Raw genomic sequence first — 144,179 nt, 5'->3', positions numbered from 1 at the left:
GCCTGGTCATGGTGACCCCTCTCCCCACTGCAGGCTGCACAGCTAATCATTAGTGAGGGTCCAGCCCTAATCCCCTCAGCTGTGAGTACGAGAAGGGCGGACATATTCTGCTTTTGCACATTTAGTCACTTTTGGCATTGTGGTAAAAGCTGCACAAAACAACATATAAAACTGCATGCAGTTCACCCCAAAATGTTAGGCTTTTCGGAACCCGTTACCGGCCTTCATGTTTAGAAAAATTTGCTACCCCTGGAACAAAAAAACAAACCATGCAGTCTTTTAATTTATTTTTCAGTAATTTTACTTTTTAGAGAACCCGTTATAAAATCTCCTCCAGAAACTCCATGTGCCCATACCCTAAAGTGCCGCATTCACACATTCATTTTGTTGCTATATTTCTGCATTCAAGAAAGAAATAAAGGTTTTTTTATACATACCGTATTTTTCAATGCGTTACATTTAATTCTCAGCCATTTTTGCCAACTGTTTTTCTCATATGCCAAAGAAAAAAAATGCCAAGCTTCTCCTTCCCATTAAACAGTAAAAAAAAAGTCCGGACCCAGAGACGACACATGGGTACAATCCGTTTGTTGACCCTTTGTTTATTTTCCCATTAACCCATTTACTTTATTATCTGATTTTGATCAGCAACTCAGATTACAAACAGACATTTCTCCTCTTTCATTTTTTTGCGGACAGTGTTCAAAAACCACACAGACGTGTGAACAGCCCCATAGACGTACATACGACATTCATGAAAAAGACGCCTCTATGAATGAGGCCTTCGTTTATGTTTCCACAAATTTTTTTTTTTTTTTTTTTTTTTTTTACTTTGGGGTCCAAACTGTATCATATAAGCGTTTACGGATTGCTGCTGTTTTGCAGTCTGATTTTTGCTGATTCGGTAAAAGGTACAGAGGCCAAAATCCTGAGCGTTTAGTGTCATTTCATTCTTTAACAGTATATGTATACTACAGGGAAGGTTTAATAACAATGGTAGTACAGTGATCACTGGTGACATTGTACACAGGACCTCACCAGTGACATCTTTAGGTGAAATCCTTCATCTTCGCTTTTAATCTTCATCCCGCACAGTCCGCAGTCACTTCTTCCAGCCAGGCCTCGTCTCTGCAGGAAATAACACAGTTATCTAGATCACCGCTTGCAGAACACATTACTTATTTTTTTGTTCCCAAATTCTAAACTAAACCATATGAAGAAAAAAAGGTGACAGTATTTCTCCTCACTAAATGAAGCAGAATTCATGTAGCTATACATGCAGCTAAACCGCTATACCGGGGTCCAATAAGGAGACTGTAGTTGAATCTGTGCTTTATTGAACGTGATGGTATATTGATGCGCGGTGAAACTACAAGCAAAACATATATATATACATTCAGTCAATACAGGGTACATCAGGAATTCATATATACAGTGGGGAAAAAAAGTATTTAGTCAGTCAGCAATAGTGCAAGTTCCACCACTTAAAAAGATGAGAGGCGTCTGTAATTTACATCATAGGTAGACCTCAACTATGGGAGACAAACTGAGAAAAAAAATCCAGAAAATCACATTGTCTGTTTTTGTTTCATTTTATTTGCATATTATGGTGGAAAATAAGTATTTGGTCAGAAACAAAATTTCATCTCAATACTTTGTGATATATCCTTTGTTGGCAATGACAGAGGTCAAACGTTTTCTGTAAGTCTTCACAAGGTTGCCACACACTGTTGTTGGTATGTTGGCCCATTCCTCCATGCAGATCTCCTCTAGAGCAGTGATGTTTTTGGCTTTTCGCTTGGCAACACAGACTTTCAACTCCCTCCAAAGGTTTTCTATAGGGTTGAGATCTGGAGACTGGCTAGGCCACTCCAGGACCTTGAAATGCTTCTTACGAAGCCACTCCTTCGTTGCCCTGGCGGTGTGCTTTGGATCATTGTCATGTTGAAAGACCCAGCCACGTTTCATCTTCAATGCCCTTGCTGATGGAAGGAGGTTTGCACTCAAAATCTCACGATACATGGCCCCATTCATTCTTTCATGTACCCGGATCAGTCGTCCTGGCCCCTTTGCAGAGAAACAGCCCCAATGCATGATGTTTCCACCACCATGCTTTACAGTAGGTATGGTGTTTGATGGATGCAACTCAGTATTCTTTTTCCTCCAAACACGACAAGTTGTGTTTCTACCAAACAGTTTCAGTTTGGTTTCATCAGACCATAGGACATTCTCCCAAAACTCCTCTGGATCATCCAAATGCTCTCTAGCAAACTTCAGACAGGCCCGGACATGTACAGGCTTAAGCAGTGGGACACGTCTGGCACTGCAGGATCTGAGTCCATGGTGGCGTAGTGTGTTACTTATGGTAGGCCTTGTTACATTGGTCCCAGCTCTCTGCAGTTCATTCACTAGGTCCCCCCCGCGTGGTTCTGGGATTTGTGTTCACCGTTCTTGTGATCATTCTGACCCCACGGGGTGGGATTTTGCGTGGAGCACCAGATCGAGGGAGATTATCAGTGGTCTTGTATGTCTTCCATTTTCTAATTATTGCTCCCACAGTTGATTTCTTCACTCCAAGCTGGTTGGCTATTGCAGATTCAGTCTTCCTAGCCTGGTGCAGGGCTACAATTTTGTTTTTGGTGTCCTTTGACAGCTCTTTGGTCTTCACCATAGTGGAGTTTGGAGTCAGACTGTTTGAGGGTGTGCACAGGTGTCTTTTTATACTGATAACAAGTTTAAACAGGTGCCATTACTACAGGTAATGAGTGGAGGAAAGAGGAGACTCTTAAAGAAGAAGTTACAGGTCTGTGTGAGCCAGAAATCTTGATTGCTTGTTTCTGACCAAATACTTATTTTCCACTATAATATGCAAATAAAATGAAAAAAAAACAGACAATGTGACTTTCTGGATTTTTTTTTCTCAGTTTGTCTCCCATAGTTGAGGTCTACCTATGATGTAAATTACAGACGCCTCTCATCTTTTTAAGTGGTGGAACTTGCACTATTGCTGACTGACTAAATACTTTTTTTCCCCACTGTACATAATACATTATAAATCAATATCTGCACTAATAGCTAACCAGGGGAGGAACTAATTAAGACGAGGATGAAGAAAAGTTCCAGCTTCCAGGATAATAAATTTTTATTCCAAAATATAGATAAAAAATTCCATACACAGATTTCTCCCCATATACAAATGGATGTGTGTCGGGCACTGAATCAGCTACGCGTTTCGATCCTTAGTGGATCTTTTTCACAGCTGAAAAATTAGTGACATGACACAGATCTTATATTTTTCAAGGACCAATAGAAATGACAACTGCTGTCACATGATTAAATTGACAGGTCCTGCATGCATTTGTCCACCTAATAAAAGATTGCGTTATATTAATTCATTAAAATACAAAACAGAAACAAATTTAACATATGTTAAAATACAGAAATAATTAATAATAATACATGATTTTATTCCTTTTATTTAAACCGCTGGGGTATCTAGAGCCTAAATATAGGATCCAGAATGCTTCTTTTGTGAGAAGCCGCTTTTTTCTATCTCCTCCACGTTTAGAGCTTTTAACACATTCTATTCCAACAATTGACATAGTTTCTAAATTACCATTATGTTGGATCAGGAAATGTTTAGAGGCCATGGATATATTGGGCATATTTGTATTATTGTTTTCTACGTCCCTAATATGCTCTAAAATACGAATTTTTAGCTTTCTTAAACCTATATACGATAAATTGCATTTTTCACAATGAATTTTATATACCACGTTTTCTGTGTTGCAGTTAATAAACTGTTTAATGCTAAATGTTTGAGCATTGTCTGAATTATTAAATTTGTATGTTTTATGTGCATTTTTGCACATTTTGCACTTTTCTGAACCACACTTAAAAAAAACTGTAGTTTTCAGCCAATTATTTATAACAGGTGCTGATGAGAAAAATCTCAGAGACACCAAATCCCCAATAGTGGGAGCACGTCTAGCAATGACGGACACGCAGTGGATATCCCAAACATGTAATCAGGTCTATTCCCACAGGTGAACATATAAGATTAAAAGAAACTGCACTGATAATCAAACTAAAAATAAAGAATTTGCTGAATTGCATAAAAAATTAAAAAAACGTGGTTATCTTAACAGGATGTTAAAAAGAGCAGAGAGGATTGCATAGAAAAAGGACAGACCAGACTTACTAGAACCAAAAGAAAATCCTGAAAATAAAAGTGACATAAATAAAAAACCTTTCTTAGTCTGGAATATAGTCTTCAATTCGATAACATAAAAAATTTTTTTTTCAAAAATTTACCAATTCTGTACGAGGATGGCATTTTGTCAAAAATTCTATAATCGGGTACTAATGTCATTGCTAGACGTGCTCCCACTATTGCAGATTTGGTTTCTCCGAGTTTTTTCTCGTCAGCACCTGTTATAAATAATTGGCTGAAAACTACAGTTTTTTCTAAGTGTGGTTCAGAAAAGTGCAAAATGTGCAAAAATGCTCATAAAACATACAAATTTAATAATTCAGACAATACTCAAACATTTAGCATTAAACAGTTTATTAACTGCAACACAGAAAACGTGGTATATAAAATACATTGTGAAAAATGCAATTTATCGTATATAGGTTGTACAACAAGAAAGCTAAAAATTCGTATTTTAGAGCATATTAGGGACGTAGAAAACAATAATACAAATATGTGCAATATATCCATGGCCTCTAAACATTTCCTGACACAACATAATGGTAATTAGAAACTATGTCAATTGTTGGAATAGAATGTGTTAAAAGCTCTAAATGTGGAGGAGATAGAAAAAAACGGCTTCAATTCTGGATCCTATATTTAGGCTCTAGATACCCCAGCGGTTTAAATAAAAGGAACAAACTCATGTATTATTATTATTAATTATTTCTGTATTTTAATATATGTTAAATTTGTTTCTGTTTTGTATTTTAATAAATTAGTATAACGCAATCTTGCATTATGTAGACAAATGCGTGCAGGACCTGTCAATTTAATCATGTGACAGCAGTTGTCATTTCTATTGGTCCTTGAAAAATATAAGTTTTGCGTCATGTCACTAATTTTTCAGCTGTGAAAAAGATCCACTAAGGATCGAAACGCGTAGCTGATTCAGTGCCCGACACACATCCATTTGTATATGGGGAGAAATCTGTGTATGGAATTTTTTATCTATATTTTGGAGTAAAAATTTATTATCCTGGAAGCTGGAACTTTTCTTCTTTCCTTGTCTACAATCAACTTTCGTTTGGATCCAGACGAGGCTCCGTGCTCCGGCTGTGGTTGGTGGGCTGCCAAGGGCTTTTTTTCAGCCCTTTTTTTTTATATGTGTGAAGAACTAATTAACCAGGCTAATATGAGACAGGAATTAGATACAGGAAGCATAAATACATACCAGCGATGCTATCACAAGGGGAGAAGAGAAATTAGATGCTTCCTGAATGCAGGCAGAAGGAAAATGGAGAACTAAGGGAAATGGAGACTGAACTAACCATATTGCTTTGCAAAACCTACCAGAATGCACAGCACAACTTACCAGAATGCACTGCAATAGAGGGAAAAAATACAAGCATCAAAGTGAAAGTAAAATAACACAATAATACTGTGGTTATGACTCTGTCACTAGAGGGAGCCAAAAACACTGAAAACATTAACAAGCAGATAATCAAGGATTAGAAACTAGATGTTGGAGACAGAACACTCCCTGTCTGGCACCAAACGGATGTCACTGTCCTTTTTCTCAGAAGACAACAATAGGACCAGTTCAGTTACTGGCCTGAAGAATGTCTTAAGTTCATTCCCTTTGGCCATCCTCAGTTCAACTTTGCAGACATTGTCAACCTTACTCAGGAATGTTGCGGTCACTAGACCAAGTGGCCACTGGTTTCGGTGGACTTGACAGTCTTTCACAAGGACAAGGTCACCAATCCTCAGATTAGGCCTAGTACATTGCCAGTTCATACGTGGCTGCAGGGTAGACAAATACTGTTTGCGCCACCTGTCCCAGAATGTGTTTGCAAGATTTTGTACCTGTCTCCATTGGCGCTTGCAGAGGTCCTTGGCATCAAATCCTCCTGGAGGGGCACTGGATAGTCCTGTTTTCTGGATGAGGAGAGTGTCAGGGTCCTGACAGCGCCGGAGTACAGCCTCCGCTAAGCAGGGACTCATCCGCACCATAGAGACCCCTGGGGACAAGAACAGCTGGACAATAAAGATGCACGGGACCTGAATGTAGAAGTTTAGAAAGCCGGCACAGGACCTACGGTCATGTGAATGGTCATGTGACTGCAAAGGGGCAGGGCTTAGCGTCCTGCTTTCAGAGGAGGAAGAAAACTCAGAGTCGGGCAAAGCAGAGCTCAGGCACAATACAGGCAAGCAAGGTACAGGAGGGATAAACAGACGGAAGGTCAGACAAAGCCAAAGGTCATACACAAGATATCAATACAGTACCAGGGATGAGACAGAAGGGACAGTCAGGGCCAAGCAGAGATCAAAAACCAAACGGACATAGAAGGTACCAAGCAGAATCCAAAGCGATATCCAGAGAACAGACCGAGTCATACACAGGGAATCAAGCAACCAGAACACAGCACTAACACACTCAGGGGTCACCCCACAATGCCAAGGGCGAAAGTATAACTGACGGGGGATGGGAGCTTCCTGAGGCTATAAGAAGCCTCCCCAGAACCAATGAGAGGCCACACTAATAGGTCCCAGGTGTGCAGGTGAGAGTCTGCACTGTGATCAGAACATTAACCCCAGAAGTGCCTGTCACCCAGCACTGGTATCATGACAGTATCCCCCTCTCAACGGGGGGCCTCTGGACCCCCACGCTTGCCCGGGTACCTAGCATGGAAAGCCCGAACCAGACGATCCGCATGCATCAACCGGTCCAGCAACCAGGACCTGTCCTCCAGCCCATACCCCTTCCAATGAACTAGGTACTGTACTGACCGCCGTACCAACCTAGAATCTACAATGTGACCAATCTCATATTCCAGATGTCCCTCAACCGAAACCGGAGGACCAGCAGACTCGGATTCTCCCCGGACTGCTTCAAACGGCTTCAGCAGAGATCTATGGAAGACGTTAGGGATCTTGAAAGAGGGTGGAAGGCACAGCCTGTACGCTACCGGGTTGATTTTTTCCACAATCTTGTACAGGCCAATGAATTTGGGGCCCAACTTGGCTGACGGAACCTTTAACTTAATGTTTCACGTGGAGAGCCAAACTTTCTCTCCCACCTGAAACATGGGACCAGGTGTTCGTTTCCTGTCCGCGAAAAACTTATACCTGCCTTGAGACCTAGATATACGCCGCTGGACTTCTGCCCATGTATCTTTTAACCGCTGAACAGAGTCCTCAGCCCCGGGGCACCCCGAATCCAGACGAGAAAACTCACCAAAATGAGGACTGAACCCATAGTTGATGAAGAAAGGGGATATACCAGTGGATTGACTCGATGTAAGACAAATTTTTGTGATCAGTGATCACAGTAACCGGGTGACTGGCCCCCTCCAAAAAGTGCCTCCATTCCTCAAACGCCAACTTAACCGCAAGAAGCTCTCTATTGCCTACATCATAATTTCTTTCAGCAGCAGAGAACTTCCTGGAAAAGAAGGCACATGGCCTGAGTTTGGTTAGAGTGGCAGGCCCTTGAGACAACACCGCCCCCACCCCCACCTCGGAGGTATCCACCTCCACCACAAATGGCTTGGAAGGATCTGGCTGTATCAAGACAGGAGCAGACATAAAACATTTTTTCAGCATCACAAAGGCCTCTTTTGCGAGTGAGGACCAATTTCTCACATCCGCACCTTTGCATGTTAGATCCGTGAGAGGTTTGACCACTTGCGAAAACCCCCGGATAAATTTGCGGTAATAATTCGCGAACCCCAAGAAGCGCTGAAGACCCTTAAGATCTCGGGGTTGCAACCAATCCGCAATGACCTGCACCTTCTTGGGGTCCATGCGAAAACCCTCCCCGGATACAATTAACCCCAAAAAAGACAATTCTTGCACACAGAATACACATTTCTCCAATTTGGCATACAGATGATTTTCTCTCAGTCTTTGGAGAACAGTTCGTACATGTTCCAAATGAGAATGCTTGTCGGTGGAGTATATCAAAATATCATCTAAATAGATAACGACAAAACGACCAATGAGATCCGAGAATACCACGTTGATGAAATTCTGAAATATGGCGGGGGCATTTGTAAGACCAAACGGCATGACTAAATTTTCAAATAGTCCCTCGGTCGTGAGGAAAGCGGTTTTCCATTCATCCCCCTCTCGGACCCTTATCAAATTATATGCCCCCCGAAGATCCAGTTTAGAAAACCACTTTGCCCCTGATAGTTGGTTACATAAATCGGGAATCAATGGAAGGGGGTACGTATTCCGTACAGTAATCTGATTAAGCTCCCGGAAGTAGAGACAGGGATGTAACCCGCCATCTTTTTTCTTTACAAAAAAGAAACCTGCGGCCACAGGTGAGACTGAAGGACGTATGTGTCTTTTGCGCAGACTTTCAGCAATGTACTCCTTCATAGCCAAGCGCTCAGGACCGGACAAATTAAACAGACGGGCTTTAGGTAATTTAGCCCCCGGGACCAGCTCAATAGCGCAGTCAAAGGGTCTATGTGGCGGTAACGTCTCGGCCTCGCTTTCGGAGAATATATCTTCGAAGTCCTTCAGGCATTCCGGAATACCTTCCAGCTCGACAGATGATATAGACACAGATTTAACAGGTTCAACCAGCAGTGCAGATTTATCACATAACTCAAAATCATTAAACCCCCGTTTTCCAGTTAATAACTGGGTTATGGCGTTGTAACCAGGGCATGCCCAACACCAACCCTGCAGGTAGATTGTCCAGCACAAAACAACTTAGGTTTTCCACATGAGTAGCGCCCACTCTGAGCGAAAACAAGTCAGACATAAAGCGAATTCCCTCCTTAGTGAGGGGAGAGGAGTCAATGGCCATCACCTTGATCGGAACCTTGAGCCTAACTGTCCCTATCCTGCAGTGTGTGACCAATTGGGAGTCAATGCGATTAATCGATGACCCGCAGTCCACGAAGGCTGTAGAGGAAAAAGAACTACCGTCCACAAACAGTTCCACAGGCAGTAACACTTTAGAAAATGAGGAAAAGGGTACCTGAGGGTCTGAGTAGTCTCCCCGTTGACTACCCAGACCTAGTCGTTTCCCGCCGACCGGGTTTGAAGACGGGCAATCAGGACACTCCCTTTTCCAATGTCCCGTTTTACCGCAGTAAAAGCATAACTGCTTGTCTTTCCGGCGTTTCCTCTCCGTATCCTTCAGGGAGAGGGCGCCTACATCCATGAGCTCAGGGGCAGTCTCTTTTCCACTGGGGTACAATGGAGTTTCCACCTGCATCACCCCTCTGGCCAGCAGCCTGCGGTCCATCCGGACGGCCTGGGTCATAGCGTCCTCGAGAGAGTTCGGTGGGGGATGTAACGCCAAGGCATCCTGCAGCCGCTCGGACAAGCCTCTGCGAAAGAATCCTCAGAGTGCGGCGTCGTTCCAAGAGACCTCTGCAGCCCAGCGGCGGAACTCAGTACAAAACCACTCAGCTGAGTGTTTCCCCTGACAGACACTCATCACCATGTCCTCTGCCAATCGCACTCGGTCAGGCTCATCATAGATGTGCCCGAGGGCCTCAAAAAATGCATTCACCGACACTCTCTCAGGGGCAGTGGGAGGAAGGGAGAAAGCCCAAGCTTGTGGGGACCCTCTTAACAGAGACATAACAACCCCGACCTTCTGACTTTCGTCCCCAGAGGAACGTGGTCTCAAACTAAAAAAAGTTTGCACCCCTCCATGATGACCCAGAACTCCCTTTGGTTTCCAGAAAAAAAGTCAGGCAGTTTAACAGGTGGTTCTGGGGACACCAAAACAACATCACTCGACCCAGCCCCTAGAGCTCCCCGCACTGTCTCAGAAACCTGCTGCTGAGAACGAGCCAGAGCTTGCTGCTCCAGAGATAAACCCTGAAACATCTGACTCAGACTTTTCATCCGGTCAGCCAGAGACTGTATGGGATCCATATCTCTCTGCATAAAAAAACCCCAAAAAACTTAATGGTCAGTTATAATGTCAGGGTCCTGACAGCGCCGGCGTACAGTCTCCGCTAAGCAGGGACTCACCCGCACCGTAGGGACCCCTGGGGACAAGAACAGCCGAACAATAAAGATGCACAGGACCTGAATGTAGAAGTTTAGAAAGCCGGCACAGGACCTACGGTCATGTGAACGGTCATGTGACTGCAAGGGGGCGGGGCTTAGCGTACTGCTTTCAGAGGAGGAAGAAAACTCAGAGTCGGGCAAAGCAGAGGTCAGGCACAATACAGGCAAGCGAGGTACAGGGGGGATAAACAGACGGGAGGTCAGACAAAGCCAAAGGTCATACACAAGATATCAATACAGTACCAGGGATGAGACAGAACGGACAGTCAGGACCAAGCAGAGATCAAAAACCAAACGGACATAGAAGGTACCAAGCAGAATCCAAAGCGATATCCAGAGAACAGACCGAGTCATGCACAGGGAATCATGCAACCAGAACACAGCACTAACACACTCAGGGGTCACCACACAATGCCAAGGGCGAAAGTATAACTGACGGGGGATGGGAGCTTCCTGAGGCTATAAGAAGCCTCCCCAGAACCAATGAGAGGCCACCCTAATAGGTCTCAGGTGTGCAGGTGAGAGTCTGCACTGCGATCAGAACATTAACCCCAGAAGTGCCGGTCACCCAGCACTGGTATCATGACAGAGTAGCTGGAGTCAATCTATGAAGTGTAGACAACTGAGGGCGTATTTCAGCACCTGAGTCCTCTCTCACTAGTTCAAAGGTGTCTGGAAAACGTTCCTCAGTGTACAATAATTTTTGTCCTGAGAGCCATGTTGTGCTTCCTAGTCGACTTGCGTCAACTGCTCTAGTTGCATGATCTGCAGGATTTTGGTCCATGGGAATGTAATGCCACTGCTTTGGATGAACTGGTCTCCTAATTCATAGTACTCTGTTGTTGACATAAACGTAGAATCATCTAGTTTCATTGTGGATGTATCCCAGGACTACTTTGCTGTCTGAGTAGAACTTGGCCTGTGTCAGGTTGATGTCCATCTTGGATGCGATGAACTCTGCTAACTCAACGGCTAAGACTGCAGCACAAAGCTCTAACCTGGGTATAGTGTGCTCTGGCTGTGGAGCAAGTTTGGCCTTTCCCACAAAGAATCCAATGTGGCTCTGACATTTGGAGTTCACAGTTTTGAGATAGGCAACAGCAGCAATTGCTTTGACAGAAGCATCTGCAAATACGTACTGTCTTTGGCTTTGTATTTCTGTAGACGGCACAGGGGTGTATGGTCTTGGAACATTCAGGTTGGAGAGGGCTGCTAAAGAGTTCTTAGATGCTTCCCACTGGATTCTCTTATCAGGTGGTAGAGGTGTATCCCACTCAGATGTTTCCTTAGTTAAGTCTCTTAGAAAGGCTTTGCCTTGTATGGTAACAGGAGAGCTGCAAAACCCAAGGGATCGTAGAGGCTGTTGATGGTAGACAGGACACCTCTTAATGTGAAAGGCTAGTCTTCCTGGCTGACCTGAAAGGTGAAAGTGTCTGACTGTAGATTCCAGAAAAGCCCCAGGGTGCGTTACATTGGTGTGGGGTCTGACCCCAAGTCCAGGTCTCTGAGACCATTACACAAGTCTTGTGAAGGGAATGCTTTCATGAGTTCTTGGCTGTTTGAGGCTATTTTGTGAAGTCTCAGGTTAGAGCAAGCAAGCATCTCTTGGGCTCTCCTGAGAAGACTCATGGCAGTCTCATTTGAAAGCATGGCTTTCAGACAGTCATCAACTTAAAAGTCTTTTTCTATGAATTGTCTGACATCTGATCCGTATTCTGTTTCTCCTTCTTGAGTCGACCTTTTGAGTCCATAAATGGCGACTGCAGGTGAAGGACTATTGCCAAAGATGTGCTCTCTCATGCGATACTCTGTGACCTCTTTAGCAGGTCATTTTCTCTGTACCAGAAGAATCTTAGGAAGTTACTGTCACTCTCTCTCACAAGGAAACAATGGAACATTTGCTGGATGTCAGCGATGAAAGCAATGGAATCCTTACGGAAGCGCATAAGTACTCCCAGCAGTTTGTTATTGAGGTCCGGTCCTGTCAGTAGAACATCATTCAGGGAGACATCATCAAACTTAGCACTGGAGTCAAACACCACTCTAATCTGGCCTGGTTTCTTAGGGTGGTATACTCCAAACATGGGTAGGAAACAGCATTCTTCAGAGTCTTTGAGAGTGGGAGCTAGTTCTGTATGGCAGTTCTCAAAAAATCTTTGACATGAAGGAGAAAAAGTGATCTTTCATCTCTGGTTTCTTTTGCAGATTATGTTTGAGAGAGGAGAAACGTTTTAATGCTTGATTTCTGTTGTTCGGTAGACGTGGTCTGTGGGTCCTGAAGGGAAGAGGTGCGACCCAGCTGTTGGTCTCATCTTTTACAAGTCCCTTGTCCATTACCTCTAAGAACAACTTGTCCTCTACCGACATTGCTACTTGGTTGTCTTGCTTAGTTCTCTGGAAGACTGTGCACCCCAACTGATCCACCATAGCTTCCTGACACCATACTGCTGAGTAAAGTCTATTAAATGATTGGGCAGTTGGATGCTGTGTGATAGTTCCTTGACATGGAACTTTTTGTTGCAAGGTTGAAGCAGAGATGGGCGTCCTTTCCCCAATGTATTTGTTAGCATACTTGTCACAGAAGATGGGGCGTGCATATGCCCCAAGCATACGTTTCCTATTATGACCCATCCTAGGTCTAGCTTTTGGGCATAGGGAGCATTGTGGAGTCCATTGATATGACTTCTCACTTTATGGACCTGTAGGATATCTCTTCCCAACAGCAGTATTATCTGTGCCTGATGGTTGAGTTCTGGTATAAGGTGTGTTATGCGTTTCAAGTGAGCGTGATGGATTGCCACTTCTGGCGTAGGTATTTCAGATCTATTGTCTGGGATCTGGTTACACTCGATGATTGTAGGTAGTGGTAGGCAGAATTGTCCGTCTAAGGACTCAATTTGGTAGTCAATAGCTTTCCTGCCTGCTGTTGTCACAGTATCTGCACATGTCTTTAATGAGTAGGGGGTGCTTGGCCCTTTGATGTTGAATAGGTCAAAGAATGTTGATCTAGGCAAGGATCGATTACTTTGATCATCCAAGATAGAATACAGTCTTACAGCTTTGTTTTTTATGACCCTTTGGGTACACTCTGAGGAGGCATATTTTTGAACAGGACCTACTGTCTATTGTCCCTTTACAGACTTCAGTACATTGTGAAGTGATTTCTGGCGTAGCTGCATCAGTATTCCTTTTCTCCCAGCCATGCTCACTGTCAGCTGGCGTGTTTTGTGCATTCCATGGAGCTGGGCCAGGGTGTAGAGCAGTGTTATGATCTGTGGCGCCACACTCTGAGCATTTTACACTGACCTTACAATCGTTGGCGAGATGAGTGGTGGATGAGCAGCACTTGTAGCAGATACCGTTCTCTTTCAGGAAGCTTCTGCGATCTGGCATAGATTTTGCCCTGAAGGCTCTGCATTTCAGGAGAGGATGAGGTTTCTGATGGAGCGGGCACTGCTTGTTAGGGTCCTGCACCTTAGTCTCTGATTGGGAGCAGCCAGCAGACCTGTAATTGGAACGTGGAGAAGAAACATAAGTCTTGTGCACTGCCACAGATGTTCTGCGTGGGTTTGCAGCTGGTGACTTTGTGGCATATGACATTGCAAAGTCAAAGCTGGGATCATTTCTGATTGTCGCTTGTTTGTATATAAAGTCTACAAAAAGGGAGAAGGGAGGGAATGGAACACTGTGTTTTGCATTTGTACGTGGAACCATGTGTGAGCCATCTCTCCTGTAGATTGTAGGGCAACTTTGGACTATAGGGTTAACACCTTTGGCTGTGTCAAGGAATGCAAGTGGGTCGCCCTCCCAGGGCTGCGGGGTACTCAGTACCGGGTCGGTATCAGTGGGATGTGTCACAGTGGCGGTGACCCGGACTGTGGCCCTGGACGCCCAAGTAATAGGAAGATGTGAATGGTTTGAATGTTGTTAAATGAATAGTTCGCGACGCCACCTGTGGTGTTCAACAAGGGAGGTGTTAAGCCGACGCTGCAGACAGATCCTCTGGGACAGATGGTGTGGTGCAGCAAGGATGGTATAGCCCTCCACAGGCAGGGCTGTTGTCCCAGGGCAGTGTAGATGTGGAGACACTTAGATGGTGTAGTGTCCGGCGCAGGGGATGTAGCAGTGCCAGGCGGACGGACGCAGGAAGGAATGGAGGACACCAGGGCATGTAGTTCCAAAGCTTTACTCACAGTCTGTAGTGCCCGCTTCTGTGCCGTGTCCTCCGGGTCAGGGACTCAGTCAACCTCCAGGCAAGATGGAATGTTCCCTTCCACACTCCGCCAACTTATGTGCCTTTCCTGAACGTCTCCTCTATAGCGCCTTTAAGTGTGAAGATCTCCTAGTACTGTGTTACACTGGAGTTCCTCCTGACAGATGTTCCCAAGAACTCTACTTGCACGGCAGACAGCTGTAGCCTGCTTCGGGGACTCTCTACTCCTAAGTCCCGGCTCTCTATCCGTGTTGCTGTTGTGCCCTCAAGTCTTAGATGGGAGTAGTGCATTTACAGCCCACTACTCCACCGGTGTCTGCTGCAGAACCATTAGTGTCCATACAACCTCGGGGACCGGGGACCGGGCCCCGGCCTTGCGCTTAGAACTTCTAGGCAGGGTTCTTCCTCTAACCCACGTCCTCTATGTTCCCTTTTACTCCTACGTTCCGTACTTGTCTTTTCCCTTCTATGGAAGCTCAGGCTTCAGTTCAATGTCTTTCTCCTTCTTTCCTTTCCCGTGCCAGCTGGCTCAGATCACTGAGGCAGCTGCAGCACTCCTTCCTCCATCCCTCTTCCAGGGATCCCCACTTCTCCTGAGTGGCTTCCTCTCTCACTGACCTCCTGTCAGACTGACCTGTAATCCTAAACCATCCCGCTCATATATATATTCTGAACTCCACCCACCTCCCAGCACGTCTAGTGTTCCAAGCAGGGAACCACCAAAGGTACTCTGCCTCTCTCTAAGCAAGGAGCCGGAATGTGGTTTTGCTGAACTACTCTATTGTGTGGGGTGCGAGTGTTGGAGCGTGGTCAGGAGCCTCCAACTTACCTGGATGGTGGGGCACCACACCTTAGGAGAAGGTGCAGTACCTTTGTGGCGACTGAGTCTCAGGGGCGCCACATAAGTCCTTCTAGGTCACCTTCACATTTGGCAACTAGGACTTCCTTTAGCAGGTCACTTAGTTCTCTAAGTTTCTGGAGACCTTTGTTAGATATTTTAGGAAAGTCGTCTATTCTTTTGAACAAGGCTCTCTCCATTACCTCTGCGGAGCCATAACACTCATAAAGCCTCTTCCAGATCTCTTTGTGGCCGATCTCAGGGTGATTTATATTAATGTCTCTGATCCTTACTGCGTGTTTGACTGACTCTTCTCCTAGGTATTTGACTAAGAGGTCTATCTCTTCCCTGTGTTGTAGCCCCAAGTCTCTAGTGACATTTTGGAAGGAAGCTTTCCAAGCTCTGTAACCTTCAGCTTGGTCAGTGAATTTCATGAGGCCCCTTGGCAACCAGTTCACGTCGTGTGAAGAACTTAGCAAATTCTGTTGTGAAATGGTTATCAGCAGAGTATACTGGTGATGGGTCACCCTGATAGTGATGTGAGGTGCGTTCATACCTGATAGTATCCTCAGGGTGGCGCCAGCCGGTGTCATATTGCTTCGGTCTGACGTGCGGTGTGTCAGCAAGATGATTCATGTTGGTTACCTGGCGAGGGGCAAGTTGGTCATTAGCAGAATTGTTTTGCTCCACGTTTTCCTAGAGCTGAGCCTCATGATGACTCTCACTCGCTTCACTGGATGTGTCGTGTTCTTGGTTATAGTTTGGATCAGGAAGTTCATTAACATACTGAGATGTGCGCTGTGGTGAATCTTGCAGTGGCAACTTCAGACTTGATGTACTGCTTCGGCTATGCAGCTCAGGGTTGTGCGTGGCAATTCTGCTTCGGCTAGGGCTGTGGCAGCTTCTCTTTTTGCTGCTAGGCTCTCTAAGGCGGCATCCACGCGTGCCTTCTCTAACTGCGTCTTTCTCTCTCGCTCATCTCTTTCTAAGCATAACCTTCTCTCTTGTTCATCTCTTTCTAAGAGTAACCTCTCTCTCTATGCATGACCTTCTCTCTTGGTCTTCTAAATGTGCTTTCTCTCTTTTAAGTTCCATCTCTTCTACAGCAAAGCTTGCTCGTATTTTGGCGGCTTCAGCATTTATGCAGGCAATGGCGAGCGCGCTGCTGATGGATGTTGTCTTTGAGGAGACGGAAGTAACAGATTTTGTCCTGTGTGATTTGTGGGACATGGTGTCTTTGGGGAATGCTTGGCTGTACAGAGATTGCTGTAGCTGTGTTACGTCTCGGTGTAGCCGGTGACTTAAATCTCACTAGGTGAATGGCTGCAATTTCACTAGTTCCTGCAAGCTGGATGGAAGGCTGTCTTTCCCCTGAATTCCACTAGCTGGATGGCCGCTGTTTCACTAGCCCCTGCAGGATGGAAGGCTGTCCTTTCTCTGAGTCCCCACTAGCTGGATGGCCACTGTTTCACTGTTCTGTCCTCACTAAATGAAGCAGAATTCACGTAGCTATACAGGCAGCTAAACCGCTTTACCTTGGCCCAATAAGGAGACTGTAGTTGAATCTGTGCTTTATTGAACGTGATGGTATATTGATGTGCGGTGAAACTACAGTCAATACAGGGTGCATCAGGAATTCATATATACATAATATATTCTAAATCAACATCTGCACTAATAGCTAATGAGGGGAAAAACTAATTAACCAGGCTAATATGAGACAGGAATTAGTTACAGGAAGCATAAATACATACCAGCGATGCTATCACAAGGGGAGAAGAGAAATGAGATGCTTCCTGAATGCAGGCAGAAGGAAAATGGTGAACTGAGGGAAATGAAGGCTGAACTAACCACAATGCTTTTCAAAACCTACCAGAATGCACTGCAACGCTTACCAGAATGCACTGCAACGGAGGGAAAAAATGCAATAATCAAAGTGAAAGTAAAATAACACAATAACACTGCGGTTATGATTCTGGTCACTAGAGGGAGCCAAAAACACTGAAAACATTAACAAGCAGATAATCAAGGATTAGAAACTAGATGTTGGAGTCAGAACAGTGTTGCTCTGCACAGTAACAGGACCACCCACCCTTTTAAAACAGTATCCTCAAAAAATAAAACAAATACATCACTGCAGCAATAATATCCCTTAATTAGCCCCTATGATAATAATATATCCCATCCTGGCCCCTGTGTCTTATTCCTGGCTCAAGCCATATGTTCTCCTATCCTTCCTCCATGTGATGTCCCATCCTTTCCCATCTGTCCCATGAACCTGCCCGATCTGTCCCATGATCCTGCCCCATCTGCCCCATGATCCTGCCCCAACTGTCTCCATCATATCCATCCTGCCCCATAATTATACACCATGTCTCCATCCTGCCCCATGATCCTGTCCCATCTGTCTCCATCATATCCATCCTATCCCATGATCCTGCCCCCTTCTGTCCCATGATCCTGCCTCATCTGCCCCATGATCCTACACCATCTGTCTCCATCCTGCCCCATGATCCTACACCATCTGTCTCCATCCTGCCCCATGATCCTGCCTCATCTGTCTCCATCCTGCCCTATGATCCTGCCCTGTCTCCATCCTGCTCCATCTGTCTCCATCCTGCCCCATGATCCTGCCCTGTTATGAATGAGTCACCGTAGGAGGCAAAAGCAGAAATACAAGCTAAGTCCAGAAAACCAGAGAAGTTGGCAACTATCAGATTTCAGACCCCTGAACCTATCAACACAACTAGCAGTAGCCGTGGGGGGTTCCTACGATGCCCTAGACCCCTCGATCACAGCCGGAGAATTACATAGGCCTAAAGAAAGAAAGGGGAAATCTAAACTGCCCCAGAGCAGACCCCAAAGCAATAGGCAGTCCCCAACATATAATGACGGTGAAGCAAGATGAAAATACTAACACAGACAGAAAGATAGACTGAGCAAAGACGGGGCCCAAAACTACCTAGATATGAAAGGACAGGAAGGCTGCTGTCTGCAATCTGCCAAAACCCTATCAAAGACATAAGCCAACAAGCTGATATGAAAAAGGCCCTGAAGCAGCTAGGCTTCAAAAACTAAATCAGCACTCAGGTATTTTCAGAAGACAGAGCTAAATGAATTCAGCACACCCCAGCAGGGAATGGCAGAAATCCAGAAAAACAAAGCAAAACAAAGTCAAAGCACAAAAGCAAAAGGCCGAGCAGCAAACTTAGCTTTAGAGGAGCAGGAATTCAGACTGGTCTCCAAGGATCCCACAGAGAAATCACCCGCAGGGCAGAAGGGCGTCGGCAGCCTTATATCCAGTCAGTAACTCCACTCAGCCAGTCATCATCATCAGCCTCAGGTGTTTGATAATCAGGCTCACTACCTTTCTTTACCAGAAGAGGGAGTTCCTCGGGCCTCAGTAATGAAGGGGAAAATGAACTCACAACAGTACCTCCCCCTTGAGGAGGGGTCACCGAACCCTCAACTACGCCACCAGGGCAATCAGGGTGAGCCCGATGAAAGGCACGCACCAATCTTTTGGCATGAATATTAGAGGCAGAGACCCAGGAATTATCCTCCTGACCATAACCCTTCCACTTAACCAAATACTGGAGTCTCCGTCTAGCCAGACGGGAATCCAGTACTTTCTCTACCTCATATTCCATGTTACCTTCAACCAATACAGGGTCTGGAGGTGCCACCCCCGGAACAACAGGTTCAACAAACCTCTTCAACAAAGATTTATGGAACACATTATGGATTTTAAATGTGACAGGAAGAGCCAAACGAAAAGTGACCGGATTAATAATCTCCACAATCTTGTAAGGTCCAATAAATCTAGGCTTAAACTTAGGAGAAGCCACCTTCTTAGCAATATTTTTTGATGATAACCACACCATATCACCAACCTTAAACTGGGGACCAATGGTCCTATGTCGGTTGGAAAACCGCTGGGCCTTTTCCTGGGAGAGAGATAACTTATCCACCACTTGGTCCCAGATCTGGTGCATTCTCTCCACCACAGTGTCAACACCTGGGCAGGCAGAGGGCTCCACCTGCCCTGAAGAAAATCGAGGATGAAACCCAAAGTTACAAAAAAAAGGTGACATCAAAGTGGCAGAACTAGCTCTATTATTTAAAGCAAATTCGGCCAAGGGCAAAAATGAAACCCAATCATCCTGATCAGCAGAAATAAAACATCTCAAATATGACTCCAAGGTCTGGTTTGTTCTCTCTGTCTGCCCATTGGTCTGAGGGTGAAAAGCAGAGAAGGACAACTGAATTCCCAGCCTGGAACAGAAAGTTCTCCAAAATCTAGACACAAACTGGACTCCTCTGTCAGATACAATGTTCTCAGGAATCCCATGCAAACGAACCACCTGTTGTAAAAACAGGGGCACCAACGCAGAGGAAGATGGCAACTTAGGGAGTGGTACAAGATGAACCATCTTAGAGAACCTATCACAAATCACCCAAATAACAGTCATCCTCTGAGAGACAGGCATATCAGAGATGAAATCCATTGAAATATGGGTCCATGGCCTCTTGGGGACAGGCAAAGGCATCAACAACCCACTAGAGCGAGAACACGATTTAGACCGGGAGCACGTCCCACAGGACTGCACAAAATTCCTGACATCACGAGACAAGGAGGGCCACCAAAAAAACCGACTCACCAGATCTCTAGTACCAAAAATACCTGGATGACCAGCCAAAGCAAAGCAATGAACTTCAGACATCACTCTCTTCTTCCACTGGTCAGGAACATACAACTTTCCACTGGGACAATGCTCAGGTTTGTCCTCCTGGAACTCTTCCAGAGCACGTCTCAAATCGGGCGAGATGGCAGAAAGAACTACCCCTTCGCCTAGGATGGTAGCAGGCTTGGTCACCACCGGAGAATCAGCAAAGAAGCTCCTAGAGAGGGCGTCTGCCTTGACATTCTTTGTTCCAGGAAGAAAAGAAACCACAAAATCAAAACGTGTAAAAAACAAGGCCCACCTAGCCTGTCTAGGGTTCAAGCACTTAGCCAACTCTAGGTAAATCAAATTCTTGTGGTCAGTGAGGACCACGACTTGATGCTTAGCTCCCTCCAACCAATGTCTCCACTCCTCAAATGCCCATTTCATGGCCAACAGTTCCCTATTCCCCACATCATAGTTACGTTCAGATGGAGAGAACTTTCGGGAAAAGAAAGCACAGGGATTCATTTTAGATGTTACAGGATCCTTTTGGGACAAAACAGCTCCTGCACCAATCTCAGAAGCATCCACCTCTACCTGGAATGGAAGTGAGACATCAGGTTGCCGCAAAACCGGGGCGGAGGTGAATCTTCGCTTCAGCTCCTGAAAGGAAGAAACAGCCTCCGGAGACCAATTTAACACATCAGCACCCTTTTTAGTCAAATCAGTCAATGGCTTGGCAATACTAGCAAATTTTGCTATAAATTTCCGATAAAAATTTGCAAAACCCAAAAACTTCTGGAGGGCCTTCGAAGAAGTGGGCTGAACCCAATCGTGAATGGCCTGTACCTTGGCCGGGTCCATTTCAATAGTTGACGGGGACAAAATAAATCCCAAAAAAGAAATCCTCTGTACTCCAAAAAGGCATTTAGATCCTTTGACATACAGGGAATTCTCCCTCAAGATCTGGAACACAGTCCGAATATGTTCCACATGAGAATCCCAATCCTTGGAGAAGATCAAAATATCATCCAGATAGATAATCAAAAATTTATCGACAAAATCTCGGAAAATATCATTCATGAAGCACTGGAAGACAAAAGGGGCATTAGTGAGCCCAAAAGGCATCACCAGGTACTCAAAATGTCCCTCTGGAGTATTAAACGCCGTCTTCCATTCATCCCCATGCTTAATGCGAATAAGATTACACGCCCCCCTGAGGTCAAGCTTGGTAAACCAGCAAGCACCTTTAACTCTGGAGAATAGATCAGAAATCAGGGGTAACGGATACTGATATTTAACAGTAATTTTGTTGAGGGCACGATAATCAATACAAGGTCTTAATGATCCATCCTTTTTGGCTACAAAAAAAAAACCGGCACCCAAGGGTGACGAGGATGGTCTAATATGACCCTTCTCCAACGCCTCCTTAATATAGGATCGCATAGCCTCGTGCTCGGGTACAGATAAATTGAAGAGCCGACCCTTGGGAAATTTACACCCCGGGCTCAGTTCAATTGCACAGTCATCATAACTCCTATGAGGAGGCAGAGACGCAGACTCATTCTCACTAAATACATCATAAAAGTCCGCCAAATAATCAGGAACATCATGCGACTGAGGAGAGGTGGAAAACACCGGAGCCTCACTAAAGGCACATCGACAACCCCAACTCACCACAGACACAGATTTCCAATCCAAAACTGGATTATGAATCTGTAACCAGGGAAACCCCAGAACAACAGTATCATGCAGATTATGCAACACCAGAAATCTGCAATTTTCTTGATGGTCTGGGGCGACCCGCATTACCACCTGGGTCCAAAACTGGGGTTTATTTTTAGCCAAAGGAGTAGCATCAATTCCCCTCAAAGGGATAGGCGTCTGCAGAGGTGTCATCGGAAATCCACAACGTTTAGCAAAATCCAAGTCCATTAGGTTTAGGGCTGCTCCCGAATCCACAAACGCCTTGGCGGAAAATGTGGACAGGGAGCAGATCAGAGTAATAGCCAGAAGAAACTTAGGTTGAACACCCCAAACAGAAAACGTGTGTGCAAAGCGTTTCTCTCGTTTGGGACACACAGAAATAATATGCAAGGCATCTCCACAGAAAAAACACAACTTATTACGCCTTCTGAACTCCTGACGCTGCTCTCTGGAAAAAACTCTATCACATTGCATAGGTTCAGACATTTGTTCAACAGATGGCAACACCTCTCGTGCAGCTTTGCGTTCGCGCAAACGCCGATCAACCTGAATGGCTAATGACATAGAATCGTCAAGACCAGAGGGAACAGGAAATCCAACCATAGTATCTTTTACGGCTTCTGACAACCCCTTCCGAAAGAGAGCAGCCAAGGCATTATCATTCCTGGTAGTAAGTACTGCCCACTTTCGGAATTTTTGACAGTACAATTCTGCAGAATCACGACCCTGGCTCAATGCCAGCAGGGTCTTTTCAGCCTGATCAATGGCATTAGGTTCGTCATACAACAACCCCAAAGCTTGAAAGAATGCGTTCACATTAGTCAGAATAGGATCATCTGGTTTCAAAGAAAACGCCCAATCCTGGGGATCGCCACGCAGCAAAGAGATGACAATTTTAACCTGCTGCGCGGAGCTCCCTGACGAGTTAGGCTTCAAGGCAAAAAATAATTTACAATTATTTTTGAAATTCAAAAATTTAGACCGATCCCCAAAAAATACATCAGGTGTAGGAATCTTTGGTTCAGCAGCATGTGAATGAGCAAGGTAGGCGGAAATTCCCCACACTTCCGCAGCGAGCTGCTCCACACGATCAGACAATTGCTTTATCTCCATTGAGAGGAAAAAAAAATTCCCCCTACGGCCTCAGAGATATAGAGGAAAAAATATACACACTTTTTTTTTTTTTTATACAATTCTTTCCTGCTATTGAGTACCCTAGAATCTGCGGTATGGCGGGTGATTCTGTTATGAATGAGTCACCGTAGGAGGCAAAAGCAGAAATACAAGCTAAGTCCAGAAAACCAGAGAAGCTGGCAACTATCAGATTTCAGACCCCTGAACCTATCAACACAACTAGCAGTAGCTGTGGGGGGTTCCTACGATGCCCTAGACCCCTCGATCACAGCCGGAGAAATATATAGGCCTAAAGAAAGAAAGGGGAAATCTAAATTGCCCCAGAGCAGACCCCAAAGCAATAGGCAGCCCCCAACATATAATGACGGTGAAGCAAGATGAAAATACTAACACAGACAGAAAGATAGACTGAGCAAAGACGGGGCCCAAAACTACCTAGATAGGAAAGGACAGGAAGGCTGCTGTCTGCAATCTGCCAAAACCCTATCAAAGACATAAGCCAACCAGCTGATATGAAAAAGGCCCTGAAGCAGCTAGGCTTCAAAAACTGAATCAGCACTCAGGTATTTTCAGAAGACAGAGCTAAATGAATTCATCACACCCCAGCAGGGAATGGCAGAAATCCAGAAAAACAAAGCAAAAACAAAGTCAAAGCACAAAAGCAAAAGGCCGAGCAGCAAACTTAGCTTTGGAGGAGCAGGAATTCAGACTGGTCTCCAAGGATCCCACAGAGAAATCACCCGCAGGGCAGAAGGGCGTCGGCAGCATTATATCCAGTCCGTAACTCCACTCAGCCAGTCACAATCATCAGCCTCAGGTGTTTGACAATCAGGCTCACTACCTTTCTTTACCAGAAGAGGGAGTTCCTCGGGCCTCAGTAATGAAGGGGAAAATGAACTCACAACACAATCCCCCTCAAAGGGATAGGCGTCTGCAGAGGTGTCATCGGAAATCCACAATGTTTAGCAAAATCCTAGTCCATTAGGTTTAGGGCTGCTCCCGAATCCACAAAAGCCTTGGCGGAAAATGTGGACAGGGAGCAGATCAGAGTAATAGCCAGAAGAAACTTAGGTTGAACACCCCCAACAGAAAACGTGTGTGCAAAGCGTTTCTCTCGTTTAGGACAGACAGAAATAATATGCGAGGCATCTCCACAGAAAAAACACAGCTTATTACGCCTTCTGAACTCCTGACGCTGCTCTCTGGAAAAAACTCTATCACATTGCATAGGTTCAGACATTTGTTCAACAGGTGGCAACACCTCTCGTGCAGCTTTGCGTTCGCGCAAACGCCGATCAACCTGAATGGCTAATGACATAGAATCGTCAAGACCAGAGGGAACAGGAAATCCCACCATAGTATCTTTTACGGCTTCTGACAACCCCTTCCGAAAGAGAGCAGCCAAGGCATTATCATTCCAGGTAGTATGTACTGCCCACTTTCGGAATTTTTGACAGTACAATTCTGCAGAATCACGACCCTGGCTCAATGCCAGCAGGGTCTTTTCAGCCTGATCAATGGCATTAGGTTCGTCATATAACAACCCCAAAGCTTGAAAAGGAGATTTTTGTGTACTCACCGTAAAATCTCTTTCTCTTAGCCTTTAATTGGGGGACACAGAACCGTGGGTGTTATGCTGCTGTCCACTAGGAGGCGACACTATGCATAATCTGAAAAAGATTAACTTTGGCTCCTCCTCTGCTGTATACACCCCTGGACGGCGTCAGCCTTCTCCAGTTTTGTGCCAAAGCATAAGGAGGAACGTAATCAAATAACATAACCATGCCTGTAAGAAGGCTACTATGTACGAGCTCAAAGAACAATATGAGAACTCAACAGTAAACAACGGCCCGTAAGGGCAACAGGGTGGGAGCTGTGTCCCCCAATTAAAGGCTAAGAGAAAGAGATTTTACGGTGAGTACACAAAAATCTCCTTTACTCTGTCGCCTAATTGGGGGACACAGAACCGTGGGACGTCCCAAAGCAGTCCCTGGGTGGGAAGCAGTGGACGAATATTGTGTTGACAGTTGCCTAGACTTGGGGTACTGCCGCCTGCAGAACCAGTCTACCCAGGCTCGCATCCGCTGAGGACTGGGTATGAACACTGTAGTGTTTCGTAAACGTGTGTAGGCTAGTCCAAGTGGCCGCCTTACACACTTGTTGTGCCGAAGCCTGATGCCGAATGGCCCAGGAGGCCCCTACTGCCCGTGTAGAGTGTGCCGTGATACCGGCCGGAAGAGGGGAACTGTTAAGTTGGTAGGCCTCATGTATGGTGGACTTGATCCACCTGGCAAGGGTAGCCTTGGAAGCCGGCAGCCCCTTGCGACTACCTTCCGGAAGAATGAAGAGGGTATCAGATTTCCGGAAAGGTGCAGTCCTGGACACATAAATCCGCAATGCTCTGACGAGGTCAAGCGTATGCAGAGCCTTCTCCACTCTATGAACCGGAACCGGGCAAAGGGATGGCAGTGAAATCTCCTCATTGAGGTGAAAGTTGGACACAACCTTCGGAAGGAAGGATGGTACCGTGCGGAGAACCACCTTGTCCTGGTGAAAGGCTAGGAAAGGCCGTCTGCAGGAAAGTGCTGACAATTCCGACACTCTGCGTAACGAGGTGATCGCCACTAGAAAAACCACTTTCTGAGACAGAATGGAGAGTGGAACTCCTCTAAGAGGTTCGAAGGGTGGAGCTTGCAATGCTGTCAGGACCAGATTGAGGTCCCACGTATCCAGCGGACGTTTGTAGGGAGGAACCAATCGGGAAACTCCCTGGATGAAAGTCCTTACTTGCGGTTTAATAGCAATGCGCTTTTGAAAAAGGACTGAAAGCGCCGACACCTGACTCTTAAGCGAACTTAGGGATAGCTTGGCATCTAGGCCCGATTGAAGAAAACCTAGTACCTTCGGGAGGGAATAAGGGAGTGGGACTTGTCCATGAGATTCGCAACAAGAAAAGAAAGCTCTCCAGGTACGATAATAGAGCTTGGCGGAGGCCGGCTTCCTTGCCCTGATCATAGTTGCAATGACTGCCGGTGAAAAACCTGCCTGGGTTAGAATCCAGGTTTCAAGGGCCATGCCGTCAAATTGAGAGCCCCTGAATTCTGGTGGAAGAACGGACCTTGAGACAGAAGGTCGTGACGGTCGGGTAGACGCCAGGGGGCGTCTGCTGTAAGTTGGACGATGTCGGCGTACCATGTACGTCTGGGCCAGTCTGGCGCGATGAGGATGGTCGGAACTCCCTCTTGCTTGATCTTCCTCACGACCCTGGCGATTAGGGGGAGGGGTGGAAAAATGTACAGGAGTCGGAATTGGGACCAGTCCTGGACCAGGGCATCCGCTCCGAGCGACCGCGGGTCGTGTGTCCTGGCCATGAAATTGGGGACCTTGGTATTGAGATGGGATGCCATTAGGTCCACGCTGGGTTCCCCAGCGTTGACAGATCTGGCAAAAAATCTCGGGATGGAGAGACCACTCCCCCGAGTCCATTCCTTGCCTGCTGAGGAAGTCGGCTTCCCAGTTTTCTACACCCGGAATGTGTACCGCAGAAAGTACCGACCTCGTGTCTTCCGCCCAGCGGAGGATATGAGCCACTTCTCTCATCGCCTGGGCGCTGCGGGTCCCGCCTTGGTGGTTCACGTATGCCACAGCCGTGGCATTGTCCGACTGTATCCGTATGTGCGAGGCTGCAAGCAAGTGATGAAAGGCTCTCAGTGCCAAGAGAATGGCCCTGATTTCCAGAACACTGATGGGCAATGTCACTTCCCTCGGTGACCACTTGCCCTGTGCCCTGTGATGTAGGTGCACCGCCCCCCAGCCTGTCAGGCTTGCATCGGTAGTCAGGATCTTCCATTGTCCTGAGAGGAATGGCTTCCCTCGTGTAAGCGAGGTTGGTTTGAGCCACCAATGCAGGGACCTCCTGGTTGATGACGTCAACCTGAACTCCCTGTCGAGGGAGAAGGGGTTCCTGTCCCAAGATCTGAGTATGGCTAGTTGAAGGACCCTGAGGTGAAACTGGGCAAATGGCACTGCCTCTATTGCTGCTGCCATCCGGCCGAGGACTCTCATGGCAAACCGGAGAGGTCGAGGAGGACTGCGAAGGAGTGTGCGAACTCCCAGACGGATGGCCAGTGTCTTGTCCTTGGGAAGGAGCACCAGGCCCCTGGCGGTGTCGAATACCATTCCCAGGAATGTTAGAGTCCGAGTTGGGATAGTCGACGATTTCTGTAGGTTGACTAGCCATCCCAGGCGACTCAGAGTGTCTAGTGTGATTGAGACACTGACCTCGCAGTCTTTGAAAGTGGGAGACTTGATGAGGAGGTCGTCCAGGTACGGGACGACTAGAATGCCTCTTGAGTGCAGGACGTCCATGGTGGCCGCCATGACTTTGGTGAACGTTCTTGGAGCCGTGGCGAGTCCGAACGGAAGGGCGACAAACTGGTAGTGGTTTTGGCTGACCGCGAACCTGAGAAACCTTTGGTGGGCAGGAGCAATTGGTATGTGGAGATACGCATCCTGTATGTCTATGGAGGCGAGGTATTCTCCCTGGTCCATGGATGCAATGATGGACCGGAGGGACTCCATGCGGAAATGACGGACCCGTACGTAATTGTTGAGCTGTTTTAGGTCCAGTATGGGTCGGACGCCGCCTCCTTTCTTGGGGACTACGAACAAATTTGAGTAGAATCCTCGGAATCTCTCGTTCGCGGGAACCGGCACCACAACTCCTGATTGAAGGAGAGAGGAAACCGCTTGGTGGAAAGCACAAGCCTTTTCTGGTGGTGTTGGAGGAATAGAAAGGAAGAACCGGTTCGGTGGAACGGAAGTGAACTCTATCTTGTATCCGGAAGACACTATTTCCCTGACCCACCTGTCTTCTGTAATAGGCAGCCAGACTTGCTGAAAGAGTAAAAGTCGGCCGCCTACTGGTGGGGTGTCTTCTGGAGGTCGCGAGTCATGATGAAGCGAAGTTCTGAGGTTTTCATCCCGTGGGTTTCGCTTGGCCTGCTTTCGACTGCCAAGCCCTGTCCGGTCGCTGCTGCGTCCGTGGGTTGTCCCTGCGTGGAGAACGGTTACGGTTTTGCACTGGGCGCGAAACGGACCAGCCCGAAGAATTCCGAAAGGATCGGAATCGCGTCTGGTTTCTTCGTTTAAACGTGCGTTTCGGTTTTAGTTGAGGGAGAGAAGTACTCTTACCCCCAGTGGCATTGGCTATCATGGTGTCCAACTTTTCGCCGAAAAGTCTTCCAGTAAAATACGGAAGTCGCGTGAGGGACTTCTTTGAGGCCGCATCCGCTTTCCATTCTCGCAGCCAGAGGATGCGTCGGATCGTGATGGCGTTTGATGCTATTCCCGCTACACCTCTGGCGGAATCCAGGGCTGCATGAATCATGTAGTCTGCTACCACTGCTATCTGGACCGCTTGGTCCGAGAGTTCAGGATTTGAAGCCTGAAGACCCTCCTGTAGTTTTTTGGCCCAAGCCAGGATGGCCTTGGCTGCCCAAACTGAAGCAAACGCAGGGCCCAGAGAGACGCCTGCCGCTTCGAAAATAGAACGAGCCATGCGTTCTACTTGCCGGTCTGCTGCATCCCTGAGGGTTGAGCTATCCGGCAGAGAGAGTAAAGTCTGCGCTGCTAGCCTAGAAACCGGAGGGTCCACTTCAGGTGGATCTGTCCATTGTTTGGTGTCTTTCTGTGGGAAGGGGTACTTCGCTTCCAAATATTTGCGATTAGCGAATTTTTTCTCAGGCTGCGCAAACTGTTTGGTAAGTATTTTCTCAAACTCATGGTGATTAGGGAAGACCTTAGGTGGTTTCTGAACACTTTCGAAGCAAATCCTATGTTCTGGGACTTCCGGGGCCGACTCTGGAATTTTTAGCACCCGATGAATGGCAGAAATTATGTCCTCAACTAGCGCTGTATTGCTAGGGGGAGAAGGTACCACGGACCTGTCCGTTTCGTTATCTGAGTCGGAGTCACAGATGCCCTCCGAATCCTGTGCCTCGCTAAGGTGATCCCTGGAGGGCGACCTGGGGCAGGAGTCTTCTGTGGTGGGGGATCCCTGTGGTAAATTGCACTGTCTGTCTGTGGCAGGGGACTGCCCAGGAGACCTGGAATGACGCTGTCTCTCCCTGGAGGGGGACGACCTTGTGCTATAGTGCGACTCAGGTGATCGAGACCTGTGGGTCCGCTTACGTCTGTGAGAGTCGGAAGCAGCATGTTCCTGAGACAAGCTGTCCGTTTGCTGTGTACCGTCCATAGCCGGGGCCCGACTCTGCAGAGCTTGCAGCAATGTAGCAGTTAGGTTGTCTATGGACTGTGTCATGGACTGAGACATCTGAGTTGCCCATTCCGGCGTGGCCTGTGACACTGAAGCGTCAGTAGGGACTCCCTGGGGTTCTGACCCAGAGTTCAGGATGCAGTCCCGGCAGTGCGGATACGTGCTGCCACTAGGGAGCGTGGCTTTGCAGGCTGTGCAGAATGCATAGAAACATTCCTGCCTGGTTCTCTTCCTTGAGCCCGGCATAGTGCACAGAGGCTGGCTATAAGGGATCGTACAGGGGTGGCTACGCAGAGGGAACCCACAGAGAGCCTTATAGGAAGTATAGATTCACAGCTGAGTAATGAGAACCCAGCTGTGAGCTTACCCCACCAGTGTGCCCCTAGGTCCAGCGCCAACAGATCCCAGTTCTGTGCCCCCCGGAGACTGCTGTGATGCTCCTCTCCTGGATCTCATCCAGAAAAAATGGCCACCGGGACTCTGAGGAGAGGGAGGAGGGGGCGGAGAGCTGAAAAGGGCGCGCTGGGCTGTGTAAAAACGCCCCCTTTCTGCCTCAATCCGCCCCTTCTATGACACTCCAGTGTGTCATTTTGGTCATCCGGGGGGCGGGCCGGGGGGCGGGGAAAAGGCGGCGGCTTCGGCTAGGCCGAAGCCGCGGTCTAAATTAGAGGCCTGATGCCCAGGAGGGCTCCAGAGCGGCGCGGTAGTCCGGGGGGGGCGGATTTGTACCAGACCCCCCCAGAATGGTCGACTGGATAGCGGTGGGGGTAGCAGGGGTAGCGGTTTCTGTATGTGGGGCCCCTGAAGCGCTATGGAGCCGCTGCTGCTGCAGAGACAGGGATGCAGAAAAGCCCTGTCTCTGCTGTGCCATCCAGTCCGCACCCTCCCCCGGCCCCAACAGGGTCCCTCAGCCGGCCTGGGGTCCCTGGAAGCTGCGGAATGCTGCCTGATCTCCGACCCTACCTGAGGCGTCTCAACCTAATGCCCCCTGCGGGGGATTAGGGAGGGTGCGTCTGTCACCGTCAGGGGGTCTTCATCCTCGCCTCAACCTCAACCCAGACCCCTTAAAGGGGTTGGGGAAGGAGGGGGGTCTCGACCTCGAACCAGGACCCGAGGGACTGGGGAGGGAGCGACATGGGGAATAGCCACCTCGACCTCAACCGGGTACCCCTAATAGGGGACCGAGGAGGGAGCCATGCCGGGAGTCTTGCTGGAGACCCTCTTTTCTTCATCTGTATTTCCGGACGAAAAAAGGAAAAAAACGGAAGAAAAAAGGTGTGCCTCCTTGCGACACTAAGCAAAAACTGGAGAAGGCTGACGCCGTCCAGGGGTGTATACTGCAGAGGAGGAGCCAAAGTTAATCTTTTTCAGATTATGCATAGTGTCGCCTCCTAGTGGACAGCAGCATAACACCCACGGTTCTGTGTCCCCCAATTAGGCGACAGCGTAAGAATGCGTTCACATTAGTCAGAATAGGATCATCTGGTTTCAAAGAAAACGCCCAATCCTGGGGATCGCCACGCAGCAAAGAGATGACAATTTTAACCTGCTGCGCGGAGCTCCCTGACGAGTTAGGCTTCAAGGCAAAAAATAATTTACAATTATTTTTGAAATTCAAAAATTTAGACCGATCCCCAAAAAATACATCAGGTGTAGGAATCTTTGGTTCAGCAGCATGTGAATGAGCAAGGTAGGCGGAAATTCCCCGCACTTCCGCAGCGAGCTGCTCCACACGATCAGACAATTGCTTTATCTCCATTGAGAGAAAGAAAAATTCCCCCTACGGCCTCAGAGATATAGAGGAAAAAATATACACACCTTTTTTTTTTTTTTACAATTCTTTCCTGCTATTGAGTACCCTAGGATCTGCGGTATGGCGGGTGATTCTGTTATGAACGAGTCACTGTAGGAGGCAAAAGCAGAAATACAAGCTAAGTCCAGAAAACCAGAGAAGTTGGCAACTATCAGATTGCAGACCCCTGAACCTATCAACACAACTAGCAGTAGCCGTGGGGGGTTCCTACGATGCTCTAGACCCCTCGATCACAGCCGGAGAATTACATAGGCCTAAAGAAAGAAAGGGGAAATCTAAACTGCCCCAGAGCAGACCCCAAAGCAATAGGCAGCCCCCAACATATAATGACGGTGAAGCAAGATGAAAATACTAACACAGACAGAAAGATAGACTGAGCAAAGACGGGGCCCAAAACTACCTAGATATGAAAGGACAGGAAGGCTGCTGTCTGCAATCTGCCCCTTGCCTCCAATTCTGCCCCTTGTCTCCAATCCTGCCCCCGTGTCTCTAATTCTGCTCCCATGTCTCCAGCCTGCCGGTGAAACATAGTGCGGCTTGCTGCTTTCAATAAAGGAAAAAAAAAACAAAACTTCCTCCTTACCTTGCCGCTCTCCTGTGGCCATGGTCACTCCCAGAGTTTCAAGCGCGTACTTACCGGCGAATGACAATGACGTCATACGCCGGCGACGTGCGCACTGACGTCACAGCCGCCTCCGATTGGCTGGCGGCTTTAACTATTGCCTTGCATGCCCGCAAGGCAATAGAGTAACTGAACCTGCATCTCGGAATCCTGCCGCTGGGGCCCAATGTGGGCCCCCTCTGCTAAGCGGGCCCCATACACTCAGTCAGGGAAGTAATGCCCTGATAGCGGCCCTGTGTGAATGTTCCCTTTAATGTGTCTGCCATCTAATAGAGGCAGGTTCAGTAGCAGAGAGGGAACAGAAAACTGCTGCTTCCTAGTCAGAACTGCCTGGGCACATTGGACAGTGTAGACGTGTTTCACAGATGGGGCACTGCCAGACCCCCACGGACTCCAAGGACTCAGGAAGAGTCCCGAAGACTACAAAGCTAAGGACTGCAACATGGGCCCCAGGACTCTGGAAGGGCCCCACTTCTGAAGGGGTTATCCCCGGCGTATGGAATTCCACTAAACCTTGGCTGCTGCAATTTCTGTGGGTGCGGTTGGGAAGCGTGACAGGGAGAGGGTAGGAAAACCAGTGTTGTACTCGTGCCTTACTTCTTCATAACTGTTCAATAAAGTTATTTTCCCTGTTGGACAACGGCCACCTTCCGGACTCTTATTCGTCTGGACCGCTGTGACCAGAGGATAAGGTAATCTGTGGGGAAAGAACTGTTGGTCCAGTCTGTTTATGTGCAAGGGACCGGGAGTACTCGCTGATAGTGTGCTCAGTCACGCCCGGTCACCACTACCCCCCCTCCCGGAGCCCTTGTTACATATCCACAGACAACTTTTTTTTTTTTTTTTTACATCAATACATTTATTTACAAATGACTTAAGATCAATAGCGGATGGTTCTGTACAATGAGATGAGATGAGGTTTCTGTACAGCATAGATAGTGAGACGATATTTACATACTGGGATTATTTACATGGGGAAAATGTTGTCCCTATACACACGGCGACTGACATTCATCATACTGTAAGTGAAGTCCAATTTAGAGGTCCTTTATAGTCCTTATACAAGTCTGTACGTTCGCGGTGGTGGTGGTGTTCAACCGACCACAAAGAAGAAAACTAGAAATCTTCAATGACAACATTGAAATAACACATCGTAATTATACATTTGTGCAAAGACACTACTGTCCCCCCTATCATCTTATCTGGGAAACATTTGTGAGAATGTATGAAAACTCCTTACACATACAAAACATGGGTATTTTATGCTGTATATGTTATATGGGATTTATTGCAGAATTCAGTTGAGACCCAGATGTCTCAAAGTTCGACTAAGGAGAGGATTTTCACACCACCGGATTGGCAAGGTTCGCCATTTGTTTGCCACTCGAAACGACCCTACATGCCATGCACACAATTCGGATTTGATGCGCATTTTCCGCTGTACATCTCGCAGCGTTTCTGCTGATTTTCGGCATCAAAATCCACATGCATGACATGAGAATTTTGCAGCTGATTTTAACCCTTAGCTGGTACAATCACTTATTGTCATCCCTTTCTACTCATTTCAGAAGAGAAGTGTAGCACGATCCTCAAAGCAACCCTTCCTCCATTGCAGTGCAGTGGATAGAATTACCAAATTTGTAGAAGGATCAGCATAATATTTGCTGTAGAACCTCCCTTTATGGTTCTCTTTATGGTTTCTGGTAAGAAAAGTAATTTTAATTTTAGAAATTCTATAAAAATATAATGACCGCATGGGAAACTGATTACACTATAGTCCAATGTGTCACGTAGGGGGCAGTGGTAGTGACAGATTATGAATAACTTTTCTTTATAGCTTTTCCTATATGTTGAAAATATACAGTTAAATGTTTCCAGTTATATAAAATAATTTTCTACGTCTCGCTCTGATTAAAGGGTTTAATGATTGTAATGGTTCATGTTATTGCGGTAAATGGGAACGTGTGCTTTACGGTATATTTCAGTTTAATGATTTTTGGATGGAAAGACAGCATTGATATGGAATATAGTCCTACTGGTGAAATCACAACCACTAGGGGGAGATATGGTCCTTCTTTATAACCAGTCGCTGACTGGCATGACTGCAGCTCTGACGCCCAAGTGTCAGTGCATATATTCTTCACACACTTGGCATGGCCGGTAAACGTGATTACAGATTTTTGGGGGGGTCAGGCCTTCCCATATAAAATCCAACTGTAAATTAATAAGCATATTTAATGCCGTCTTCTCCTCTGGAATTTAACCCATTCCATGTCACAAGAACCAGCATGCACTGTGGTGCGATATATCAATACCCCCCACCTCCCACCCCAAGAAAAGTCATTAAAAAGTGCTATGTTTCCTCCGGACAAAGTCTTTGATTCCTTGCTTCGGGCAAATTTCATCCCTTTGTTTTTCGGTCCGTATCACTGGGTTCTTTGTTATAATTCACTGAAGCGCACAGATGGTTCCAGTTTGTGTGAGAGAGCAGTGAGAACTTTGTCAAACTTGTCGTATCTCTCGGCTTGACTTCCTGCTGCTCCCCGGCAGCCCCATAGCATCCTCATCTGGAATTCAGTGCTGGAAACCTCCAAGAGATCTGACCTAGGGTGGAAGTCTGTGAAGTGCAAGAAGAAACATTGTCAAGAGGGCAATGCACAAAATATATTCCATCTATACAAAGGTCCATTCTCTTCTAGTAAGGGTACGTCCACAGAGGAAAAGTACGCATATTTCACTCTATTACAATCATTGTCCCAAAATCTTTAGTAAATGCAAAACACTTCACAAAACATATAATAACCATCATTTTTAAAAGAGATTTTATGTGATCCCATTTTATGTTCTACGTCATAGCTTTCTCCAGATTCATTACGTGCCTGGGACGCCCCTCACACCCAGGGCTGTGGGGTACTCGGTACCGGGCCCCGTGGATCTCAATGGAAGTTGTCACGGTAGCTGTGACCCGGCCCGTGGCCCTGGGAGCCCATTGTAAATGTTCAGTGTGAATGAATAAGTCGTGACGCCACCTGTGGTGTTCGGCAACGTAGATGTTAGGCCGACGCTGCAGACAGATCCTCTGGGACAGATGGTGTGGTGCAGCAGTGATGGTATAGCCCTCCACAGGCAGGGCTGTTGTCCCAGGGCAGAGTAGATATGGAGACACTTAGATGGTGTAGTGTCAGGCGCAGGGGATGTAGCAGTGCCGGGCAGGTTGACGCTGGAGTAAGTGGAGGACACCAGGGCATGTAGTTCCAAAGCTTTACTCACAGTCTGTTGTACAAACAGGTGCCCGCTTCCGTGCCGTGTCCTCCGGGTCTGGGACTCAGTCAACCCCCAGGCCAGATGGAATACTCCTTTCCAATACTCCGCCAACTTGTGCCTTTCTGAACGTCTCCTCTTATAGTGCCTTTAGATGAAGTACTCCTAGTACTGAGTTACACTGGAGTTCCTCCTGTCTGATGTTCCTATGAACTCTACTTGTACGGCAGACAGCTGTAGCCTGCTTCGGGGACTCCTTGCTACTAAGTCCCGGCTCACTAATATGTTGCTGTTGTGCCCCCAAGTCTTGAGTGGGAATAAAGTGGTCACTACTTCTATTCCTCCGGTGTCTGCTGCAGGACCATTAGTATCCGTACAACCTCGGGACCAGACCCCGGCCTTGCGCTTAGAACTTCTAGGAAGGGTTCTTTTCTCACCCACGTCCTCTGTTCTCTTTTACTCCTCACGTTCCGTACTAATCCTTTCTTTCTATGGAGAGTCAGGCTTTCAGTCTATGTTGCTCTCTTTCTCCCTTTCCCATGCCAGGAGACCCAGATCATTGGGATCTGCTGCAGCACTTCCATCCATCTATCCCTCTCTCTAGGGATCTTCTTCTCTCTCCAACCAACTACTGACTAACTGACTTAAACTCTTCCCGCTCCTTGAAATGTAATCTAACTCAACCCACCTCCCAGCATGTTTCGTGTTCCAAGCAGGGAGCCACCAATGGGTGCTTTGCTATACTCCAAGCAGGGAGCCGCCGAAGGTGCTTTGCTACACTACTTTGTGGTGTGGGGTGCAGGTGTTGGAGCATGGTCAGGAGTTTCCACCTTACCTGGATGATGAGGCAACACACCTCAGGAGGAGGTGCAGTACCTCTGTGGCGACCGAGCCCATATGAGCCTCAGGGGCGCCACATGCCCCTAACATGAGGTGTTCTGAGTTATTTTATGGATTTTTATGTGTATATTGTTTTCAATAAAATTATATTTTTAATATTAAAATTCTCTTCTTATGCTGGGATTAAACATTTTATCCTGGGTGGTGGTTATTATACATTTCACTTTTGGCATTGCAATGAGTGAAACTCAAAACAACAGTCAATTTTTGCTGCAATTTTTCTCTATAGCCGGAGAATGAAATTTTGAATTATCCCATAAAGAACGCTTCTAACTGCAATACGTTACCAAGAATCCAGAAGGGTAATCCGGCCCATGTGCACATACCTATACCTACCCAAAACACTCTCCTGGCGTTGTCTCCTTAGAGTAGGGTCATAACTATAGTCGGTACCGGTGTTGCAGTTGTACTTGGGTCCTGGAGGACCCACTTGGCCCGTATGAGAAAACCGATAATCGTGAAGACCTTGTGACAGTTGAGGACCCTGCTGCAGATTTTGCATTGGGGCCCAGAGTTTTCAGTTACACCACTGATGATGAGTATATTTAATATACTGTGAAACTGAAAATCTGTCACAGGATAAATTGGTGGCCTCCTCAAAGTCATGGTCCTGTATGTGTTTCTGAGAAAGCTGGTTGTTCATCCAACTTTCCTAGAAAGGAAGATGTATTATGAATAAGAGAAGGCTATATCAATGCACGAGTAATAAATTGCTATTCTGGGATCTGGGAATGTCATCTGAAGCCCCCCCCCATAGGAGCTGTAAAAGTGGAAAGTGGCCATGTTGCTGTCACTTGTATTCCCAGGATAAGATCTCAGCAACAGAATTTGATTCTCACCTTGCAGCCGCATCTCGGCATTGGTGCGGTAGAGACCCCCGTGGTGTGCCACCATCCTGGCCGCCTCTAGATGAGACATGACCACTTCTACTCCATTGTCAATGCTGTCCCACGGCTCTCCGCCATCCAGCAGAGGGGAGTCTCTCTCCAGCAGGGTGATGAGAGGGATGATATGAGGGAATGTGGTGTTGCTCAGTGGTAGACTCTCTGCACAGATTAAACAAAAATCATATCATAAATATAATGAGATAATAAGGGGAAAAAAAATAATCAAAAATACAAATGGATTTATTGGCGGGGGGGTCTCCTAGTACCTAAAAAATTAACTCCCTATGACCATCTATAACATGCTAAGAGGAGTGCATTATGTCTGATACAAGATCTCTATCAATCCTCATGTAGTGTGCTCCCTGCCAAAATGTTATCATTGAACTCTATGGCTATAGGAAGGAAGCAGCGAATTAGGACAACCATATAAAACAACAAAAGATCCGCCACTTAATAATTTGGATCTAGTTAGACTAAATAGAAATAAGAGTTTTCTGCTCCTTTTTTTAAAGAAGCCTTGGTTACCCCCAGAATCGGTGATGTCACTGTAACAAGGTGGTCCGGGGTGGTAGTCCTAGCCAAGTCAACTAAGCCACAGTCAGTATACACCCCAATACCTTGTACATAAATAAACAAGAAAGGTGTGATCCCCTCTGGAACAGTGAGGACCCCCATTTGGGGTATAAGTGGATCCCCGTCTGGGACAGAAGGGACCGCCCGGCTGGAGAAAATATTGGCTGCCAGAACTGTCGGGCACAGGGACTGAGTAGTGCCCCGATGAGGACTATAAGCGCCAGGGATCGGCTTGAGGACTGTGATCGTACTGCGGCTGCCATTACTGCCGCCATTGCTGCTGGAACTAGGGAAAGAGCAGGACGTTTACCTGAATTATTGTAACTACCTTTTTCCAATTTTTTCTACTTTTATTGCCTTTTCTCTACTCTACAATAAACGGTTATCCCTGTTGGATTTTAACGGTTTTCCTGGATCCTGATTGTCATGTTGCAGTGACTGTGGAGAAGAGGTAAATTGCCTAGGGTTCATCTGTCCTATATATGTGCAAGGGGCCGGGGTGCTCGCTGACTGTGTGCACAGTGGCTCTGTTCTTGGAGTGTAGCTTTAAGTGACTCAGCCATAACTACCACCCCGTGCCACCTTGTTACATCACGACTACCAGTGACCTGACCACTAAGGCTGCTGAGTGGCTGCAGCGTCAGTTGACTGGTGGTTTGTAAGCCGCCGATTTTGGTGTAGCTCATTCCGGTAATAAGTATATATTTTTTTTATTTTTGTCTTTAATCAGAATTGCTTTCCACTGTTAAGTTGAAAAAAAGAGCAGAAAATCCCTTTAAATTGTAGCACAAATTAAAGCGACCCCTCATCGAGAAACTAAAAAGTGACCGCTGTCTCCTTCACTGAGATTGACGCTCTATTCCTCCTGCTTTCAAGAGGGCAGTGGTCAGTCTAAGCCACGTCTTCCCTCCTTTTCCTATCCCGCAGCACTGGGAAGGCATGGTTTTATGCTTACCACTGAATTCCTAATGCAAGCGCAGTGTCCATCTTTGAAGTAGGAATGAAGCACCAAATCTGAGTGCAGGAGGCACATAAAGAGCACCAGTGGGTGACCACACATGATTAATGTATGGTCACATTTCAATGCCAGAGCGGAGGTCACTTTGTGCTGTCCCAATCCACCATGGATATTAGATGTTGAACACAAGCACTTTTGCTGCTGCAGATTTTGATTATGATAAAACCCTGAGTATTGAAAAATACAAAGCAAACTGAGTGAGTAAATTGGCCTTTGAATTAATTACCTTTGCCTTCGTTCATGCTTTTGAGGAATGGCTTCAATTTCTTCTCGTACAATATGGCTCCCTCTGTGTGTCTCTGTCTCAAGGCAATCCATGTCTGTTCTAGTCTGGAGATCTGGAAATGAGATGGAGGAACAGTCAGTTTTTGTTACCCCACGTGTAGAAGATTCATTAATCTTGCTGGGTTTATAGCAACATTTCCTCCAAGCCATTAATAGAGCAGGCAGGAGGGCTCATTGACCCGATTAAGTACGACCCTCCCTCCCCCTGCGAATTTACAAATGTGACATCATATGGGAACCACGAATAATCTGGTCTCATTGCCGGGAGTAGGAAAGCAGCCAATGTGCTGCCAACTTCATGGCTGCGATGTTGCAATGCAAAATTACGATCTCAGTGATGTGCTGTGCCGCCCAGGCCTAAATCTCACTAGGCATTTCCATTCTTCTTATTAATAGGGTGTGTGGACAATATCAGACTGCCCCATTGCCAGAAAATGGTGACATCAAGCGGTCAATTCACTGCTCCGAATCCAACAGTAATAATAGAGGAACGGTATAAGCTGAGAACAGCTAGTAGACACAATGTGTGTGTACAGGCGGTCTCATTAGACACAGTGTATGTGTACAGGCGGGCTCATTAGACACAGTGTGTGTGTACAGGTGGTCTCATTAGACACAGTGCGTGTGTACAAGTGGTCTCATTAGATGCAGGGTAAGTGTACAGGCGGTCTCATTAGACGCAGGGTAAGTGTATAGGCAGTATCATTAGACACAGGGTAAGTGTACAAGCGGTCTCATTAGACGCAGGGCATGTGTACAGGTGGTCTCATTAGAGGCAGGGTATGTGTAGAGGCGGTCTCATTAGACGCAGGGTAAGTGTACAGGTGGTCTCATTAGACGCAGGGTATGTATACAGGCGGTCTCAGACGCAGGGTAAGTGTACTTGCGGTCTCATTAGACGCAGGGTATGTGTACAGGCGGTCTCATTAGACACAGGGTAAGTGTACAGGCGGTCTCATTAGACACAGTGTATGTGTACAGGTGGTCTCATTAGACACAGGGTAAGTGTACAGGCAGTCTCATTAGACACAGGGTAAGTGTACAGGCGGTCTCAATAGAGTCAGGGTAAGTGTATAGGTGGTCTCATTAGATGCATGGTAAGTGTACAGGTGGTCTCATTAGACGCAGGGTATGTGTAAAGGCGGTCTCATTTAGAAGCCGGGTAAGTGTACAGGCGGTCTCATTAGACGCAGGGTAAGTGTACAGTCGGTCTTATTAGACGCAGGGTAAGTGTACAGGCGGTCTCATTAGACGCAGTGTATGTGTACAGGCGGTCTCATTAGACACTGTGTATGTGTACACCCTCCATTGATCTGATAGCGATGATATATCCTAAGGATAGGTCCTGGAGGACCCCTTTAAGAAACTTGCCTTTAAGTATACTCAGAGTATAGATGACAATCTATACATCTAAGAGACTGCAGAAGATAATACACCAAGGCAGGAAGTTGTCAGTTGGCGGAAAAAAAAAAAAAGCAAAACCTTGCAAGTGTTTCATGTACCTGTGCCAATTCCAAAGCGTTCATCACAGCTGCAAAGCTGTACAAGTTCCCCAGGGTGCCCTTCAGCTCGGCTGCCAGCTGAATGGTTTTGTGGAGCAGCGCGGCCCGCTCCTCTATGCTTCCTGTGCAGCCCAAGATGTCTACAGCAATCATGATGGACATGGTATGGTATCTGGAAAACAATAGGTAAAAAATGAATAAATAACATTTCTTACGTGATTAATAGAATAGAAGTATGCAATGTTGTAGCTGAAGCGGAGCACCCTTCCACTGTCCCTATAGGCACGGCCGTCCTTACATTAATGCGGGTGGTAGGACAACTGTCTACAGCACCCCTTAAACCTCATCTGCACTCATTCTGTACTTTTGTGGCCAATCTGAGACTCAATGCACAGTTCTTTCTGCAGGAGTGTCCCAGTTTCGTCAGGTGCTGATCTCAGGCCTGATTACCTTCCCTCAAGAGTAAATTAAAGGTGAAGGCTGAAGTATCCAAGAAGCCGATCTTCTATTGGCTCTATGACAGATCTGCGTGGCCAAGTTCTGAAATGACTAATAGGGCTCCAGTCGGTTCCATGGAGGAGCAGATCCTCGATGCCGTCATGTATATATTATTTTTGCAGTTTGGCGTGACGCTGATCACATCGCAGGCATGTGCCGTTAATTAAGTCTGTTCTCCACGCACCTTTCGAGAAGGTCAAGACGCAGCTGGCGGCCATGCGGCAACGTCAGGAGCTCCATGCCAGAGCTGACTCCCATGATCCTCTGCATCTCCTTGGTAACACCGAGTATCCTGGCAACCTGGGAGCAACACGTAGATGGAGATTAATCTCTCTTAATTACAAATAGATTGTCGCCTCATCTTGTGCAAAGTATTCCCGGAGGAGACCATCATAAATGTGATAATGGCAATCATTTTACTCCTGTAGTACTAGCAAGAGACCCGGGATGACATCATCAGTGACATCATCGACTAAGTTACCCCTGAGTACTGCCCTATTTAGGGGAAAACAGGACTATGGTTATAGACTCATATTTATTTATTTTTTTTTAAGAAAAGTCCTGATCACAATTCTGAGATCCCGAGTGATCGCCTGTAATCCGTAAATGTTCAATTTCCCTGCAGGCCACCACAGGGAAAAATATGGTATGTCACAATGCCCACTGAAACTAACAGGTGCTGTACTGCAAGGGTCCTCCAATGTAAGAGATGGTTTTTGTAGTGGCTTCTATAGTTTGCTAATATATAGGGGGCTTTAATAGTCAACCACTATCATTTAACACTGACAGGGAATCTAAAAGTGTTTATTGTTTTTTTTTTAAAGAAGATTACTTTAAGGGATTTTTTTTGGGGGGCGGGGGGGTTGGGTAAACGTAATGCAATCAGACCTCATAGACAGGTATAATGCTGGGGAAGAAAATCATCACCTTTAGGGTACGCTCAAGCTGCCATATAACACGTCTGAGTGTTCTATCATATAGCACTCGGACCAGTGTTACTCTACAGAGCAGTGCATATCTAATGCCGATTCAGCATGAGAAAACCATCTCAGCATGCTACAAGTGACCTCGGTATTTGGGTACAAGTCTATGGGTGCGTGTGAAACATCGGACTACACTCAGATGTCATCAGTCAATGGAGAAATTAAGTTCTCTGTCTTCTCCGCACCTGCGCTATGTTTTCTCATGCGAGAGGATAAGAGCACACTCACATGACACTCAGATCAAACTCTGACCAAGTGTCATTAGCATAATCGGCCCGGTTCTCTTACAAGAGAGAACCAACACCAGTTTGGGCGTACCGTTACCCTATGGTCTGACCTTTATTAAGTTGGATTCAGGAACTGTATCAGAGCATAGCGAAACAGATTTACAATTCAGGAGACTGGAAAAGAGAACTGAAGTCCGCTGTGAGAACTAAGAATAGACAATCATATGTCAGGTACACCTTTCCACTGATGATAGCGGCGCTCCTCACCTCACAGTCAGTTTTGGTGATATGCTTGGCAATGATTTTTGCATCGACCTCAGAAAATAACTCCTTGACCTTCTTCAGGATACACATCTCTAGGGGCTTATTGTCCGCAGGAATCAGCATGGACTTGAACGCTGATGGGTTGAAGAAAGATTTCATTTCTATGCTTGGGATAGTAAAAGAGAGTCTGTCTTTGTCGGTATCTTCCACTGCACGGTTGACGCCTGCCCTGACACCTTCATCAACTTTTAACCTTTCCACGTAGCTTTTGGGTGGCAGAGGTTTGTTGTGACTGTCGTGTGTCGGAGAGGCTGGGCGTAGCTGGCAGTAATGTCCGTTATCGGGGTCGCTATAACTGTTTATTGAGGGCGAGGGAGAGATTTGTGGGTATCCATGACTGGGTGTGGAGTGGGAACTTTCAGCCAAGTTTAATGTAGCCTTATTATTTGGTGAGTTTACGTGAGGTTCACTGGATCGTCTCAGTACCGGGGAGCCTGGTGTCACACTTGGCGCAGGGGTTCCCTGGGGCTTCACCCTGACAACTGAACAAACATAAGCATATATTATATGGTTAATACATAAAGACGTGGGATAACCATTACCACCCTAGAATGTAAAAAGTATATCTTTTCACCCTTGTACATACTTGTACTATAGGCCGGGGATCCGGGGGTCTCACAAATGGGGGACATTGGAGAATGGAGATCTTGGATTTGGTCTACGCTGACTGCACAGCTCCTGATGATATCTCTATGGTGTGGGGAGGAGGTGCTGGAAGAAGAAATTAAAACCATTAGAGCCTACCCACCTACAAGGACCACCAAAAGAAATGAGATGGCGAAGACGATATAGATACATGTTCCTAAACTCCTTCACCTTTCCAAAAATTTTGTTCCCCATACCTGTTTGGGCAACCGTTGCTCTTGATGATTTTGTCTGCAGTTAGACCATCAGTCATGGTGATACTTCTTCTCTTCATATGTCCCTTCTGGGGGCTTTGAGAGCCATGCCTGCCCGGGGAGAGCCCATAACTGGCCTCCAGGTATCGTAGTGGAAAGGTACGATTGATAGGACAGTAGATGAGCGCACCACTCTGATCAGACACTGCCCTTCGGCTTCCAACATAAAAGCGCACCAGGGCTGGGATGTTATCAAAGCTCTCCTGTTCAAACAGATACTGTATCCGGGTGTAGCTGTCACTGGTTTTCACCATCACTTTGTTGATCTTGAAATGTAGAGGCTCGTTTTTCCATCGACAGGTCAGTACATAGTCGCCCAGACTGGTCAATGAGTCTCTAATAAGAAAGTCCCCATTTCTCTGCACCAAGCTCTCTGACACCTGTGTCAATGGAAGAACAAGCACAAATTACTCCCCATCAAAGTTGTTAGCATGAAAAGTGGAGGTGGCAACAAAGAGTAAACACCACGTTACCTCTCGTGGTATGCGCCCGTGGTACCAGGCGTGGCTGCGCAGGTCTGAGCTGTTAAGTTTTAGTTCTTCCTCTAATTCCTTATGCAGTTTCTCTGGAGGAGTGTCCAAGATGTACTTCTCCTTGGAGAACTGTCGGGACATGAAGACCATTATAAAACCCATACGACTTCATTCATCACGTATTCAGCAAAATGCAATTCTACAACTTCAGTGAGAACCGTCTCTTATGTTAATAGAGGAAAACTCAATTTACTTAATCTGTCACCTCACTCCCCACCGATCCAGTGGCTTCTGGAAATAAGTCAGGGATCCTTCTCTACAGATCAAGACTATAAATACGGCAGCTCTCATATTAATATGGACATGTGGTGCCGGGCTAATATGGACAGATGGAAAGACTGCTGGTGCTGTTCTTGTTTTTCTGGCACCAATGTATTGACATAACTCTTAATCAGTGGACTGTATTCATCATCAGAACTGGGCAAAAAAATTAAAATGGGAAAAATGTAACACTGTCTCTAACGTTCCAATACCGCTTGTCATCCCCTGCTGCTCCGTAAATATGTAACTAGTCTGACTTAGTTTTGGGACCTAGAGTCTAACAAATCTGTCTAGTTTTGCTGCAATATAGGGTCATGAAATCTGGAGACTGAGAAAGATGAGTGACATAGAACTTGATAGTAGTAGTCCTAGTTATAACTAAAGGAGCTGATACTAGATAATACGGCCAATTCCGACCATAACGAATGATGTTTGGCTCGCTTGATCATTTGTATCAAACATTTGTCCTAAACACTGGTTGGGTGCATTCCATTTTTTTTTTCTTTTAGCCAATGGTTGCATTGTCCGAAAAAGTCCAACATTGGCTTATGTAGTCGGTGCTATGTGTTCTGGGCCATATGTATGGAAGCATTAAGAAATGACCAAATAGAGCACGTGAGGACACTTTAACTCAGGGACTATTAGTATGATCATTCAATGTGATAATTCCTCTTTAATTATACATTTAGCTGCTTCAAGGCCATCAGTCTTGACTTTACCCCAAATTACATACTCCATATAGAGTGCAGTATAATCACCTGCCATGTACAATTTATACTAATGTCTTAAGTGGGATTTTGGACTCCATTAGCCACCAAGGTCTGACTGCAACTATTACCTCTGCACCCCATATATACACCTATATATATATATATATATATATATATATATATATATATATATATATATATATACATATATATATATACACTGTATACACATAATTTCATTATGAGCAAAATACACATATTGTCAACCAGGGTGCTCAAAGATCATGGGTCTCACATAGATAACAAAGCCCATGGTGGATGATCATGTGAAGAAATCAATGACGCTGGTTTTATCTGCTCCCTAGGGACATGTATCATTCAGTGACATCACTGCTACTGTACCATGACATCACTAATCTTCACCCCGGATAGTGATGACAGCACAAACCAATGAAAGTTGTGTAATTTGCCACTTATGTTTCTTTACTTACAGAACAGCTACGTGACCCGAGTTTAACAGGATCAGCATCAGCCATTTAATTCCGGCTGGTAATTCCCTTTCACATATGGCGTTGACGGCTCAGAATATTAGTGGATAGGTTTAGAGCGGAGCATGAAAGAGAATTAAGGCATTTATTCTTTATCAGTCCAGGTGGCAGTTACTAGTCTCCGCTTTTCTCTGCCCATAGCCCACGCCAGCATGAGATAATCCCCCTCCGCAGAAAATCGTATCAAAGCTGGTCTGGCTCGTTGAATAATACAGACGGTTTAGAGGCATCGTCTGCATTGTAATGAGCTTTTGTGGCCACAGGAACACCTGAGCCGATCACCCGTCCGTGTGCGGCCCCCTCTTCCTCCCACGCTGGAAAAGCAATGATGTAATGCCCTGAGTCAGCTGGATCCCTGTACTAAATCACAGCCTTGATGTGCTCTCCTGTAGAATTAGACTGGAAACTCTTGGGTTAAATGTCTCCCTTTGCACCACTAGATGAAAGTCTGATCTCATCTTTGGGTCCTACACCTCCATAATGTAGCCCTATCTCGGTCTACTGTGAATCGGGGTAGCCGTGCATGTGCATCTCTCTCCGTTTACTTCTGTCGATTTCTGGAACCCCCATAGAAGTAAATGGAGAAAGATGCCCACCTGTTCACAGACAGGACCCCATTCTCAAGATAGGAATTGAGATATGCCACGCACATTTAAGGAATATCCTATGATAGCAATACACCATTAAAGGGTTATTCCCAAAATAAAGATTGATAGGGAAAAACTTGCCAATTACTTGGGGCCTCTAAGCTCTAACCCCTCAAAAAAGGGGATATTGAATCAAAGAATGGGTCAGATATTCGTGCTCAACCTTCGCTCCCTTTATTGTCTATGTGTCAGCGGAGCAAAGTACTCAGCTTTCTCTAGCAGTCCCATAGACAATGGATCGGGGAAGAGCACATGCTTGACCTTCTCTCCATTCAAAATGGGGCTCTGCAGCCTTAATCTCAGGGCTCCAGAGCTCAGACCTCCATAATCAGCACGTCATCCCCTATCCTACATAAAACTGATAACTTGGGAATAATTTGGAATAAATTTGGGAACAACCCATTAACCCTATTAAACAACATTGATAACTTCCCGACACCCATTCGGGACTGGGCGTCACTCAAAATGAAAAAAATCGCTTCTATTTAAAAGGTACAAAAGTCAAAAAGGAATCTTTTGATTATATTTGGGGTTTCGGCATTATTTTACCACCCGACTCCTGGGTGCACTGTCAGCACATTGTATCTGAATTCACAATCCTATTGGCGTTTTGGGAGATTGGTAGAAAATGTCAATGTTTAATACTGACTGGAGATCGCTTAAATGTAAGGTATTTGCAGCTAGCGAGCCCACTGGGAAATTAGGGGAACAGTAACAAGTCTTTCCCGCCCATCATCAGATTAATTAAAGTAAATCCAGAGGTCTCTGTCCCCGACCGGCAGCTGCTCACATCACGTGATTTATTCCAGGGTTTGCCCCACATTAATTGCATTGCACTGCACGTATTATTTCTACCTTGACCCATATGGCGGGCTGCAAATATTACATGCAATGCAAAACATACGGGGGGGGACGACATTGGAAAAAAATCTTATGGCATTGGATTAAATCTTTTTTTTAGGGCACAAATACTATATCGATGGCTAGACTATGGGGGGAAATGCAGCCTTATATCTTTTGCTGTAGGCAACTTTTCTGATAAGATTTATACCAATATTTTCTTCCATATTTGCAGTCATCTGGGTGCAAAGGTTGCACTTATATCCAAGCATTAAGATCCCTTTGGAGAAGACCCTGATAGTTGGGTGCCCATTGAAGATTTTGCATTGGGGTACATAAGTTTCAAGTTACACCAACGATGCAGAGTCCAACTATTATACAATGGGAAAAAAATGGGGGAAACATGACCAAAGGATTTGCAGGGTTTTGCTTGCTATATTTGCTATTATCAATGGCAGGACAATCTGGAAAAATGAAGGTGTAAATGATGTAAGACAAGATTTATTCTAGTGCCCCCCTTCATAGTATTGGCGTTACACATAATATTTGGAGCCTCCAAGGACCCCGTCTCCTCCGACAAGCCTTTCTCTCTCCATTAGACAACCTTTGCACACCACAGCACAATTATCCTGCAGTTCTGTCCATGCTGTGAATAAGGGGAGGCCGCTCTAATTACTGGTGGGGGGACATTCAGCCTAAATATCCCCTGGAGGGACCGAGGCTTTAAGTAGATGCAGTTACCATATCAACCCAATCCTGTTAAGGCTGCGGCTTCTCTGTCTGACAACTTCCTTCTTACCAGATCTGTCTACTGCCACAAATCCGTCACCATCCATCCATTGATTTTACTAGTATATGGACAGGGAGGGGCGGTTGAGAGGGGATGGGGGTCTGTGCTGAAAATGCTTCTGAACGGAGATGCAGAATGTCAGACATGGTGAGAATATATTACCGTGCTATATATCTGCAGAGCGTGGCGGGATATGACATCACTATATGAAAATCTATGCATATATGTACGCAAAATAAAAAGCAAAAAACGGCAGCACTCCAAAAATGATGGGTAACAGTACAATCTTAGAGAGCTGATGGATATTTTTTGTTTTGTTTTGCCTATCTGTGGAAGGGTATGGTGTCTGTACCCTAAGGCCTTGTTCACACGTAACATTTCGGATGCTTTTTTTTTTTTTTTTGTGTGCATTTTACACTAACAAAATAAATGAGATTTCTAAAATCTCATCCACGTGATGTGCTTTTTTTTTTATCGATGGTACATTGTTTTTAAATAACAGCCTGTCAATTCTTTCAGTGTTTTTACTGCAGTTTTTCCCTGCATGGAGATCAAAATAGCTGAGCATCAAAAAATGTGCTAAAAAAGCCTTCAAAAGATGCATAAAGATTGATGAACCAAAAATACACGTAATTTTTGCTGCGGCTTTTATGCAGAAAAATAATGCATAAAAAAATCATACATATTTATATTATGGTATATTATATATATATATATATATATATATATATATATATATATATATATATATGTGTATGGGTGTATGTATGTATGTATGTATTTATGTATATATAGATTATATATATATATATATATATATATACACACACACACGAATACATATATATGTGATACCATCTGACCACAACCCACCACTTTACACCCACCACGCTGACACACATGGCCAATAATGGCTGACCTCCATGGTAAAAAAAAAAAATGGATATTGCTTGTGCCTTGTGGTCATCCGGCTTGTAAGTGCTCCATGTTTCCGATTCAATTCATTTTGCACATCTGACTATATCCTGAGGGTCCGTGGTATCTGATCTCTCCCCTGAGGATACCATCTCCGTGCCGGTTGCGGCACAACACATGGCTTCCCATATTAACCCTTTGGTAAGTCATATAATATATAATACGTATTGTCATGGGTTTAGCTTGCTACAAGAACAATAGCTGGAATACACCTGTAATGATTTTTTTCCTCCTAGTCTATCTAATTTTTGGAGGGGGGGGGGTTGGTCTGTAGATCACCCCTAACCGGTAGGCACTGCATATGCTGTCTGGTCTGTCATTGGTTAGAAATGATGTCATGGCTGTAAGATCATGGTAATAAGCTATTGGCGGAGGTGCAGATATACTGACGTCACCGGAGTAACACCCAGTCATTCATACATTGCTCCATCACCCGGTCTCCGTAACCCTCGCAGTGCCAAAATACAAAAAATTACTTCGGGGGTGGAGGGGGTGGTGATTGACGCCTATCCATAACTTTCACCTACAGAATTCGGTACCTTCTGCCATTTCATAAATTGTGAAATATTATCAGATACAGGCCATCATTTACAGGGCAATAAACTTTATAAATCCTCTTTAAAAAAAAAACAAACAAAACAGAAAACAATGGTACGCAATAGACTTAAAATCCACAGGCATCCACAATTCCCTCACCCGGAACGACAATATTACAATGTAAAAATGTATATAACCACGTCTGCAGACACGCAATGATATAACGTGGTTGGCATTTAATGATAAAATGATGCTTATGCCAGGATACATGGGGTCTGCAGCACTCCTGTACGATCCTGATGGGACGCATTCACACACGTGTTTAACCCCGGCTCTGTTCTATACCATAAACCACTGACATCACCTTAGACCGGCTTTAGTCTGGGCATCTATCGTAAACCCCAAAACTTCCTTCCACTGGTAATCTTCATTTACTGCGCCAAGGCTCCTTTCAAGGAAATAAGAGTTTTTCTGCTCCGTCTACATTAATTTCTACATCAACATATAGACGCCAACCTCTATATGTAACATCCTGCGTCTATATCAACTTCTTTCTGGTTAAGATTGGCAGGTTGGACCCATGCAACCACTTAGGTGGCGACTACATGCTATGCCCATCTACCTGTTAAGGGTAGATGGATATGTAAATATGGTATTTGATGGTTTATTTCTTGTGGGTCCTTACCTGCACCTGCATGAAAGACCCCCGGTAGAAGCAGCATGCTGCAGCTGACAGAGCGCTCCATAAACTGCACCGTTCAGTCATGGTGAGATCAAATCCTCCATCCAAATTTAGAAAAAATAGGGAAAAACCAAATAAGGACGTTGAGTTATGATAAATCTCCTCGTCGGCTGGTGGTTGCGGAGTGGCTTGTGCCACTGACGGCGGTGGTTACTGGTGCTGATGCTGCTGTTGGATTGCAGGCTGATGCTTGGAGCATTACCTCATCCTTGTCAAAAGAGCATCATGGGAGGAGCGCTCATCGAAAATCAGCTCTGGCCAAAGCCTCTCCTCCCTGTCTCCCCCTCCTCCATTCTCTCCTTTTCTGCTCTTATCTCCCAATTCCCTTTTATGCCTCTCCAGGCTTACACCTCCCCCTTTCTAGGGATTTTTTTTTTAAGGTTGGGAGAAGAGGGCTACTGCATGTATGAATGAATGAAGTTTCTGCTGCTGCGGTAGGAGGGGGGCAGGAATGTGAGGTCATGGGGAACATCTGAGATTGAGGTCTAGGTCACTCTAAGAAAATACAGGAAAGATGTATATCTTTGTACCGTGTTAGCCAGTAGATAGAAAAATATTCAGGATTGAGAGTCCTCAGTAGTTGATACCTTTTAATGGCTAACTGAAAAGATGGTAATACATTGCAAGCTTTCGAGACTACTCAGGTCTCTTCATCAGGCTAGACTAATACAAAATCTGAAGTCACATATTTATGCACAATACAGCCTAGAAAAAATGCAATAGATAAGACAAGTGACGTGAAGCAGAACTATCAATATGGGAGAGGGAGAAACATAAATATAAACATTGGACCAGTTCATAGATAAGGAGTCTGGATGTTTTATGGTCCTCTGATTGGGGTCTAGTTCTGTGTTGCCCTGCAAGGTTTTAAAAGGAAATTCCTTAATTGATGTAAAAAGACATAAATCCATGCGACACATTCATTCCAGCACTGAGAGTGTCAAAGTTCGTCATAAATTTGTACTCCCAAACTCGTCTCTCTATCTGAGATGTGAAGTTACCTTTCAATACCAGTAATTTCATATCCATGCTGCTGTGATCAGGGATACAGAAATGTTTTGCCACAGGTAGATCCATTCTTTTTTCTCTTATTGTGTGACGATGAGCATTCATCCTTGTTCTAAGCTTTTGCCCTGTCTCCCCCACATACAGACCCCCAGTTGGACATTTAGTACAAATAATTAAGTACACCACATTAGATGTAATGCAGGTGAAAGTACCTGGGATCTTGTAGTCCTGATGTGAGTTGGGGATCTTTATCTTGTCCGTGGTCATTATAAATGGACAGGTTTTACATTTTTTCTGGTTGCAAGGAAAGGTTCCTGCAGCTGTTGGAGAGGACAGGGAGCTTCTGACAATGATGCTTCTTAAATTTGGGGGCTGCCTAAAACACAGCAGTGGGGGGTCTGGAAAAATTGATTTTAATCGGGCATCTTTTTGTAGTAAAGGTTGTAATTTCCGTGCAGCTCCCCTTAGCACCTCCAGATTTGGGTTGTAGGTGACTACTAGAGGCACTCGGTTATTTTCTTCTTTAGCTTTGTAATGTAGCAGGTGATTCCTTGACAATCTGGTGGCTCTTGTAATTTGGTTTTCAATTGTTCTTGGATGGTAACCCTGATTCAAAAAGGTTTTTTTGAGGCGACCAAGGTGTTTGTCTCTATCCATGGGGTTGGAACATATACGATTGTATCTGATGGCTTGGCTATAGATAATAGAGTTCTTTATGTGTTTTGGATGGAAACTGTCCCATTTAAGGTATGTTGGACGGTCGATTGGCTTCTGATACAGGGATGTCTCTATTTCATTGTTTTTTAGCTTAATGATGGTGTCCAAAAAATTAATCTCGGTACTGGAGTAGTTGAGTGTTAAATTGATGGTGGGATGAAATTGATTAAACTGTTCGTGGAACGTCTTTAGCTGTTGCTCAGACTCCGTCCAGATGATTAAAATATCATCAATGAAGCGGTAGTAGGCCAGGGGCCTGATGGGGCATGAGGACAAAAAATCGCTTTCAAGCTTGGCCATGAAAAGATTTGCATACTGTGGAGCCATTTTACTTCCCATAGCTGTGCCAGTCTCCTGTAGATAGATCCTGTTGTCAAATTCAAAGTAATTGTGGGTGAGGATGAATTTTATAAGTTTCACCACGGCATCAGCATCAGTCCCTGTGTTTTCCATGAAGAATTTGCAGGCATGTAAACCATCTTGGTGTGGGATATTAGAGTACAAAGATTCCACATCCATGGTGGCCAGGATGGTTCCTTCTGGTAGAGGACCTATTGCTGCTAGTTTATTCAATAGGTCAGTTGTGTCCTGAATGTAGCTGGATGTATCCTTCACCAGTGGTTTAAGAATACCCTCTACCCATCCAGATACCTGCTCCCTCACTGAGCAGGTATCTGGATGGGTAGAGGGTATTCTTAAACCACTGGTGAAGGATACATCCAGCTACATTCAGGACACAACTGACCTATTGAATAAACTAGCAGCAATAGGTCCTCTACCAGAAGGAACCATCCTGGCCACCATGGATGTGGAATCTTTGTACTCTAATATCCCACACCAAGATGGTTTACATGCCTGCAAATTCTTCATGGAAAACACAGGGACTGATGCTGATGCCGTGGTGAAACTTATAAAATTCATCCTCACCCACAATTACTTTGAATTTGACAACAGGATCTATCTACAGGAGACTGGCACAGCTATGGGAAGTAAAATGGCTCCACAGTATGCAAATCTTTTCATGGCCAAGCTTGAAAGCGATTTTTTGTCCTCATGCCCCATCAGGCCCCTGGCCTACTACCGCTTCATTGATGATATTTTAATCATCTGGACGGAGTCTGAGCAACAGCTAAAGACGTTCCACGAACAGTTTAATCAATTTCATCCCACCAACAATTTAACACTCAACTACTCCAGTACCGAGATTAATTTTTTGGACACCATCATTAAGCTAAAAAACAATGAAATAGAGACATCCCTGTATCAGAAGCCAATCGACCGTCCAACATACCTTAAATGGGACAGTTTCCATCCAAAACACATAAAGAACTCTATTATCTATAGCCAAGCCATCAGATACAATCGTATATGTTCCAACCCCATGGATAGAGACAAACACCTTGGTCGCCTCAAAAAAACCTTTTTGAATCAGGGTTACCATCCAAGAACAATTGAAAACCAAATTACAAGAGCCACCAGATTGTCAAGGAATCACCTGCTACATTACAAAGCTAAAGAAGAAAATAACCGAGTGCCTCTAGTAGTCACCTACAACCCAAATCTGGAGGTGCTAAGGGGAGCTGCACGGAAATTACAACCTTTACTACAAAAAGATGCCCGATTAAAATCAATTTTTCCAGACCCCCCACTGCTGTGTTTTAGGCAGCCCCCAAATTTAAGAAGCATCATTGTCAGAAGCTCCCTGTCCTCTCCAACAGCTGCAGGAACCTTTCCTTGCAACCAGAAAAAATGTAAAACCTGTCCATTTATAATGACCACGGACAAGATAAAGATCCCCAACTCACATCAGGACTACAAGATCCCAGGTACTTTCACCTGCATTACATCTAATGTGGTGTACTTAATTATTTGTACTAAATGTCCAACTGGGGGTCTGTATGTGGGGGAGACAGGGCAAAAGCTTAGAACAAGGATGAATGCTCATCGTCACACAATAAGAGAAAAAAGAATGGATCTACCTGTGGCAAAACATTTCTGTATCCCTGATCACAGCAGCATGGATATGAAATTACTGGTATTGAAAGGTAACTTCACATCTCAGATAGAGAGACGAGTTTGGGAGTACAAATTTATGACGAACTTTGACACTCTCAGTGCTGGAATGAATGTGTCGCATGGATTTATGTCTTTTTACATCAATTAAGGAATTTCCTTTTAAAACCTTGCAGGGCAACACAGAACTAGACCCCAATCAGAGGACCATAAAACATCCAGACTCCTTATCTATGAACTGGTCCAATGTTTATATTTATGTTTCTCCCTCTCCCATATTGATAGTTCTGCTTCACGTCACTTGTCTTATCTATTGCATTTTTTCTAGGCTGTATTGTGCATAAATATGTGACTTCAGATTTTGTATTAGTCTAGCCTGATGAAGAGACCTGAGTAGTCTCGAAAGCTTGCAATGTATTACCATCTTTTCAGTTAGCCATTAAAAGGTATCAACTACTGAGGACTCTCAATCCTGAATATTTTTCTAAGAAAATAGTCATTAACATGAAAAATAGAAATGCTCTGCTGATAATTTTTCACGTAAGTGACAAATTTATAATATATACTAAAGGGTTAATCTGACCTGCTTTTTTATGTGTGTACTGGTAATGCAAAGCCCCCCATGCACTTTAGATAGCTGCTGGATGAGCGATGGTCTGGCCAGCAGCTATCTCGCCCAATCGCCCCATACACAGGAGCACTCGCTCTATAGTGAGCTCTGTGTTCTCTATGAGAGATCCGATGTCAGACATCTGATGGCTGCTTATCTCAGGGAGAACAAAAAGATTGGTGGTCCGAAATTGTACATGAAATCATTTGTCTGGGGAGATTCAGGGAGGGGCGTAAACATTGGACTATTGGACTTGACAATATTGGAAGGTTCGAACTATGTTAGTCTGATGTGTATGGGGGAAATTAAGAACTCCTAGTGGACCCCAGCTAAAGGCCCACCATAAAATTCCAACACATAATGTCAGTGGAAGGAAGGATCTGTACTGTTAGATTTCATCGACCAATCCATTCGTTGGGAGCGGTAAGGATTCTGATGGTGGCTCTCTTATGGAGAACACAGGAGCACTCAGCCCGAGCTTAGTATGGGGGACTCAGGAGATATAGGAATCAGCTGAAATAGATAATGTGAATAACGGCTTTAAAACCAGTAGACCTACTGTCTATCAAAAGGAAACACAGTAGAGGCCTTCCATGCAAGAGAAGTACAGGGGTCACTTACTCTTCAATAGCAATCCAAAAGAGATAGGGGGCCTACTCTATCAATATGAGATCAGTGGGGGCTTGGAGTCCCCAATATACATCAGACTAACAGAGGTCAAACCCTGTCGATTTCGGAGGACTCGGCCCACAATCTAATGAGTATGGGGTGCTCCTGACTCTACCCCGACAGAGGATGTTGTAGGTGATGAGGATCCAGAATGTCTGATTTCCAACTTCCAATCCTTTTGTTCTCATCACTGACGACAGAGGAGTTCGACAGTGTAAGGATGGCATAGGCAAGTATGAACTTTCCTGCAAGTTGATGTAAATATCAAAGTGGTTGCAGTGTTCACCCATAGGTCCATGGTTGATTGGAGGGAGTGCCAAGAGTCAGACCCCCCATTGTCCATTATTGGCCTATACTAAAAATGGGCAATCAATTTTAAAAAGGAAAATAACCCCATTTGCCCCAATAGTTTCTGTTCCTCTGTGCAGCTGCACAGATTGATATGTCAGCCTCTAGTGCCAAGCATTCCCCCTGTACCCCATCTCCATGTGCAGATACTAAACCATAAAATATCTTTGGGGTGGTGTTTTGCGGTAGGAATTTCCTGGTGCTATGTGCCAAAATCTGTAGGCCAACACAGTACAGGTTTCAATGGAAGAGTCAGAATGAGTTTTATAGCCAATAAGGTGGGGGGCTACAAGTAAATTAGGACCCCAACTCTCCCCATTTTGTAATGTTTGCTGAACATAGCGTAATCCCGGATACTGCCATATAATTTCAGGCCAATATTGCCATGTACAGCTCCCATTGTACTGGTGCCCACACAATGCTCCATTATAGAGCACACAAAATACTGCCATATAGTGACAACATTATATATTTCTTACATTATTTAAATGAAATTTTAGTAAAATGCACCTTTTTTGTATGTTACTAAGCTTTTGGGTGATGCTACTGTTAATAGCGGAGATATTGCTCCATACATGTCCATGCAGTTGCAGCTTGTAGGAAGCAGTATTTCTCCTGGTTGCCAAGGTTTGTAAATTCACAAAGCTGAGTACTTGGCAAGGTTAAGTCTACAGACAAGTGTCTGTCCTTATTGGCCTGGATTCACTTGACAGATGCTCTATTTTGTGAAGCCGCGAAAAAACTGAAAGCAGACATGTGGCGGTACGGAGAGCCGCAAGAGCAACAACTCCTCCAAATAAAGGGTACTCATTAGGATCCAAAACTGGGTATAGCCACCAAAAGATGACTTCTACTCTCTTAGGACATTTTTTTAAAGAAATATAGCTCCAAGTCATATTTGAAGCCTAAAAAGAGCACTCCAGAAGACGCTGATAGGATGTTATGCCTGGTGCAGGTACAGAAGGGTCGGAGCATGACACAAAGATAAAGGTCATGGTTCGCCCCCTCAGTAGATCTGCTTTATTCTGGAGTGTTGGACCATTCTAGCAACTTATCACCTGTCCACAAGACCGGCAAAAATGTACTGATTCCTGGGGATCTGACCTCAACGATCAGCAATATATCCAACGTGGCAATCTCAGCCAGTCCTATAGACAATAAATGGAGCAGTGGTGCACATGAGGGTCAATCACTTCATTTAAATGGAGGACCCCAGAGTGTGGACCCCAACGATCAACAATTTATCACCTCTCTTGTGAATAAGTAATAAGATGCTATGGTCGGACAACCCCTTTAATACCCTTTTTAGCCAGGTATGATTTACCTGATCTCTATATTGGCAGGTTTGTCATTAAGGGATCAGGGAGGTTTGGTGACAGGGAAGTTAGGAGCTATTATGATTGCCGTTACTGCATTCCCCAACTTCTTGCACTATTAGGAATCTTTCTTCACTCCACCACTTCATGTAACATATTAGTCATGAAACTTCCTGTGGGTTTGTGCCAAATATTGAAACTATCCCCCATTCACGGGATAGTGCATAACTTCCCAATCACTGGGGGTCCGCTACCGTGCTGATTGTCCTCCATTGGCTTAATCTTGTCCACCAACAATAATATTTCTATAAAGACATGTGACCACTGCAGATAATCATTGGCTGCAATGAACACCACTGAGGTCTAAGCCAGTGATTGGCTGCATCAGTCACATGTCAGTGTCCAGAAGTCATGGCTGGATGCCAGAGACTGGTGGACTACCCAAGAAGTGGTGGGAGGAAGCAGAAGGATCGGTTTATTTTAGGTTACCAATTTCAGATGTGATATTTTTTACCCTCAATATGAGGAATTAGGCCTAAAGTTACAGGGGTTGTCCAGATCTCGAAATACCTGTTTGCTTGTTTTTTGCAAAAAACAGAGTCATTCCTGTCAACAGATTTAGTCTGGTATTACAGATCTATTAAAGGGGTTGTCCAGGACTGAACTATACATGACCCATTTGTAAGATAGATCATCAACATTATGGGGTCCAACACATGGCTCCCCTATAATCATCTGAAACAAATGGTAGATATAATTCCTACTCAGCAGTGGCCGCTAAGCAATATACATGGCTGCTCTGTTTCGCTCCATTCATTGCTTCATTCCGGTGGTATCTTGCTTTCTGGGTGCTGCAAATTGCTGAACTTGTGTTGGACCCCCAACGATTTCACGTTGATGATTTATTTTGCAATAGGTGGACAACACCTTTAAAGTGAATGGGTCTGAGTTGCAATACCACATATGGACAGGTGTGGTGCTGCTTTGAAAGATAGAAGCAATGTTTATCTAGTAATGTAGACCACTTTCATTACAGAGGGCCATAGAGATGTGCTGCATATCCCGTCTACTACTGTCTGTAGCATCTCCCTATGGGACTTGACTTCATTAGACTGACATCATCCATTGTGTATTGGGTGCCGCTAATCCTCAATGCGATGCAGCAGGTGGCAGACCTAGGATAAACATATGGTGAGAAGAGGTAGAGGGATCCTTACCTTCACATACTCGCTTCCACCATCCAGACTATTACACGTGCTGCAAGAGAGAGTGCAAACATTAAGAAAATGTCAAACAGCGCCACTCTTATATTATTGGCTGTGCTCAGAATTTCAGCTCAGACGGAGAAATAGACACTTTTGATAAATGAGATTCCCCATGTGTTAATAAATATGTATAACATTTCATAATAAAACCCATATCCGAGACCCCCCAATATAATAACCAAGTTCCATACAGAAAATCTGCCATTTTATTGTTTTGCCAGTATATGTGCTGCCCCATTTCGGGATCTCCCTGCGGACCCATTCAAAGATGAGGGGAGCGGACGTTGTGTTCTCAGTCAGGTTTCCTGACCGGGGTGAATCACAGAAGGGTCAAGAGGCAGGGTGTGACTCCTCCTGGCCGAAGCCGCAACTCAGGAAACAGTGTGCTTCATCCATGGATGTGGACAATGGGAAGCTTCCTCCATGTTCCTGCTGCATCCTCTTATGTCAAGAAGGGGAGAATAATAACTTACAGCACACGTACACAGGCTCGTTACCTGGGACCTATTAACGCTGCATTCACAAAGTATATACAGTTGAAACCAGAAGTTTCCATACACTATATAAAAAGACACATCTGCATGTTTTTCTCAATATCTGACATGAAATCCGAATAAACCTTTCCCGTTTTAGGTCAATTAGGATTACCATAATTATTATTTTCCAAATGCCAGAATAATGAGAGAGAGAATGTTTTAAGGCATTTGTTTTACTTATTAAAAAGTAAAAGGTTTACATACACTAAGATTACTATGCCTTTAAACAATTCTGGACTGCCCATATGATGATGTCATGTGTTTGGAAACTACTCATATGTTTTTGGCAACATCTGAGTTAATTAGAGACACACCTGTGGATGCATTTGAATGCACACCTGAAACACACTGCTTCTTTGTGTAGCATCATGAGAAAGTCTAAAGAAATCAGCCAAGATATCAGGAAGAGATTTGTGGACTTGTACAAGTCTGGCTCATCCTTGGGTACAATTCCAAGATACCTGAAGGTGCCTTGCTCATCTGTACAAACAATTATACGCAAGTACAAACAAGATGGGAATGTCCAGTCATTATGCCGCTCAGGAAGGAGACAGGTTCTGTGTCCCAGAGATGAACGTGCTTTGGTCTGACATGTGCATATCAACCGAAAGACAAAAGCAAAAGACCTTGTGAAGATGATGGTGGATGATGGTAAGATTGTGTCAATATCTACAGTGAGACCAGTACTTTATCAACATGGGGTACATGGGGTGAAAGGCCACTCTGCCAGGATGAAGTCATTACTCCAAAAGACACATAAAAGAAACAGATTAATGTTTGCTAATGCACACAGGAACAAATTTATTTTAATTTTTGGAGACATATCCTGTGGTCTGATGAAACTAAAATTGAAATTTTTGGAAATAATGACCATCGTTACGTGTGGAGGAAAAATGGAGAAGCTTGGAAGCCTAAGAACACCATCCCAACTGTGAAACACGGGGGGAGGCAGCATCATGTTGTGGGGTTGTTTTGCTGCAAGAGGGACTGGTGCACTTCACAAAATAGTTGGCATCATGAGAAAAAAAGATTATGTGGCAATACTGAAGCTCAACTCAAGACATCAGCCAGGGAGTTAAAGCTTGGGAGGAAATGGGTCTGCCAAATGGACAATGACCCGACGCATACTGCCAAAATGTTAACAAAGTGGCTTAAGAATAACAAAATCAATATTTTGGAACGGCCATCACAAAGCCCTGATCTCAATCCTATTGAAAATTTATGGGCAAAGCTGAAAAGGCCGGTGCGAGCAAGGCGACCTACAAACCTGGATCAGTTGCCCCAGTTTTGTCAGCAGGGCCGGCGTTGGCGGCAGGTAGACCAGGCAGCTGCCTAGGGCCCCTGCTATGGGGCCTGTGAGTCAGGGGGGCCCGCCTGCTGCCAGCGCCGACTTTCCCCCGCTAGTGCCGACGCATTCAACTATACCAGCTTCTATTATGCCGGTACAGTTCAAAGCAATGATGGAGGAGAGAGCGTCATGTGACGCTCCCTCTCCCATCATTCCCCTCTGCCTCTTGGGGGGGGCTACATTATATTCCATGGGGGGGCTACAATATATTCAATGGGAGGGTGTATTATATTCTGTGAGGAAGGATTGCATCATACTCTTATGGGGCTACATTATATTCTATGGTGGTGGGCTGTATTATATTCTATGAGAGGATGTATTAAATATATTATATTCTATGAGGGGTGATTGCATCATACTCTATGAGGGGGCTACATTACACTATATGAGGGGGCTACATTGTATTCTATGGGGGCTGCATTATATTCTGTGGGGGGGCTAGATTATATTGTATGGGGGGCTTCATTATACTCTATGGGGAGCTTCACTATATTATATGAGGAAGGCTACATTGTATTCTATGGAGGGGCTACATTATATTCTTTGGGGGCTGCATTATATTCTATGGGGGGCTGCATTATACTCTATGAGGGGGCTACCATATATTCTATGGAGGGGCTGCATTATAGTATATGAGGGGGGCTGTATTATACTTAGAGGGCCATATTATATTCTGTGGGTTGGCTGCATTATACTTTGTGGGGTGGCAGCATTATACTATATGTGGGCTGCATTATACTGTATCAAGGACTATGGCGAATACGGTACATTATACTATATGAAGAACTATGGGGTGCATTATACTATGGGAAGTGAATTGTACTACATGGATGACTATGGCGGTGCATTATACTATATGGAGCACTATGAGGAGTGTATGATACTATATGGAGGACTGAACACTGTATTTTAATATATGAAGGACTATGAGGAGTGTATTATACTATATGGAGGACTCCATAACAGATTTGGCCTGAAAAAGGCATGTTTATGCCGAAACATTGCAGAAGTACATCTGTTTTTCACTAGGGTCATTTTTGTTTTTTTGTATGGTGGTGGTTCTAGCCTCATTTTTCATATGAATTTTGGGTCACAAACTTATCATTTGAGTGTCAAAGTTTTTTGTTATTTTGTTATTATGGGAGGTTTACGTCTGAACTCCTGACAAATGTAAAAACATATGGCACAGTATGGGCGTACATTGGCCTCTGTCGCCTACAGGCTACCATGTTTTTGCTTTTTCTTTTTTTTGGACATCTCCTTTAGCCTCTGTTAGTAACTGTATGATGTATAGGGTGGGATCTTTCCCAGCTTATGTGAATGCCTATTAGGGAATATAATGGTATATTTCTGGAGAACCTCTTTACACCCGGGGTCCCGAGCCTACAAACTATTGCATTGTCTTCAAAGTGATCGGTACTTTGCTGACACAGAAAATCCCATTACACTGCAGTCCACAGTGCAGACAACAGGCCAGGGGGGAAGAATGAGATCAGCGCTTTGTCAGGGGGGCTGTGACCTCCCTAAATATAACTAGAATTTTAATTATAACCAGATGATCTGAATGAGATAAGTGTGTTCGTGGGAAAGAGGGAATCCCGGAGAACATGAGGAAGAATATGGGAGAGGGTAGTGGGGGTAAAAAGGCTGCAATCATCACTAGGAAAGGGGATATGTCCACTATAGCATGTAATGGTCAAATGGTGAGCAACCAAGGCATGTGTCCTGGGTGCTCAAACGCCACTTTGTAGTATTTTGGTGCAGGGCTTGTGTACTAATCTGAATCTTTGCCCAGGTGACAGATAGCTCTGCCATGCCAAAAGAGAAATATATTTCCCACGTCTGATAATCACGGTGATAGTACCAACCAGGGATCTCAACAATCTCTACGGCAATTCTGAAGCAGTCGAATTCAGGTCGGGAGACCCACGGGCGGTCCGTGCTCGGACGGCATTATTTGTCGGGTGATGCATAAAAATCATTGTGATGGGCAGGACGTTGTCCCATGTTAAGAGGTGATGTGCTGCCGAAAACTTGTTCTGTACATAGCCACAGAACGGTCGTATTAGCGATCGTTCCGTCCCGATCATTGCTCATCGAGATCATGTAAATGAACGCTGAACGACTTGTATCGGCTGTGTAAATGGGCCATTATCAAGGTCACCTCTGATACATCTCAACGTCTATTTCAGTGATGCAGACGTGACATCTATGTTTTTTGCTTTACTACTTCCTATATCAGATATGTAGAAATATACCATGTTCCCGTCGTCCCCATAGTAGATTACTTACCAGTATCCCATGGGGTAACATCTTCTCCCCACATCAGACACTGCTCTGAAATCTAAATTCATCTCCCAGTGATACGTTCTCAGCTCCTGAGCAGCAGGACAGTTTGTGAACTTGAGAAAGTGAGTCCTGGAGCCCTCCAGCCTCTCTCCTCCTCCTCAGCCCGCTCGGCCCTCCCTCCATTGCCCTGTATGGAATGTACAAGGGGATGTCTCCTCCACAATTTGGCATCTGAAGGAATTCCAGGTCATTAACATGCACAGGGCATCACCAGGGCCTCCTCCCCATACACAGAGAAGTAAAAGTAACCCCTGGAGAGGAGATTCAAATTTTAAAAGAAGATATTTCAGATCTGAGATTTTTCGTCCTCAGCCCTAAATAAACTTTGTACCTCTGGAAGGAAAACATTTCCAACGGCCGGCCGGGTACACGGCTTTGTCGTACACAGCTGCGACATAAGAGTCACGAATCCCACATTTCTGTCTATGGGGTCAACATGACAGTACTTCTCACAGAATAAGGAGATGGGAACATAAGTGAGGACCAATAGGGAAGTCGCACGATTAACAATTCCCAAATATAACATTGTTATCGCCGTATAAGAGGGAGTCATCCAATAAGACCCCAGTATATATTGGAACTCTGACCCCAAATGTCACTGTTGCATTGACAAAATAAAGGTCTGTGAGCCTCTGTATTCTACTGACAGGCCCTGCGAACATTGGTTCCTCGTTATGGGTTAATCCGATGTGAGGTGGTGATATTTTAAGCTTACAGAAGTGTTACAACCTCTTTGTATGCAGAGTTTTTTGCTATCATTGGTTCGTGCTAATATTCCCATCGGTGCTCGAGTAAAACTAGTCGTTTTTAGGGTAGATCGGATCATTTACGTGGGCTGAAAAAGCATCGTTGTCCGCTACACATCCTACCGTGCAAACAGTATACAAACAACAATTGTATTAATGAACTTGGCTTCTTGTGCTGACTACATCAGCCGAGCCGCCGATCTCAGGGATTGGCTGCAGCGGTGATGTGCATTGTTGTGGAGAGGTCACCACTGCATCCAAAACACAAGGACCATAGCAGTGGCAGAGAGGTAGTGCCGGTCCTGGGGTGGGTGATACCTGCTGTGTTTGCTATTTTACATATATAAAAGGCATTTGGGGACCAAATAAGTTGGATCTACAAGGGCGGATTTCATCCTATAACAAGCGCCAATTTAAGATATTACCAAGTTTATCAGGCAGGGCCAGAATAGGAAACCTTACACTAGATGCAGGCACTCAGCACACTGATGACCGGGGCGCAGACATTTAGGGGAGCAGTTTCTCAAGGGCTGATGTAAAGGTGCTTTTGCACAGACTGATGCAGTCTCTATGGGGACAAATGTGCCGATGTAAACCCACCTGTATCCCCACCATTCTTTTAGCCAGATTGCCAATCATAGAACCTTCAAATAATGGAATTGTTAAATGTCCTGCTTTTTTCCTGCTGCAGGTGGAGGCGCGGGAGAGACAAATCTCCAATAGTGAAGTATTCCTATATGGTTATTCCTATGACCATTTATTGAATGCAATCAATATGGCACATTCTGAGTGATAATCAATCCTTCTGTTTTCTCATAGGAAAAGACTGAAGGCCATATACACAGACGGCAGATGATGGCTCAAGGATGGAGACATTGCTTATGACTGCTGAGACACCTAGTTGTCCTTCAAGGAGTGGTATCAGGCTCCAACCAGCTGGGTGTCAGGGCTGTGCCCGGCTGGGTTTATAGGCTGTGTCCGGCTGGGTGTCAGGGCTGTGCCTGGCTGGGTTTCAAAGTTGTGTCCGGCTGGGTGTCAGGGCTGGGTCCGGCTGGATGTCAGGACTGCATCCCCCTGGGTGTCAGGGCTGCGCCCAGCTGAGTTTCAAAGCTGCATCTGGCTAGGTGTGAAGGATGCGCCCGGCTGGGTGTCAGGGATGCGCCTGGCTGGGTGTCAGGGATGCGCCCCGCTGGGTGTCAGGGATGCGCCCCGCTGGGTGTCAGGGATGCGCCCCGCTGGGTGTCAGGGATGCGCCCGGCTGGGTGTCAGGGATGCGCCCCGCTGGGTGTCAGGGATGCGCCCCGCTGGGTGTCAGGGATGCGCCTGGCTGAATATCAATCTGCCAATAACAGTCTTCCTTCAGAAACAGTGCCACTTTTGTCCTTGGCCTGTGTATGACACTGCAACGGAGCCATAAAAAGAACAGAAGTTATATGGTAAACCATATACAGCCCATGAGTAAGAGTGGTGTTAATGTAATCTAAAAAAAAGATTGGGCATGTTGAAATCCAACATGTCTAATCTTTCTATTCCTCAATGACAGATTACAAAGTCGGAGTACCCTTATAAATTTCAGATAAATGGTTATTCATGCTAAAGTCAGAAGATTAGATCAACTTTCCTCTAAGTCACCTGAACTTATTTTTACAGAATCAATGTAAAAAAAAATAAAATAAAGATTCTTATCCAAATATCCACTTTTGTAATTCTGCCTAACTTGCCCCAGTCCAAACGCATGTTACATCAGATGTGGCATTTAGACAGTATATAAGAGTAACATGGAGAAAGAATATTCGCTCCAGCTGCATAAAATCTTCTTTTATTGGAAATGAGTAAAATGATACATAGTTCAACTCTCCATATAGCCACACCAGACCAAGATGAAAAAAAGGCTACGCGTTTCGACCTACATGGTCTTTATCAGAGCCATACCCAGTCTCTGGTCCGACTCAGCTATATATAAGAGTCTGGCCAATGAAAGACATGCAACTGATCACATGATACCTAATTAAGGTCCTGCGCATGTAAAACATTACATATAACAATACATTATAAAACCATTAATAGTAGTGCAACCTCAGATCGTGTCTTTTGTTCAGACCAATTGGGTGTCTCGTGTTCAAATGATATATCCAAAATGCCTCTCGGGTGAGGAGTCGCCGTCTTATATCTCCCCCCCCCCTCCCCCCGAGATGACAAGCTGACCCGTTCTATCCCTTGCATTTTAAAAATAGGACATGCTAATGTTTACCGGTGAGCTGGCTCCTTCTATCATTTATATAAGAGTAACACCAAAAAGAGACCATTACTGATGGGTTTGGATGTGGAGGGCTCACACCTTCAGAATTGTAAATTTCTGACCCCATTATTGAGTTGCTGAGGCCGCAGGTTACGGTGTAACATTCCCATTTATCATGGAGACCATTGTGTAATGTGCAGATCAAGGCCACTGCTTGGCATTTAGAGGCCCCTTTATAAAGCACTTTACACTAGCGGCCTATTACTCCAGAATCCACAGGACAGCGGCCGTATACCATAGAAACCTATAGGATGGGAAACATTCTTTGCATTCTGTTGAGCTTGTCCAGGGTTAACATGGAGATTCTATGTAATATTTCATGCACTGCAGAGGTCGATTGTTTTACAAGGTAACAGGACACAGCCAGCCAGGCATATAGTATTATACATTACTCAGTATAGTGACTGCTGCAGCCAATGACAGGCCTCAGCAGCCAGGTGACCAAAGAAAGTTCAGCCCACCGATGCAGGCTGTGTTGGATCCATGGGGGTAAAAGTAGGTGAGTATGCCTTAGTTTATTGTTTTAAAGGGGTTGTCCCCTTTCAGCAATTTTTTCCCTAAAAGCCCTGTTAGTAGTGAAAAAAAAAACACCAAAAAACACCACCATGCTTTACTCACCCTCCTCTGGTCCGGCTCTGAGTCTCTGTCGCTACTTCCAGTGCCTGTTGTCTACAGCCAATCAATGAGCTTGAGAGGCTCATGTTATTTACATAATCAGAGCTGACTGGCTGCAGCACTGTCGATGTCATGTCAGCGCTACAGATTTTAACAGATAGTAGCAATGAAGAATCAGTGATGGACCTGGGGAGAGTGAATAAAGTAGTTTGTTTAGTTATTTTTCACTACTAATAGAGTTCATGGCAAAAACTTTATTTTCCGAAGTGGAACAATTCCTTTAAACACATCCCTGTGGTTGGCAAAATGTATTTTCCATGTCAGACAACCACTTTAAGATGGTTACACACATAACAGCAAAGTCGGCAAAACTTAAAATGTTGGGGAAAAGGTCAGCTCAGGATGACTGATTTCCAGTAGGCCCCTTCTCACTTTCAAGACTGTGAGCCCTTGCGGGCAGGGTCCGCTCTCGTTTTGTACTTGTGTGTGCCTTGTATTGCTCATGTTTATTGTACTTGTCTATGTATGCCCCTTTTTCACATGTAAAGCGCCATGGAATAAATGGCGCTATAAAAATGAATAATAATAATAATAATAATAATATTTCCTCCTCACCCCCCCCCCCAAGGCCCACTTCCCAAGTCACCGTTTTCTCCATTTATTAGCTTAATACAAATACAGAAAATTACATACAGAAGCCACGATTTGCGGTATGTATCTCACAGACATCTATCAACCTACTCAATATCTATCTCTATATTTGCACATTTTTATCACCTAAATGTCTGTCATTTCAATTCTGCATTCTATTCCACAACATGTCACACGGATGGTGCACATTGACAACACCGGTACTGGTTTTTCCAGTTAGGCCGGGGTCACACTAACCGACGCAAAATACGGTCCGTAGTTTACAGGTGTAATACGGATGAATGACCCCTATATAGTGCCCCGTATGTCATCCGTAAGCAAGGTGTGGTTGCGTATTTAGCCGTGTTTTCATGGGGTGTCCATTAAAAAGAGACACCAAAAAGAGACCATTAGCCGTGTTTTCATGGGGTGTCCATCAACTAGACATCCTCCACTCCATCCATCTGGACCATCGAGCGTTGCACGGCACTCATTGGTGAACAAAACAGTTCGGAAGTCAGTCTTCATGTATCGTTTGGCCCACTGGAGCCGTTTCTGCTTGTGTGTAGTGGATAGAGGTGGTCGACAGGATGGCTTACGCACAGCTGCAAACCTCTGAAGGACCCTGCATCTTGTTGTTCGGGGGACGTTGGAGGCACCAGCAGCTTCAAAAACTTGTCTTCTGCTATGACAAGGCATTTTTGTAGCCGCTCTTTTAACCTGACACAATTGCCTGTTGGAAAGAGTCCTCAATTTTTCCTTATCAGCACGCACACGTGTGTGCTGGGAATCAGCTACATACTTCTTGATTGTGCGATGATCACGATGAAGTGTCTTGGCAATGTTGATTGTAGTCATGCCTTGACCTAAATACTCCACAATTTGTTGCTTCTCAGCTGCTGACACATCCTTTATTTTTCCCATTTTGGCAAAAAATGTAGGCTGCTTAATAATGTGGAACAGCCTTCTTAAGTAGTCTTGCCTTTATTTGGATACACCTGGCAAACTAATTTGCACAGGTATCTGCAATTGCTTTCAGTGATATAAAGAGCCCTGACACACATCACCATCAATGAGTTTAAATGACAAACAAAAAAATTCTAACCTTATCACTCCTAAACTCTTTCTGCATAATAATTTGGAACACAGTGTAGATGAGGGTTGATGTGTAAAATTTGGGAGGTGTAGGTGTTAATTTAAGGGGTTAATACGTTGTAAAAAAAATGTGTGGGCTCCCTCGGTAATTTGTCAATGCGGGAGCCCACACATTTTTTTTACAAAGAATTAACCCCTTAAATTAACACCTACACCTCCCAAATTTTACACCTCAACCCTCATCTAATTACTAATGAACGACTTACAAAAAAAAACATGAAATGAATTGCTTTACTGTATGTAAACCATGTGTCATTTCATGTCGGGTCGGGGAATGATTTGATAGAAGCCGGCAATTGAATTAGCGGCTATTCTGCTATGAAGAACTCTGTGACATATAAATATATATATATGTGTGTCTCAATGACATGTATATATATGTATTCTATGTGTCTATATCTATTGTTTCGTTTCTTTATTAAACCTGTCAGTGTGAGTTTACTGTATAGCGCACTGAATTGCCGGCTTTTCTAAAGGACACCGGGTGCGTATTTCTCGCAAGTCACATGTGTGGTCCGTGTGTAATCCGTATTTTTTGCGCACCCATAGACTTGCATTGGCGTACTACGGGCGTAGTACGCTGACAATCGCAGCATGCTGCGTTTGGCACGGACCGTAGAGTATGGATGAGAAATATACGGCTGATGGGAGCTGCCCCATAGAGAATCATTGGTCCGTGTGTAATGCGTGCTTTTAGCGCCTCTCACTCGGCCGTATTCCGCTCTAGTGTGACCCCAGCCTTATGGAAATATCAGGACGTGTGAAGGAGTTATAACTTTTTTTTTTCGGTTGAGAAAGTTGTATCTGGGCTTGTTTTTTTATTGATAACATTTTTGGGGAATCCAGATGACTTTCTGAGCTCTTTTTATTTAACAAAAGTAACGATTTCCTTTTTTTCCTTATGCTGGATAAATATTATTTTATTCATTTGGATAGTTACACACTCGGCATCACAAAATTTTTTTAGATTTTGTTTACATTCTGGGAAATAGGCAGAACATACTATGGAATTTACAGGTATGTTTACACGCAGCATTTTTTTCTGAAGATTTTCTGTGTTGGTAAGAAAACCGCTGAGTACAGTACGCAGGTTTTTGATACATTTCTTGTAGTGTTTTAATTTGTATTGTTTTTTTTTCTCATTCATTTGAATGGGCGAAAACCTGGGTAAAAACGCTAAAAGAATTGACATGCTGTAGATTTAAAAAAAAAAAAAAAAAAAAAATGTCCAGCAGCTCAGAGAACGCAAGGAAAAAAAGGTAGCAAGTGTGAATGAGATTTTTGATAAGAGACATCTTGCTGGTACTGTAAAGTTCAACTTTTTTTCCCCACACACAAAAAAACGCGTTGCAAAATGCCATGTGTGTGTGTAACCTAAGTATTCAAATAAATTTGACCTTTCTCAGATTTGTCCAAGTTCAATCAATAAACCACAGGATATATACTAAGGTCCGGCCCAACAACTGTGTATATACAACAGAACATTTAAAAAGAATTACTCAAAAGTGGAACATCCCTTTAAATCCTTCACAAGGACTGCTGCTGAAGTTATGCATTGATATTTACATAGAAGAAGTTTGCCCAGAACTCCCTTTTCTCAGAAACAGATATAGCTACAATAAAACCCCCCTTTGCATTTTCCATCCCCGGGCGCTGATATTGAGTTTATGGTTTCTGCTCTTGCTGCAAAACAGCGGCGTTCTCAGGATGTGGTAACTTTTGGGGTATTGAGGAGCAGATATTTTATTTTTTTTTTATCACTGTGTGAAAGAAAACAACTTCACAAAACAGCTCTGTGGTTATGGCTTGCTGGGGTGTACTACACCCAAGAACTGGAAGGTAGAAGCAATACTACGGGTCACAAATAGTTGCCCTGAAGATCCGCCAAAGCACTGCGAAAGTATTGATACAGTTGGCATCAGCATACTGGCGCAAGTGGCGCAATGCTGTTAGTGCACTGCGCCAGCTGCTCTGTGTGCAGGGAAGGGAGAAAAAGGCTTGGATGGTTGTACTAGGTTGGTATGAATTTTGTTTAGAAGATATTATTACTTTTGGAGGGGGTTGCATTACTTTTTAAGGGGGCATTAACGGGGTATTACCATCTCTAAGATCCTATCCCAATATGTATAAGGTGTAATAATAATATTAGAAAATACCTCCAGTTAGAAATGTAGTATAGTTCTTCTGATTTGCTATGTCGCCTACCCTATGTGCAGGGCAGTGAAGTAGGTTTCAATGGTTACAACCACTAATAACTAACTAATAGTGATGAGCGCACATGCTCGGATAAGTTGTTAACCGAGTGTCTTTGGTGCACTTTAATATGTTCGAGTCCCCGCGGCTGCATGTCTCATCGCTGTTCGACAGTCACGACACATGCAGGGAATGCCTAACAGACAGGGAATCCATGCATGTTTTGTGGCTGTCGAATAGCCACGAGACATGCAGACGCGGGGACTCGAACATATTTTTCAAACACACCAAAGACACTTGGTTAGCACCTGAGCATGCTCAGATAACACCTTATCCGAGCATGTTCCCTTATCAGTATTAGTGGTCGTAACCATAGATACCTACTGCAGTGCCCTGCACATAGGGTAAGCTACATAGCGAATCAAAAGAACTATACTACATTTCTAATTGGAGGTATTTGCTAATTGTATTATTAAGGCTACTATATATTGGGATAGGATCTTTTAGATAGGATGAGCGTCAGGACGAGAGGACGCCGAGCGGACACACAGGACCTCTTGCTACCGGTAAAGCTTCTTATGGAATGTGTTTGGGACACTTTGGACATTTCTTTACTGAGCCATTAGTGCACTATTATGGCATCCTACTTAGGATAAGTTTGATAATTTGTACGGTCTCTGGTCCCTCTCCACTATTTAGGGGGGATCTCATATGAGGGTAATAATCGCTTATTGTTTCATATCAGGTATTTACTCTGAAGATGACTAACTATATGAAATCACTTTGGTGCTCCACATATTGCATTAGCATGGGCATATTATGAAATAACTGTATATGTATTCCTTTTGTGATGTGAGCTATTCCCTCTAGTTGTTCCTTCCGCTTGGTGTCCCTTAATGGTATTTTGCTTTTTTAATGTAATTTTTAAATTTGATGTTTATTAAAGCATATTTTTTTTACCTTTATTTGCATCGGGATTTCTTCATAGTTCCACGGGTATTATACCTTTAAGGGGATTTTTTTGTTGTTTAATTTGTATTATTATTAAGCCTACTACATATTGGGATAGGATCTTGGAGATAGGATTAACGCTTTAATGCTTTTTTTTTTTTATAGGGATTACTCACGTGGCATTACTACTGGATTATGTGGCCTAATACTGTCCTTGTGCCAGGTGCTGGCAACCTACACTATTCCACTGATTTTACTGACCAGTTATTATGGCTTATAAATGTAATATAGGGTGTGGGGGTACAGATATCTGCTGACTGGTGGAGGTGGCAGGCATCAGAGCCCCACTCTAGAGATAGGCCATCAATATAGTAGTCCAGGACAAACCCCTTTTACCATTATAAAAGACAAATATAGAATATTGGATCTGTATCTCTTACACTTCACTACGGTCACCGATCTTCTTACCTTTCGTCACTGCTGTCTTTTCTCTTCACCTCGGCTACATTTTGATCTTTTGTTTTCTCAACGACATCTGATGTAACGTCCAAGCTCTCTGGATGTCCAGCGGAGTCATCCTTCATATCTCCCTTTTGGTCCGTCTCATAATCTTGTACCAGAGTTTCTTCGGTTCTTCTTTGGGTTTTAAGGGAAGGGACCACTATAATGTCATCAATGTCTTCGTCCAACAGGTCGTTTGTGGAGTGCGCGGCCATGGTGGCTGGACGCGCCTTGCTTTTTTCTTTCTTGGATTTTGAGAGTTTTTTGCTGAGTCTAGGCATGGTTCCCATGTGAGTATACATGTCACTTGACCTGGCATAGGAAGGGCTCCTTGGTATGGCGGTGAGGTCATCTTGTGTCTTCTCGAATACATTGTCCAAGCTGACGTTGGTACATGCATCTGAATTTTGAGAATCTTTTCTGCGGAAAGACCGAGGTAGGCTGCTCAGACTACCAAACACATTTAATTTGAAAAGCTCTGCAAAAAAAAAAATATACATGTAAATTGTAAATAATATAAACATATACCATATAATAGTAATTCAGCATAAAGGTTGGAGATGTAAAATAAGTTTGTAAAGAGAACTGTAACTATGATGGAGAAGTGTTGCTTCACTTTTTGTACAACAAGGAAAAAAGTTTCTAAATTTATAGGAAACTTTCTCAAACTTTACCTAAAAACAGATCACTAATGGTGGAGCAAAACCAAAAACTTAGGTGCCCTACAGGGAACCCGAGGAATGGCGAAATAGTGTCAGAAGACTACACGGATCTAGAGGGTTCCTATCAGGACATATCAGCTTGGAGGATTAGTGATGAGCGAGCATGCTCACCACTACTCGGTGCTCGCCCAAGCATCTCACTGCTCAAGATGCTCGGCAGGAGCTCGGTTCTCCGCCCTGCATGTTTGGCGCTCTTTAGAGAGCCAATGAACATGCAGGGATTGTCTGCCACACACTGCAATGCCGCAGCCATGTTGGTTGTGGCATTACAGTGACTGGCTGGCGCCACCCTGCTCGTCACAGTCAGCTCCGGAATCAGCCAGTGTAGGGAGAGTTTCTGCTGAGCTAGGGAGAGATTTGTTTGCTTTGTACTTAGTGTGGGTATACTATATATAATGCACATATCCATCTCAACTAACAGTCCTTCTGAGGATTAATAAAGCTGCATAGATATCAGTGCTAGGCAGGTAGGCAGTGCATGTGGAGACTGCAGTGCATATAGCAATAGGGTCCATTCCAGTTCTGTCTGCTGCTGCCTATCACAGATATTTCTAGACATAGTTTCAGGTATCAGGGGTCTGGAATAATTTTTTTTTTGGATCTTAATCCTGATTATCTGCTTTAAAAGCAATCCAGAGAACACTGTTTTTCTGCTACATTTGCTTGTTGGCACTGCAGAATACAGTCAGATCCTTTCCATATTACAGCGCTAAAAAAACTGCTATTTTAAACTGGGGTTTCTCCGTCACACGGATCACATATCAGTGCTCTCAAAATTCTGCCATTTCTGGCCTCAGTTTAAATTCTGTTGCAGTGTCTTAGGCAAGTTATTGACACCAGTTTGCTGAAAAAAAATAGTTACCTACAGGCCAGATATTTTAAACTGGGCTTTTTCCGCCACACGGATCACATATCAGTGCGGTCAAAATTGTGCCATTTCAGGCCTCATCTTAACTTTTGTTGCAGTGTCTTAGGCAAGCTATTGACACGTTTGCTGAAAAAAAAAAATGTTACCTACAGGCCAGATATTTTAAACTGTGGTTTTCCCTCACACGGATCACATAAGTTCGCTCCAAATTCAGCCATTTGTAGTGAATGTGGATAATATTGTACTTCATTTAAAATGAGCAAGGCGCGTGGAAAGGTACAGGGAAGTGGACGTGATGGTGCATGCCAAGGCCGTGGGCAAGCTGAAATTGTGCCACAACAAACACCCGCATCGTCTTGCCCGACCTTCCTGTCCCAATTACTAGGGGAACGCAGCAGCACGCCACTATTGAACCCAGAGCAATGTCAAAAGGTTGTTGGTTGGATAGCGGATAATGGTTCCAGTCACTTTGCCACCACCACTTTGCCACCTCCACATAGTCAAGTCTCAGTAGCCGTGAGTCTGGACCGCATAGTCCTCACCTTGATCCTCATTCCTTCCACCATGCCAAGTGCCCAGAAACTGATCCCACACTTGGAGATTCCGAAGAGTGTTCACTTTTCCATTTATAGATTCGGGCCTCTCGCCGGGTCCACATGAAGCAGGGCAACGGGAGATCGCATCTTGAGAAGCCCAAATATTTAGGCAGCTACGGTCACACGAAGGGAACAGTGGAAAAGTGGCACAAGAGGTGGACGATGATGAGACACATTTGCCAGAAAGTCAGGAGGAAGACCAGGGTGCGCAAGTGGAGGACGAGGTGGTGGATGATATAGTAACTGACCCAAGCTGACAGGATGACATGCAGAGCGAGGACAGCAGCACACAGGGGGAGGGAGTCGTAGCACCCCAACAGGCAGGAAGAAGCAGTGTGGTGGCTGCAGACAGAAGGCAGGCAACCGTCCCCTGTAACACCAACACGATGAAAGTTGCCAGTCCAACTGTTAGGTCTTCCTGAGTTTGGTTGTTTTTAAAGGCCATTTGCACCAACTGCCAGGCCAGAATCAGCAGGAGTAGCAAAATTACCAGCCTGACAATCACCAGCATGATCAAGCACATGGCCGTTTGCTCCAGACTTTGTGGGCTGAACCTCAGGGTCCAGTAACAGTGTCTGCAGGTGACACCACTGCTTCTTCCGCTGTTGTGCGGGTAAGCCAATCCCCTGTCCATGGTGCATGCGAAGATGCCTCCTGCCCTGCACCTGTAGTTGCACATAGTCAAATAGCACCACCAGCAAGCATGTCCAGCGTTCAGTTGTCCATACCCCAATCCCTGGAACGCAAGCGTAAATACGCAGCCAATGCCTCACAGGCCACACTACTAAATTCACACATTTCGCAACTGCTTGCTCTCAAAATGTTGCCTTTAAGGCTCATGGAGACGGAAGCTTTCCGCAACCTGATGGCGGCGGCCTTCCTCGGTACTCGGTCCCCAGCCACCGCTATTTCTCCCGGTGTGTTGTCCCCGCAGTACACAAGCACGTGTCCCACAACATTAGCCGTGCCCTCAACAATGCAGTTACTGGGAAAGCACTTAACCACGGACATATTGACAAGTGCTTGTGGACAGGGATGGTACTGTCATGGCCTGCTGAGTGTCTGGGATTAGGTGGTTTTAGGGTTTGGGAGGCTTCTTATAGCCTCATTGTGGGGCCATTCCCTGTCGCTCATACTCTGACCCTTGGCCGAGTGTGTTTGACCCTGGTGTGCCTGTGCCAGTGTTTTGTGCCTGTGCTACGTTTTGTTTGTCTGGTTCTGATTTGGCTGTGTCCCTATTATGAGTTTTGCCTGCCCCTTATGTACTGTACAGTCATGGCCAAAAGTTTTGAGAATGACACAAATATTATATGTTCACATGATCTGCTGGCCTCTGGTTTTTATGTGTGTTTGTCAGATGTTTTTATCACATACAGAAATATAATTGCAATCATATTATGAGTAACAAAAGGTTATATTGACAGTTAGAATGAGTTAATGCAGCAAGTCAATATTTGCAGTGTGGACCCTTCTTCTTCAGGACCTCAGCAATTCTCCCTGGCATGCTCTCAATCAACTTCTGGATCAAATCCTGACTGATAGCAGTCCATTCTTTCAAAATCAATGCTTTTATTTTGTCTGAATTTGAAGGTTTTTGTTTGTCCACCCGTCTCTTGATGATTGACCACAAGTTCTCAATGGGATTAAGATCTGGGGAGTTTCCAGGCCATGGTCCCAAAATCTCTATGTTTTGTTCCCTGAGCCATTTAGTTATCACCTTTGCTTTATGGCAAGGTGCTCCATCATGTTGAAAAAGGCATTGTTGATCGCCAAACTGCCCTTGGCGGTTGGGAGAAGTTGCTCTTGGAGGACATTCTGGTACCATTCTTTATTCATGGCTGTGTTTTTAGGCAAGACTGAGAGAGAGCCCATTCCCTTGGCTGAGAAGCAACCCCACACATGAATGGTTTCACGATGCTTGACAGTTGTCATGAGACAAGACTGGTGGTAGCGCTCACCTGGTCTTCTCCGAATAAGCCGTTTTCCAGATGTCCCAAACAATCGAAAAGGGGATTCATCAGAGAAAATGACTTTACCCCAGTCCTCAGCAGTCCACTCCCTGTACCTCTTGCAGAATATCAGTCTGTCCATGATGTTTTTTCTGGAGAGAAGTGGCTTCTTTGCTGCCCTCCTTGAGACCAGGCCTTGCTCCAAGAGTCTCCGCCTCACAGTGCGTGCAGATGCACTCACACCTGCCTGCTGCCATTCCTGAGCAAGCTCTGCACTGCTGGTAGCCGATCCCGCAGCTGAAACACTTTTAAGAGACGGTCCTGGCGTTTGCTGGTCTTTCTTGGGCGCCCTGGAGCCTTTTTGGCAACAAGGGAACCTCTCTCCTTGAAGTTCTTGATGATGCGATAGATTGTTGACTGAGGTGCAATCTTTCTAGCTGCGATCCTCTTCCCTGTTAGGCCATTTTTGTGCAGTGCAATGATGACTGCAAGTGTTTCTTTAGAGATAACCATGGTTAACAGAAGAGAAACAATGATGCCAAGCACCAGCCTCCATTTAAAGTGTCCAGTGGTGTCATTCTTACTTAATCATGACAGATTGATCTCCAGCCCTGTCCTCATCAACACCCACACCTGTATTAATGGAGCAATCACTGAAACGATGTTAGCTGGTCCTTTTAAGGCAGGGCTGCAATGATGTTGAAATGTGTTTTGGGGGATAAAGTTCATTTTCTAGGCAAATATTGACTTTGCAAGTAATTGCTGTTAAGCTGATCACTCTTTATAACATTCTGGAGTATATGCAAATTGCCATTGGAAAAAATGAAGCAGTAGACTTTGTAAAAATTAATATTTGTGTCATTCTCAAAACTTTTGGCCATGACTGTACTGCCCTCTCTGTGTATGACCCCTTGGCTATGTCCTGACTACCCTCTGCCTGCTTCTCTTATACTGCGCTGCCCTCTCTGTGTATGACCCCTTGGCTATGTCCTGACTATCCATTCTGTCTAATCCTTTGGTATTGTCGTGCTATCTTGTGCTTTGACCCCGGCCTGATCTGGTTTCCCTCCCTGTCTATGCCCCTCAGTAACTTTGTCCCGTAGTTACCCTTCTAGGAGTTTTCCTACAGCTCCTAGCTCTCTGGAGCTTAGGCCACGCCTCCAGCAGTCACGTGCTTCAGGTCCTGTTTGTCTGAAGCACGCCTCTTCACCGCTGCTGCCTCGCTCCACAGGTATCTTTGGGCACAGTTTTTTTACTCAGGACATGCGCACTGGCTCAGTGAGCAAGTGCAGTGTGGTGATCCTGACAGGTACATCTCGATGACAGCACACTGGGTTAACACAGTGGAAGCCGGGACCCAGTCGGACCTTGGGATGGAACACGTCCTCCCGACGGCGAGGATTGCGGGCCCTACGTCAATCAGGGTTGCCCCCACAGTCTGCAGCTTCTGCACCTCATCCTACTCTTTACCCTCCATCTCCAAATGACCACATCAGTCACAAGCTGTAAGCACTGCCTCAGCCAAGCGGCAACAGGCTGTGCTGAAGAAAATATGCTTAAGTGACAAACCGCACAATGCTGACAAGTTGTGGACAGCTCTGAAAAAGCAGGCAGATCTATGGCTGACACCGATGAACCTACAGCCAGGCATGGTCGTGTGTGACAATGGCCGGAAACTGGTGGCGGCTCTGAGCGAGGAGAGCTCACACACGTCCCATGCCTGGCCCATGTGTTTAACCTCGTGATTCAGCGGTTTCTAAAAACCTACCCGGAGCTGCCAGATCTGCTTGTCAAAGTACGCCGCCTGTGTGCCCATTTTAGAAAATCAGCTACAGCTTCTGCCGCCCTTTCCGTGCTTCAGCTGCGTTTGCAGCTTCCAGCTCACCGAGTGGTGTGTGATGTCCTCACGCGTTGGAACTCTACACTGCAGATGTTGGCAAGGATTTGTGAGCAGAAGAGGGCAGTTGTTGACTACCAGCATCAACAAAGCCATCGGTATTCAGTTCAGACTCCGCACATAAGATCTCAGGAGTGGACATGGATGTTAGACATATGTACCGTCCTCCAAAACTTTGAGGACTCCACCAAGATGGTGAGTGGTGATGACGCCATAATTAGCGTCACCATCCCGCTTCTCTGTGTTCTGAAACGCTCTCTGCTCACAATCAAAGAGGATGCATTGCAGGCAGAGCACGATGAGAATGAGCAAGGAACCATAAAGGGTGATTGCACACAGCCTAGCCTCATCTCATCCCAAAGTGGATTGGGCGACAATGAGGAAGAGGAGGATGAGGAGGAAGAACAGGAGCTAGTTTCTCACGCTATAGATAGTACTACCTGCACAACTGTCATACCATCTGTTCAGAGTGGATGGCCTGAGGACAGGGAGGAGGAGAAGGAGAGCATGGTCAGTCATCCTCTTGGTGAGGACATGGAAGTCTTGCCTATTAGCAGTCCGGCACGCATGGCGGAGTTTATGTTATGATTCCTTTCCAGTGACCCTCTTGTTCTGAAAATTTTGGGTGACTGTCTTTACTGGTTGGTTACACTTCTAGACCCACTCTGCAAGGAGAACTTTCTTTCTCTTATTCCTGAGGTGGAAAGGTCTACTAAAATGGGGCAGTACCAGAGGGCCCTTGTAGAGGAATTATTAAAAAAATTTCCATCTGAAAACGCTGGCGGCAGAGGTCACAGTTCGTTGGACAACCAAGAAGTACAGGCGAGAGAGACAACTCCAATCCAGCAGAGGCAGGGGAAGTTCTGGGAGAGTTTTCTCAGACTCTCTCATCGCACAAGTCCTGTGGCGCGGGGTACTCTCACAAGGAGTGCAAAGTTTTGATAGATGCTGAGGGAGTACCTTGCTGACTGTACCAATGTCCTCTGTGCCTTATAATTATTGGGTATCCAAGCTGGACACGTGGCATGAACTGGCTCTCTACGCCTTGGAGGTCCTGGCCTGCCCTGCTGCTAGTGATTTGTCAAAGCGGGTTTTTAGTGCCGCTGGTGGAATTATAACTGATAAACGCATCTGTCTGTCAACTGAAAATGCTGACACGCTGACTCTTATAAAAATGAACAAGGGCTGGATTGGGCCAGACTTCTCAACACCACCAAATGATAGCAGCTATCAAAGGAGAAGAAAGGAAAATTTACAACAATCTTTATTTAGACACAAATAAACCAACCACCCATTCGTTAAAAACATTAAAATAGTCACACATGTGACATAAGTAACCCGGTTCAAAATAGAACCAAAACCCTCAAGGCTCCACAATTCACACGAAATACCTCCTTGAAATATCAAATGTGTATATGTATAGCATACCACAGTATAAAAATTACACATATACATAAATTAATAAACTGGCTCCAAAAATCAATACAGACCAATAATATCAAATGTATTACACAGCATGTGCTATGCACATAGGTAAAGATTTAATACCAGAAAATACAGTATAATTCCCTGTGAAACACATGAAAATAGAGCCCAAAACTGTGTATAGATAGCATACCACAATGTAAAGATCTTACATGTAGACTAACTCATAGGCATAAATGAGTGCACATATCATAGATACAAATATTAGCAATACTAACACATGAGTTTAAGAGGCACTAGAACCACATGTGATACACACACAGGTAAAGATGGCTTAAACCATATAACAAGAAATGTATGTATTATAATTACCCTGTGTGACACATGAAAAGGAGCCCACAGATCATGTCTGGTTTACATGGCACACTACTATACTAGTAATAATAAAATCCCAAACAGGTATACATACTTCCCTGAAGGTAACTCAGATTGTGACAATTGACCACACATACTGAGATTGAATAGTACAGGCCATAGATAGCCACATGCAGGGAAGACAGAGCTCAGCCTTAAGTTGGTTGTGCCCTGGTTACAAATCAAAGTGGAATGGAGCCTGAGCGTCCTGAGACCCGATGCGTGTCGCCACCAATTGTGGTCTGTGATGCAACACCCACATAATTTTTTTAAAGGGTGTTTATGATGCCCGTACAAAAAAAAAGTTATACTGTATGTTCATGTATACCCCCCAAGGGTAAATGTTTATCAGCCCATACACTTAGTGCATGGGAGATAAAAGTATAGGAGACCCGCTCCTTTATAATCGGAACATTTTTTATGAGGCCCTCCTCCACGTCTCTTTCAAGGGGCATTGGAGTGGCTCCAAATTTTGGCAGCCCTTGAATCCACTGCATAGGCAAACACTATGGGAGAATCACTTCCTAATAATGGGAACATTGTTTTCAGGAGGCCCTGCTGTACGTCTCTTCAAAGGGGTATTGGAGTGCGTCTAAATTTTGGCCAGGCCTTACATTCACTGGTTTGGCAAACAGTATGGGAGAACCAATTCCTGATAATGGGAACAATGTTTTCAGGAGGCCCTCCTGTACGTCTCCTCAAAGGGGTATTGGGGTGCGTCCAAATTTTGGGCAGCCCTGCCACTCACAGCATAGGCAAACACTAGGAGAGACCCACTTCCTAATAATGGGACCATTTTTTCACAAGGCCCTCCTGTATGTCTTGTCAAAGGGGTTTTGGGGTGCGTCCTAATTTTTAGCAGCCCTGCCACACACTGCATAGGCAATAACAGTAAAGGAGACCCACTGTTTAATAATAGGAACAACAAAGCATAGCTGGCTGATGGATCTCTAAAGGGGGTTTTACACATAGCGATATCGCTAGCAATATCGCTATAACGTCACCGATTTTGACGTTATAGCGATATCGCTAGCGATATCGCTATGTCTGATACTTACCTCCGACCGACTCCCCTGCTGTCCATCGCTGATCGCGCAAGATCGGCCGGCTCCAATTCTCGTCGGGTGTTTCCTGCTGGGCTTCCTGTGGCGCCGACGAGCGACGCGTGGAGGCGGGCGTGAGGACTTCTTCATCGCCGCGTCTGAAAGGTAAGTATCGTCCGCTGTATCGCTGCTGCATCGCTGTGAGATCTGCCTGTGTGGCAGCTCACTAGCGATCATCTAGCGATGCACCAGCGATCCTGACGGGTCGTAACGTGGTTGTGATCGCTGGTGCATCGCTAAATGTAAAAGGGCCTTAAGAATAGTAAAGGCCGCTTATGGCCCTATAAAAATAAGCTTTGTGACTTTCAGAGTACCTCCTGCATAAATGAAACAGGATGTGTCTGATGTTGTGTCACACACCACATGGCCAGATAAGGTTGTAAAATATTAAAATGACATTTCCCAGTGAATGCATTTGTCTTGGTTGAAAGTAAAGCTAAAGTTCAAAAACGCATCAGAAATGCTACATATGAACATAGCCCAAGGTGTGGAGGAGCATTTTTGTTAATTTATTTTGCCTTATATACAAGTCATTACCCTGGAAAGGATGTTCCTTTACATATTTCCCAGGAAAATCCACTTTGGTTTTGTTTTTGTATGTTTTATTGTGAGTCTGTAAAAGTAACATAGTAACATAGTTATTAAGGTTGAAGGGAGACTTTAAGTCCATCTAGTTCAACCCATATCCTATCCTAACTTGCCCTAACATGTTGATCCAGAGGAAGGCAAAAAAAACCCATGTGGCAACAGTAAGCTTCACATTGGGGAAAAAAATTCCTTCCCGACTCCACATACGGCAATCAGACTAGCTCCCTGGATCAACGCAATATTAAGGAGACTAGTGTATATACCCTGTAATATTATACTTTTCAAGAAAGGCATCCAGTCCCTTCTTAAATTTTAGTAGTGAATCACTCATTACAACATCATATGGCAGAGAGTTCCATAGTCTCACTGCTCTTACAGTAAAGAATCCGCGTCTGTGAGTATGCTTAAACCTTCTTTCCTCCAGACGTAGAGGATGCCCCCTTGTCCCCGTCACAGGTCTAAGAGTAAAAAGATCATTAGAAAGGTCTTTGTATTGTCCCCACATATATTTATACATTGTAATAAGATCACCCCTAAGCCTTCGATTCTCCAAACTAAATAACCCCAAGTGTAATAACCTGTCTTGGTATTGCAGACCCCCTAGTTCCCTAATAACCTTGTGGCGTAAGAATCTGACAACATTGTTCACAGCAGTGACCTGGGAGTCAGAAATGCTTCCAGGGGTCTTCCCCATGATGTTACCATGTCATTTGAGCACTGTTTCCATCGATTTCCGCAATTTCTGGACCCTCTAAAGACCACTGGGGGGTGCTGGAAAAATGCTTGAGTTTCTCATCGACTTAAGGGGGCTTTACACATAGCGATATTGCTAGCAATATCGCTAAAGCATCACCGATTTTGTGACGCAGCAGCGATATTGCTAGCGACATCGCTACATGTGATACTTACCTCCTCCCGGCTCCCCCGCTGGTTATCGCTGATTGCGCGAGATCGGACTGGTCCATTTCTCATCGTCGGCTTCCTGCTGGCGCCGACGAGCGAGCCATGGACGCAGGTGGAAGACGGACACTCTCGACGCGTCTGAAATGTAAGAGCGACCGCCGAGCATCGCTGCTGCATCGCTAGTGAGATCTGCCTGTTTGGCAGCTCACTAGCGACCACTTAGCGATGCACCAGCGATCCTGATCGGGTCATATCGTGGTCGGGATAACTGGTACATCGCTAAATGTAAAGGGGCTTTTACATTGGGCCCGTTGCTCGGGTCGAGCACCCAAACATTCCAATTTGCTCGTCCCAAGCATTTTAGTGCTTGCCTATCACTATGGAGGATATGACTATAGCTCCAGTCCCCATAAACAATAGATAGCTGTCAGTCAAATCGGCCAAACTTTCCCCAATTCCCCCAAACACAGGAACGTTCGACTCCTGTGTACTCTATAAGAGACTCCTCTGGCAGGGACTCAGATGGGCAGTCCGAAATCAACATCCTGGAATCTTCTCCACCGACAACATGTGTAAGGGAAAAGTGGGGAGGCCCCCATAAATACTAGGCTGACAGCCAGTCCTGCTGATATCAGTGTGTTCAGCCAACATCAATCTATATTGTGTAGATCTTATATCTTGAGTCAAAAAGTAATTAATGCTCCCCATTACACCAAGTCAGTCAAGCAGCAACCGGACAGGTTACCGTCTGCATAGGGGCCTCTGACCGTATCGACAGCAATTTGAAAAAAATATATGAAAAAAAGTTTGAAAACAATAAAGGCTACAAAACAAAAAAAATTGTGTATGTATTGCATTTCATATTTACCTGAAATATTTCCAACAAATGTCTTACTAGAGTATATTGTTTATTTACAACTAGTGTTTATTCAGTTTGCAAAAACAAAGGCAGGGGTGATCATATTACAATGTACAAATATATAAAGGGGCAGTACAGAGATCTTTTTAATTATATTTTTACACCTTGACCTTAACAAAGAAAAGAGGGCATCCTCTAGAAGAAAGATTTAATCATCTTCACAGACAGATATACTTTACTGTGCAAGCAGGGGGATTATGGATTCTTTATGGATGGGTAGGTAGCTGGCTTAGTGATAGAAAACAAAGAGTGGTTATTAATGGGGCATGCTCAGATTGGGCCAGGGTTACTAGTGGGGTACCACTGGGTTCTGTATTGGGCCCCCTACTATTTAATATATTTATTAATGATCTAGTGGATGGCTTACACAGTAAAATATCAGTATTTGCAGATGATACAAAACTATGTAAGGTAGTTAACACAAAGGAGGACAGTTTGCAACTACAGACAGATTTGAGTAAATTGGAGAATTGGACTGAAAAATGGCAAATGAGGTTTAACACAGAGAAGTTTAAGGTTATGCACATGGGAAGGAGAAACAGATGCTACAATTACTTACTAAATGGGAAACTGCTGGGGAAATCAGACATGGAAAAAGACTTAGGCATCTTAGTCAATAAGAAGCTAAATTGGAGTGCCCAGTGTCAGGCAGCTGCCACCAAAGCAAATAGGGTCATGGGATGCATTAGAAGAGGTCTGGGGACACGAGATGAAAACATAATTCTCCCTCTGTACAAATAACTCGTCAGACCACACTTGGAGGATTGTGTGCAATTTTGGACGCCGGTGCTCAAGAAAGACATTACTGAACTTGAAAGGGTTCAAAGGCGGGCTACTAAAATGATAAATGGAGTTGGTTCACTACAATACCCAGAAAGGTTATCAAAATTAGGTCTATTTACTCTAGAAAAGAGAAGACTTAGGGGAGACTTAATATATATGTACAAGTATATCAGAGGGCAATACAGAGATCTCTCCAATGAACTGTTTTTACCCAGGACTGTGACAAGAACAAGGGGGCATTCTCTTCGTTTGGAGGAAAGACAATTTCTGCACCAGCATAGAAGAGGGTTCTTCACGGTAAGAGCAGTGAGGCTCTGGAATTCTCTTCCTCAGGAAGTGGTGATGGCCAACTCACTGAATGAATTTAACCCCTTAATGTCCAATGATGGACACAGTCCGTCATCAGACATTTCCCCTGCTTTGATGAGGGCTCCGGAGCTGAGCCCGCATCAAAGCCGGGACATGTCAGCTGTTATGAACAGCTGACATGTGCCCGCAATAGGCGCGAGCGGAATCGCCGTCCGCCCGCGCCTATTAACTAGATAAATGCCGCTGTCAAAGCTGACAGCGTGCATTTAAATAGCATTTCCGGCCGCTGGGCCGGAAATGACGTCACCGCCGACCCCCGTCACGTGATCGGGGGTCGGCGTCATGTTGCCTGGACAACCAGAGGTCTCTATGAGACCTCTATGGTTGTTCCAGGCATATGGCTTTTAGCGCCACCCGGTGGTCGGCGCTGAAAGCACAGCAGTAAATCTGCCACATATGGGCGATCTGCTCATCGCCCATATGTAGCAGAGCCGATCGGGTTGCGCAAGCTTCTAGCCTCCTATGGAGGCTATTGAAGCATGCCAAAAGTAAAAAAAAAAAATGTTTAAAAATAAAAAAAAATTAAAAAAACCTAAAAGTTCAAATCACCCCCCTTTCGCCCCAATCAAAATAAAACAGTAAAAAAAAAATCCCACATGCACATATTAGGTATCGCCGCGTTCAGAATCGCCCGATCTATCAATAAAAAAAAAGCATTAACCCGATCGCTAAACGGCGTAGCGAGAAAAAAATTAAAAACGCCAGAATTATGTTTTTTTGGTCACCAAGACATTGCATTAAAATGCAATAACGGGCGATCAAAAGAACGTATCTGCACAAAAGTGGTATCATTAAAAATGTCAGTCCGGCACGGAAAAAATAAGCCCTCACCTGACCCCAGATCATGAAAAATGGAGACGCTACGGGTCTCGGAAAATTGCGCAAATTTTTTTTTTTTTTTTTAGCAAATTTTGGAATTTTTTTTCACCACTTAGATAAAAGAGGACATAGACATGTTTGGTGTCTATGCACTTGTAATGACCTGGAGAATCATAATGGTAGGTCAGATTTAGCATCTAGTGAACCTAACAAAAAAGCCAAGCAAAAAACAAGTGTGGGATTGCACTTTTTTTGCAATTTCACCGCACTTGGAATTTTTTTCCCGTTTTCGAGTACACGATATGGTAAAACCAATGATGTCATTTAAAAGTACAACTCGTCCCGCAAAAAATAAGCCCTCACATGGCCATATAAACGGAAAAATAAAAAAGTTATGGCTCTTGAAAGAAGGGGAGGGAAAAATGAAAATGTAAAACCAAAAATACCCCTGGTCATTAAGGGGTTAAGAAAGGAATGGATGTTTTTCTTGTGAGTAACAGTATAGAAGGTTACGAATAACAGAATATTATAGGTAGATGGTTGACCCAGCTTAGGGGAAGGAATTTTTTTCCCTATGGAGAAAATTGGCTGCTACTCTGTGGGTTTTTTGCCTTCCCCAGGATCAACAATGCAGAACAGCTGCACTAAAAATAGGCTGAACTAGATGGACATAAGGTCTTCCTTCAGCCTTCATAACTATGTTACTATGTTAATGTGCAAGCAGGGGATTATGGATTTTTTACTGTGCAAGCAGAGGATTATGGATTCTTTACTGTACAAGAAGGGGATTATGGATTCTTTACTGTGCAAGCAGGAGATTATGGATTCTTTACTGTGCAAGCAGAGGATTATGGATTCTTTACTGTGCAAGCAGGGGATTATGGATTCTTTACTGTGCAAGCAGGGGATTATGGATTCTTTACTGTTCAAGCAGGGGATTATGGATTCTTTACTGTGCAAGCAGGGTATTATGGATTCTTTACTGTGCAAGCAGAGGATTATGGATTCTTTACTGTGCAAGCAGGGGATTATGGATTCTTTACTGTGCAAGCAGGGGATTAGGTATTCTTTACCGTGCCAGCAGAGGATTATGGATTCTTTACTATGCAAGCAGAGGATTATGGATTTTTTACTGTGCAAGCAGGGAGATTATAGATTCTTTACTGTGCAAGCAGGGAGATTATGGAACACTATGCCACAACATGTTGTGATGGTTAATTCACTAAAAAAGTTCCAGGACAGCCTGGATGCCTTTCTTGCAAACTATAATATTACAGGTTATGGGCACTAAATTCTGTGATGGGGCGTTAATCTAGGGCACTAGTCTGAGGGCCGTATGTGGAATCTGGAAGGAATATTTATTTTAATACAGGTCAAATAGCATCTGCCTCTTGGGGTTTTTGCTTCCTCGGGATCCACATGTCAGGTTAGAGGTTGAACTTGATGGACTTTTGCCTTCTTTCAACCTCTAAACTATAAAAATATGAAAAATCCTCCACTGGACGACAGTATGGTGGTCTCACACATAGTATATTTTTTTTCACCTTTTGTTTATTTTTTCTCTGAAACAGCATGGTATAGATGGGAAATTTCTGGCTATAGAAAATAATGCACATGAAAAAAAATGCATGTGTAGATATAAGAAAAAGTGAAAAAACACATAAAAATCATGGAACCTTTTACAAGTCAGAAATATAAAATGTGCAAAAACTCCCCATATGCCACTAAAATGTTAGTTTCAGACCAACACCATATATAATTGTGTAATTTATTACTGGAATATCTGACTCACATCTGCATAGACAAAACAAATACGGACAGCCAAGGTTCGTCAGTTGGATGAATGGTCGTTTGTTGGCAGTAAGAAAACCATCTCCGAAAACATAGACATACAGGTTCTTCTCACAAAATTAGAATATCATCAAAAAGTTAATTTATGTCAGTTCTTCAATACAAAAAGTGAAACTCATATATTATATAGAGTCATTACAAACAGAGTGATGTCTTTCAAGTGTTTATTTCTGTAAATGTTGAGGATTATGGCTACAGCCAATGAAAACCCAAAAGTCATTATCTCAGTATATTAGAATACTTTATAACACCAGCTTGAAAAAAGATTTTAAAATCCAAAATGTTGGCCTACCGAAATGTATATTCAGTAAATGCACTCAATACTTGGTCGGGGCTCCTATTGCATCAATTACTGCATCAATGCAGCGTGGCATGGAGGCGATCAGCCTGTGGCACTGCTGAGGTGTTATGGAAGCCCAGGTTGCTTTGATAGCAGCCTTCAGCTTGTCTACATTGTTGGGTCTGGTGTCTCATCTTCCTCTTGACAATATTAGTTTCACTTTTTGTATTGAAGAACTGAAATAAATTAACTTTTTGATGATATTCTAATTTTGTGAGTATCACCTGTATTAGTGCTTTTCCGAACATTGCTTAATCATCATCCAAAACAAAAGTCCAACGCTCCCGAACAGACTTTTGAAAGATAATGAATGTTTATTGGTAGTCCATCTGTTTAAATAAACAATGGTTTGATTCACCGATCTAGCCAACGATATTTCACCTCGGTAGAAATCGGCCAACGGCTATACAAAGTTTAGGTGGGGCTCTAGGTATATAGGTATATAAGGGCTCTATTAGGATTAGGCAGGCTGGATTTTTCCATTACCCAATGCTTCGTTCCTGCGTGAGCTAAGCAGCGGCCATAGAAATTTGGAAGCTGCTTATTCTCTTCTTCCCAACTAAGTTGAGTTACGTTGAAATATGGACCCTTTTAGACCTTATAGCGAGCAATAATGGGTCACTGCAGACCGTTCTATTTCACAGTTAAGTCTGTAAGACCCTAATATATTGTGCTGCATGTTTCGGTACAGAGATATCCAACTGATTGATTAATGGAGGAATTGATTGATTGATAGGGAGCGGTTTTAGAAGCACTTAGCTGCGTCTGTTTCCTGTGTACTCATTGTCGGGTGCGGAGCCAGTGCCATCAGAGGATATTCCCTTCATATATCCGGACATAACTGCCATATAAAATAGGATTTTTATGGGAAAGTAAATGCGGCTGGTGACTGAAGCCCTGACATAATTACACAGAAGGGACCTTACTGAAACATCACTCAATGTACAGGGCAAATACAACACAGCAGAAAGTCCTTACAAATCCGCCCTAAGCATGTGCGATACTGGGCACATCCCTTTAGTGCCAGCAACCATATGTCGGGGCCCCATAACAAAACAAGACACCTGGTAGAATCGGCCTGGATGCCATGTTGCTGGAGACCACTGACACGGACCCTCTCGTAGAGGGTCTGTTGTTTAGTGCAATGGCATTAGGTGTGTAAATAAGGGGAAGTATTTATCGCATCTGGCTATTTGGGGTGACTGCCTTTGCCTTTAGAGTCTGCGCCAAAGGTTGCATAAAATCGCTGTGAATCTGGACACAATGGTGACAGAGAAGGTTAGTTGTATTTGGGATGAGCAGGATGGAGCCAGAGGATGCCAGAGTCAGAAGACCAAGCAATGAGCTGATCATGAGGCCCAGAGTGCCTCCGCACCATAAAGAGTGACGCTCAAGAGAGATACGACATAGGAATTATTCTTGTGAACCAGACTGGAACCGCTTGAAAACCACAATACCATTAAAGGAGAAGTCACCACTGTGACTTTCCTTAAGTATAGGTATGCTGATTGAAGTTTAATGGGTTTTCCAGTTTTGGAAACCCCAGATTCCCCAGCTGCAGCTTGTTTTAATGAAAACTATGCTTTACTCTCATCCTGGGTCCAGCACTGCGTCTCCGCTTCTGCTCCTGATATCTGTTATTGTCTGCGGCACTAACGTCAAGGTGACAGTGCTGCAGGCAATTACTGAGCTCAGGAGTTCTGCCCGAGTTGTTGGCACGACCCGCTGAGCTCACTTATCGGCTGCAGCGGTGTTGACATGATGTTAACAGGAGCAGCGGCGGAGACTCAGCACTGGACCTAGAGAGGGTGAGCAAATCAATTTGTTTTATTAAACCGAACTGCAAATGGGAAAAAGGGGTTTTCTGAAATTGGAAAACCCCCTTAAACTTTTGAGTTTATGAACTGTCTCTATAGGGTGACTGCACAAAGAAGCAACCACGCTCATTTTCCTGATATGACGCACACCACACACGGCAATACAGCCCTGATCACAAACTGATGGGACATGTCGCTGACAGCTTCCCTGCTCTGTATATACTTGGAGAATTTTACCATTTCTTAATCAGACTCTCCTTGAGGCATTTTGGACCCCTCTCACTACCACCCACCTGTGTCCACCGCCACCAACTGAGCCAGGAAAAAAAACCCACCCAAATCTCACTGTGAATACTGCTTCTGATGATTGTACACTCTGCTCCAATGACAGCGAACCTCCTCTATGACAAGTAGGAAAATGATTTCATCAGATGGTCATGTCAGATAGCCGTTATCAATTCCCATGACGTTTCCTTTTCCCATGTAGTGAACAACAGTCAGACTACAATCTGCTTCAGAAAATGTGTCATTTCGTCCTTGTCGTCAGCACGGCGGCCACCACATTCTCAGACTTATGGTGGAATCAAGATGTGCGGATAAATTCTGACCATCTATAGATATTAAAGCGGAACTCTAGTGGGTGCCGGTGCCCATTAAATAGATCCGAAGGCAACTAAGGATCACCGTCATTGTAGAGCAAAGTTGAACAAAAAGATTTGCAGGACCCTGTTCCAGAGACCACAAATGTAGTTCATGGCGGACAGACATCTCTGTAGTATCTTCTGTTTTATAGACCTGGAGTGGCGTCATGCGTATGGCACACTACAACGGTGACAGGCCTACTAATCAGAAGAGCCTCTAAAACGAAGGTTTGCAAACTCCTTCAGCAGGCATGGACTACTGTCATGGTTGCTGGACATTTTTTTGCTCAAGTTAGGACAATACAGAAAACACAACAGGAGATATTTTGCTCAAATTGTCGTAAATGCATCAGTCAAAATTAATGAATATTTTTGTCAGGAACACCGCACTGAACTTGCTCACTGAGCCAGTGCACGTGTCCTGAGTAAAGCGAACTGTGCTCAAAGATGCCTGTGGAGCGGGCAGCAGCCGAGTAGATGCGTACTTCAGAACAGCAGGACCTGAAGCACGTGACTGCTAGGGGCGTGGCCTAAGCTCCAGAGAGCTAGGAGCTGCAAGAGAACTCCTAGCAGGGTAACTGCGAGACAAAGTTACCAAGGGGCATAGACATGGAGGATAGTCTGGACGTAGCCAATGAGTCACACACAGAGATAGCTGCAAAGGTACAAGAGGGGCGAGCAGAGAGTAATCAGGTCACAGGCAATGAGTCATACACAGGAAGGGTAGTGAAGTAAAGAATCAACAGGCAAACTCACAATGGGGAAAAGAACCGGGTCAGAACCATATAAACAAGCTATAACAACGAACAGGCACACAGGGGTCACCACACTCGGCCAAATGCAAAAGTATAACTGACAGAGATTGGAGCTTTCCAGGGGTTTAAGAAGCTCTCCCAGAACCAAAGAGAGGCCACAATTATTAACCCCAGGTGTGCAGGTCAAAACCTGCACTGAGCTCCAGACATTAACCCCTGACGTGCAGCTCAAAAACCTGCACTGGGACCAGGACAATTTTACTGCATTACATCATATTCTTGTACCTGAGGCAAAGTGTAAAACTGTCAACATATTTATGAAGGGTGACAACACTTTCGGCCATGATTTTATATAGAAATAAGAAAATCATGGCCGAAAGTGTTGGCACCCTTGAAATTGTTTCAGAAAATTAAGTATTTCTACCAGAAAATTATTGCAATTACACGGTTTGTTATATACCTTTATTTACTTTGTGTGTATTGAAACAATACCCCCAAACATTAAAAAAAGGCAAATTGGACATAATTTCACACAAAACCCCCAAAATGGGCCAGCCACAATTGTTGGCACCTTTCCAAAATTGTGACTAAACAACTTTGTTTTAAGCAAATGATGATCATTCAAATTACCTGTGCAAAGTAACTGGTGTAGGCAATATGAAAATAACAACTGAAACCACATAAAAAGGGGAGAGGTTGACTCAATCTTTGCATTGTTTGTGCCACACTAACCATGGAGAACAGAAAGAGGAGAAGATAACTGTCTGAGGACTTTAGAACCAAAATTGTTGAAAAATATCAACAAGTCTACGGTGCGCAACATAATGAAGAACTTTGCAACCCATGGCAGCATAATCTAGAAGTTTACAATCCATAGCACTGTTGATAATCTCACTGAACATGGCCAGCAGAGAAAAACTGATGAAAGGTTGCAACTCAGGATAGTCCGCATGGGCCCCAATCAAGTTCCAAAGAAATTCAAACTGACCTGCAGGCTCAGGGTACATCAGTATCAGTGTTAACTATGCGTCAACATTTGAATGTAATGACACCCTATGGCACGAGACCCAGGAGGACCCCACTGCTGCCACAGAGACATAAAAAAGCTAGATTGGAGTTTGCCAAAATCTATGTGAGTAAGCCAAAATCCTTCTGGGAAACGGTCTTATGGACAAATGAGACGAAGATAGAGCTTTTTGGTAAAGCTCATCATTCTTCTGTTTACATAAAACGGAATGTGGTCTACAAAGAAAAGAACACAGTACCTACAGGCAAATATGGTGGAGGTTCAGAGATGTTTTTGGGTTGCTTTGCTGCATCTGGCATTGGGTACCTTTACTGTGTGCAAGCCATCATGAAATCTAAAGATAACCAAAGGATTTTGGGTCACAATGTAGTGCCCAGTGTCAGAAAGCTGGGTTTGCATCCTAGGTCATGGGTCTTCCAGCATTACAATGATCCCAAACATACTTCAGGAAGCCCCAGAAATGAATGGAAACAAAGCACTGGGGAGTTCTGAAGTGGCCAGCAATGAGTCCGGATCTGAATCCCATTGACCACCAGTGGAGAGATTTTAAAATTGCTGTTGGGAGAAGACACCTTCAAATATGAAAGACCTGGAGCAGTTTGCAACAGAAGAGTGGTCGAAAATTCCAGGTGAGAGGTGTAAGAATCTTGATGATGGATATAGGAAGCGATTGATTTATCCCAAAAGGTGTGCAACCAAATTTATCGGGCCCATTTTTGGGGTTTAGTGTGAAATTATGTTCAATTTGCCTTTTTTTCTCTGTTTTTTTTGTGTTCCAATACACACAAAGGAAATAAGCATGAGTATAACAAAACGTAATTGTAATAATTTTCTGGGAGATATACTTCATTCTCTGGAACAATTTAAAGGGTGCCAATACTTTCACAAATGAAATGAGGCTGTCATGGGGCCTACCAGGACACTGTTTTCCCCCCTCCTTCTTTTGGGTATTTCCCACCAAGGACCTGACCTGTGGACCGCTGTCTGTTCCAAACCATAAACCACCATATCAAACTTTCATATACCTTCTTTTACATAATATCATAGCAGGCATTTTCCTACATATCTACATCTTGGACCCTTTTAACATTTTTATCATACTTTTAACGTTTCTACTGTTTTAATATTTACAACACTTAAAGTATCATTTTGTTCACCATATCCGCTAAATATTTTTCCAACATTTCTAACATTTATATCTTAAACATTTTCAAACATTATTAATCATCTTTAAACATTGGTGTGCCCCCTTCCTTTGCGGGAAGCACCCCCATTAGATCCCTGCCGCATCAAGAGATAGGGTTTCTTACCCCGAGGGGACGCGGAACAGTCCCCATGCTGTGCAACAGCGCACAGCCGTCCCGGTAGTCAGTGTACGTCAGCGGTGCTCTGGGCCGTCTCCTGATGGCCGATTTTCTCCGCCGGCAAAAGGGAACTACACAGCCGTGGAGCCCCCGGGATATCTGGCAGTTCCAGGGTCACAAGTGTCCACCTTCCCTGTAGTAGTTCTGCTACGGGAGCGCAACAGGTGCTCCACAAACAATTTTCCTCAGGTCCAGTGGACCGTCATGGACACTCCAAACGAGCGTTGCAGGGTTCCCTACCCTGGGGGAATGTGGAGCAGTCCCAGAAGGTGCCAAGATGCAGTAGAAGAGCAAGAAGGGGCTACGGGGAGTTCCGTGGCGCGCATCATGTGCCGTATCCTTACGGGAGACCCGGGCCCTGGCAGCCGCAGAGTCCCCAAACTGAGGGGAAGAATCAGGGGCAGAGGTGTTCTCAGCTGCGTCCGCACAGGGACCGATATCTTCTCCGGAGGGCACGGTGGTTTCAGGGGACGCCAGGCGGGAGCGCGGGTGCTCGGTGATGCAGACCTTGTGCCCCGTGTTCCCGCAGTGGGACAGCGTTGGGGCTGCATGGTCCGCCACCGGCTGAGGTAGAGATGCACTCACCCCCTTTGATGTCGCAGCTCCACTCCGTCCGGCCCTCAGCTCCTGCAGGTACTGCTGCATGCGGAAGACTGGGGACTCCGAGGTGTCGCCGGCCTCCACCGGCTGGCAGGTCTCCATGGTCCCGTCGCTGCTTCCTGTCCCGCCGTCTGGAGTGCGCTGTGGATCTTCTTCCTGACAACCAGCAGAAACAACCTCCGGGCACGATGGTTCCGCAGGGAGCGTGAGCGGTAGTTCCTCCGGCTGAAGAGTGGGTTCCGCTTCTCGCGCTGTCGCTGGACGATCTGGCTCCGGGGCTGCTGGCTCAGATGTTGGTCACTCCATCTGCGGCAGGTCTTCAAGATGGGTGAGAGCTTGCTGCTGTTGTAACTGCTGCCAGCTCCGCAGGTCCGGCTGTTGGGATCCCGCTGTAGTCCTTTAACGTGAAAGGGTGCCCAGCTTTCCTGTAGCGGCACCCAGCTTTCCCAGCCGTGTCACTCCTATTCCAAGGTGGGGCCCGCGCCGGCCTCTCCACCCATACTCCAGCGCCCAGCCGGACAAGGCGCCAGTCACTTGGCGTACACCATTCCTCCCAGGGGCAGACCCGGCATAGTTGGCAGACTGTGTTTGGTGCCATCCAGACGCTGTCACGGAGTGCCCCTTGCTGACACGGGCAGTCCATTTTGTTATCTTGCAAAGTCACTTTCAGTTTCCTTTCCGGCGGTCAAATCTGAGCACAGTCCCAAATGTCAGTATTAACCAACAAAATCTTCAACCCGATCAACTCGGGTCCTTTGAATCGTCCGGCGTGGTCTCACCACCTGTGTTGGGCAGTGATGAAGCTGCAGACTACGCCACTTGTAAGATCGTGCACCGACTGGGGGGGGGTCCCTACAGCGCACACTTCGTGCTCCCGATGCAGCTCTTGATCCCTTTCCATAGAGCGAAAAGACTGGAGTCAGAAGCACGTAGAAGTTCAATCAGGTCCTCTATATTAGGTATCTTCTCTGACATCCTCAACAAACGACAGCTCCTGCACACTGGCCTGGGTACCTGTCACCATGTCTCCTCCTTCCTTTTCCCCGATGCGACGGCCCTTTAGGTTCTTTCACTGTGCCTAAGTCACCGGCCACAGCGCTTCCCCTGCTCGAGCCTGTCCGCCTGCTGCGACACCTACTGCCTCTTCGCTGTCCAGCCGTCCGGTACCCCAGGCGTCCTCTGTCTGCGGTTGTCCTGTCAGGGCCACTCCCGATTGACTGACTTACCCTGGGACTCTCCCTGCTTTTATTCCCCTTTTTCGGAATTCCCCTTCTCAGTCCCAGTTACTCCGCCCACCACGACTTTGCTTTTCATAGCTTCAGCTGCTGTTAGGCCCTTTTCTCACCATCCTGTGTCTCCCTCTAGTGGTCAAACTCAGTACTCCACTGTCTCTAGCGAATTCTATCTTCTTTCCCCACACATGTATACAAGTTGTCATGATCCAGGTTGGATATGACAGGTTTTGAATAAGTAACCTTTTTTTTCCTTTGAGCTGGTTGATTAGAGTTAGTTTTGCCCCCGGTAGCCATTAGGGTTATTACACAGTGGTATCTTTTGTTCTAGTTTGCCCCCGGTGGTGGTTAGCTTTACTGCACGGGAATCTCTAACAGGTGTGAGACTCCGGCTCCTAACTATAAAGGTGTGTCAGGTGTTCTCACTCGCGTTGGTCTTTTCCAACCATCCTTGGTGAAGGAAGGGACTTGAGAAGAGTCCCTGGCAGCTCAGTCAGAATCCTGGAGTGGCAGCAATGGTGTCAGTGTGGAGTTCTTGCAAAGCTTGGTGGAGTGGCAGTTATGGTGTCAGCGAGGAGCTCTTGCAAAGCTTGGTGGAGTGGCAGCTATGGTGAAAGCTGCACTCAGATGATGGACTCTGTTGCTAGAAAGCTGCACTCGGATGCTTGACTCTGTTGCTGTAAAGCTGCACTCGGATGCAGGACTCTGTTGCTGGAAAGCTGCTCTCAGGTGTTGGATGCGGTTGGAGGAAAAGATGCACTCAGGTGTTGGTGGGAGCATTAGCAACAGAGCAAAGCTAAGTGGTGTTTCCCTGTTTGTCACTTTCCTCAATGTGAGTTTTAGTGCAGTGGTGGGATTAGTTTCTGCACCTTCCACTTCATTAGTAAGGGATTGGTTCAGGGCGAGCTAGGGATTTCAGGTGCGGAACCGGCCTAGGGATCGTTAGGAGTGTAGAGACACTGACTCAGGGGAGTGCAGGAGGTCTCCACGTCCCCGTTCCCTATCGCAGGGCCACCATTGTAATTGTTTTCCTGGTTTTCCCCTTTATTCTGAAAATCGCCCTGCTGGAGGCGGTGTATCCAGACATACGTGTACTACTGAAATTCGCCTGCTGGAGGCGGTGTATCTGGCTGCACATTCTATTATTTAAATTCGCCCTGCTGGAGGCGATGTATCCAGGGTCACGCGTGTCATATAAATTTGCCCTGCTGGAGGCGGTGTGTCCAGTCACACGTGACCATGACACAAGTTACAGTAAAGTATTGTACACCGCACATTTGCTTATGATCAGACAGGTCCACGTATCAGTCCATTCCCCTACAATGCTTTCTCCATTTACATTCTTCACTGTTCTTAAATTTTATGTAAATGTTTTGCCATGAACTATGTCTGACCTACGCATGCTTTTATCCTGGGTGATAGTAATGACCTATTTGAGAACACTGAAGGAGGTTGAATTTATGGTGATGGACCCCGGAAGTGTCAGAAATAACACATAATTCTCTGTATATCAACAGTCACTGTATGAAGCCAAATCAATATCACTGTAATCTACTGGACCTGGTAAACCTCACGGTGACCTTAAAAGGCCTATTAAAATGTCACAGCCTGAAGGCTCTATAAGCAGAGTCTATGCAGGTAGATAGAGGAGAGACGGCTAGTGATTGTGCCTTATCAAGCACAGGGACATAGCTATAGGGGGTGCATAAGTAGCAGTCGCACCCAGCCCTGAAGGTACCCAGATAGCTATTGTCCAACTAACTATTTGGCCATCCACTATCTCTCACAACTTACAAATACACGTGCGTGCTTGGCTCAGAGGAGCATACTCGTGTCTTCCTAATTCACCATGTCTGCTCCTTCTCTCCTGCATCAGATGAGTCTACATGCCCTTATACCATACTCGTATAGTGATCACATAAAGTAGGCGAGCATCTGGAGTCCTCGAAAAAGGGAGACACTTCTGCAGCAGCACTGAAGAGTGGACAAACTCCTTTAAAGAGCATCTTTCTAGAATTAAAATAAGGTTGTCATTTACATATAGTTTTAAAGAGGAAACTGTCACCAAGTTTTCCCGATATAAAGTTCTGCCACCAATTTTGCTTCCCTTTTTACAGTATTCCAGGAAGACATATATTATGAGTCTCCAACCCCCTCTGCATAGCCCAAAAATATCTTCTAATGCCCTCATACGGCGCAGTCCGGTCCGATGGGAGTCTCTGGTCTTCATCCAGCTCCTCCTCTCTGGCTGCAATCCCCGTCCTCCTTCCTAGCTTCATGTGGATGATGTATCCTATGTCATCCACACAGTTTCCCCCAAACCCACTCCTGTGCAGACGTACGTTGCCCATAGATATTGAACAAAACCATACCGCACCGTATGGGGGCATTATTAAAGATAATTTTGGGGCTGTGCAGAAGGGGTTGGAGATTCATATACATCTATCTGGAATACTGTAAAAGTGATGGCAGTACTTTATATTGGGAAAATGTGATGACTGATGGTTCACTTTAAACTATTTTGGCATTTTCTTTATCGTATCACGATCTATAATAAAAAAAAAAAAAAAAAAAAAAAAAAATCGTAATCTTGCAACTCTTTCACTTACCACTGGGGCATTTTTAGACTCCTACCCCCTATCCTTTCTGTAAAGGTACTGTCACACTTAGCGATGCACCAGCGATCCTGACCAGCGATATGACGCGGTCAGGATCGCTGGTGCATCGCTAAGTGGTCGCTAGTGAGCTGCCACACAGGCAGATCTCACCAGCGACATCGCAGGGGTCGGGGGTCGCTACTTACCTGTCAAACGAGGCGATCCTGACGTCCTCCCGCACGCGTCCACACGTCACTTGTCGGCGCCACAGGAAGCCCAGCAGGAAGCTGACGACGAGAAACGGTCCAGGATGTTCTCGCGCGATCAGCGATAACCAGCGGGGGAGCGGTCTGAGGTAAGTACCAGACATAGCGATATTGCTAGCAATATCGCTGCTACGTGACACAAAAACCAGTGACGTTACAGCGATATTGCTAGCGATATCGCTTAGTGTGACAGGCCCTTAAAAGTTTTCAGCAGGCTCGTTATCATCAGAGACAGGATTACAATGGCAGGCATCACCTCTATACACAGCTGATAACACAGAATCCACCAATCACAATAATGACCTTTGCACACACTTATTAGCTGCTTCAATATTTATCTATCTTTAAAGCCCCGTTACACACAACGATGTCCCAGCGATCCCACCAACGATCCGACATGGATGAGATCGCTGGGACATCGTTAGGCTGATTGCTGGTGAGCTGTCACATAGACAGACCCACCAGCGATCAGGAACAGCGAGCAAGCTGGTATCTAGGGTAAACAGCGGGTATCCAAGAGCCACGGGAGACCAATGATCAAAAAATGGCCCAGGACGATCCTGCATGATCAGAGATTCTCAGCGGGGGGGGCGGTCGCTGATGGATGTCACACACAGTGAGATCGCTGGAGAGATCGCTGATGCATCACAAAATCAGCGATCTCGCTAGCGAGCTCGCTGTGTGTGACGGGGCCCTAAGATAGGGTCGGGGTTAGTTCATTTCAGCTAACAATAACAGGAAGTTAAAGTCATAAAAAGCCTTCGTGAACGGTGTGAGAATTGCAAGATTTATATTTTTATTTTTAATACAGATTGTATTATGTAAAAAATATATATTGCCAAAAATTTAAATGTATATCAAAACCTTATTTAATACAATAGATCATTTTCTGATGATCACTTCCTTTTACTATACCTATCTGTATATTCATGCCATTTTACACAAGTCTGGCATTAATACCTGAACTTGAGGGGTCCATGCCCCATGGTTGTAAGTTGAGGATCAGGTAGACATGGGGACCCTTGTGATACTTTCACCCAACAGTGCCACACATGTCTATGGGTTGTATCTGGTATTGCAGCTCAGATCCATTGAAACAAAATAGGGCTGCAGTACCACAGACAACCTGTAAACAAATGTGGCACTGTCTAGAAGAAACACACACACGTGTATGTATATATGTATATATAAATAAATATATATATATATATATATATACACACACACAAACACTATATAATCGTCAAATTCTGTCTGTAACGGAAATCCCACGTCGCTAATCAGCCGGCCAGGCGCGACCAATCAGCGACAGGCGCAGTCCGGCTGCGAATTGGCGCGGAATTCGAACGACGCACGCCACCGCTACTGTCAGGAGATCTGCGGCGCTAGCCGCTGATCTCCCGACGGTTGCCGCGGGTCATCTCCTGCTGCACGGAGGTCAGCGGCGACGAAGCCGGGAGATGACTGGCGCAGCGGTCAATGTGCGGATGGTACCTAGGGTCCGGAGGAGAGGAGACTCTCCTCCAGGCCCTGGGTACCATAAACCTGTAAAAAATAGAATTAAAATAAAAAATAGTGATATACTCACCTTTCGACAGCCCCCGGACTATTTCCCTCCTCTCACCACACTCCCGGCATCTTCCGGTCCCAGTAATGCTTTGCGCGAAAGACCGCTGATCACGTCACGCTCTCGCGAGAGTGACGTCATCTCCGGTCCTTCGCGCAAAGCATTACTGGGACCGGAAGATGCCGGGAGCATGAAGAGGAGACCGGGGGTCGTCGGAAGGTGAGAATAACCTTTTATAATTTTTTACATTCTATCTTTTACTATTGAAGCTGCATAGGCAGCATCAATGATCACAATTGTCAAACACTATGCTTGACAAGTGTGACCAACCTATCAATCACATTCCAAGCGATGCTTCAAATCGTGAAAAACGCATGTTTTCCGCGGGAAAACGCATGCGAATTTGCATGCGTTTTTCCCGCAGCGGGAGTTGCTGAAATGCTGCGGAAATTTCCACAGCATTTCTGCAACGTGGGTACTTAGCCTCAGTGTGACACGCAGCAGCCACCAGGCCCCCGCTGTGAGATCGCCGATCGTGGTGGATCGTCCTGGACCATCTTTTGAACGTTGGTCTCCCGCTGGCCATATTCTAGAATACCCGATGCGTTAATGCGTTAGAATTGGGCCACCATCTAGTATATATATATATACACACACACACACACACTAGCTGACTAACTACGGTTAGTTATAACAAATTATAATGTTTCTATATATATTTATATATATATATATATATATATATATATATATATATATATATGAAGCGGAGTGTAGAGCCCCGCCAACGCCGCATAGCCACATTCACTATAATATCCCACATCGTCCCATCAGCCAGAGCCACCGGACTACTAATATCCGACATCATCCCATCAGCCATAGCCACCGGAAAACTACCCCTAATATCCCACATCATTCCGTCACAGCTGTCGGACAACTACCCCTAATATCCCACATCATCCAGTCAGCCAGAGCTACCGGACTACTACCCCTAATATCCCACATTGTCCCGTCAGCCAGAGACACTGGACTACTAATATCCCACATCATCCCGTCAAAGCCACCGGACTACTACCCCTAATATCCCACATCATACCGTCAGCCATAGCCACCGGACAACTCCCCCTAATATCCCACATCATCCTGTCACAGACGCCGGACTACTACCCCTAATATCCCACATCATTCTGTCAGCCAGAGCCACCGGACTACTACCCCTAATATCCCACATTGTCCCGTCAGCCAGAGACACTGGACTACTAATATCCCACATCATCCCGTCAAAGCCACCAGACTACTACCCCTAATATCCCACATCATCCTGTCAGCCAGAGCCACCGAACTACTACCCCTAATATCCCACATCATCCCGTCAGCTAGAGCCACCGGACTACTACCCCTAATATCCCACAACATCCCATCAGCCTGGGATCAGAACAGAGCGCTGAGTGGAATGGCTTTAACTTCCATACCAGGGATCCCTTTAATACAAGCCTGGGGTGAGAATCAGAGCGCTGAGGGATTAACCCTAACTTCCATACCAGAGATCCCTTTAATAGAGCCTGGGATCAGAACCAGAGCGCTGAGTGGATTTGTCCTGACTTGCATACCAATGATCCTTTTAATAGACTCCTGGGGTCAGATTCAGAGCGCTGAGGGATTTGCCCTAACTTCCATACAGGAGATCCCTTTAAGAGAGTTTGGGGTCAGTACCAGAGCATTTGAAGGCAATTGCTCTGACTTCCATACCGCGGATCCCTTTAAGAGAGCCTGTTGTCAGAACCAGAACGCTGAGTGGAATTGCTCTAACTTCCATACCGGGGATCCCTTTAAGAGAGGCCTGGGGTTAGAATCAAAGCGCTGGATGGATTTTCCCTGACTTCCATACCAATGATCCCTTTAATAGAAGCCTGGGGTCAGATTCAGTACGCTGAGGGATTAACCCTAACTTCCATACCAGAGATCCCTTTAAGAGAGGCCTGGGGTCAGTATCAAAGCACAGAGTGGATTTGCCCTCACTTCCATACCGGGGATCCCTTTAATAGAGCCTGGGATCAGAACCAGAGTGCTGAGTGGATTTACCATGACTTGCATACCAATGATCCTTTTAATAGAATCCTGGGGTCAGATTCAGAGCGCTGAAGGATTTGCCCTAACTTCCATACATGAGATTCCTTTAAGAGAGCCTGGTGTCAGAACCAGAGCGCTGAGTGGAATTGCCCTAACATACCGGGGATCCCTTTAAGAGAGGCCTGGGGTTAGAACCAAAGCGCTGGATGGATTTTCCCTGACTTCCATACCAATGACACCGTTAATAGAAGCCTGGGGTCAGAACCAGAACGCTGAATGAAATTGCCCTGACTTCCATACCGGAGATCCCTTTAAGAGAGGCCTGGGGTCAATACCAAAGCCCTGGATGGATTTTCCCTAACTTCCATACCAATGATCCCTTTAAGAGGGAAGATGTGCCTATTGGAAGGAGGATGTGTGATGTGTATATGGGCACGGGAGGAGGGGATTCATTTCTGTCGTGCTTTCTGTTCCTTTCTGAGGGGTAGACAATGGCTGGGAGCTTATGTTCCCAGGGATGCTAGATTTCTCTCACCATGTCAGTGTCTGCTGAGGTGTTTTGAGTGGGAAAACTGTTGCATAGCAACCAATCACAGCTCAGCCTCTTTTAAAGAGCTCTGGTGAAATGAAAGATGCTTCGTGATTGGTTGGTGATACACGCACACATTCATTTATATATATACTAGCTGAAGAGCCTGGCACTGCTCGGACATAGCAACTAACTGCGGCTAGTTATAACAAATTATAATGATTACATCTATATATATATATATATATATATATATATATATATATATATAAGCCGAGTGTAGAGCTCCGCCCACTCCGCATAGCCACATTCACTATAATATCCCACACCATTCCGTCAGCCAGAGCCACCGGACAACTACCACTAATATCCCACATCATCCCATCACAGCCGCCGGGCTACTACCGCTAATATCCCACATCATCCAGTCAGCCAGAGCCACTGGACTACTACCCTTAACCCCTTCACTACCAAGGGTGGTTTGCACGTTAACTCCCGGGCCAATTTTTACAATTCTGACCACTGTCCCTTTATGAGGTCATAACTCTGAAACGCTTCCATGGATCCCGGTGATTCTGACATTGTTTTCTCGTGACATATTGAACTTCATGTTAGTGGTAAAATTTCATTCAAATAACTTGCGTTTATTTGTGAAAAAAACGGAAATTTGGCGAAAATTTTGAAAATTTCGCAATTTTCCAACTTTGAATTTTTATGCCCTTAAATCACAGCGATACGGCACACAAAAAACTTAATAAATAACATTTCCCACATGTTTACTTTACATCAGCACAATTTTGGAACCAAAATTTTTTTTTGTTAGGAACTTATAAGGGTTAAAAATTGACCAGCGATTTCTCATTTTTGCAACACCATTTTATTTTTAGGGACCACATCACATTTGAAGCCACTTTGAGGGGTCTATATGATAGAAAATACCCAAAAGAGACACCATTCTAAAAACTGCACCCCTTAAGGTGCTTAACACCACATTCAAGAAGTTTATTAACCCTTTAGGTGCGTCACAGGAATTTTTTGAATATTTAAAAAAAAATGAACATTTAACTTTTTTTCACAAAAAAAATACTTCAGGTTCAATTTTCTTTATTTTACCAAGGGTAACAGGAGAAATTGGACTGCAAAAGTGATTGTGCAATTTGTCCTGAGTATGCTGATACCTGATATGTGGGGGGAACCACTGTTTCGGCGCATGGCAGACCTCAGTAGGGAAGGAGCACCGTTTGACTTTTTCAATGCAAAATTGGCTGGAATTCAGATCGGACGCCATGTCACGTTTGGCGAGCCCCTGATGTACCTAAACAGTGGAAACCCCCCCCCCCCCAAGTGACCCCATTTTGGAAACTAGAACCGCCAAGGAACTTATCTAGATATGTGGTGAGAACTTTGAACCCACTAGGGCTTCACAGAAGTTTATAACATACAGCCGTACAATTAAAAAATCATATTTTTTCCACAAAAATGATCTTTTCACCCTCAATTCTTATTTTTCCAAGAGTAACAGGACCCTAAAAGATATTGTGCAATTTATCCTGAGTGCGCTGATACCCCACATGTGGGGGTAAACCACTATTTGGGCGCATGGCAGAGCTCGGAAGGGAAGCAGCACCATTTGACGTTTTTGGCTGGAATTGAGATCGGACACCATGTAGCGTTTGGAAAGCCCCTGATGTACCAAAACAGTAGAAACCCCCCACAAATGACACCATTTTGGAAACTAGACCCCCCAAGGAACTTATCTAGATGTGTGGTGAGCACTTTGAACCCCCCAGTGCTTCACAGAAGTTTATAACGCCCGGGCGTGAAAATAAAAAAATCGTATTTTTTCCACAAACATCATCTTTTAGTCCCCATTTTTTTATTTTCCCAAGGGTAACAGGAGAAATTGGACCCCAAAAGTTGTTGTCCAATTTGTCCTGAGTACGCTGATACCTCATATGTGGGAGAAAACTACTGTATAGGCACACGTCGGGGCTCGGAAGGGAAGTAGTGACGTTTTGGAATGCAGACTTTGATGGCATGGTCTGCGGGTGTCATGTTGCTTTTGGAGATCCCCTGATGTACGTAAACAGTGGAAACCCCCCACAAGTGACCCCATTTTGGAAACTAGACCCCCTAATGAACTTATCTAGATGTGTGGTGAGCACTTTGAACCCCCCAGTGCTTCACAGAAGTTTATAACGACCGGGCGTGAAAATAAAAATATCGTATTTTTTCAACAAACATCATCTTTTAGTCCCCATTTTTTTTTATTTTCCCAAGGGTAACAGGAGAAATTGGACCCCAAAAGTTGTTGTCCAATTTGTCCTGAGTACGCTGATACCTCATATGTGGGAGAAAACTACTGTATAGGCACACGTCGGGGCTCGGAAGGGAAGTAGTGACGTTTTGGAATGCAGACTTTGATGGCATGGTCTGCGGGTGTCATGTTGCTTTTGGAGATCCCCTGATGTACGTAAACAGTGGAAACCCCCCACAAGTGACCCCATTTTGGAAACTAGACCCCCTAATGAACTTATCTAGATGTGTGGTGAGCACTTTGAACCCCCCAGTGCTTCACAGAAGTTTATAACGACCGGGCGTGAAAATAAAAATATCGTATTTTTTCAACAAACATCATCTTTTAGTCCCCATTTTTTTTTATTTTCCCAAGGGTAACAGGAGAAATTGGACCCCAAAAGTTGTTGTCCAATTTGTCCTGAGTACGCTGATACCTCATATGTGGTAGAAAACTAGTGTATGGGCACACGTCAGGGCTCGGAAGGGAAGTAGTGACGTTTTGGAATGCAGACTTTGATGGAATGGTCTGCGGGTGTCATGTGCGTTTGGAGAGCCCCTAATCTACCTAAACTATTGAAACTCCCCACAATGACCCCATTTTGGAAACTAGACCCCCCACAGAACTTATCTAGATGTGTGGTGAGCACTTTGAACCCCCAAGTGCTTCACAGAAGTTTATAACGCCTGGGCGTGAAAATAAAAAAATCATTTTTTTCCGCAAAAATTTTTGCCCCCAATTTTTTATTTTCCTAAGGGTAACAGGAGAAATTGGACCCCAAAAGTTGTTTTGTAATTTGTCCTGAGTAGGCTGATACCCCATATGTGGGGGTAAAACACTGTTTGGGTGCATGGCAGAGCTTGGAAGGGAAGGAGCACCATTTGACTTTTTCAACGCAGAATTGGCTGGAATTGAGATCAGACGCCATGTTGCCTTTGGAGAGCACCTGATGTGCCCAAACAGCGGAAACCCCCCAATTATAACTCCAACCCTAACCCCAACACACTCCTAACCCTAATCTGAGCCCTAACCCTAGCCCTAAACCTAGCCCTAACCCTAGCCCTAATGGGAAAATGGAAATAAATACATTTTTTTTATTTTATTATTTTTCCCTAACTAAGGGGGTGATAACGGGGGGTTTGATTTACTATTTTTGGCGGGTTTTTATGTTTGGCGGCTGTCAGACGCTAAAAGACGCTTTCTATTGTAAAAATAGTTTTTGCATCACCACATATTGTGAGCTATAATTTTTCCGTATTTTGACCCACCGAGTCATGTGAGGTCTTATTTTTTGCAGGACGAGTTGATGTTTTCATTGGTACCATTTTCGGGCACGTGACATTTTTTGATCGCTTTCTATTCCGATTTTTGGGACGCAGAATGAACAAAAACCAGCGTTTCATGAATTTCTTTTGGGTGGTGCGTTTACGCTGTTCCGCGTGCGATAAAATTGATAAAGCGGTTTTATTCTTCGGGTCAGTACGGTTACAGTGTTACCTCATTTAGGTTTTTTTTATGTTTTGTCGGTTTTTTGCAATGAAAACAATTTTATATAAAAAATAATTATTTTTGTATCACTTTATTCTGCGAGCTATAACTTTTTTATTTTTTTGCGGATGACGCTGTATGGCGGCTCGTTTTTTGCGGGACAAAATGACGTTTTCAGCGGTACCATGGATATTTATATGCGTCTTTTTGTTCGCGCATTATTGCACTTTTTGTTCGGTGGTATGATAATAAATCGTTATTTTTTGCTTTGTTTTTTATTTTTTAAGGGGTTCGCTAAAGGGGTTAACTAATGGGACAGTTTTATAGGGCGGGTCGCTACGGACGCGGCGATACCAAATATGTGTACTTTTATTGTTTTGTTTTTTTTTATTTTGAAAAAATGGATTTATTGGGGAATATTTTTTCTTTTTTTTACTAATTTATTTAGCGATTTTTTTAAAATTATTTTTAAACACTTTTTTTTTTTTTTACTTTATTACCTTGTCCCAGGTGGGACATCACTGTCCTGTGACAGATCGCTGATCTGTCACATCACAGGTCACTGTGACAGATCAGCGATCTGTCACAGGCAGTTCTGCAGACTTCCTCATGCCTGCGCTTTGCAGGCAGTGAGGAAGTCAGCCCCCTACAGGCCCCCGTCGCCATCTTGGATCTGGGGGCCTGTAGGGAAAGAGACCCCCGCAGCAGCGCTGCACATTGCGCTGCCGTGGGGGGCTCAGGGAAGCAAGGAGGGAGCCCCCTCCCTGCCGATGCTTCCCTTTATCCCCCGGTACACCGCGATCACGTTTGATCGCGGTGTACAAGGGGCTAACGTGTCGGGGGCGGTCCGTGACCGCCCCTGACACATTGTGCCGGGTGTCAGCTGTGATAATCAGCTGACACCCGGCCGCGATCAGCGGCGCTCACCACGTGGGCGCCGCTGATCGCTGGGACGTAATTAGGTCCAGGGTCACATGGATGGAATATTACATCCCTTGTAGGTAAGGGGTTAATATCCCACATCATCCCATCAGCCAGAGCCACCGGACTACTACCCCTAATATCCCACATCAACCCGTCAGCAAGAGCCACCGGACTACTACCCCTAATATCCCACATCACCCCGTCAGCCAGAGCCACCGGACTACTCCCCCTAATATCCCACATCATCCCGTCAGCCAGAGCCAACGGACTACTACCCCTAATATCCCACATCATCCCATCAGCCTTTCTCAGAACCAGAGGGCTGAGTGGAACAGTCCTAACTTCCATACCGGGGATCCCTTTAAGAGAGGCCTGGGGTCAATACCATAGCCCTGGATGGATTTGCTCTGACTTCCATACCAATGATCCCTTTAAGAGGGAAGATGTGCCTATGGGACGGAGGATGTGTGATGGGTATATGGGCAGGGAGGGGGATTCATTTCTGTCGTGCTCTCTGCTCCTTTCGGGGGGGCAGACAATGGCTGGGAGCTTATGTTCCCGGGGATGCTAGATTTCTCCCACCATGTCAGTGTCTGCTGAGGTGTTGTCAAGTGGGAAAACTGTTGCTCATAGCAGCCAATCACAGCTCAGCTTCTTTTAACCAGCTCTGGTGAAATGAAAGATGCTTCATGATTGGTTGGTGATACACACATACGTTCAGTTTTATATATATAGATATAACCAGCTCTGGTAATATAGCAATGAGGGGACCCTTTGGGAATACCAAAGTTGAAAAATCATATTATTAGCTACCCAGTTTTTCACGTTCCGACTAAGCAAAATAATAATTTTCATTGCTAATTTTTTTTTGGAGGGAAGAAAAATCTATTAACTAATTTCAGCCAAAACTGCCAGTAAGTGGGCTGATGATAGGGACAGACTGATTCTCTTTTGTGTCCTAAGCTTTGCAGTTGCCAGATAATTATTCAGCAGTGTTGACAAAAGAGACGCACAATGGCTGCAGCAATGGAAATCCTAGGAGAAACATTGTATTTTGGAAAATCTTAGGTACTTTTCTTTCTTTTTTTTGCAATTTATGTTTATTCCTAGAAGGAAATGAGTATTTGGTGGTACGATAAGGACAAGATGCCATGTTTTTTTTAATAAATAACTCATGTGAATGAGCTCCATGTGTGGTGTTATCAGTGCATGGTAATAGGGGTCCTTGTCCTGCAGACGCCCTGTGATTGGCATTTACATATCCCCAGGGATAAGGGTGTCTTGTCATTTACATATGTTTACACTCTGCCAGAAGACAAATTGGTGCCACAAATTTAGATGACACCACACCCAAAACAAAAGGCAGCTCCAAGAAAGAAGAGGACATTGATAGTCCTATACACAGGGCAATATGATTACAGGGGGACTAGACGGGCGATCAGAGACAATTAGGTGATTAACCCCCGAGAAAGATTACATGCTTCAGACCGTGTACTCAAGATGGCTGGCAGCTGAGCTATGAAAACAGCAATTACGTTCAACAGTCATTTAAAAAGCGCCGGCTTCAGAAATGCAGCCCGCTTTGGTTGGACGTAAATTAAAAAAATAAGTAAATTAAATTGTTACAAAATTTAAAAAAAAAATTGTCTGGGTCGAGCCATGTTCCACACATGTGTGAAAATGGCCTTAAATGTCGGTGACATATCTGCCCATACTGGCATCCCATTGACAAAGATGCAGCTCTATTTATTGTCTATGGTGCACAGCGCTGTGCTTGGCATTTTCTGGAACCCCCGTAGTGAATGAATGGAGGATTAGGTGTCTGACCATAGTTGAAACTTACGCCAGGGTCACACTTGCGAGTGCAATGCAAGAAACTCACGCGAGTCTCTCGCCTTAATACCTGGCACTCAGGACCAAAGTATGCGGCTGCACAGAAATACATGCAGTTGCACACTCCGGTCCCGAGTGCCGGGTATTGAGGTGAGAGGCTTGTGCGAGTTTCTCGCATTGAACTCGCAAGTGTGGCTCCGGCCTTAGCCTTTAATTATGTAGGATAAAAAAAATTTGGGGAAATTGAACATATTTAAGAAGAAAACCCACAATACATACACGTTTCGGGAAAAAAAAAGTTTTTTTAATAGCTGAAACACTGATTATGGTTTTTTTTCTGTCGCATTGGGGTCAGGAGACCTGCGGCCAGTCCGTGCATCGTGGTCCATAATCAGACCATGAAACACAGATGTGTTAATCATGGCATTACTTCACTAAGTTGCTTCGGTAGAAGTAAAAGTCACAGAAATGGAGAAGCTAGATGCCAGTCACTGGGTGTGGGAATGCAAGTTCTCACTTAAGAAGATGTGGGAACCCAGATCTCCACGCAAAACCACAAGTTTAGATCTAGAGTTCTATTCGAGTAACCTTTTATGGGTTTTGGTTCTCCAGACTATACCAGCCAAAATAGGTGATGACGCTATTCTATACAGAGGCACAAGTTACAAAAAAAAAAAAGAGATCATACCAGCACAGTGTGACCTGACCCTGGCCATAAAGCTACGATAACAGTTGGTTGGCCAAGTGCTCATCTCTCCTATACACATAAAGCAGGGCTAATCCCACTACACAAAAGGATTAGACACTTAAGGGGGTTTTATACATAGCGATATCGCTATAACGTCACCGATTTTGTGACGTTATAGCGATATCGATATGTGTGATACTTACCTCCGACCGGCTCCCCCGCTGATCGCGCAAGAATGTCCAGCTCCATTTCTCGTCGTCAGCTTCCTGCTGGGCTTCCTGCTGTGACGACGAACGACGCGGGCGGGAGGACGCCAGGATCGCTGTGTGTGAAAGGTTAGTATCGTGCGCTGCGTCGCTGCTGCATCGCTGTGAGGTCTGCCTGTGTGGAAGCTCACTAGCGATTATTTAGCAATGCACCAGCGATCCTGACCGGGTCGGATTGCTGGTGCATCGCTAAATGTAAAAGGGCTTTTAGGCTGGAGTCACACATAGCGACTCACCAGCGATCCTGACAACGATATCAATGTGTCAGGATCGCTGGTGAATCGCTATGTGATCGCTGGTGAGCTGTCAAACAGACCGCTTCACCAGCGATCAGCACAGCGACGCCCAGCGTCGCTGTGCACGTTAGTAACCAGCGCGCTGATGCAGGAAGCTGGTAACTAACGTACACATCGGGTATCTAAGGAACGCACGTCCCTTGGATACCCAATGGGTACATTAGTTACCAGCAGATCGCTGGTCTCCCGCCTGTCACACGCGCTATGCGTGGTGGCCAGCGGGAGACCAGCGACCAAAAAAAAAGTCCTGGCCTTTCCTGCAGCGATCAGCGATACCGGCAGGGGGGGGCCGGTCGCTGATCGCTGTCACACATAGCGATCTCGCTGGTGAGATCGCTGTTGTGTCACAAAAATTGTGACTCAGCAGCGATCTTGCTGGCGAGATCGCTATGTGTGACGGGGCCTAAGGCCGGGGTCACACTGGCGAGGAATACGGGAGAGTGAGAGGCGCAAAAAGCACGCATTAGACACGGACCAATGATTCTCTATGGGGTCACTCGCACCAGGCATATATTTCTCCTCAGTATCCTACGCTCCGTGCCACTCGCAGCATGCTGCGATTGTCAGCGTACTACGCCCGTAGTACGCCAATGCAAATCTATGGGTGCGCAAAAAATACGGATTACACACGGACCACACATGTGACTTGCGAGAAATACGCACCCGATGTCTTTTAGCAAAGCCGGCAATTCAGTGCGCTATACAGTAAACTCACACTGACAGTTTTAATAAAGAAATGAAAGAATAGATATAGACACATAGAATACACACATATATATATATATGCATTCTATGTGTCTATATCTATTCTTTCATTTCTTTATTAAAACTGTCATAGGGCTCCATTATATGTCCATTTTGCAAGCCTGCGAGAAAATCTCACAATACGGATGCCATACGGATTACATACGGATGCTGACATGCGCAAAATACGCGACCACACCTTGATTACGGATGACATACGGAGCACTGTTTAGTGGTCTGTCATCCGTATTACGCATGTAAAATACTGACCGTATTTTGCGCAGGTTAGTGTGACTCCAGCCTTAAGCTCCAGCCTCCCAATCCATATGTTGCGGGGCAGTCTGGCAGCCTCCATACGCATTAGATGGCTGGCTGAATCTTGCCAAAATTGGTGTAGCAAAGCCACTTGGAGATGTCACATATCATGTACAACCAGCCTCATGGAAACACCACCCAATCCTCCCAACTCATAGCATTAATTTTCAATTATGTCCTCTACAATTAGGCTACCTGAGCCCGCCGTATAAAATAGGGCATTGTTGGCCATGCAAGCTGTGACTTAGTTAGAACTCCTATGGCTGCCCATGATCTGTATCCCTTGCCACATGTGATGAGCAATCTCATGACTTTATAATACAAGGATTGCAATACAGCTTTAGAATTATAGAAAAAATATATGAGACTCTTAGCATAAAATTTGGCCAAATATTATCTGCCCACCAGCCAACGTCAAGGCAGCCTCAAATCTGATGGGTACCTACACTGTGTGAATACCTCTCTAAGGGCTCATACTCACTTGCAAGAGACTCTCACGATTCTTGTGCATGTCTCTCGCATGAAAACCTGGCACTGCCGCTGGCACTGGGACCGAAGCGTGCAGCTACATGTATTTCTATGCAGCCGCACGCTCCGGTCCAAGTGCCGATTGCAGTGCCAGGTTTTCGTGCGAGTCTCTCACAAGTGAGTATGAGCCCTAAGGCTGATGTCTGAATTCCTGGGTGAATGTGGACACCTCTGTCAGCAATGCCTGCATTTATGGGTAAGTAGGGACCTGCTATAATTAAAATCACCACCTGGTGGAGGGCGGAGTGCTCGGTCAGTAAGCTAACATACAAGAGACAAAAAAAACTGACTGGCACATCCAAACTAATGTGAATAGGTGCATACCAAGAGGAGCTACCCCCATATAGAATATACAAAGAATGGTTGCACTCTATCATGCTAAGGCATGTCAATGTGGAATATGTGTAATTAGAATTGCAATACAGCTTTAGAATTATAGAAAAAATATATGAGACTCTTAGCATAAAATTTGGCCAAATATTATCTGCCCACCAGCCAACGTCAAGGCGGCCTCAAATCTGATGGGAACCAACACTGTGTGAATACCTCTCTAAGGCCATCAGATTTGAGGCCGCCTTGACGTTGGCTGGTGGGCAGATAATATTTGGCCAAATTTTATGCTAAGAGTCATATTTTTTCTATAATTCTAAAGCTGTATTGCAATTCTAATTACATATATTCCACATTGACATGCCTTAGCATGATAGAGTGCACCCATTCTTTGTATATTGTATAAGGGGGTAGCTCCTCTTGGTATGCACCTATTCACATTAGTTTGGATGTGGCAGTCAGTTTTTTTGTCTCTTTTATAATACAAGGACACATAGTTTATATTGGCAGAACTAAATGATGTAGGCAGTAAACATTTCCAGTTATGGCCAATATCCTGGCACCATGTTCTCACTGGAAAGTGAAAGTGACCCTGGACACAAGCGATCTGCAGCTGCCGGCCGGATGGGCAGTTATGGCAGGACCCTATTACCTGGACCTAACCTCTCTCTGTTGGGTCTGTATGACCTTGGATGCATTAATCTGCCCTTCGAAATGGAGGAAACGGCTTTATGGAAAATCAATGCTGCACCCAACGTCATAATGCACGTAACACCTCTCTGCTAGATTTATGGAACATATTCCATGGGATCAATATAACCAGGGATAGATGTTCATTCAGGCCATCTGCATACATGAAGAGGTACTTGTCACTGGTATGGCCGACCTTGCTGATTACACCTTCCTCCTTATAAAAAGGTTGCCAGTGAATACAAGTTATCACTAATCCATACGGCAGTTGCTAATTTATTGAACAGCGGGGGTCTGACCGCTGTGACCCACACGATCAGCCGAACAGGGCACATTATTCCCAGTTAGAATAGGGGGACAGTGCCCGGCCGCTGCTTTGTTTATTCCTTATGGAGCTAAGATTGGCTTTTTCTGATGGCCTAATAGGGAATAAGTGATCGGGCATCTTCCGCAGAGATAAAAGCGCCCAGTTCTGCCAATTGTTGGGAGTCCTAGTGGTTGAACCAACACTGATCAGTAAGTTATCACCTTAGCTGTGGATCGGTGATAACTTATTTTTACTGGACAACCCCTTTAATATCCAATCGTGTCACCTTTAAGTCTACGTAGACTATGCCAGATCCCTCAGTCTAGGATTATCTATCTTTTTTCACTTGTTAAGGGATGGATAACTGGCCACCATGATGTACAGGAGCAACAGCTATCCATGCAACTAGTACCATACCCAGGGATTTCTTAAAGATGAATCTGTCCCTTTGTGGAGCCCCCAACAGATGTCCATGTTTCCACAATATGAACAAGCATTGTATGGCATTGCAGACATAGCCACAAGGGCTTTCTGGGCAGAGGGGCTTCGCTGATGGTTTCTTGAAGAGATTGATTACTTGGATCCAGGCATCCTGCCTTGGTGCTGGTAGACATTACTTACTGACGCTTTGCACAACTCTGCAGAAAATACAAGTTTAAATAATTGTCAGAAGAAGGAAATCAATGCACTTAGTGCTCCCGGAGTATGGGAAATGTAGGGGCTGCTGTGTGTGGAAGCGTCTTCTGAAATTTCTTGAAGACGCAATTAGAAAAATAATATATATTTTCCGCTAAAAATATAATTTTTTTTTTCACGTCCGTGGATCTATTTAGTAAAAATACATCTCATCATATATTTATAGAGCTGTACAGGGTCGTGTGTCACACAAAGGGGGCAATGTCATAGTATACAGTAACGGCATCATATTAGGGTCCTCATACAGATTACATAAAAGTCATCCAAACCCACCATCTAATGCCGCCAGATTATGTTGGGCAGCTCATGGTGACGCCATCAAGGTTACCATATCCACCGTAGTCATCAACAAACTTTTAAGGCCAGCTGAGCGCCCTATGGACTATATACAAGTCGATCCACACTTGTTTAAATGTCCGGCCGATAGAAATTGCACGGGGACAGAAAGTTGTCACTAAACAGCGTGCATGTTGTGGGCTACATACCCGGCAACACGTGCTGCCGATAATGATGATTTAATGGCCCACACAAATGATCTAATAAGTGTTCAGCCGATTATCAGTCCGTGTAGAAGGGATTATTTTTTAGACAAGGACAGTATAACTGAAACAAGTTTTAGAGGATTTGCACAATCTGTCTTCTCCAACTAGAAGATGTGCTCGGAGCTTGCAACCCTGCAGACAACCCCTGCCAGTTACCAATCTGTACCATGAGTTATGTACACATAATAAGGAAGTAACACAACATCAACAGCAACACAACATCAATGATCAAGGAAAAAAAAAAAAAAAAAAAAGAACGTGTGCTGAGCCAGGGATCCCCCGTAACGGCCTTTGCCCAGAAACCTCTTGAGCAATTTCCCCAACAGTGAATATAAAAGGGGTTTTTTAATAACCAAAAACATAACCACATTATGACATCAAATTCCAAGGGATCTAGTCATCATAAGACTGGCAGACCCCAATGTAAAATGTGCAGCAGGCCCCCATCCTCATGTGTCTTTTATATATCTGGTATCAAATTTTTGTGGCAGAGGGGCCCCTTGGGCATCAAGGCCTAGTTGCAACTGTGACCACTGCCCCTTCTTTAGCCATGCCCTGGCATTATGAGAAGTACAATGGCAGGAGATTTACAGCTCAGCAGCGGATTGAGCCTGATCTTATTATAACGCACCATCGCCTTCTTTTGGATATTGGTGGGCAGTGTATGACCGGGGTACACTGGAGAAAGAGTAGGGCTGGCCATTAACACTAGGTGAATGCTGGTGAGCAGGAGTGTCTGACTTCTATACCAGGAAAGATCTTTGAACAAATTATTAAACAACATGTAAGTCAATACCTGGATAAGAATGAAGTGATCAAACAGAGTCAGCATGGGTTTGTAACTAATAAGTCATGTCAGACTAACTTAATTTCCTTCTATGACGGTATCACTGATTGGGTGGATCAAGGAAATGCTGTAGATATAGTATATCTTGACTTCAGCAAAGCATTTGACAAAGTCTCTCATACAATCCTTATTGAAAAAATGACTAAGTATGGAATGGACAAGGCAACTGTTAGGTGGATTCATAGCTGGCTTAGTGATCGGACCCAAAGAGTGGTCGTAAATGGCTGCACATCCAGTTGGAAGAATGTCTCAAGTGGGGTACCACAGGGCTCTGTCCTGGGCCCTGTATTGTTCAACATCTTTATCAACGATTTAGATGAAGGAATTGAGGGTAAACTGATTAAATTTGCTGATGACACAAAGCTAGGAGGGATAGCTAATACTAGAGAAGAGAGAGAGAGGATTCAAAAAGATTTAAATAAACTGGAGAAGTGGGCAGTAACTAACAGAATGGTTTTTAACAGGGAGAAATGCAAAGTACTACATCTGGGCAATAAAAATGAAAAAAGCATATATAGAATGGGAGGGATAGGGCTAAGTGACAGCACATGTGAAAAAGACTTGGGTATACTAATAGATCACAGACTGAATATGAGTCAACAGTGTGATGCAGCAGCAAAAAAGGCAAATGCAGTTCTAGGATGTATTAACAGAAGCATACAGTCTAAATCACGTGAAGTCATTATTTCCCTCTACTCCTCTTTGGTCAGACCTCATCTGGAATATTGTGTCCAGTTTTGGGCACCACATTTTAAAAAAGACATCAACAAACTGGAGCAAGTTCAGAAAAGAGCGACCAGAATGGTGACCGGTCTGCAAACCCTGTCTTATGAGGAAAGGTTGCAGGATTTGGGAATGTTTAGTTTGCAAAAGAGAAGACTGAGAGGAGACTTAATTGCTGTCTACAAATATCAAAAGGGCTGTCACATTGTAGAAGGATCAACTTTATTCTCATTTGCACAAGGAAAGACTAGAAGCAATGGGATGAAACTGAATGGGAGGAGACACAGATTAGATATTAGAAAAAACTTTTTGACAGTTAGAGTGATCAATGAGTGGAACAGGCTGCCACGAGAAGTGGTGAGTTCTCCTTCAATGGAAGTCTTCAAACAGAGGCTGGACAGACATCTGACTGGGATGATTTAGCGAATCCTGCTTTGAGCAGGGGGTTGGACCAGATGGCCCAGGAGGTCCCTTCCAACTCTACGATTCTATGATTCTATGATTCTATGTAACTATAGAAGAGCAAGGTCTGCAATGGCCCTAAAGATCGGTCACATATGTGTGGCAGCTACAAATCCCCCTTCCCTATGTCTGACAGCAAAAATAATTAGAAAGCACTAATGGGAGATAATATATGTGTAAGGTACACCTGGGGTGGACCCGCTAGACCGTGGCAACGAACCTCCCGGGGGCGAGCTGACCAGGTGGACCACCCCCTATACAGGGAGCGTTTGGGGCAAGCCCGCGGGTAACTATTACCACGGCAGCTGGTACCCTGGGAGGTAACGACAGACAGACTGCTAGAGCCGCGTTGGGGATACAGGACTGACGGTACCGGCTGGGAACCACAGGACAGACAGCCACGGCTTAGAGACACGAGACAGGTGGATACGGCCTGGGAGACACAGAACTGGCGGCACGGCTAGGAGACACAGGATAGGCGGGCACGGCTGGGAGACACAGGATAGGCGGGCACGGCTGGGAGACACAGGATAGGCGGGCACGGCTGGAAGACACAGGATAGGCGGGCACGGCTGGGAGACACAGGATAGGCGGGTACGGCTGGAAGACACAGGACCTAGGAGAGAGGAAAATGGAGAGGTGAACGAGCAACGGATGGACAGGGCGAGAAGGCGTGCAAAGAGGACAGCCAGAATCACTAGGAAAGAACAGTGATACTCAGGCACCGCTGGAAGGAAGAGGCGGTCAGATATAGGGACTGGTAGGAGGACTTCCGGGTCGTGACCTAAAGGAGGGAGAGCAGGCGCGCGTCCTCAGTAGGAGGAGGAGGGGGAGGCGCGCGCGTGCCCAGGCACAGTATGTGCGCGCTCCCGCCGAGCAGGAGGGGCGGGGGCGTGCACCCGGCGCGGTCCGGAAGACCGGACGAAGGGGACCGCCGGACGGAGAAGAGGAGCCGGGGAGGACCGTGGAGAAGACCGCGGACGCCGGCGCAGAGGGAAGCAGGATGCCGGAGGAAGGGTAAGCTGCGGCCGGGAGGAGGCAGAGAGAGAAGCGCGCGGCAGCCGCCGCGTGACAGTACCCCCCTCCTTACGCGCCCCCCTCCGCAGTCCGGAAAGGAATTTGGCCAAGATTTGAGGGGCCTGGATGTTCTCTTGGGGCTCCCAGGACCTCTCCTCGGGACCAAAGCCCTTCCAATCAACCAAGAAAAAGGTTCTCCCCTTTTGCTTCCTCATGGCCAAAATATCTTTAACCTCAAATACATCGTCTGCGGAGACAGGCGGAGGTGAGTGAGGGGCCTTAGAAAGGAAACGATTGAAGACGACTGGTTTTAGCAAGGACACATGAAAGGCATTAGGGATACGGAGAGAGGCAGGAAGCCGTAGTTTATAGGAGACATCATTAATACGGGACAAGATCTCAAAAGGTCCAATATAACGGGGACCCAGTTTATGGGAAGGGATCTTGAGGCGAATAAACTTGGAGGCCAGCCAAACTTTATCACCAGGGTGATATGGCGGAGCATCCAGGCGTCTTTTGTCGGCGTGTCTCTTAACTCTGTTACGTACCAACTCGAGAGCGGCCTTGGTCTCCTGCCAGATCCTGGAGAATTCCCCGGTCAGAAGGTCAGCCGCCGGTACACCAGAGGCAGGAGGAACCGGTAGAGGTACACCAGGATGTTGCCCATAGACGATAAAGAAAGGGGACTTGCCTGAAGACTCGCTGGCGTGGTTATTATAGGCGAACTCAGCCCACGGGAGAAGTTCAGCCCAGTCGTTCTGGTGGACATTGGAAAAATGCCGGAGGTAGTTCACCAAGCACTGATTTGTCCGTTCGGCCTGACCGTTGGACTGGGGGTGGTAAGATGAGAAGTCGAGAGTGACATCCATTGATCTGCAAAGGGCTCTCCAGAAGCGAGAGGTAAATTGGACTCCTCTGTCAGAAACAATATGTTGGGGCAGTCCATGAAGACGGAAGATGTGCTGAACAAAGATCTTCGCCAAGGCTGGGGCCGATGGCAAGCCGGAAAGGGGAACGAAGTGTGCCATCTTAGAAAACCTATCAACCACCACTAGGACGACTGTACAGTTGGCAGAGTGGGGTAGGTCCGTAATAAAGTCCATGGCAATGTGTTGCCAGGGGGACGAGGGTATAGGAAGCGGGTGTAGAAGCCCAGAAGGCAGCTGCCTAGGCACCTTGATCTTGGCACAGGAGAGACAGGAGGCGACGAAATCCCGGACATCCTGGGGAAGAGTCGGCCACCAGTAGTAGCGGGATACCAGGTGAAGTGTCTTCTTAAGCCCGAGATGGCCAGCCAGCTTGGAAGCATGTCCCCAGTGGAGGATTCGTCCTCGGTCCTTCTCCGGCACAAAAGTCTTGCCAGGTGGAGGTGAGAGAAGAGAAAGTGGTGCCACCGTGATGAGCCGGGATGGATCCAAGATATGCGTGGGTTCTTCTTCGACATCTGCGGGAAGGAAGGACCTGGACAAGGCGTCAGCTTTGAGGTTCTTGTTGCCTGGGCGAAAATGTAGATCAAAATCGAATCGAGCGAAGAACAGAGACCACCTGGCCTGGCGTGGGTTGAGTCTCTGTGCAGACCGAAGATAAGCTAGATTCTTATGATCTGTGAAGATTGTGAAGGGATGTGCGGCGCCCTCCAATAAGTATCTCCACTCTTCTAGAGCTAACTTGATGGCCAGCAGTTCTCGGTCCCCTATGGAATAATTCCGCTCTGGGGTGGAAAAGGACTTGGAAAAGAAGCCGCACGTGACGAGTTTACCGGAAGAAGATTTTTGAGACAAAACCGCTCCGGCTCCAGTTGCTGATGCATCCACTTCGAGGATGAACGGTTTGTTGACCTCAGGACGATGGAGTACGGGAGCCGTGGTAAAAGCTCTTTTTAGAGATAGGAAGGCCTCCTCTGCTTCAGGGGTCCAGACGTGCGGGTTGGCTCCTTTACGAATCAAAGATGAGATAGAGCCGGCCAATGAGGAAAAATGAGGGATGAACTGCCGATAATAATTTGCGAAGCAGAGAAATCGCTGAACGGCTTTCACCCCTTGGGGACGTGGCCAGTTGAGCACGGCAGACACCTTCACCGGATCCATACGCAGGCCGAAGTCGGAGATGATATATCCCAAAAATGGAAGGGAGGACTGTTCAAAGACGCACTTCTCCAATTTGGCGTACAGGCGATTCTCCCTCAATCGGAACAGCACTCGGCGGACATCTCTTCTGTGGGTGGACAGATCGGGAGAGAAGATCAGGATATCGTCAAGGTATACAACCACACTGGAGTACAGAAGGTCTCGGAAGATGTCGTTCACGAATTCTTGAAAAACTGCGGGAGCGTTGCACAACCCGAAGGGCATGACGAGGTACTCGTAGTGTCCATCCCTGGTGTTGAAGGCGGTCTTCCATTCATCTCCGGAGCGAATACGGACAAGATTATAGGCTCCACGGAGATCCAATTTAGAGAAGATTCGCGCACCTCGCAGCCGGTCGAACAGCTCGGGGATGAGAGGCAGAGGATATCTGTTCTTGATGGTAATCTGGTTAAGACCTCGATAGTCAATACAGGGGTGGAGAGACCCGTCCTTTTTCTTAACAAAAAAGAAGCCAGCCCCAGCGGGAGAAGAAGACTTTCGGATGAAGCCTTTGGCCAAATTCTCTTGTACATATTCAGACATGGCCTGGGACTCGAGTGGACTCAACGGATAGATTCGCCCCCGGGGCGGAGTCGAGCCGGGTACAAGCTCGATGGGGCAATCATATTGCCGGTGCGGTGGAAGAGCCTCTGCCTCTTTCTTATCAAAGACATCTGAAAAAGCCCAATAGGCCGAGGGCAAATCCGCAGGACCCGAGACAGGAGACGAGCATTTGAGGGGTTGTACTGGACGAAGACATCTAGTCTGGCAAACGCAGCCCCAGCGAAGGATGTCTCCGGTCCGCCAATCCAGGACAGGTTCATGCATCCTCAACCACGGAAGGCCCAGGAGCAAGGTGTGGGATAGAGACGGCAGCACGAAGAAGGTTATTCTCTCACGGTGCAGGACCCCGATCTGTAATTCCAGCTCTTCAGTGACCAACGTTACGGTCTCGCGCAAGGGAATCCCTTCAACTGAGGCTAACTGCCGGGGAACCTCCAAGGACCTAACAGGTATCCCCAATCTCTTCACCGCCTCGAGTTGGATGAAATTACCAGCAGCCCCTGAGTCAATATAGGCTAGCTCCGAGAAACGTTTGGATCCCTGGATAAACAAAACAGGAAGGGTCAAAGGTAGAGAGGTGTCGAAGGCACCTAGGGAGGCCTCTCTTACCTGTCCTAGGCGGAGGAGTTTCCCGGCCTCACAGGGCAGGAACGTAGAAGGTGGGAGGCACTGCCACAATAGAGACAGAGACCATGAGTGAGTCTCTCCTGGCGGCGTAGCTCTGCGGGCCTGAGTCGGTCAACCTGCATGGGTTCAGGGGCTGACGCCGAGGTGGAAGGCCGAGCGCGGGGAGGACTGCGCATCGGAGGAGAGAACCGAGTGGGTCTTCTCTCCCTGACGGCCTCGCGGGAACGCTCCCGGAAACGCAGGTCAATTCGCGTTGCCAGCGAGATGAGATCTTCCAAAGACGTAGGTGTATCCCTGCCTGCCAACTCATCTTTGATTCGGGGCGACAAGCCACGCCAAAAAGCCCCTACTAAAGCCTCATTGTTCCATCCTAGTTCAGAAGACAACGTACGGAACTGGATGGCGTACTGTCCCACAGAGAGAGCACCCTGGCGAAGGCAAAATAAGGACTCGGTAGCGGAGACCAGACGCCCGGGCTCATCAAAGACCTTGCGGAATGTTTCCAAGAAGGTTGCGAGCTGGGAGACTATCGGGTCATCTCGCTCCCACAAAGGATTCACCCAAGCCAATGCCTCACCCTCTAAGTGGGAAATCATAAAGGCCACCTTGGCCCGGTCGGAGGGATACTGCAGGGATGCCAGCTCGAAGTGCAACTGACACTGGTTAATGAACCCCCGACAGAGCTTGGGATCCCCACTATAGCGTGGGGGTTTAGCCAAGCGGGGCGAGGACTGGGAAGCTGCCGCAGGCGCAGGGACAGCGGCCGCCGTCTGTAGAGCTAGAAGGCGGTTATCTACAGAGGCTATGTAGTTTAAAATATGGGCCTGGGTGTCGCGCTGCTGAGCAAGCTCCTGCTGTAAGCCGGAGATTTGGGAGGCAATCCCCGGATCGGAGGTTTGTAGAGATGAAAGTCTGGACTCCATTGACTTGAGGAACGACATGATCCTCGCCTGATTCTCACGAAGGAACAAAAGTTCCTTTTGGGTCGGGGTCGGGGTACCAGCGGAATCCATGGCCTGAGTATTCTGTAAGGTACACCTGGGGTGGACCCGCTAGACCGTGGCAACGAACCTCCCGGGGGCGAGCTGACCAGGTGGACCACCCCCTATACAGGGAGCGTTTGGGGCAAGCCCGCGGGTAACTATTACCACGGCAGCTGGTACCCTGGGAGGTAACGACAGACAGACTGCTAGAGCCGCGTTGGGGATACAGGACTGACGGTACCGGCTGGGAACCACAGGACAGACAGCCACGGCTTAGAGACACGAGACAGGTGGATACGGCCTGGGAGACACAGAACTGGCGGCACGGCTAGGAGACACAGGATAGGCGGGCACGGCTGGGAGACACAGGATAGGCGGGCACGGCTGGGAGACACAGGATAGGCGGGCACGGCTGGAAGACACAGGATAGGCGGGCACGGCTGGGAGACACAGGATAGGCGGGCACGGCTGGAAGACACAGGACCTAGGAGAGAGGAAAATGGAGAGGTGAACGAGCAACGGATGGACAGGGTGAGAAGGCGTGCAAAGAGGACAGCCAGAATCACTAGGAAAGAACAGTGATACTCAGGCACCGCTGGCAGGAAGAGGCGGCCAGATATAGGGACTGGTAGGAGGACTTCCGGGTCGTGACCTAAAGGAGGGAGAGCAGGCGCGCGTCCTCAGTAGGAGGAGGAGGGGGAGGCGCGCGCGTGCCCAGGCACAGTATGTGCGCGCGCCCGCCGAGCAGGAGGGGCGGGGGCGTGCACCCGGCGCGGTCCGGAAGACCGGACGAAGGGGACCGCCGGACGGAGAAGAGGAGCCGGGGAGGACCGTGGAGAAGACCGCGGACGCCAGCGCAGAGGGAAGCAGGATGCCGGAGGAAGGGTAAGCTGCGGCCGGGAGGAGGCAGAGAGAGAAGCGCGCGGCAGCCGCCGCGTGACAATATGTGTATAGTTTGTCCCAGGGGCAAAGTGGGTGCATGGGTAACGACCGCCCCTGGAACCTGTACGCTAAGGTGACACAAAAGGTCCCTTTGGCCTATTTAAGAAAAACAATACTATTAAAACCCTATGGAGGAGTCCTGATGGAGATTTTGCATTGAGGTCCCACACATTGCAGGTTACGCCACCAGATAATCCCTAGTGACCAAGTCAGAACACATAGGGGCACCACCAAATATAAATTCCCATGGTCTGTGAATTTGTGTCATAAACCTGTTAATTCATTTTGTGACCGTCCCCAGTATTAAGCCGGGGTCACACTGGCGAGGAATACGGCCGAGTGAGAGGCGCTAAAAGCACGCATTAGACACGGACCAATGATTCTCTATGGGGTCCCTCGCACCAGCCGTATATTTCTCATCCGTATTCTACGGTCCGTGCCAATCTCAGCAAGCTGCGATTGTCAGCGTACTACGCCCGTAATCCGCCAATGCAAGTCTATGGTTGCGCAAAAAATACGCATTACACACGGACCACACATGTGACTTGCGAGAAATACGCACCAGGTGTCTTTTAGCAAAGCCGGCAATTCAGTGCGCTATACAGTAAACTCACACTGACAGTTTTAATAAAGAAACGAAAGAATAGATATAGACACATAGAATATATATATATATACAGTGGGGAAAAAAAGTATTTAGTCAGTCAGCAATAGTGCAAGTTCCACCACTTAAAAAGATGAGAGGCGTCTGTAATTTACATCATAGGTAGACCTCAACTATGGGAGACAAACTGAGAAAAAAAAATCCAGAAAATCACATTGTCTGGTTTTTTTTTCATTTTATTTGCATATTAGGGTGGAAAATAAGTATTTGGTCAGAAACAAGCAATCAAGATTTCTGGCTCTCACAGACCTGTAACTTCTTCTTTAAGAGTCTCCTCTTTCCTCCACTCATTACCTGTAGTAATGGCACCTGTTTAAACTTGTTATCAGTATAAAAAGACCCCTGTGCACACCCTCAAACAGTCTGACTCCAAACTCCACTATGGTGAAGACCAAAGAGCTGTCAAAGGACACCAGAAACAAAATTGTAGCCCTGCACCAGGCTGGGAAGACTGAATCTGCAATAGCCAACCAGCTTGGAGTGAAGAAATCAACTGTGGGAGCAATAATTAGAAAATGGAAGACATATAAGACCACTGATAATCTCCCTCGATCTGGTGCTCCACACAAAATCCCACCCCGTGGGGTCAGAATGATCACAAGAACGGTGAGCAAAAATCCCAGAACCACGCGGGGGGACCTAGTGAATGAACTGCAGAGAGCTGGGACCAATATAACAAGGCCTACCATAAGTAACACACGACGCCACCATGGACTCAGATCCTGCAGTGCCAGACGTGTCCCACTGCTTAAGCCTGTACATGTCCGGGCCCGTCTGAAGTTTGCTAGAGAGCATTTGGATGATCCAGAGGAGTTTTGGGAGAATGTCCTATGGTCTGATGAAACCAAACTGGAACTGTTTGGTAGAAACACAACTTGTCGTGTTTGGAGGAAAAAGAATACTGAGTTGCATCCATCAAACACCATACCTACTGTAAAGCATGGTGGTGGAAACATCATGCTTTGGGGCTGTTTCTCTGCAAAGGGGCCAGGACGACTGATCCGGGTACATGAAAGAATGAATGGGGCCATGTATCGTGAGATTTTGAGTGCAAACCTCCTTCCATCAGCAAGGGCATTGAAGATGAAACGTGGCTGGGTCTTTCAACATTACAATGATCCAAAGCACACCGCCAGGGCAACGAAGGAGTGGCTTCGTAAGAAGCATTTCAAGGTCTTGGAGTGGCCTAGCCAGTCTCCAGATCTCAACCCTATAGAAAACCTTTGGAGGGAGTTGAAAGTCCGTGTTGCCAAGCGAAAAGCCAAAAACATCACTGCTCTAGAGGAGATCTGCATGGAGGAATGGGCCAACATACCAACAACAGTGTGTGGCAACCTTGTGAAGACTTACAGAAAACGTTTGACCTCTGTCATTGCCAACAAAGGATATATCACAAAGTATTGAGATGAAATTTTGTTTCTGACCAAATACTTATTTTCCACCATAATATGCAAATAAAATGAAAAAAAAAACACACAATGTGATTTTCTGGATTTTTTTTTCTCAGTTTGTCTCCCATAGTTGAGGTCTACCTATGATGTAAATTACAGACGCCTCTCATCTTTTTAAGTGGTGGAACTTGCACTATTGCTGACTGACTAAATACTTTTTTTCCCCACTGTATATATATATATATATGTATTCTATGTGTCTATATCTATTCTTTGTTTTGTGTTATAAACCCTGTCATAGGGCTCCATTATATGTCCATTTTGCAAGCCTGCGAGAAAATCTCGCCATACGGATGCTATACGGATTACATACGGATGCTTACATGCGCAAAATACGCGACCACACCTTGATTACGGAGGACATACGGAGCACTGTTTAGGGGCCATTCATCCGTATTACGCCTGTAAAATACTGACCGTATTTTGCGTCAGTTAGTGTGACCCCGGCCTTAAGGTACTGTCACACTTAGCAATGTACCAGCGATCCCGACCAGCGATATGACGCGGTCAGGATCGCTGGTACATCGCTAAGTGGTCGCTAGTGAGCTGCCACACAGGCAGATCTCACTAGCGACATCACTGGGGACGGGGGTCGCTACTTACCTGTCACACTAGGCGATCCTGCGTCCTCCCGCCCGGCTCCACGCGTCGCTCGTCGTCACAGCAGGAAGCGCCGCAGGAAGCTGACGACGAGAAGCGGTCCTGAACGTTCTCACGCGATCAGCGATTACCAGCAGGGGAGCCGGTCGTAGGTAAGTATCACACACAGAGATATCGCTAGCAATATCGCTATAACGTCACTAGTTATAGCGATATTGCTAGCGATATCTCTTAGTGTGACAGTACCTTTAGTTGCTCTGTGTATCATCGTTTGCATAAGCTGTTTGATATCCAGCGATTACAATCACACAGCGAGACTTTATAAGACAGGACAAACTACTAAAAATCAGGCAGGTATCCCAATAATGGATTATACTGGCCTTGCACAGAGCCCGGCTTTAGGTGCTGTAATATGGCATTTCTAGGAGTCTACAGGGCCCAGCAGTGTATCTCAGAAAGGATTTAGTGTGAACGATATATTAGCACATTTATATCAATGCAGTTTCCTAATATTTATGCACAGGCTAGATCTATATGGAAAGATATCCAGGTCAGTCCACTATTTTGCCGCTGATCTCACTCATGATGAAGATGGGAAACTCTACACCATGTTTTCTTCTTCAGCTCCCCATAGAATAGTCACAAAGGGATAGTCAATAAATTGATTTTGCTCAGAGGTTTCATACAAGACAGCACACAGTAACGACTGAAGTGCCAGAATGTCAGGAGATGCCCACTATTAAAGCCAGCGCAATAGTTACTGGGGGTCCAACAAAGACGCCACATATTCCACAGCTAATTATATGATTCCTAGCGAAGATTTATGGACGGTTGGCATCGCGTATTTTAAGAAGGAGCTTCTAGAATCCTTGTTACCCCAAAATGGTAAACGTTGGGCTGCTCTCACATGATCAATGGATGAACTGCCACACAGAAAAGTACACAAGATGTGGTCTACTGCAGGCCCTTCGAAAAGGAGAGAGACCCCCCAACACACCTTTGTTCATTCTTCTTAAAAAAACGGGCCCCAGCATGTCAAGGAGGGATAGCGGACCTGTCCTTGCTGAAGCCAAAAGCCTCATGTCTAAGGGTGTGTGCACATGCAGCGGATTCTGCTGCGGTTCCGCAGCGGATTTGGCCGCTGAGGGTCCGCTGCAGTTTTTGCTGTGGTGTACAGTACCATTATTCCCTATGGGAATACAAAACGGCAGTGCAGACGGTGCGGATTTTTCAACGCAGTTTTTCTGCGGTTTTGAAACCGCAGAAAGAATTGACATGTCAATTCTTTCTGCGGATTCTGCTGCGGTTTGCCATCTCCTCTATTGAGGAGATGAAAAACCGCAGGGCAAAACCGCAGAGCAATCCGCAGGTAAAACCGTAGGTCTTTTGACCTGCAGATTTACCTGCGGATTTTACAAAATCCACATGGCCAAATCTGCATCCCAATCCGCAGCGTGTGCACATAGCCTAAAGGGGAAAAAAAGGGGTTGACCAAGGGTGAGGAACCTGAGGGTCACAGTCACACACCCTGACCTCCAGTAGAGAGACCCCAATAAGGCCTCCTCCCATATAGCATGCTGTAGTTTATGAATAAATGACATGTTATCATGTAGTTTAATACTTACTGAATTTTTTGTTGCTGGGCTTCTTTGGTCCGTCGCCCATCTCGGCCACTTTGGCTGACGCTGCAGACATGTGTTGCACAGGGCTCTCACCCTGCAGCTCTGTAGTAAATTACTCAGATCACTGCTGTCAACCTGTGGTTTGGTGAACAGCCCTATAACCACATGATGGGTTGTAATGTAGGGTGCAGGGTAATACTGAGAGATGTCTATCTCGAAGGTGGGAACTTTTCTTTGAAAATGTAAATGACCTCCCTGCTCCTCCTTGTCTTTCACATGAGCTCAGTAGAATGGTGATCTGCATACAATGTACCCCATAGTGTCCAAAGGTAAATAAGGCTCACTTACTGTCATCTGTATAATGCAACCCTTGGTGTAAATTTTCACTTCCGCTTTTTGAGGGTTTCCTGTGAGATCTTTAACATAAGAGAAGTAAGATGACAGGCCGCCAAAAGCTTTATATAGATTATGTCAGCGGGGAGGGAGCAAAGTCTGTGGGGGCAAAATAGAACAGTTAGTCTCTTTACATAATAACTCCATGCTGTGCACAAATAATACCACAGTACTGTGCATACACAATACCACAATACTGAGCATATGTAATAAGACCATACTGTGAATATCTAATACCATCACACTGTGCAGACATAATACCACAATACTGAGCATATGTAATAAGACCATACTGTGAATATCTAATACCATCACACTGTGCAGACATAATACCACAATACTGAGCATATGTAATAAGACCATACTGTGAATATCTAATACCATCATACCGTGCATACACAATACTGAGCATATGTAATAAGACCATACTGTGAATATCTAATACCATCACACTGTGCAGACATAATACCACAATACTGAGCATATGTAATAAGACCATACTGTGAATATCTAATACCATCACACTGTGCAGACATAATACCACAATACTGAGCATATGTAATAAGACCATACTGTGAATATCTAATACCATAACGCCATACCTTACATATATAATACTGCCATACTGTGCATATCTAACAACACCATACTATACGCTATATAGTGTCACATAGTGCATACATAATTCCACCATACTGTGCTTACATAACAGTGCCATTTTGTGCATACCTAATACCATTATACAGCGCCAACGTAATGGTAATATACTCTGCTTAGCTAAAACCATTATACTGTGCTTGCACAGTAGTGCCATAATGTGCAAATATAATACTAAACAGTGCCTAGAAAAGAGTGCGGTACTGTGTATATTTATTACCATCATATAGTGCCTAGATAATAGTGCTAGAACTGTATTTGACAAAGTGCTGTAAATCAGTAGCCTGATTATTAGCAGAGGATATATTGTTCCCAAAGTGCTCTGCTACACAGTAGAACATCTAGTAAACTTATTCAGAGGAAGCGCTGCAGCAGAACCTCTCTTGTAGGAGACTGGCTGTCATCAGAATACTGACCTCTAGTGGCCACATTTTATAGTGCCATACATATAGTGACCTCTAATGGCCACATTATATAGTGCCATATTGTGCAGACCTAATAGCATCACATACCATATAGAGCATGTAAAGCCACTGTAGTGTGTGTAGTTACTGCTCACTGTGCTTAATAATACCACCACCCAGTACATGACCATTACATAGCATAAATGCCACATACCCGCAGACACACTATGCAGATCATCATAAAAAAGCTGGGTAACCCTTGAAATGATGGTTTTAGGTAGTTTGCAAATGTAACCTCTTTCCAAAGCAGCCAGTTTTCATCTCTGCCTCGCTGGTCACTACTGGGCTGAGCATGTGCCTACGGGTTTGCACTCCATTCTGGTAATTCATACACAACATACTTTGACCAGATGGTTTGAGCAACCAGTGGGGTCTTGGCATCCAGACTCCAGGGCTTTGTAAGGGGCTATAACATATCAAAAGTTTAAAGCCCTGATTCCTTATTTGTATTCTTGTAAAGGGCTATTCCCACCTTTATAGATATATTCAGAAAGCAGTTGACAAGCCTACAACCTGCAGTAACCACTGATCCACCAAACCGCTGCACGACCAGCTCTTCCCTCACCTACTGTATTCTCACCCATCCCTTGTAGATTGTGAGCCCTCGCGGGCAGGGTCCTCTCTCCTCCTGTACCAGTCGTGACTTGTATTGTTTAAGATTACTGTACTTGTATGTATTACAGTATGTATACCCCTCCTCACATGTAAAGCGCCATGGAATAAATGGCGCTATAATAATAAATACAAGCAATTCTGCAATTTACTGCTTATTGAAATTTGCAGCCGTTGTTTAGATATTAACACTTGTTTTGTTTACAGCTCGTTGCCTTGGAGACGACCACTGCTGCTGCTGTCTGGTTTGTAAGCACTGCACAGTGAACGTGCGCTCTGTTGCGCATCATTTTTAGGGGCATGCGCCCACTGGAGGCGAACACTCAGATACATCAGGCTGCCCACCTTCAGTAGGAGCATACGCTCCAATGTGGAGCACGAGAGAGCGCACGTTCACTCTGTCACCCCATTATAGTCCATGGCTCCATCTGAACCCCACTTTGGACGCAAGGCCTGACGGGGCCGCTGAACGGGTGCCTGAGCGCAACGTGAACACACTCCACGGAAAACACTAAGACAGAAAACACCCCAGTGGGCCGGTGGCCTTTATAAAAAGGCGAAACCAGCTGAATTGACAACACAAAAAAGGAAGAAAGGCAGAAAAGGGTTCAGAAGCGGAGCAACACGATAACAAATGATGCAAAGGGATAAAGAAAAATGCCCCCCCCCCTAAAAAAACACAAAAAATAAGTAAAAATAAGCAAAAAAACACTTTATCCTGCTATAAAAGCTGAATTAAAACGGGCACAGAAGCTAAAAACAAACATGAGGTGACCTCAGAATTGCTACATCTGAACATAAAAGAAAACGCTGCGTCTTTAAAGGGATTGTTCACACATGACGCCTTTGGAGTTGGGCAAGAAGAGTCGCAGGACGCCTGGAGGTGAGTGAGGAACATGGGCCAGACACTGTGCAACGTCACGTGACTGCCGGCAGCCGCGCACACCGCCTGCCCCACTACACAGGAAGCCCCGCCCCAGAACGCGTGACGTCATTCAGAACGCAGTGACCTGACTTCCGGTTTGCTGTGCTGCAGGCTGTGGGTGACACTGGGTGTTTCGTTCTCACTGACGGCGCTCGGACGTGTGTTCTACGGCCGGATAACACCCGGTGTCCTCGGTGGATCCCGCTCGCCTCCTTTTAGCGCCTTTATTTCAGTCTTCTGCGAAGATTCCACAAGCCTCCAGCCTGAACTCCTCGGCTCAGCACCGGGAGAGGCCGGGGGTCGGCGGCCTGTGCCCGGAATCAGATACCCGCGGGCCGTCCGGGGCTGAGCCTCCTCCCTCGTCCTCCTCAGGCTCGGCCATGGCGAAGAACTACGACTCGCTGGAGTTTCCTTACTGCGATGAGGTCTCCAAGTACGAGCGGCTGGCCAAGATCGGTCAGGGGACGTTCGGGTGAGTTACGGGGGCGGCTGGTACGGACCTCACTCCGGGACGGGACCGCCATTGTTCTCCTGGGGTGAGAAGAACGCGGGAAGAATTTGTGTAATCAGCCAATCAGGGTTGAGCTTGTATGTAATGTGTGGTGGTGAGAAGATGAAAGCTAAACTGTGATTGGTTATAATGCCTCTTTTTCTTAACACCTTCCTGAAGATTTTACATTTTTGCTTCTGTTTCTTTGTGTCCCCCACCCTCCCCTTTCCAAAATCTCTTGTAGAACATATGTGTGTATGAATATATAATATTTTGCTCTCTTAAAATTTAAAACTCTTGAGGGGATGAAATGGTGATAACAAAAATGCTATTCTATTTTTTTTGGGGGGCGGGGGATTCTATTTGTATGGTTTTCACTGGTTGGAAAAAAAACTGGCGAGAATGCCCGATTCCCCAGTCAGTACAATTACGGCGATCCTTGTAAGACCTGAGCCTTTACTGAGATTGCACCATTTAAATGCTGCTGTTGAATTGTGCCAGCAGGGGTTAATGTTTTCAGTCTCCTGCACAACTCCAATCATCTCTCCTCTGGTCTGTGGGGGTGTTGCTTCAGGCTCCCCCCTCCCCTGCGTATCCTGAGAAATGGCCCAATGTAACTTAATCGGTATTGTGCGTGTGCTTCTGATTGCCATACGGGCTGCCCCATAGAAGTGTACGGCGCTGTAGTCATCTCTCTGCCCCAAGTGTCTGTATTATCACATGTCAGTGATGGGCTGCCCCTGACCCGCTGCTTCTGCTGTCTCTTTCTCTTTAGAGAAGTGTTTAAGGCCAAACATCGACAGACGGGGAAGAAGGTGGCACTGAAGAAAGTTCTAATGGAGAATGAGAAAGAAGGGGTAAGTGGAGAACTGGAGCGTGTGGCATCATCACTGTACATGGAATGGATCTTAGGCTATGTTCACACCTTGCTTTTTTTCTGCAGCCAAAACTCATTGTCTTGGCAGTAAAAAAAAAAGCTGCAGACAAAAAGCAGGTTTTGTTGTGTTTTTTGCTTCATCTTTCAGGATTCCAAAGTTCAGCTTTCACCATAGAAGCATGGGCAATACAAGGTGTTAGGCCACTAATGCAGGATGTATGTGACACCATACAACATTTTTTTTTTTTTTGTTCATATGAGTCCATGAAAAAATACACACTTGCAAATGTAAAAACAGCAGGTGGGGGTTGAACAGGTCAGGAATAGGTTACCTAAGGACATGGACAGAGCTTTGAGGAGGTGGGCATTGTTCATTTTCACACATTGGTTGGTCAGGTATTGTTCACTTTCACACCCTGGTCAGGAAATGTTTACTTTTACACATCACTATGTTAATTAACCTTTACTAATACTAACTGCCATTCTCGGGTAAGGACACCAAGACATTATAGTTTAATCTTGGGGGAAAATCCCCAAAATAAATTTCATGTTCTGCTGTTTTTTTTCTAAAAACTCTGCAAAAATTTAAGGCAACTTTTTTGCCCTTACTCATTGCTTTCTATGGGAGAAAAATTGCTGATAGGATTGACATGCTGCAGATTTCAATAAAGCATCCGTTTTCCAATTCAGTCAGGAAAAAAATGTGTGCATGAGATTTCTGGAATCTTGTAGCTTTTGATGGTCCTGTGAAAAGCAGCTTTTAATTTGCATGGAAAAGTAATGTGTGAACATAGCCTGAAAGGGAAACTGTCACTTTGTACATGCAGTCTGATTTGCGGTCAGCACGATATAGAGGTTCACAAGGTTCAATATAACATGTATTTCACTCATTGAGAGCAGGAGTCCAGTGGGCGGCCCATTAGTGATGGACACTGAAGACTGTAGGACCGCCCACTGGACTCCTGCATACAAACTCCAGTGATTTAAATGACTAAGGGTATGTGCACACGTGGCAGAAAAGTTCTGCACAAAAACCTGAATCCCTTCCCAGAAACCGCACCTATTTTTCCGCGGCGGTTTTTGCGCGGTTTTGATGCGTTTTTTACCGCAGCGGTTTCTAAAAGCATGGGAGAAGCCTAAACCGCGGAAAAAACTCAAAATTAATGTGCATGCTGCGGTTTTTACCGCAATGCGTTTTTTTCGCGGTAAAAAACGCATCAATGTGCACACAAAGTGCAAAATGCATAGAAATGACTGTGCAGCTTATTTTTAGCGGTTTTATAGTGAAAACCGCGGTAAAAACCTCTAAAAAAACGCTGTGTGTGAACACAGCCTTAAATGCTACTTTTACTAAAACTTTTCTCATAAGGCATGTCTGCTTAGCTCCTCTTTCCTGCAGATCAGAGACCATTTTCTAGACCCCCCCCTTTAAGCTCTTCATCGTATTTATGCAGTTTATTCCTTTACCTTTATGTACATTTCACCTTTAGTGAAGATGGCTCTCGTACTAATTAATAACCAAGTACAAGAGGTATAACTTTTTTTTTTTTCTCACTCTCTTGACTCCAGTTCCCAATCACCGCTCTTCGTGAAATCAAAATTCTTCAGCTCCTGAAACATGAAAATGTTGTGAACCTCATTGAGATCTGCAGGACAAAAGGTACAGAATATTCTGTGTATCCAGCTGTGCATGCTCAGACTTCTGCATGTTTTTTTAGTGCTTGGCATCGAGATGAGCGCTATCACTAGATGATTACTTTATAGAATCTATTCAGTGCCGGCAGTTAAACGGTTTCTTTTTAGGACTGCTACATTTCCTAGAAAATATCTTCTATTAAATCTGTAAGGCTGCGGTCTGATTTGGCATGGATTTTGCGGTCAGCATGTATGTACATGGGGTTTCCTCATTAGTAGCTTCTGGCATGCTGCTTTTCCTACATATCCTGCTCGAATCGCCCTCACGTGGAGCTACGGAGATCATATGGATCTGACGCTTGCTAAGAACATACTTTTAAAGTGGGGGTATGGCATCTACCCCAAATTTACATATGGCAAGGATAGTAGCGAAATAATAAAATCAGCCTGCTCCTACCCCCTGCGAATCCAGTGTAGGCTGCTCCGCGTGGGTAGAAAGCGATGACCGCCCGTTGTTAAGTCTCTGATGCAACATTCTAGTTATCTGACTGCTGCAACTAAGCATAGGCCTAATTAAAAAAAAAAAAAACCCCTACCATGTACAATATGCCCCCCGCTCAAAATACAGCTTTATTGCAATTATACAGTTGTGGGAACACTCCACGGTCACCGTCATGTGAGTGCCTCTTTTTTGCACTTTGATACGTCCCCTCATCTCATGATCAATGATAAAAAAAAAAAAAAAAAAAAAAAAAAAAAAAATGTAGCAGTCCTGAAAAATCTATTTAATTGTGTTTGGTTGTCTGCTTTGGTTGTTCTTCTAAAATGTAAATAGGAAAGGGTGTGCACAGTGAGGTGCAGATTAAAGTGGATCTCCTGGCATTTAATATCAATGACCTTTCTAGAGACTGGAGAATGAATTCACAGGACTCCTGTTCATCGGCCAGATCAGTGATTTGTGGCTGCCGGAGTCCTGTGAATCTCTTTACCTGTTGGCTCGACGGTGTTATTGCAACGTGACGTATGCACATACGACTTCACGCCAGCATGACTAATTGAAAACAGAGCCAGGAAGTAAAGGGATTTGCAGATTACTGACTCCGCAGCTGAACCCGGAGTACTGTGAATCGATTCTCCATCTCCTGTTACGGCCGTAGTTAATGACAGCCAATAGTGGGTGCGATCCCCAGTGATCTGATCTTGACTGTCATTAATACAGTGTGCATGGAAAGTATTCAGACCCCTCTAAATTTTTCACTTTTTTTTTTTTTTCCATTGCAGCCATTTGGTAAATTCCAAAAAAGTTCATTTTTTTTTCTCAATGTACACTCTGCACCCCATCTTGACTGAAAAAAATCAGAAATGTAGAATTTTTTGCAAATTAAAAAAGGAAAACTGAAATCTCACATGGTCATAAGTATTCAGACCCTTTGCTCAGTATTGAGTAGAAGCACCCTTTTGCACTAGTACAGCCATGAGTCTTCTTGGGAATGATGCAACACGTTTTTCACACCTGGATTTGGGGATCCTCTGCCATTCTTCCTTGCAGATTCTTTCCAGTTCTGTCAGGTTGGATGGTGAACGTTGGTGGACAGCCATATTCAGGTCTCTCCAGAGATGCTCAGTTGGGTTTAGGTCAGGCCTCTGGCAGGGCCAGTCAAGAATGGTCACAGAGTTGTTCTGAAGCCACTCCTTTTGTTATTTTAGCTGTGTGCTTAGGGCAGGGGTGGGGAACCTCCAGCCCGCGGGCCGCATGCAGCCCGCAGTGGCTTTTCATGCGGCCCACGGGCAGGTCCCTGGAGTCCCCAATGCTCTGGCGGCAGTTGTATCTTGTCAGCTGCCAGCCCTTTAAACCCAAGTGCACGGCACGCAGCGTTCATTACAAAACGCTGCCTGCCCTGCACATGAATGATGACCTTTTCTGGGTGGATTGGATTAGCGCCCAATGCTCTCCCGTCCACATGTCCCGGAAGAGGAGATGCTGCCAGAGAGTCCACAGCGATCTCTGTGCCTCCCCGGGGCTCTCTGTGCTGGCAGCTGTGTGCTTTTATACTTGTAATCTGTGCCCCCCCCCCCCCCAGCTACGCAGCTATGTGCCCCCAGCTATATTTCCACATGTGAACTGTACCCTCCAGCTATATGCCTCCCTGTGATCTGTGCCACCCCAGCTATATGCCCTCCATCTATGTGCCCCCCAGCTGTTTCCCCATGTGATATCTATGACCCCTGTCATCTGTGCCCTCCAGCTATATGCCCCCCCGTGATCTCTGCCCCCAGCTATGTGCACCCCTATGATACCTTTGGCTCCCAGCTTTGTGTCCCCCTGTGATTTTTTTTTTTTTCCCCGTGATCTGTGTCCCCTAGCTATATGCCCCCCCGTGATCTCTGTGCCCCCAGCTAGGTGCACCCCTGTGATATCTGTGGCTCCCAGCTTTGTGCCCCCTGTTATCTATGTGCCCCCCTGCTATGTACCCCCTGCGATATTTGTACTCCCATGTGCCCCCTGTGATCTGTCACCAAAAGCTGTGCCCCACCCCTGTGATCGCTGTGCCCCACCCCTGTGATCGCTGTGCCCCACCCCTGTGATCGCTGTGCCCCACCCCTGTGATCGCTGTGCATATTTCCTAGTGCTGCATTTACCCCGAAAGTGCTGTATATCCCCCCCCCCCCGTACTGTATATCCTACCACCTGTGATATATATGACCCCCAGTGATGGAGAAGCAGCTCCAGCCGTCACATTAAGGGTGAGTTACCGTAATTAATTGTTTGATTATATATACCGGGGTAATTTTCAAGGTGATAATTTTTGTGTGGCCCTCGAATGATGGTAGAAATTTCCAAATGGCCCCCGGATGGAAAAAGGTTCCCCACCCCTGGCTTAGGGTCATTGTCTTGTTGGAAGGTGAACCTTCAGCCAACTCTGAGGTCCAGTGCACTCTGGAACAGGTTTTCATCCAGGATATCTCTGTACTTTGCCACATTCATGTTTCCTTCAATTGCAACCTGTCGTCCTGTCCCTGCAGCTGAAAAACACCCCCATAGCATGATGCTGCCACCACCATGTTTCACTGTTGGGATTGTATTGGTCAGGTGATGAGCAGTGCCTGGTTTTCTCCACACATTCCACTTAGAATTATCAGAAAAAAGTTCTCTCTTTGTCTCATAATACCAGAGAATCTTATTTCTCATAGTCTGGGAGTCCTTCATGTGTTTTTTTTTTTTTTTTTTTTTTTTTTTAGCAAACTATGCAGGCTTTCATATGTCTTGTACTGAGGAGATGCTTCTGTCGGGTCACTCTGTCATAAAGGCCCGAACTGGTGGAGGGCTGCAGTGATAGCTGACTTTGTGGAACTTTTTCCCATCTCTCTACTGTATCTGTGGAGCTCAGCCACAGTGATCTTGGGGTTCTTCTTTACCTCTCTCACCAAGGCTCTTCTCCCACGATTGCTCAGTTTGGCTGGACGGACAGGTCTAGGAAGACTTCTGTTGGTCCCAAACTTCTTCCGTTTAAGGATTATGGAGGCCACTGTGCTCTTAGAAACCTTGAGTACTGCAGAAATTCTTTTGTAACCTTGGCCAGATCTGTGCCTTGCCACAATTCTGTCTGAGCTCCTTGGCCAGTTCCTTTGACCTCATGATTCTCATTTGGTCTGACATGCACTGTGAGCTGTGAGGTATTATATAGACAGGTGTGTGCCTTTACAAATCAAGTCCTATCAGTTTAATTAAACACAGCTGGACTCCAGTGAAGGCGTAGAACCATCTCAAGGAGGATCACAAGGAAATGGACAGCATGTGACTTAAATATGAGTGTCTGAGCAAAGGGTCTGAATACTTATGACCATGTGATATTTCAGTTTTTATTTTTTTAATGTGCAAAAAATTCTACCTTTTTTTTTTTTTCAGTCAAGATTGGGTGCAGAGAGTACATTAATGAGAAAAAAAATGAACTTTTTTGAATTTACCAAATGGCTGCAGTGAAACAGTGAAAAATGTAAAGGGGTCTGAATATTTTCCGTACTCACTGTAGATGCCGGACAGACCCTTACAGTGAGCCCAGGGCAAAAACGCTTTAGTAGAGCGCAGGCAGATGTGAGGACTAAATTTGGGTGTACGTCTGTGTGACCAGTGGTAATATCTGCATGTTTTTTCGTACTGATACTGACGTATCACTATCCCTTACTAGGTAATGATGCAGAACTCTATATTATTGGGATGTGGGAGTCTGTGCCTTCTGCTCTCCTGCGCTCTGGCACTGAGAGGGTTTACATAACTAACAAAGCTAATCGAGACCAATGTCTAATGGTGGATATGAACTGTCCGGTAACATCTAAGATCCATATTGGTAGGGGAAAATCAGTAAAATGAAAGATAAAATTCTGCAGCAGCAGAATTGTCCCACTACGTATACTTTTGAAATGCCATCAGTACATTGAGGGGGTGAAAGATTGAAGAAAATGTTGGTCTTGGTTAGTTTTGTCCTATATTAAAGTGCATCTGTCGCCTGCCACAGCCATTTTCAGGTTTTAGCCAGTGTGGGGGGGAGGGGGGGTGCTGCCTATTGTTTTATTGTAACGTTGCTGGCATGGCCTCGCTGCCGGGAACAGGCGACAGGTACGCTTTAACAAATGCTCCATGTATAAGCTTCTGCTGTGAGTGTCAGAACCTTTCCGAGACTCTCTTGCCCACCTAGTTTCTCCCACAGCGAACCAGTATAATAGATACAAAGGAAGCATCTTCTTGGTGTTTGATTTCTGTGAGCACGACCTAGCGGGGCTACTGAGCAACACACACGTCAAGTTTACACTCTCCGAGATCAAGAAAGTCATGCAAATGCTCCTCAACGGCCTGTACTACATCCACAGGAACAAGGTGAGGCTCGCCGTCCGCTCTCGCACTGTCTGTGCAGATATAAGCCTTCAGACATTATCCGTAGAGTTCAGGAGAACTGCCGCTGGGTTACAGAGGATAGCAACTTGTTGTATATTGATAAATGCATTATTTTCTCTGTTTTTCTTTTCTACCAATACAGATCCTTCACAGAGACATGAAAGCTGCAAATGTTCTTATCACCAGAGATGGGGTCCTGAAACTTGCCGATTTTGGGCTAGCAAGGGCATTTAGTCTTGCCAAAAACAGCCAGCCGAACAGATACACTAATCGGGTGGTCACACTTTGGTACCGGCCCCCTGAGCTGCTTCTAGGTATGCTTGTATTGTCTGAGAGGACTTGAGAATCCCCTTCTGACTGTGAAGAAAGTTTGTGCAAACTTTTAGAATCCCGAAAACTTTTTAAATTATTTCCACCTGAGGTGTTACTTATTACAAGATTGTGGTGCATTGGCGATTTAGTAAATTTGTATTTTTTTTTTTTCTTTAACTCCCAGGTGAACGAATTTATGGACCACCCATTGACTTATGGGGTGCTGGATGCATCATGGCAGAAATGTGGACCAGAAGCCCAATCATGCAAGGAAATACAGAGCAACATCAGCTGACCCTCATCAGCCAGTTGTGTGGGTCCATTACACCTGAGGTTAGTATTGGTTGTGATTCTAGAAGACTTAATTGCATCATATACCCAAAAACTGATGACGGACTGGTCTGCATAAAATCGGACACTAGGGTGAAAGTAGTAGATTGGATGAAATCTCTTGTCCAAATCTGCTGTGCCTTTACCATGATCATCATGGAAGGATGGCGCTGCCGATAGGTTTCCTTTCATAAAACCGTGAGAACGTAAGGCAAGAGTATAGTATTACTTTCCGAAACTTAATTATCATCCTCTCTTTTCTATTTGCAGGTCTGGCCAAATGTGGATAAATATGAACTGTACCAAAAATTGGAACTGCCAAAAGGTCAAAAGAGGAAAGTAAAGGAAAGGTTAAAGGCATACGTGAAAGACGCCTACGCTCTAGACCTCATAGACAAGTTGCTCGTCTTGGATCCAGCACAGAGAATAGATAGTGACAATGCCCTCAACCACGACTTCTTCTGGTCCGACCCCATGCCTTCCGACTTGAAGAACATGCTTTCTACTCACAACCAGTCCATGTTTGAGTATTTGGCGCCTCCTCGGCGAAGAGGTGGTCACATGCCCCAGCAACCAGCCAATCAGGGAAGGAACCCTGCCACAAATCAATCAGAATTTGAACGGGTATTTTGAGGCCATTATTAAAAGTAGCTATCCACACTGGCACACGTTGGCCTGTTGTGTAGAGAGGAGTAAACCATCCAAAGTAATCAAAGTAGCTCATTTCACACATTTCTAGAAATGATATGTTGACTGGATTGATCCGTAATCTAGAATAAAGCAAAGATGTTCCCTGCCGTGGCATCCGGTAAAGACTATTTCTTGTATTGTGGAAGTCTGGCCTAATGGATAGCACCTTGGCACTGTGTGCCACCCAGAGCTGATCCGCTCACTGCGAATGGACTGAGTTTCCTTATTAATTTATGCTGTTGCATATGCTCATATCTGACAGGGCTGAAAATGTCTTCAGGGAATAGTAAATAATGGCCCTAATGTCCGCACTGATGAGAAGAAATGTTGCATTGATAACAGTAATATGCTCTCGTTTTAGTTTTTTATTTCTTTGTTTTGTAAAGTATGTATGAAAGAGAGATGTTATTAAATGGTCTCATCTTTGTTTCCCCCTCATTCTAGAAAAACTACTGATAAGTGGGCAAAAACTAGGATGAAAAATTCTGATATAGCTTGATCCATTTTTCTCACATATGAAAAAAACAGGTGTCTGAAAAAGGCTTTAGGCAGTAAGGCCAGGTACAGATGGCTGTAGTGCGGTCATTTTTATATGTCCCATTATTCTGGGGAAATTAACTCAGCCCAGTTTCATTCAGTGGAGCCACAAGGTGTTACCTATTTTTATACAGGCAACATATGCAGCTGTATCATGATCTTGTCAGACTGGGCTATTGGTGGTGATAATGCCATTTATTTATAAAAATATCGGAGCTTTTCCACATTAAAAAACAAAATTGCAATTCTCAAACTTTGAATGATTATTCCTTTGATCCAGATAGTCTTACCACACAAAAACATTAATAAATAACATTTCCAACATATCTACTTTACATCAGCACCATTTGTAAAATGTCGTTTTATTTTGTTCGCATTTTAGAAGGCGTAAAAATGGAGCAGTAATTTTTTTTTTTTTTCTCCAAGGAAATTTGCAAAACATATAGTTTTTTTAGGGACCTATTCAGTTTACAAGTGACTTTGGGGGTTCTATATATTGGAAAACCCCAAAAGTGACACCATTTTAAAAACTACACCCCTTCATGTATGCAAAATTGTTTTTGGGTAGTTTGTTAACCCTTCAAGTGCTTTTCAAGAATTAATGCAAAGTGATGTAACAGGAATGAAAGTTTTTTTGTTTTTTTTTAACCACCTAAAGTTTGATAACTTTTGAACAGGCCACTATAGCAGGCAGACTTTAAGGCCATTATTTGGCAGTGAACTGCCATGGCAAACATCAGGGCCACATGATCAAGATCTAAGGGTGACAATGGAGTTACGTAAATAGGAAGCACCCACACTCTTGTTAACCATCTACATGCCGAAGTTGACAGCAGCATTTAAGGGATTAAACGACCATAGTCGATGCGAACACGGATTGTGGCTGATGCAGCAAGTTGTCAGCTATAGTGTACAGCTGATAGCTACAGGATTGTCACCTGTCGGAGGATGCTAGTCTCTTATATCCTAGGTCAGTAAAAAGACGGATTGGCGGTCATTAAGGGATTAACCATGATTAACACATGGAGATATATATATCTCATAACATGCTGTAGATAATCGAATCATTGAATGGGCATAAAATATAAATGATACCTTATAAGTACACATTAAATGCAGCATTTGCTGAACTCACACAAGTCTAAATAGAATGAAATGAAATATTTCACAATTATATTTCTTGGAAATGTTTGGAATTAATGGGAGAATTACGGTAATATAAACTATACTTGAAAAGTATGTATTGAAATGTTTTTTTAAACTTGAAATATATACAGGTATATAAATGCCCCTTTCAAAGTCTTTATCCGCTGGTTAGTATTTGGTAATCACACAAGCTGTTAAACCAATTAAAACAATTTGATTATGTTAAGGTTTTGTGATGTCGTGCTGGTTACACTACTAATTAAACTGTGTTCCAAATTATTATGCAAAAAGAGTTTAGGAGTGATAAGGTTAGAATTTTTTTGTTTGTCATTTACACTCATTGATGGTGATGTGTGTCAGGGCTCTTTATATCACTGAAAGCAATTGCAGATACCTGTGCAAATTAGTTTGGCAGGTGTGTCCAAATAAAGGCAAGACTACTTAAGAAGGCTGTTCCACATTATTAAGCAGCCTACATTTTTTGCCAAAATGGGAAAGAAAAAGGATGTGTCTGCTGCTGAGAAGTTGTGGAGTATTTAGGTCAAGGCATGACTACAATCAACATTGCCAAGACACTTCATCGTGATCATCGCACAATCAAGAAGTATGTAGCTGATTCCCAGCACACACGTGTGCGTACTGATAAGGAAAAATTGAGGACTTTTTCCAACAGGCAATTGCGTCAGGTTAAAAGAGCGGCTACAAAAATGCCTTGTCATAGCAGCAGACAAGTTTTTGAAGCTATAAACACCTTTTGTGGTAACCTATATTCCTTAAATCAAAGAAGGTTCCACACCATGGCACATAAAAAAGTTGTCTTTATTTATAACAATACATTCCAATAATTAAAAAGAAGGTGCTAGACCATGAAGAGAGACAAAACAGTCATAGACGCATCATTAAACAGTACATTTCACTATGCTAATGCATTCCCATATATTGAGTTTCAGCAAATTAACATGATTAGGGATTAGCACGATTTTGCTTACTTTAACACTTGTGAGCTGGCTATCCACAGACATATCCTGCTATATGGGGGTATCATACCCTCCTAAATTCCCTCAGTCAGAAATCCATGCTAAACCCAGCATAACCCAATACCATGCAATAAACGCATGAGGGATGTTCCAGGAAGCATTTTGAGTACATGGTATGCTATTATGCTCACGTTTATTGCATGGTATTGGGTTATGCTGGGTTTAGCATGGATTTCTGACTGAGGGAATTTAGGAGGGTATGATACCCCCATATAGCAGGATATGTCTGTGGATAGCCAGCTCACAAGTGTTAAAGTAAGCAAAATCGTGCTAATCCCTAATCATGTTAATTTGCTGAAACTCAATATATGGGAATGCATTAGCATAGTGAAATGTACTGTTTAATGATGCGTCTATGACTGTTTTGTCTCTTCATGGTCTAGCACCTTTTTAATTATTGGAATGTATTGTTATAAATAAAGACAACTTTTTTATGTGCCATGGTGTGGAACCTTCTTTGATTTAAGGAATATAGGTTACCACAAAAGGTGTTTATAGTTAATTTGTGGCACATTTCCCAGATTAGGGATGTTGCTAATTGTTTGGGCAACTTTGTGAATATAAGTTTTTGAAGCTGCTGGTGCCTCCAACGTCCCCCGAACAACAAGATGCAGGGTCCTTCAGAGGTTTGCAGTTGTGCGAAAGCCATCCTGTCGACCACCTCTATCCACTGCGCACAAGCAGAAACGGCTCCAGTGGGCCAAACAATACATGAAGACTGACTTCCAAACTGTTTTTTTCACCGATGAGTGCCGTGCAACGCTCGATGGTCCAGATGGATGGAGTGGAGGATGGCTGGTTGATTGACACCCCAATGAAAACACGGCTAAGGCGCCAACAAGGAGGAGGTAGAGTAATGTTTTGGGCTGGAATCATGGGGAGAGAGATTGTCGGCCCCTTTAGGATCCCTGAAGGGGTAAAGATGAACTCCATAATCTATGTGGAGTTTCTATAACAGCACTTCCTGCCATGGTTCAAGAGGAAGAACCGTGCTTTCTGCAGCAAGATCATTTTCATGCATGATAATGCACCGTCTCATGCTGCAAATAACACATCTGCATCTCTGGCTGCTATGGGCATAAAAGACGACAAACTTATGGTGTGACCACCATCTTCCCCTGACCTCAACCCCATTGAGAACCTCTGGAGCATCATCAAAAGGAGTGTCTGATGGTGGGAGGCAGTTCACATCTAAGCAACAGCTCTGGGAGGGTATTCTGTCTACATGCAAAACAATTGAAGCACAAACCATCCAAAAACTGACAAATTCAATGGACGAGAGAGTTCAGAAGCTTCTTTCGAACAAGGGGTCCTATGTGCAAATGTAACATCACCTAGAAGAAAGTTTTGAATTGAAAACTGTTTGATTTCATTTTGTAATAAGCTGATAATGCTTATAATTTCACAATTGACCATTTTTTTTGTTCAAAATAAAAATAAAAAGGTTGAAAACTCTGTTGTGGATAATAATTTGGAACATGCATTTTGAGGAATATGCAATATGCGGAAATATTTTTTGCATAATTATTTGGAACACAGTGTACTTAAGATGATGCCTTATTTCTGGATAATGTTTTGTTTGATAAAGGCTTTGGCGTTGAAGGCGAAACGCGTAATTGTATCGACTGTACTGAATAATCCATGGAGTAAAGTCAAGAATTGCTGGACACTTGCGTGCCAGTCTTCATATCTTCTTCATAATTGTGACGCCATCCCTTAACACGAGGGCCACCAACATCCTGAGTGCCGACTGGAAACGTGGAATCTGATTTTTCAGAAATGGAGAGGTGACCGTGCATGTGCCACACTGTTCATTTGTATGCGGGCCCTGAGAATGTGATCACCCCATTGAAATGAATAGAGAGAACCGTGCATGTGCAGCCATCTCTTCATTCTTTACAGCACGCGCTGGGGCCTTGTTTTTTTCAATAGATGTGGGACTTTCGTCTATGAGATTCTTTTGACATAGCCTGTAAATATGCCATAAAATGTCCCAAACCGGACCACCTCTCTTTAAATGTCTTTTTTCATGGGATTGGTTGGTATGTGGATGATTTATGCCCAGGTTAAATATGTCCAAAGAGTAAAGGCCCCGTCACACTAAGCGACTTACCAGCGATCCCGACACCGATATCAAGGTGTCAGGATTGCTAGTAAGTCGCTATGTGATCGCTGGTGAGCTGTCACACAGACAGCTTCACCAGCGATCAGAACAGCGATGCCGAGCGCCCGGCATCGCTGGCCATCCTGTAAAAAATAGAATAAAAATAAAAAATATAGTTATTCTCACCTTCCGACGTCCCGTTCAGCCATCCTGCCTCTCCACGCTCCTGTCCCAGTAATCCTTTGCGAGAATGACCGCGAGATGTCACGGTCTTGAGGGATAACAAAGTCTCGTGGTCATTCGTGCAAAGGATCACTGGGACCGGAGCGTGGAGAGAGGCAGGATGGCTGAACGGGACGTCGGAAGGTGAGAATAATTATATTTTTTATTTTTTTACACCTGATCGCTGGTCTCCCGCCTGTCACACACAGCGATGCGTGCTGGCCAGCGGGAGACCAGCGACCAAAGAAATGTCCAGAGGTTTCTTCCAGCGATACCGGCAGGGGGGCCGCTCGCTGATCGCTGTCACACAGCGATCTTGCTGGTGAGATCGCTGTTACGTCACAAAAGTTGTGACTCAGCAGCGATCTCGCTACCGAGATCGCTTAGTGTAACGGGGACTTTAAATACACAGGGCCATCTGCTGCCACTATAATGTAAACCGTATGAGAATGGGGCTACCGAACGACCGCTTGGCAATATTTGTCACTTATGAATGATAATAAACAAGTGCCAATCGACTTGCTATATTCATTCTTTGATTGGTAATGTATTTGCCTGCGTAAAAGACCCTTAGCTCTATAGTAGACTTCACTGACTCCAAGTTACAATTAGTGTTGACGCCAGCCTAGTCTTTGTCTAATGTTAGGGTGTGTGCACACGCTGCGGATTCTGCTGCGGTTCCGCAGCGGATTTGGCCACTGCGGAACCGCAGCAGTTTTTGCTGCGGTGTACAGTACCATAATATCCTATGGATATTGAAATCCGCAGTGCAAATGGTGCGGATTTTTCTGCAGTTTCCAAACTGCAGAAAGAATTGACATGTCAATTCTTTCTGTGGATTCCGCTGCAGTTTGCCATCTCCATTGTGGAGATGAAAAACCGCAGGGCAGAACCGCAGGCTAATCTGCAGGTAAAACTGCAGGTCTTTTGACCTGCAGATTTACCGGCGGATTTTACAAAATCCGCGCGGCCAAATCCGCACCCCAATCCGCAGCGTGTGCACGTACCCTTATTCTACAGTCGGACACTAGATGGCAGTCTAATCATTGTCTGGTTTGCTTAATGCAATTCTGTAGTCTGAATCAAGATGTCAGTTCCAAGCTTGTGTCATTCGCTCTATTACCAGCCCCCTACATCGATGTGTGGGCGCTCAACAAGTGTAGGTTATCCTGCGGTGGACAGAAGGATGGATGTAAGATAAGCCGGTTTAACATTCATCTATATTTTAGTTAAATCTGATAGCCCTCGCCGCCTCAAACTCAAAAATATTTCCCGGATCCGCTCATTCCTCAACCACGAAACCACAAAAACACTAGTGCATGCTTTTATCTCCCGCCTCGACTACTGCAACCTCCTACTCTCTGGCATCCCCTCTAGCACTCTGGCTCCGCTCCAGTCCATCCTACACTCTGCTGCCCGACTAATCCACCTGTCTCCCCGCTACTCCCCAGCCTCCCCCCTATGCCAGGCCCTTCACTGGCTTCCTTTTGCCCAGAGGCTCCAATTCAAAACCCTAACCATGACATACAAAGCCATCCACAACCTGTCTCCT

The 144,179-nt window shown here is 45.3% G+C and overlaps 2 protein-coding genes across 11 annotated transcripts; one reads left to right on the top strand and one right to left on the bottom strand.

The window, feature by feature from the left end:
- Positions 1–32,353: 32,353 nt before the first annotated feature.
- On the bottom strand, positions 32,354–125,797 carry SH2D3C (SH2 domain containing 3C). 9 transcript variants are annotated; one of them, XM_073540960.1, is made up of 13 exons: positions 125,654–125,797; positions 70,691–71,201; positions 65,297–65,479; positions 57,353–57,392; positions 43,345–43,473; positions 42,815–43,251; positions 42,559–42,683; positions 41,916–42,454; positions 40,623–40,738; positions 39,941–40,112; positions 38,380–38,491; positions 36,515–36,721; positions 32,354–34,131 (listed from the first exon to the last, which is right to left on the bottom strand). In XM_073540960.1, exons 2-13 carry the CDS (start codon positions 71,023–71,025, stop codon positions 33,956–33,958), a joined length of 2,571 nt encoding a protein of 856 aa, XP_073397061.1. In that variant the 5' UTR covers positions 71,026–71,201; positions 125,654–125,797; the 3' UTR covers positions 32,354–33,955. The 9 variants fall into 9 exon arrangements, with proteins under 9 accessions (XP_073397061.1, XP_073397056.1, XP_073397060.1 ...); XM_073540955.1 differs by lacking the exon at positions 125,654–125,797 and adding an exon at positions 125,309–125,415; XM_073540959.1 differs by lacking the exon at positions 125,654–125,797 and adding an exon at positions 110,066–110,138.
- Positions 125,798–128,426: 2,629 nt separating this feature from the next.
- CDK9 (cyclin dependent kinase 9) lies at positions 128,427–138,371 on the top strand. Of its 2 annotated transcripts, none has more exons than XM_073540952.1 (7): positions 128,427–128,828; positions 129,622–129,703; positions 131,293–131,383; positions 136,065–136,231; positions 136,392–136,563; positions 136,746–136,894; positions 137,162–138,371. In XM_073540952.1, exons 1-7 carry the CDS (start codon positions 128,737–128,739, stop codon positions 137,522–137,524), a joined length of 1,116 nt encoding a protein of 371 aa, XP_073397053.1. In that variant the 5' UTR covers positions 128,427–128,736; the 3' UTR covers positions 137,525–138,371. The 2 variants fall into 2 exon arrangements, with proteins under 2 accessions (XP_073397053.1, XP_073397052.1); XM_073540951.1 differs by having other exon boundaries at positions 136,053–136,231.
- Positions 138,372–144,179: the final 5,808 nt, after the last annotated feature.

This window comes from Dendrobates tinctorius, unplaced genomic scaffold, assembly GCF_039654945.1.
Source record: "Dendrobates tinctorius isolate UK_male_01 unplaced genomic scaffold, ASM3965494v1 ptg000120l, whole genome shotgun sequence".
Lineage (NCBI taxonomy): Eukaryota > Metazoa > Chordata > Amphibia > Anura > Dendrobatidae > Dendrobates > Dendrobates tinctorius.
This window is presented reverse-complemented; position numbering and strand designations above follow the sequence as displayed.

Bases quoted from the DNA above. Each gene is read 5' to 3' on its own strand.
- SH2D3C (XM_073540954.1), bottom strand. From the start codon at position 109,630: ATGCGTATGGAGGCTGCCAGACTGCCCCGCAACATATGGATTGGGAGG. The intron at 36,722-38,379 runs GTAATTAATTCA...TAATCTGTGCAG, and splicing joins AAGCATGAACGAAGGCAAAG to AGAGTCTACCACTGAGCAAC. The intron at 34,132-36,514 runs GTGAGAATCAAA...TGCACTTCACAG, and splicing joins TGCCGAGATGCGGCTGCAAG to ACTTCCACCCTAGGTCAGAT.
- CDK9 (XM_073540951.1), top strand. From the start codon at position 128,737: ATGGCGAAGAACTACGACTCGCTGGAGTTTCCTTACTGCGATGAGGTC. The intron at 136,232-136,391 runs GTGAGGCTCGCC...CTACCAATACAG, and splicing joins ACTACATCCACAGGAACAAG to ATCCTTCACAGAGACATGAA. The intron at 136,564-136,745 runs GTATGCTTGTAT...TTTAACTCCCAG, and splicing joins GCCCCCTGAGCTGCTTCTAG to GTGAACGAATTTATGGACCA.